The sequence below is a fragment of the Ovis aries genome, chromosome 20, assembly GCF_016772045.2.
Source record: "Ovis aries strain OAR_USU_Benz2616 breed Rambouillet chromosome 20, ARS-UI_Ramb_v3.0, whole genome shotgun sequence".
NCBI lineage: Eukaryota > Metazoa > Chordata > Mammalia > Artiodactyla > Bovidae > Ovis > Ovis aries.
The window spans coordinates 25,577,303-25,699,198 of NC_056073.1; the positions used below are offsets into that span (position 1 = coordinate 25,577,303).

The 121,896-nt window shown below is 37.0% G+C and overlaps 1 protein-coding gene across 1 annotated transcript; it reads left to right on the forward strand.

Moving 5' to 3' along the window:
* The first annotated feature begins 8,843 nt into the window (after positions 1 to 8,843).
* Positions 8,844 to 111,170, forward strand: LOC105605908 (butyrophilin subfamily 2 member A1-like). Its single transcript, XM_060403226.1, has 34 exons — positions 8,844 to 8,864; positions 13,041 to 13,055; positions 14,010 to 14,030; positions 18,520 to 18,537; positions 20,522 to 20,539; positions 23,238 to 23,258; positions 27,029 to 27,046; positions 28,033 to 28,098; positions 30,893 to 30,910; positions 41,302 to 41,322; positions 42,979 to 42,999; positions 47,201 to 47,215; positions 48,179 to 48,199; positions 52,702 to 52,719; positions 58,599 to 58,616; positions 59,269 to 59,334; positions 62,064 to 62,081; positions 66,951 to 66,971; positions 76,455 to 76,475; positions 77,376 to 77,396; positions 79,836 to 79,856; positions 82,227 to 82,268; positions 86,382 to 86,402; positions 89,959 to 89,979; positions 90,817 to 90,882; positions 91,421 to 91,441; positions 96,721 to 96,741; positions 98,356 to 98,376; positions 100,883 to 100,903; positions 105,764 to 105,784; positions 107,315 to 107,341; positions 107,845 to 107,871; positions 108,509 to 108,535; positions 108,701 to 111,170. The coding sequence occupies exons 3-34, from the start codon at positions 14,021 to 14,023 to the stop codon at positions 109,222 to 109,224; spliced, it is 1,311 nt and encodes a 436-aa protein (XP_060259209.1). The 5' UTR covers positions 8,844 to 8,864; positions 13,041 to 13,055; positions 14,010 to 14,020; the 3' UTR covers positions 109,225 to 111,170.
* The last annotated feature ends 10,726 nt before the right edge of the window (positions 111,171 to 121,896 follow it).

Sequence of the window (121,896 nt, forward strand, 5' to 3'; positions counted from 1 at the left end):
TCTAGTATTCTCTTGCTTTTTCTACAATCCAATGAACGTTGACAATTTGATCTCTGGTTCCTCCACCTTTCCTAAATCCAGCTTGTACATCTGAAGTTCTCGGTCCACATACAGTTGAAAGCTAGCTTGAGGGACTTTTGAGCATTCCTTTACTAGCATGTGAAATGTGCACAATTGTGCAGTAAGCTTGAACATTCTTTAGCATTGGCCTTCTGTGGGACTGGAATGAAAACTGACCTTTCCTGCTCTGTAGCCACTGCTGAGTTTTCCATATTTGCTAGCATAATGAGTAGAGCAGTTTAGCAGCATCTTTTAGGATTTGAAATAGCTCATCTGGAATTCCATCACTCCACTAGCTTTGTTCATAGTAATGCTTTCTAAGCCCCACTTGACTTCACACTGCAGGATGTCCGGCTCTAGTTGAGACCACACCATCACGGTTATCTGCATCATGAAGACCTTTCTTGTACAGTTTTAAGTACTCTTCTTAACCTCTTCTTCTGCTTATTAGGTCCTTACTGTTTCTGTGCTTTTGTGCCCATCTTTGCATGAAATGTTCCCGTGGTATCTCTAATTTTCTTCAAGAGATCTCTAGTCTTTCCCATCCTATCATTTTCCTCTATTCCTTTGGCCTTGTTCACTTAAGAAGGGTTTCTTACTTCTCCGTTCTATTCTTTGGAACCCTGCATTCAAATGAGTATATCTTTCCTTTCTCTGTTGCCTTTCATTTCTCTGCTCAGCTATTTGTAAGGCCTCATCAGACAACTGTTTTGCCTTGTTGCATTTCTTTTTCTTGGAGATGGTTTTGGTCACCACCTCCTGTACAATGTTATGAGCCTCCATCCATAGTTCTTCAAGCCTCACTATCAGATCTAAAACTTTGAATCTATTTGTCACTGCCACTCTATAGTCATAAGGACTTGAATTAAGTCATACCTGAATGGTCTAGTGATTTTCCATACTTTCTTCAAGATGCATCAGTTCAGTCCAGTCACTCAATCGTGTCCACCCTTTGCGACCCCATGAAACGCAGCATGCCAGGCCTCCTGTCCATCACCAACTCCCAGAGTTCACTCAGACTCCATGTCCATCGAGTCAGTGATGCCATCCAGCCATCTCATCCTCTGTCATCCCCTTCTCCTTCTGCCCCCAATCCTCCCAGCATCAGAGTCTTTTCCAATGAGTCAACTCTTCGCATGAGGTGGCCAAACTACTGGAGTTTCAGCTTTGCATCAGTCCTTCCAGAGAAATCCCAGGGCTGGTCTCTTCAGAATGGACTGGTTGGATCTCCTTGCAGTCCAAAGGACTCTCAAGAGTCTTCTCCAACACCACGGTTCAAATGCATCACCTTTGGTGCTCAGCTTTCTTCACAGTCTAACTCTCACATCCATACATGACCACAGAAAAACCATAGCCTTGACTAGATGGACCTTAGTTGGCAAAGTAATGTTCTGCTTTTGAATATGCTGTCTATGTTGGTCATAACTTTCTTCCAAGGAGTAACCATCTTTTAATTTCATGTCTGCAGTCATCATCTGCGGTGATTTTGAGCCCCCAAAATAAAGTCTGTCACTGTTTCCACAGTTTCATGAAGTGATGGGACCAGATGCCATGATCTTCGTTTCTGAATGTTGAGCTTTAAGCCAACTTTTTCACTCTCCACTTTCACTTTCATCAAGAGGCTTTTTAGTTCCTCTTCATGCATAGCAGCACCCAAATAGCCTATTTTGTCTCACAAATGGAAAAAGACAACCGAACTAATGTCAAACATAAGTTAAGAAATTTTTAAAAGGTAAAGTCTAGGACTAAAGTTTCTAAGTATATTTCTAAGTATAATACATTTTATATATCAACTTAGGCCCCTGTCCTTTCTGGAGAATATCCTTTAGCAAGAGCAAGGTTGCACAATGAGTGTATGTATTCTTATATATTCTCATGTTCCATAACGGTTTTCCTATTCTCTCTGTGTGTATCTGCATATTAATTATTTTATAGGAAATGCAGATCTCTAAAATTTTCAATAGTGAATTATCGTTTTTGTTTCTTCTGATATTTACATTTTATTTTTCAGATTTTTTTGGAGGAAAAAAGCAATAAATTTTTCCGACACTCTTTGCCCATAACCTTAAATGGATGTTAACATTCTACCTTTCTATGTATATGCCACCCATGGCTCACCTTTCCTCCTAATTTTCTGGATATAGGCTATGCTGTATTAATTTCCTCCATCTGTTTTTACAAATTGCTTCCTTTTCATTTCTTGTTTTTCATTTCATATCTTTCTCTCTGTAAACATTAGGGCCTTATTGTATGCCAGTGAAATGCCCTTATTTTATTATGATTTTGTAGCCATGAGAGCTATTAGGTAGAGTATTAGAAGTCTGCATTCTGTAATTGTTACTCACTTTCCTCCATTAGTACCTCTGTGATTTCTCATTTTGATGTAATTTAGACAGACATTACTTTTGTGTCAACTAAATGTGAGTAATGGTACTTTTCACTTTTGTATTCTCAAGCCATTGAAGTATAGGTTTTCTCCAGTATACACTCCATTGTTTGATTTACAACTAATTTCATTATACTTTAGTAATTCAATCCGTTTTTTGTGTGATTTCATGAAGACATGCATCACTTAGTTTTGAGCTAAAGTAGAAATTCATGTTACAGGAGTTTTTGTGTTCACTAGTAGACCTAAGTATGAATAGAATCATATGGGCAATGAACCAGGCATTTTCTCTATGGCAGTGATTCAGAATATTATTTTAATGTTCATGTCTTCTTAATACATCTTTGCTTTTACAATAATATACTTGATTCCATATACTGAATAACTGCCAAGGAACATATTGGAGCTAATAAATAGACTCAGTTCAGTTCAGTTCAGTCACTCAGTTGTGTCCGACTCTTTTGCAACCCCATGAATCGCAGCACGCCAGGCCTCCTGTCCATCACCATCTCTCGGAGTTCACTCAGACTCATGCCCATCGAGTCAGTGATGCCATCCAGCCATCTCATCCTCTGTTGTCCCCTTCTCCTCCTGCCCTAATCCTCCCAGCATCAGAGTCTTTTCCAATGAGTCAACTCTTCGCATGAGGTGGCCAAACTACTGAGTTTCAGCTTTAGCATCATTCCTTCCAAAGAAATAGACTACTAATATCTAAATAGGTAAAGAACATATTTTAAGGTAAACATCAAAGTTATTATTTTAATATTTTTCGTCACTTAAGACTCATGCTTTTATCTCTTACTCTATTGTCATATAGGAGAATAGTCCCCTGACCAAATGAGCTCTCAACTACTCTGTGTGTGTGTTGTGTGTGTGTGTGCATGCTTGCAGAGTGTGTGTTTGTATATGTTTTCAGATAGTAATAATTTTAAATACAAATTTTTTGATATATTTTGTTTTTTTCTTGTTCCATTCCCATAATATTGACCCTAAACTTATCATTTTGTTTTTATAAAGAACCTCAGGAAAGAAATGGCATGTATGCTAAAATCTTGCTGCTCACAAACCCTTTTACTTGGTGGACTTCTTGAGACCTTAATATTCCCAGCCTCTTATTCTTTATTCTTTCCTTTGCTTACCATTCTTAATTTGTACATTTAACCCAAGTAAGGATATCTTTTTTTTTTTTTTTTAGTTTTTTATTTTTTTAATTTTAAAATCTTTAATTCTTACATGCATTCCCAAACATGAACCCCCCTCCCCAAGTAAGGATATCTTAAATGATAATTCTATTTTAAGGGGAACTCAATTTAAGTATATATTGATTTAAGGCTTCTATAAAACTGTGTATGAATTTAACAATGCAGAGAGTATTATACAATGGTGCCTTAATCTATACATTCTGTCTCTTTTCAAGTACCTCTTTATTTGTATGCCCGTGTATTTTCCTTTATTCTGAAAAAAGTCAAAGGCCCAATGGAAATCAGTAATTGATGTATCCCATAGCCTTTAACCCAGGCTTCCCAGCTGGCATTAGTGGTAAAGACCTCTCCTGCCAATGCAGGAGACATGAGACGCAGGTTCAGTCCCTGGATTGGTAAGATCCCCTGGAGGAGGAAATGGCAACTCACCCCAATATTCTTTCCTGGAGAATCCCATGAACAGAGGAGCCTGACAGGCTACAGTCCATAGGGTCGCAAAGAGCCAGACATGGCTGAAGTGACTTAGCATGAACACACATAGCTTTTAAATCAGAGGGAATGCTATTCCACTGCCTTGCTTTCTGTGATTTCTGCTTAGTTCCTTTGTCATCAAGAGATACACAGAAGTGAAATAAATTGTCGTTTGGTTAGTAAGATGGTCTTTGAACACTACTGCACTTTCCCTTTCAGGAGACAAGTGTAAGAAACAAATTTTGTAATGCTTGAAAGTTTTGTCTTCCTCCTTTATGGTATTGGGCCTCATTTTGAATGAATGGTTTTTCTTTTAGTTATTGACAATGGTGAAGAAAAAAAAGATAAGTCCCATAAATATGTTTCCTTGTGTCCCTAAGCATGGTTTCAACTATTTTGTTGTTGTTCAATCACTAAGTGGTGTCTGACTTTTTCAACCAATGGACTGTAATCCACCAGGCTCCTATCCATGGAATTTCCCAGGCAACAATACTGAAGTGGGTTTATGTTTCCTTCTCCAGGGATCTTCCCAACTCACGGATCAAACAGGCATCTCCTGCTTGGCAGGTGGATTTTTTTTATCACAGAGTCTGGTTTCAGCTGTTACTTGTATTATACCTCTTAAGTCAACTTCCAAACATCATTTTCTCAACTCCAAGATACGCATATTTTACAAGATTATTTTCTCTTCAGTCTGATCTTTGCAAGTAAGGGCTCCATCTTCATTAGCTATTTAATTATCCCCAATATTGCTATTTAATTTGTCCCTTGTTGCAATGTAGGCAGGCATTCCTATTGAGTCAAGTAAACGTTATCGATAATATTCTCTAACGTATTGGCTTTTCCAGTGGCTGAAGTGGAAGTTTTGTCCAAGATATGCTCAGGTCACTTCATTTAGACCTGCTTCACTGACTTTAATACTTCTTTTATATTCAAAGAACTTTAGAAAAATTCATTTGTGCATAGTTAAATGATAAATTTGCAGTCATCTCAACGCTAGTAAAGTCATGCTTAAAATCTTGCATGGTAGGCTTCAACATGATGTGAACCAAGAACTTCCAGATATCCACGCTGGGTTTGGAAAAGGAAGAGGAACCAGAGATCAAATTGCCAACAGTCACTGGATTATAGAGAAAGCAGGGTATTTCAGAAAATATCTGTCTCTGTTTCATCGACTATGCTAAAGCCTTTGAGGGTGTGGATCATCACAAACTGTGAAAAGCTCCTAGAGACACAGGAATACCAGACCATCTTACCTGCCTCCTGAGAAACCTGTTTGCAGGTCAAGAAGCAATGGTTAGAACCCCGTATGGAACAACTGGTTGGTTCAAGATGGAGAAAGGGGTACTACAGGGCTGTCTGCTGTCACCCTGTTTGTTTAATCTAGATGCTGAGCACATCATGCGAAATGCCAGGCTAGATGAGTTACAAGCTGGAATCAAGATAGATGGGAGAAACATCAACAACCTCAGATATGCAGATGACACCACTCTAATGGCAGAAACTGAAGAAGAACTAAAGAGCCTCTTGATGAGGGCTAAAGAGGGGAGTGAAAGAGCTGGCTTAGGACTAAATATTAAAAACTAAGATCATGGCTTCTGGCTCCATTACTACATGGCAAATAGAAGGGGAAAAGGTGAAAGCAGTGACAGATTTTCTTGGGCTCCAAAATCACTGCAGATGGTGACTGTAGTCATGAAATCAGACGATGATTTGTTATCAGCAGGAAAGCTATGACAAACCTAGACAGTGTACTGAAAAGCAGAGACATTACTCTACCAGGAAAGGTCCATATAGTCAAGACTATATTCTTCCCAGTGGTCACATATCGTTGTGAGAGCTGGACCTTAAAGAAGGCAGAACACTGAAGAATTGATGCCTTTGAACTGTGGTGCTGGAGAAGACTCCTGAAAGTCCTTTGGACTGCAAGGACATCAAACCAGTCAATCTTAAGGAGATCAACCCTGAATATTCACTGGAAGGACTAATTCTGAAGCTGAAGCTGCAGTATTTTGGCCATCTGAGGAGAAAGGATGACTCATTGGAAAAATCCTTGATGCTTGGAAAGATTGAGGGCTGAAGGAGAAGAGGGCATAATAGGATGAGATGGCTGGATGTTATCATCGATATGCTGAATATGAACTTGGGCAAACTCTGGGAGATGGTGAGGGACATGGAGTCTTGGTGAGCTGCCGTCCTTGGGGTTGCAAAGAGTCAGACATGGCGGGACGACTGAACAACAGCAGCAAAAGATAAATTTGCATGCACCATGTTATATATCCCTTGGGTAAAATATTCTTAATAGAGGAGCCCAGGTGGTATACCTTATATTACCTCTGGAAGCAGTGGTTTAGGATCCTCCAATTCATTTGTGCCTATTTTATACCATATAAATGTCATAATAACCAGATTGAATACAAATATTAAAAGGCAAAGTATCTATTACAAAATACAAACTGAATTAAAAAGCATAATTATCTCAAACAGGAGAAGGAACATTTTAAGGTGAGCATGAGAATTGCTGTTTCTAAAAAGTTCTCTCCAATCAGAATACTGACTAATTTTATGTCCACTTTCACTTTGAGAAAAATACTCACAGGATAAAACTGGGCTCTCAAGTATTGGGCACATGTATAAGTATGTGAGTGTTTGCCTTCCTGCAATGGCAGAAAATGGCAACCCACTCCAGTGTTCTTGCCTGGCAAATCCCATGGACGGAGGAGCCTGGTGGGCTGCGGTCCATGGGGTCACTAGGAGTAGGACACAACTGAGCGGCTTCACTTTCACTTTTCTCTTTCATGCATTGGAGAAGGAAATGGCAACCCACTCCAGTGTTCTTGCCTGGAGAATCCCAGGACGGGGAGCCTGGTGGGCTGCCTCTGGGGTCACAGAGTCGGACACGACTGAAGGGACTTAGCAGCAGCAATGGCATATACATGTGTATATTTGCACATCTCCATGGGTTCAACTTGAAAGATAACTTTTGCATTAAATTTGAATTACTGTCCTTTTTTAAATTTTATATTTATTTTGATCTTTTCATTTCCTTTTTCAGAAAAAAACTCCAGTGAAATCAGGTAAATTTTCAAAACCTCTTCTCTCAAGCCCATCAAAACGATGGTTTCTATTTGCATTGATGTCTTTTGCCTTTTAACCTATAACCATCCATTGACTTGCTCTTCTCCTGGATATCTACCTTCCCTCTCAATTAAATATTTATGCACTTCTTTCCTAAAGTTACCTAAAGTTAACTTCCTTTTAATTTCACAAACTTCTTTCATATTTCATTTTTACTTCATTTATTCCATACCGTTCTTTACCTGTGGACATTGACTTTTTTGTTTCTAGAGACTTGCAATGTTTTCACAGAGCAATTGGTGAGCTGAAGGGCAACCAAGTTGATAGGCATATTTGCTTGTCTTTCTGAAACACATGCAAAGATAGGAGCTCTATATACTATAGAAGTGAATAAAATCTTTATCCTCCTCCCTTCTTGATATTGTGCCTCATATTGCTTTGCTTTTCTCAATTATTTTATTCATGAATGTGAAGAAGTCAAAGGTAATTTCTATAAATGTAATTCACTGTTTACCTTGAGTTAACTCATTTGTGACTTACACCTTTTTCTTCACATCCAAAGATCATGATTTGTTCTTGAAACTTATCTTTCCAACTGAAAGCTTCATCAGTTATTCGTCATCCCCTCTTATTGACTCTCTAATTTATCAGGTTGTTGTAATTTATGCAGATATTCCTTTGAGTCAAGGAAATTTTATTAATCACACACCTCTGAAGTGCTAACATTTTCCATGTGGTTAATGTGGATGTTTTATCCACAATATATATGTTCAGATCATTTGACTTAGATTTAATCTGCTGCCATTAAAGAAATGTCTCCTTCCTTTCATGGAATTCCATTTAGAAGAATTTAAATTTAGGCATTAAAGAGAAATTCACAAAACACAGTTTTATGCATTCATCAGTTGACAAAATTTTGTAAATAGAGTAACACAGAAAAATTACCCTGTAATATATTACAATGATAATTCAGGATTCTCTAACTTAGCATTTGTGGCAATTCTATACTACATACTTTTTGCAATATAAAATTGAGTATATGCAGTAATTGAAAGCAAAATAAAATTTAACAAATCTCAATGAACTGAATAATAAAAGCCTAACTAGTGACAAAAGGAATCAGGGCCATTTTAAACAGGTGAACATGAGAAGAAATATTCCTGACAGTTTTTCTCAAGACAGTACATTCATTCATTTCATGCCAACTTTCCTTTGGGGGAGAATGTGCTATGGACAGGACCACCCTGGTGGCTCAGCAGTGAAAAATCCACCTGCAATGCAGGAGCCACAGGAGACAATGTTCAGTCCCTGGGTTGGGAAGATTCCCTGGAGAACACGGCAACCCACTCCAGTATTCTTGGATGGAGAATACCATAGACAGAGGAGCCTGGTGGGTCGCAAAGAGTTGAACACGACTGAAGTGACTTAGCATGCATGCATGCTATGGAGAAGACTGAGACCTCAGACACGATGCATCTGTGTGTATGTGTTGTGTACCTACATGCAATGTATGCATGCTTGTATGAGTAAGAATGTGCTTATCTGAATTGTGAAAGGATTAGTTTTAAACATAAATTTTGAATTAATTCTGTACTTGATTTGTATTTACATTATGTTTTTATTGATCTCCTCATTTTATTTTTCAGAAGAGTCTCAGGAAAAAAATGGTAAAATTTCTGAAAACTTGTTACTCACAGACTGCTCTCACATGATTGATTTCTTGAGCCCTTGAGATTCCCATGCTCTTAATCTATACACCTCTCCTTGTCTTGTTCTTTTCCTATGTCTCTACCTTTCCCTCCCTAATTTTTAAGCTGCAGATCCTCAGATTATGTTCTCTTTCCTTAGTTTCCTAATAATTTTTTTCAGCTCCATATAATTTTGTTCCTGTAATCATTATGTTTTCTGTCTTTCTGTGATCTGTTATGGTTTCATTAAGAAGTTGTTGAGATGAAGAGCATTCAGTTGAAAGGCAGACTGTTTCCATTCTGCATAATTTTCCAGAACACATTGCAAGATGGGAACTCTGGCACATATCTCAAGTTTAAGGGCTCATTTCGATGCCAGTGAAACTTGCCCAAACTAAAAGAGATGAGAGGTGAGATTAATCAGATCTCACATACTAGTGAAATTTGTCCTCCTGTTCTTTCAAAGCCTATGAAATTTATGTCACAGTCCACTAGACAATGAGACATGAAGGCTTATTCTGTGTGACAGAACTTATTGTCTGAAGAATCCCAGGTGTAAAAATATTTCCCACGAGTATTCTTGGAATTTTTTTTACCATAAACATTGTTTTGGGCATTCTCAATGTCACATTTATCATTAACACAAACTGCGATTTCTATTAAATATGTAAAGAGCAGTTCTATAGCACAGGAGTGTTCAATTATCATATATCTCTTAATTCTCAATTTCTCGTGGAGTAATGCATGGGCAACTATTATTGTAAGTTTTTAAAAACATATTTCTTATACCAAATACACTTCTTAGAAGTTGAATGACCTCTTTTAATGATAATTTTTCAATGGAAATTTTTAATTCAAAGAGAATTCAACTCAAGAATATACTGATTTATCAGGTATATAATGTTTATATGACTATAGCCACAGATACAGTCATGGAAAAATGGTCAGCTTTATGCTGTTCTTTTCATCTATTTCCAAGTATCTCTCTTATGAATAAGTCTGTATTCTCATTTTATTCTGAAAGATGCAGGAGGTAAAATACAAGGACAAATGATTGATATATCTTGTATCCCAGAGAAATAGAATAGCATTTCAGTCTATTTCCTTGTATGGAGTATTTGCAATCTTGTTCTTTTTTTCAATAAGGGGTATAAGAAAGTAAAACACACACACAGTTTTATTTTCCTGATTGGTGAGATGGTTTTCAATCTTGTAGCACCAATTCTCAGAAATGTGTGCCAGTCAGGATTGCAGTGAGTACTATAACAATCTTTGAAAGTTCTGTTTTCCTTTCTTCCTGATATTGTGCCTTCATTTTGAATTAATAGTTTATTTCTTGATTTTATTTTCTCAATACATATGAAGGAGAAAGTGGCAATCACATTAATGTATTTCCCTGTCTAAATAATCTAAGTATTATCTGCTGTTCGTATTTTCTCTAAACCCTTAAATAATCATTCTCATTCGACTTACATATGTTTACTTTATTTTCGCCAACCTTATCTTTGCTCTGACGATTGCCATCATCACTTGCTATTTAAATACCCCAACTTGTTTCCTCTTTGATTTGTCTTTTTTTGCAACCTATGCAGATATTCCTTTCGAGGCAGCCAATTTATTAAAAATATACATCTAAAGTATTGTCACTTCCCATAATGCCGATGGGAAAGTTTTGTCCAAGATATGTCAGGTCATTTGATTTAAACCATTACAGTTACATGCCGCTGCCATGTAACACTTCCTTTTCCTCTTTTCATGGAGTTTTATTATTAAGAACATTAGTTAGGCATGTATCAAAAATAAAAACGAATAAAACACAGGTTATGTATATATATATATCAGTTGGTTAAAAAGTAAATTGAGGTGCCCAGATAAATTTCTCTGTAGTGTCTCTGGAAGCAGTGCTTCAAGACCCTCTCATCTAGTATTTATTGTGGAAAACAGATTGTATAAGAGTCAATACAGTGCATGTAGATTGAAAATCAGTGTACTTATGAAATCATACAAATTGAATAATAAAACCCTAAGTAATGTCTAAAAGGATAGGAACATTTTAAAAGGCAACCATGGGAACTACTATTCCTAAAATTTTCTCGCAGATCACTAAATTCACTAATTTAATAACAATTTTATTTCAGGAAGTATACCCTCAGGGTTAAATTGGCCCTATATCACAGCATTTGTGTGTGGGGGTGTGTGTGTGTGTGCATCATTGTCCTCACTGGGTTATTATTATGTATAAATTTTGCATTAAATTTAAATTTATTCACATTATCCATAATATTAAAATTGATCTTTCCATTTTCATTTCATGACAACATTGGCCATGGTATGGTAAATTTTCTGAAATCCTGTAAACCTCCTCCCCTCAGTAGAATGACTACTCTCCTGTGGCCTTAACGTTCCCTGCTTTTTCATCTGATGTCAGTCACTGATTCACACTTCTGGGGGTCTATCTTTACTTTTTCAATTAACATCTTACAGACTTTTCCTAGAAAAGTCTGGGATTGTAAGAAGGTTCTCTTCTTACAACTTTCTTCCTTTGTATTTTCCTATTCCTTTCTTTTCATTCCAAAGTGCTCTTTCCCTATGACATTAGCTTTTTCTGTTTTCCAAGCATCTGCTATGATTTCACTCAGAAGGCGATGAGATAAAGGGCAGTAGTCTGATAGGGACATTGCTTCCATTTTGTACCTTTTCCTGGAACACATCCAATATTAGGACTCCTGTCACAGAGGCCACGTGCATGAGCCACGAGCCACTTTTCATTCCACCAATGCTTTTATAATCTAAGAGATGAGACAAGATTCTCATTTGCTGATTTCAGTTAGTCTAACTAAAAAGCATGTGTAAATTCTGATATTGTGCATTGGTCAAAGATGAATTTGAGCCTCATTATTCCACTGGTATAGTGTATTACCCCAGCATTCCAAAGTATCTGAATATTTGGACCTTCCAGGTGGCCCAGTGTTAAAAATACACCTGCTAACGCAGGACATTCAGGTTCAGTCCCTGGGCGGAGAAGATCCCATGGAGAAGGAAATGGAAACCCACTCCAGCTTTGCCTAGGAAATTCCGCAGACAGAGGATGCTAGTGGACTACAGTCCATGGGGTTGCAAAGGAGTCCAACATGACTCAGTGACTAAACAACAACAATAACTTCTAGAATATATCAAGAACACTTACAAAGTATATGAATATTCTTTCATGATTCTCATGGAAATTTTCATGTATGTTACAGTGTTATTCTTCCTCTTTACTTTTCCAATGAGACAATTTACTTTTATTAAACTTCAGTTCCTATTTTGTGTTTGTAGAAAGAATTTAATTCACAGGGTATGCCCAATTGCTATGTACCACTCAGACCATAAAGAATCTGCCTGCAATGCAGGAGATCCAGGTCCAGTCCCTTGGTGTGGAAGATTCCTGGAGGAGGAAATGGCAGCCCACTCCAGTATTCTTGCCTGGAGAATCCCATGGATAGAGGAGCCTGGCAGGCTACAGTCCATGGATTCACAAAGAGTAAGACACGACTGAGCGACTAACAGTTTTACTTTTCTGATTTCTCAGTTTTTCCTGAGAAAGACATAGAAATCATTACTGTGGGATTTTGCCTAAGATATTGTCTTAAAATGCAAATGTAATGCAATTAGAACTTTAACAGGCTCCATGTATTTGTATTTTTAAACAATTTCTGTTTCAAAGGAAATTCCACTGTATATTGATTTAATATTTCAATGAAGCTGTATGTAATGCACAGATTATTGGGCAATGGTGGCTTTGATCTATTCTTTCTCTTTGCAAGTACCTCTTTTGGTTATGAATGTGTGTTTTCCTTTTATTCTCAAAAAGTGGAAAGCCCAATAGAAAGCAATGATTGGCATATCACACATCCTTTAACCTAGAGGGAGGGCTATCATACTGCCTTGCAGTCTGTAATTATCTCTATCCCTTGTCATCAGGAGGTGCATCATGTACAGAAGTGCAATAAATCTTTCTTTGATTGATGAGATGGTCTTTGAACATTGTAGTCTGTATTCTCAGAATACAGCCCTCAGAAACAACTTTGGAAGTATTTGAAAGCTTTGTCCTCCTTCTTTCTGACATCATGACTAATACTGAATAAATTGTTTCTTTCTTTTTTATTGATAAAGGTGAAGGGGTGCAAGGTAAGTCCTATAAGCGTGTTTCCCTGTATATGTAAACATGGTTTCATCTGTTACATGTGCCTTTCACTTTAACTCTAAGAATCATTTATCTCAACTCTAAGTTGTGAATATTTTACATGATTTTTTTTTCCGGATCTTATCTTTGCAACTAAGGGTTTCATCTTCTTTGACTATTAAATTATTCTCTGATATTGTTATTTGATTTGTGCTGTTATTATAATGAATGAAGGCATTCCTTTTCAGTCAAGTAAATTTTACTAATCCTAGTCCTCTGTAGCCATTGGGTGTTTCAAAGTGGATGAAGTGAAAGTTTTGTCCAAGATATACTTAAGTCACTTGATTCAGACCCATTGCACAATCATTATTTTATTTTTCTTCTCAAGGAACTTAAGAGAAATTTTATTTAGGAAAGAGAAATTCACATACACAGTGTTATGCATTCCTAGTTGATGAAAATATTTTTAATGTTGGAGCCCATGTGATATATTCTGTAGTACCACTAGAAGTAGTGGTAGATCCTCCAATTCAGTGTTTGTGGCTGCTTTATATCATTTAGATGTAATAACCAAAATGAATGTACATATTAGCTAAAAGGCAAAGTACTTATCACATCATACAAACTGAATGATAAAAGCCTAGCTGTATCAAATAGGATGAGGAACTTTTAAAGGGTACCATGAGAACTGAAGTTTCTCAAAAGTTCTATCAAATCAGAACACTCATTCATTTTATGTTAATTTTCATTTCAAAAAACACTTCAGAAAAATTTGAGCTCTCAGCCACTGGACATGTGTATATTGCGGGAATATATGCGTGTTCATGCAGTGATATGTACATGTGTGTATTTGTGTGCACATCCATGTGGGCTCACTTTGAAACATAAATTTTCATTGCATTTAAATTATCTTCCCATTTGTATATTGTATTTACTTTAATCTTTATTTTCTCTTTCAGAAAGACCTGCAATGACAATAGGTAAATTTTCAAAACTCTGTTGTCCCAACTATGTTAAAATGATGGTTTATCATTGAGTTAACATTTTCTCCCTTTAATCTGAATCTACTATTGGCCTGCTCTTTCTTGAATGTCTACATTTCCCAATTAAACGGTTATGCGCTTCTTTTTAAGTGACCTAAAGTTAGTGTCATTTTAGTTTCCCAAAATTCTTTTATTTTCCATTCCTTCTTTTTAAATTCCAAACCATTCTTTACCTGTGGCTATTGGCTTTTCCAGACACTTGCAGTCATTTTGCTGAGTAGTTGGTGAGATGAAGGGCATTAGTCTGATAGGTACGTTTTGTTTTCCCTTATGAAACACATCCAGATAGGATGTCTGTCACATATATCAGGTTCAAGGGACCATTTCTATGGCAATGATACTTACCAAACATTTAGAGATGAGAGATGATGTCTATCATGTAAGTAATGTTTTTCCATGTATTGTACACTCAGACATGAGTAAACATCAGTCATTAGTTAATTTGAATTTGAAGTTCATTTATCCAATTCTCTTGACCATATTGTCGAAGCATTTTCAGGTATACAAATAATTTTACATGATTCTCCTGGAAAATAGGAATACTGTCTGAAGTTTGGAAGCGTTATGACTCCAGTTTGGTTCTCTCTCCTCAGGACTGCTTTGGTAATTCTGGGTCTTCTGTCATTTCATAGAGATTTCATATATATTACTTGTTATAGTTCTGTGAAAAATGTCAGAGGTAATTTTAGGGATCACATTAAATTTTTTATTGCTCTGGGTATTAGTGTGGACATTTTAGAAGTATTAGTTATAATCCAAGAACATGGAATATCTTTCCATTTCTTTGAATCATTTTCAATCAGGAGTATAATTTTTAATGTTTAATGTATTTTTGGTAATGATGTATTACAACAGTATTTTAGATTTCAATGGAATTCACTTCAAAAATTTATCTATTTAATGAACATATGACTATTGTTATGGATAGAGTTTAAAGATATAGACTTTGCCATAGATACTTCTATCCTTTTAGTTTTCCTGTTGGAAGACAAATAGCTTATTTTATCTTACAAACTGAATCAGTTTAATTCAGTTCAGTCACTCAGTGTTGTCTGACTCTTTGCAACCCCATGGGCTGCAGCACACCAGGCTTCCCTGTCCATCACCAAATCCCAGAGCTTAATCAAACTAATGTCCACTGAGTTGGTGATGCCATCAACCATCTCATCCTCTGTTGTCCCATTCTCTTCCCGTCTTCAATCTTCCGCAGTATCAGGATCTCTTCCAATGAGTCAGTTCTTTGCATCAGGTGGCCAAAGGATTGTATTTTCAACTTCAGCATCAGTCATTCCAATGAATATTCAGGACTGATTTCCATTAGATTTGACTGGTTGGATTTCCTTGCTGTCCAAGAGACTCTCAAGAGTCTTCTCCAACACCACAGTACAAAGCATCAATTCTTTGGTGTTCAGCTTTCTTCATGGTCCAACTCTCACATCCATACATGACTACTGGAGAAACCATAGGTTTGAGTCTAAAGATCTTTGTTGGCAAAGTGTTGCCTCTGCTTTTTTTTTTTTTTTTAATTTAATTTAATTTTTTAACTTTATAATACTGTATTGGTTTTGCCCTACATTGACATGAATCCACCACAGGTGTACATGAATTCCCAACCCTGAGCCCCCCTCCCACCACCCTCCTCATATCATCTCTGGGTCATCCCAGTGTACCAGCCCCAAGCATCCTGTATCCTGTATTGAACCTAGACTAGCTTTTCGTTCTTACATGATAGTATACATGTTTCAATGCCATTCTCCCAAATCATCCCACCTCTCCCTCTCCCACAGAGTCCAAAAGTCTGTTCTTTACATTTGTGTCTTTTTTGCTGTCTCTCATACAGGATTATCAATACCATCTTTCTAAACTCCGTATATATGTGTTAGTATGCTATATTGGTGTTTTTCTTTCTGGCTTACTTCACTCTGTATAATCGGCTCCAGTTTCATCCACCTCATTAGAACTGATTCAAATGTATTCTTTTAATGATTGAGTAATACTCCATTGTGTATATGTACCACAGCTTTCTTATCCATTCGTCTGCTGATGGACATCTAGGTTGCTTCCATGTCCTGGCTATTATAAACAGTGCTGCGATGAACATTGGGGTACATGTGTTTCTTTAAATTCTGGTTTCCTCGATGTGTATGCCCAGCAGGGGATTGCTGGGTCATAAGACAGTTCTATTTGCAGTTTTTTAAGGAATCTCCACACTGTTTTCCATAGTGGCTGTACTAGTTTGCATTCCCACCAACAGTGTAAGAGGGTTCCCTTTTCTCCACACCCTCTCCAGCATTTGGATCTTTGTCAGCAAAGTGTTGCCTCTGCTTTTAATACACTGTTCACGTTTGTCACAGCTTTTCTTCCAAGGAGCAAGCGTTTTTAATTTCATGGCTGCAATCACCATCTGCAGTGATTTTGGAGACCGAGAAAATAAAGTTTCTCACTGTTTCACAGTTTTCCCATCAATTTGCCATGATGTGATGGGACTGGGTACCAGGCTCTTTGTTATCTAATGTTGACTTTTAAGCCAACTTTTTCACTCTCCTCTTTCACTTTCATCAAGAGGCTCTTTAGTTCTTCGCTTTGGTCATAAGGATCGTGTCATCAGTTGACAGTTTATGTATTCATCAGTTGATAAAAATGTGAAAAGAATTATCCAGGAAACAACTCCTGCATTTCTTTTACAACACTGGCCATAGATGTTAAGTCAATGTTTGTGTCTTCAAAGGCATCTTCAGTTCAGTTCAGTTCAGTTCAGTTCAGTCACTCAGTCGTGTCTGACTCTTTGCAACCCCATGAATTGCAGCATGCCAGGCCTCCCTTTCCATCACCAACTCCCAGAGTTCACTCAGACTCATGTCCATCGAGTCTGTGATGCCATCCAGCCATTTCATCCTCGGCCATCCCCTTCTCCTCCTGCCCCAATCCCTCCCAGCATCAGAGTCTTTTCCAATGAGTCAACTCTTCGCATGCGGTGGCCAAAGTACTGGAGTTTCAGCTTTAGCATCATTCCTTCCAAAGAACACCCAGGGCTGATCTCCTTCAGAATGTACTGGTTGGATCTCCTTGCAGTCCAAGGGACTCTCAAGAGTCTTCTCCAACACCACAGTTCAAAAGCATCAATTCTTCGGCGCTCAGCTTTCTTCACAGTCCAACTCTCACATCCATACATGACCACAGGAAAAACCATAGCCTTGACTAGACAGACTTTGTTGGCAAAGGAATGTCTCTGCTTTTCATTATGCTATCTAGGTTGGTCATAACTTTCCTTCCAAGGAGTAACCATCTTTTAATTTCATGGCTGCAGTCACCATCTGCAGTGATTTTGGAGCCCCAAAAATAAAGTCTGACACTGTTTCCACTGTTTCATCATCTATTTCCCATGAAGTGATGGGACCGGTTGCCATGATCTTCGTTTCTGAATGTTGAGCTTTAAGCCAACTTTTTTAGTCCCTCTTTCACTTTCATCAAGAGGCTTTTTACTTCCTCTTCACTTTCTGCCATAAGGGTGGTGTCATCTGCATATCTGAGGTTATTGTTGTTTCTCCCAGCAATCTTGATTCCAGCCTGTGCTTCTTCCAGCTCAGCGTTTCTCATGATGTACTCTGCATATAAGTTAAAAAGGCATCTTAGGTATTATAATAATGAAGTGTACACCATCTATTATGTAACAACCCAAAGAATTTACTAGAACTAATAAGCCTAATGATAAATAATTAATAATAATGAATAATATACTTAATAAATAATTAATAAATCTAATATTCCTAATACCAAATCACTTGTTATGACAAAATAGCAAAAAAGCTAAAGGATATATATATATATATGTATAATTTTATTTAGTTGGTTTTTGGCTGTGCTGGATCTTCATCGTTGTGCAGGCTTTTCTCTAGTTGTGGTGAGCAGGGGCTACTCTCAAGTTGTGGTGGGTTTTTCACTGCAGTGACTTCTCTCTGTTGCAGGCAGAACACAAGCTCTAGAGTGTGCAAGCTTCAGTATTTGTGGCACGTGGGCTCAGTAGTTGTGGTTCCCGGATTCCAGAGCACATGCTCAGTAGTTGTGACACATGGGCTTAGTTGCTCTGTGGTATGTGAGATCTTCCTGGGCCAGGGATCGAACCCATGTCTCCTGCATTGGCAGGCAGATTCTTTACCATGGAGGCACCAGGCACTAGGGATACCCAAGAATATTTTTCAAATATAAACTTCAAAACTATTCTTTTAATAGTTTTTTCTGAAGATTTTTTTTTAACTCCTATTCCTTTACTGACAATGTGAGATGCCATCCCCTATGTGTGTGGTGGGTGTCTGTGTATCTGCATTCAGATAGTTATAAATTTATACATGTTTTATAATAAATTTTGTTTCTTGGTTTTCCATTTTCATGATATTGACCTTGAACTTTTCATTTTGTTTTTTTGAAGAAACTCAGAAAACAAACAGTAAGTATTTTAAAAACTTGTTATTCACACATCCCTATTACATGACTGAATTGCTTGCAGCCTTGTCTTTCCAGGCTTAATGCTTTTCCTTGTCTTTCCCTTCTCCTGAATGTGTGCCTTTACAGATTTTATTTCTAGACTTCCCCATAGAAAGTTCTCTCCATTTGTTTTCTCAACCTAGAATATATTTCAATTTCTATTATTATTCTGTATCATTTATTTCCTATTAACGTTGTCTTTATTTTTTCTTTTTCTTTTTTTGGTGGTTTGTAATAAGGCTCACCGAAAAGTTGATGAGATGAAGAGCATTAAGTTAAGAGTTCACTTTGTGTGTCTCCCAGGAAACCTCCTTAGATAGCACCTCTATCACATTCCAATTTCACCGGTCCACATTTCAGCCAATGACACTTTCCCAAACCTGCAGAGTTGAGAGAAACTGCCTACAGAGTGCAGTTGCTGTGTCCCATCAAAGCCTGTGTGTATTCTGATATTCTTCCTTCATCTATAAACTTGAGGCACATTCTTCCACTGCACCTGAGTATCTTATCCAAACACTCCTGAATTTAAGATCTCCAATATTATATTTGTATTATATTTGTATCTCAGGAAATGTTCACTTGTTTGTATTCTCTTTCAAGTCTCAATTTTTGATGTAAAAGATAATGAAACCATTGTCCTGGGAAGTCAGAGTTAAATGATGCTCTTACAGGGAGATTTGTGGACAGAGGGACTCAGTCCCTCCTCATGTCTTTGCAAGTACCTCTCTTGCAAATGAGTTTTCTTTGTTGTCTGCATGTTCTTAAAAAGGACAATGGAGTAAGGCAAGACCAGTTATTGATATGACTTTTATCACTGAGGGCAAGCTATGCTACCTCTGTGCATGGTGTCATTTTCAATCTTATTCTTTTTGGAACGCAGGCATATATAGAAGTGCAACATGAAAAAGTGAAAAGTGAAAGTGTTAGTCACTCATCATGTCCTGCTCTTTGTGACCCCATGGACCGTAGTCCACCAGACTCCTCTGTCCATGGATTTCTCCAGGCAAGAATACTGGAGTGGATACCCATTCCCTTCTCCAGGGGATCTTACCGACCCAGGGATGGAACATAGGTTTCTCTCATTGCAGGAAGATTCTTTACCATCTGAACCACCAAGAAAGACTGTATTTCCCTCTAAGTGGTAAAATGGCCTTTGAATCTCATGATTCCACTTTTCAGAAATGTGTATTGGTTAGGCCCCACAGAAAATGACGGCAGTGTTTGAAAAATCAGTCCTCCTCCATTCCTGATGTGTTAGTTCTTTGGGGGTGAATTTTGTATTTATCTTTTGCTGTCAGTAACTGTTAGACAAAAACAGCAAGATCTTGTTAATGTATTGGGTACTTCATAATGTACTACACCTGGGTGTTGAGTCGTAGTTTCCTCTGTCATTGAACGTTTGTCTTCAATGCTCACTCACTATCTTCCTCAGTCAGGATACTAATATTCTTCTATAAAATGTCTCATCTTTTTGTCTTTTCAATGGTTGTGTGAGATATTTATTTATTACTCAATTTCCCACATTCTGTGATTTGTCCTGTTGCAATCTCTCTTAGGTATAGCAGTAACAAAATTGACTGCATCTATGTGGTAAAAGCACAGGTGTTTATTAGAGCTAATAAGCCAAATAATAAGAATAGTGCATTCAATATAGGTAAACAACATTTCTTTAACTGAAAACTTTAGAATTTTTTATTTTAATTTTTTTCAGAATTAATACAATAATTTTGTTTTATACTTATTTCCCTTTGGAGAATAGTCTGTTAACCTAGTGAGCTCTAAGCCACTGTGTGTGTGTGTGTGTGTGTGTGTGTGTGTGTGTGTGTGTGTGTGTGTGTACCTGCATTTGGATACTTAAAATTTAAATATGACTTTTACAATAAATTTTGTTTCTTGGTATACCATTTCCATATTGCCCTTAAATTTCCCATTTTATCTTTCTAAAGGACCCCAGAAGAAAAACGGTAAGTATCCTAAAACTTGTTTCTCACAAACTTCATTTACATGAGTGATTTCTTGAGGCTTGACATTCCCACTCTCATAATCCACATGCTTTCTTTGTATGGACTGTTTCTGAATGTCTACCTTTACCTCTCCAATTGTTACTTAGAGATTTCCCCATAGAGAGTTCACTTCGTTAATTTCGCCTTCTAAAATCTATTTCGATTCCTTTTCCATTCTATATCATTTCCTTTCTATTTAATTTTTCTCTGTGTTCTTGCCTGGAGAATCCCAGGGACGGGGAGCCTTGAGGGCTGCTGTCTATGGGGTCGCACAGAGTTGACACGACTGAAGTGACTTAGCAGCAGCAGCAGCAGCAACTTGCTATAGGCTTACTTAAAAGTTAATGAGACAAAGGATATCAGGTTGAAAGGAACTGGACTCCATCCTGTTTATTTGCCAGGACGCATCTCAGTTCCCATATCTCGGGCCCACACTTAGGTCAATGAGATTTCCTGAAGCCTGCAGAGATCAGAGAAGATTGCTAACAGGCTGATGAAGTTTGCCTATTTATTGTCCCTTCAAAGCCTGTATAAATTCTGCTTTCATTTCTTGATCCATAAACAACAGTCATTCTTCCACTGTGCTGAATACATTTCCAGGTATAATATTTCCAATGTTATTCTTGCAAATTTTTCTCCCAACGTAAGTAATCTTTTCCTTTCTTTCCTTTTTTTTTTTTGCTTTACATTTTGAATGACACAATAATTGTCTTAGTAACCTGAATTCTGTTTAGCATTTTGAGAAGAAATATACATCCCAAGAAATATCCTATTGTTTACATTATTCTTTTGGTTCTCAACATGAGAGTCTAAGAAACTATTGCCCTAGTAAGTTGCCAAATATATTTTTTTCCTTCAACATGATATAATCCTTAAAATATTAACATCTTTTAATGACAGTTTTCAGCGACTTTCTTATTTCAAAGATAATTTAATTCAGATCTGTATCAAAATTATGTATGTTGTTGTCTTGACATGGAGGCTTACCACCTGGCTCAGTGGTAAAGAGTTTGCCTGACAATGCAGGAGATGCAGGTCCAGTCCCTGGGTCAGGGAGATCCCCTGGAGAAGGAAACAGCAACCCACTCCAGTATTCTTGCCTGGGAAATCCCATGGACAGAGGAATCTGGTACAACAGTCCATGAGATCACAAACAAGTCAGACACAACTTAGTGATTAAATAACAATGAAGTTTGACTTAACTTCTTCTACAAGTGGATTGTGGACAGATGGCTATCTTTACTCTGCTCTCCAATATCCTTTTCCTGGTCTTTAATATCCTTTTCAAGTACCTCTCCTATGGTTCAGTTTCTCTCTGTTTTCATTGAATTTTGGAAAAGGAGGTTGACCCAATGCAAGTTCAATGAATGTAATGACATTTACTTCAGACAGAAGGTTGACCTCCCCACTTTATGGTGTCATTTTCATTCTTATTTATTTGGAAACCAGGTATTTATAAAAATACATTGACATTATCCCCTAATTGGTGAGATGTCCTCTGAAACCCATGGTTAAATGCTCAGAAGTGTGTGTCAGTTAAGAATACAAAGAAAACCAAGGATGTGTCTGAAAATTTAGTCCTCCTCCCTTCCTGTCATGTTACTTCATTTCTTGAATTGTTTATTAGTTCCTTTGACTTTGTTAGTAAATGTTAGGTGAAAAAGGCAAATCTCATTAATGTATTTCCTGTGGCTCTAGACATGGTTTCATCTATTATTGTACCTTTGTCATCAATGCTCAATCTCCATCTTCTTCAGAGTCAACATGCACACATTCTTGTATGATTTTGTCTCACCTTTCTGTCTTTACAATGGATGCTTGCTATATGGACTATTTTTTTCAGTTTTACCCATTTATCCTTCTGTGATTTGCTTTGTTGTTGCAAAATCTGCAAAGATTTACTTCCTGTCCATTTAATGGTAGTAATCACATATCTGGGAATTATTGTCATTTTCAGTGTGGCTGTTGTGTAATACATTAATCTAAGTTACTCTCATATCCTGTAATTTATAACTTGCTTCACTGATATTGATCATTTTATGTTTCTTACATCATTGAATTTAAATCAAATGTGTATCATTTAGGAGAGGGTCAGAACAGAAACCAAATAACACAAGTAGGTATGTTCATTGGTGACATAAATGTGAATAGAGACACCCAGTAAATTCTGGATGAATTTGTTTCCAATCCTGCAATTAAATATTTCATCTAGTTTTTTGATGAAAGCTACTGTGACCTCTCAACATGTATGCTAACATCCAAATAACTTATATCTCACAAACTGAAAATCTAACTAATGTTAAAAGTGATTATAAGCTTTTATAAAAGGTAAATTCTAAAAACAAGATTCCTGAAATTATCTCTCAGTGTTCTTAAATGTCTCAGATTATGCCACTCTCTATTTCTGGAATGTGTTGTTGAGCAAAAGAGAGGGTTTGGTCACTGAGAATGTGTGAGCTTCTTTGTATAAGTGTGTATTGTGTGTGCATGTGTGTGAGGAAATGCTTATGCTCCTGAGTGTATATGCATATTCCATATGTGTTTTCCTGTTTTGTGTGAGTATGAATAATGAAAAAATATTTATAATTTCAAAATAGTCAATAAGATTAATTTATCTTTTTCTTTCATATCTGCCTGAACTCTTCATTTCACTTTTTAGATGGTCATGAAAAAGTATTCGGTAAGTGTTTCTAACATCCTTTGCCCCAACACCTTTTAAATGATTGCTCATAAGTCCCTGCCTTTCTTACCATGTATCATCCACCATGCTCTTCTTTCCCCTCTCCCATCTCCAACCTTTTGGATATGGACTACCCCCACATTAATTCCTTTCATCTCTTTTCCCTAATTCCATCCTTTCTCATTACTTGCTCTTTTTTTTTTTACATATCTTTTCTTCTGTCTAAACATTAGGTCCTTTCTTTTTCTTCTCTTCCTTTTCTGTCTCCAGAGACTTGACTAGCTTTGGTTATATTTGTAGGGATAAGTGATATCAGGTTGATCACTACATTCTTTCAATTCTAAATAAATTTTCCTACAAGTGACCACAGATGTAGAATCTCTGTGACATTTCAATTCAAGGGATAATAGCTATGTGACTAACTCTGAGCCAAAACTTAAGTAAGCAGATAACTCCACATTTGCTAAGCAAATTTTGTCTACCTTCTGCTCTTTAAAAGACTAGAGTTTCAGGTGTCATTCCTTGGCCAATGTGAGCTCTAAGCTTAACTTCACATTAACATTGACCACACGACCTAATTGTTCTTGGTATAGATGTGTTCTACCAAATATTGTATGTTTTTAAAAATAATTTCTTAATTATTATGTCTGCAAACTGAACATTTTCTCAATGTGTTTATGATAACGTCACCTATTAACAAAAGTTCACCTAATACCATATTACTCAATAATGAAATGTTATGTTAAGGAATTGAGAAGCAACTTTCCTTAGAAATTAGAATCCAACAACACATTAAAAAGATCATACACCATGACCAAGTGGGCTTTATCCCAGGGATGCGAGGATTCTTCAATATCTGCAAATCAATCAATGTAATTCACCACATTAACAAATTGAAAAATCAAGGCCATATGATTATCTCAATAGATGCAGAGAAGGTCTTTGGCAAAATTCAACATCCATTTAGGGTAAAAAACTCTTCAGAAAGCAGGAATAGAAGGAACATACCTCAACATAATAAAAGCTATATATGACAAACACACAGCAAACATTATCCTCAATGGTGAAAAATTGAAAGCATTTCCCCTAAAGTCAGGAATAAGACAAGGGTGCCCACTTTCATCGCTACTATTCAACATAGTTCTGGAAGTTTGGGCCATAGCAATCAGAGCAGAAAAAGAAATTAAAGGAATCCAAATTGGAAAAGAAGAAATAAAAATCTCACTGTTTGCAGATGACATGATCCTCTACATAGAAAATCCTAAAGACTCCACCAGAAAATTACTAGAGCTCATCAATGAATATGGTAAAGTTGCAGGATATAAAATCAACACTCAGAAATCCCTTGCATTCCTATACACTAATAATGAAAAAGTAGAAAAAGAAATTAAGGAAATAATTCCATTCACCATTGCAACGAAAAGAATTAAATACCTAGGAATATACCTACCTAAAGAAACTAAAGACCTATATATCAAAAACTATAAAACACTGATGAAAGAAATCAAAGAGGACACTAATAGATGGAAAAATATACCATGTTCATGGATTGGAAGAATCAATATAGTGAAAATGAGTATACTACCCAAAGCAGTCTACAGATTCAATGCAATCCCTATCAAGCTACCAGCGGTATTTTTCACAGAACTAGAACAAATAATTTCAAGATTTGTATGGAAATACAAAAACCTCGAATAGCCAAAGCTATCTTGAGAAAGAAGAATGGAACGGAAGGAATCAACTTGCCTGACTTCAGACTCTACTACAAAGCCACAGTCATCAAGACAGTATGGTACTGGCACAAAGACAGACATATAGATCAATGGAACAAAATAGAAAGCCCAGAGATAAATCCACACACCCATGGACACCTTATCTTCAACAAAGGAGGAAAGAATATACAATGGATTAAAGACAATCTCTTTAACAAGTAGTGCTGGGAAAACTGGTCAACCACTTGTAAAAGAATGAAACTAGATCACTTTCTAACACCATACACAAAAATAAACTCAAAATGGATTAAAGATCTAAACGTAAGACCAGAAACTATAAAACTCCTAGAGGAGAATATAGGCAAAACACTCTCTGACATAAATCACAGCAGGATCCTCTATGATCCACCTCCCAGAATTCTGGAAATAAAACCAAAAATAAACAAATGGGATCTAATTAAAATTAAAAGCTTCTGCACAACAAAGGAAACTATAAGTAAGGTTAAAAGACAGCCTTCTGAATGGGAGAAAACAATAGCAAATGAAGCAACTGACAAACAACTAATCTCAAAAATATACAAGCAACTTATGCAGCTCAACTCCAGAAAAATAAACGACCCAATCAAAAAATGGGCCAAGAACAAAATAGGCAGTTCTCCAAAGAAGACATACAGATGGCTAACAAACACATGAAAAGATGCTCAACAGCACTCATTATCAGAGAATTGCAAATTAAGACCACAATGAGGTACCATTTCACACCAGTCAGAATGGCTGCGATCAAAAGTCTACAAGCAATAAATGCTGGAGAGGATGTGGAGAAAAGGGAACCCTCTTACACTCTTGGTGGGAATGCAAACTAGTACAGCCACTATGGAAAACAATGTGGAGATTTCTTAAAAATTGCAAATAGAACTGCCTTATGACCCAGCAATCCCACTGCTGGGCATACACACTGAGGAAACCAGAATTGAAAGAGACACATGTACCCCAATGTTCATGGCAGTGCTGTTTACAATAGCCAGGACATGGAAACAACCTAGATGTCCATCAGCAGATGAATGGATAAGAAAGCTGTGGTACATATACACAATGGAGTATTACTCAGCCATTGAAAAGAATACATTTGAATCAGTTCTAATAAGGTGGATGAAACTGGAGCCGATTATACAGAGTGAAGTAAGCCAGAAAGAAAAACACCAATACAGTATACTGACACATATATATGGAATTTAGAAAGATGGTAATGATGACCCTGTATGCGAGACAGCAAAAGAAACACAGATGTATAGAACGGACTTTTGGACTCTGAGGGAGAGGGAGAGGGTGGGGTGATTTGGGAGAATGGCATTGAAACATGTATACTATCATGTAAGAAACGAAGTACCAGTCTATGTTCGATGCAGAATACAGGATGCTTGGTGCTGGTGCATGGGGATGATCCAGAGAGATGATATGGGGTGGCAGGTGGGAGGGGGATTCAGGATTGGGAGCTTGTATACACCTATGGTGGATTAATGTCAATGTGTGGCAAAACCAATACAGTATTGTAAAGTAAAATAAAGGAAAAATAAAAAATTTTTTTTAAAAGAGTTTTTCATAAAACATTAAGGCAAAGCCTAAAGTTTTGCCTCAGGTATCCACTTGATGTTTTCATTTACATTTTCTTTCAGGGAAATAGAACTTTCCAAACTATCTCTTTACAGTTGTAGCAAGCCAGAAGTGGTTCATACTATAGTAACCCTATGTATAGTAGTGTCTGATTTTATGTTAGGAAAGCACATGCTTCAAAGGTAAACTTCAGAAGTATCATTTCAATGCTTTACCCCATTAAGACACTACTTTTCCTGCTTAACACTGTAATCTTCTGAAAGAATAGTCCCTTGCCAAAATGGCTCATCATCCACACTTGTATTTGGTTTTGGGTTTTGTTCTTTTTTTTTCTTTTTTTGCATTCAGATCAAAATGAATTTAAATATGAATTTTGTAATACAGTTTGTTTCTTAGTGTTCCATTCCCGTGATACTGACCTTAAAATTTCACTTTATTTTTCTATAGAAATTCAAGATCAAAATGGTAAGTATTCTGAAACTTCTCAAAAACCTCTTCACCATGACTGATTTCTTGAGGCCCCATCTCTTAATCCAGATGCTTTCCATTGTATTGTGTTTGTCCTGGATGCCTGACTTTGTGTCTCCCAGTTGAATTATAAGCCTCCCCAGACAGAGTCTCTCTATTCAATTCCCCCATCTAAAATGCATTTTATTTTCCAATCTGAATCCTTCTTTCCTGTAAACATTAGCTTGTTCCTGTTGTCCAGACATGTTATAGGCTCACTATAAAGAATACGTGATGAAGGACATTATGTTCAAAGGCACTGAGTTCCATTCTGCTTATCTGCAAGGACACATCCATTGTTAGGACCTCTGTAAAATGCCTGTACCTAGGGCCCATATTTATTGCAATGAGACTTCCCCAAACCTGCTGAGATAGAGATAATGCCTAGTGTACTCAGTGAAGTTTGCCTCTCATTGTCCTTCAAAGCATGTAAGCATTCTGCTTTATTTCTTGATCCATGAGTTTGACACTCATTCTTCCACTGTGCCCAAATATATTACCCTAGGCTTCCCAGATAAAGAAATATTTCAGAAGTTATTCTTGGAATCAGTTCAGTTCAGTTTAGTTGCTCTGTCGTGTCTGACTCTTTGTGACTCCACGAATCACAGCATGCCAGGCCTCCCTTCCATCACCGACTCCCGGAGTTCACTCAAACTCATGTCCATCGAGCTGGTGATGCCATCCAGCCATCTCATCCTCTGTTGCCCCTTTCTCCTCCTTCCCCCAATCCCTCCCACTATCAGAGTCTTTTCCAATGAGTCAACTCTTGGCATGAGGTGGCCAAAGTATTGGAGTTTCAGCTTCAGCATCAGTCCTTCCTATGAACACCAGGACTGATTTCCTTTAGAATCGACTGGTTGGATCTCCTTGGAATAGTTTCTTGCAAAAGTGGTAATTCTTGCTTCACTGGCATTGAATGTTGTATTATTTTTTTTTTTTTACAGGCACTATATGTAAACCATATGTGCTTCATTTGGATGTGGATCAAAATAGAAATGTCCCAAATCAAGGTGATGTATTCATTGGTTGACATATATGTGACTAGAGGCACATAGTTCATAATGAAGAGTAATCTCTAGAATGCTTTTAATCCTATAATTCAATATTTGTATCTAGTTTATTGAACGAAGCTACCTTAATTCCTCACATATGTTTTAGCTTCCAAATATCTTATAAAGTGAACAATGAATGCTTAATTAATGTCAAAAGTGATTAAAACTTTTTTAAAAGGTAGCTTCTAGGACTAACGTTCCTAAAACTATATCTCAATCTAGTAGATTGACTTAATTTTGCCCACTCTGAATTTCTGGAGAATATATTAAGCAAAAGGAGGGTTTCTTACTGTAGATGTATGAGGTTCTGGGTGTTGATATTCCTGTGAGCTCTTCTGTATCTATGCATGTTCTGAATCAGTGTTTTGTGTGTGTGTGTCTATGTGTGTGTCTGTGTTTCTGATCACTAATAAACTGAATTGTAAATGCAAATTTTAGAATATAATTATTTTGTGTTTGTATCTTTCAATATTTACATGGAACTCCTAATTTTATTTTTTTGAATATTTTAGTAAATAAAATTGGTAAGTATTTCTGACATTTTTCCCATAGACATTAATTTTTTTATTTTTAATTTTTTAGTTTTTATTTTTACTTTATTTTACTTTACAATACTGTATTGGTTTCGCCATACATTGACATGAATTTAAATGACTACTATCGTTCCCTCCCTTTCTATCTCTTTCTATCTCTCTATTCTCTCATCCTTCCCCTCTTCCCTCTACAATTGTCTTTATATGGACTATTTTCATATGAACTTCTTCCATCTGTTCTTCACTAGTTCCAACTCTTCCTATTCCTCGCTTTTCATTATATACCTATTCTTGTCTATATACTTCAGTGTTTTCCTTTTATGTCGCCTGAGTGTTGTCTTGATTTGATTCTAATTGTTGAAGGGATGAGGGATATCAGGCTGATCACCACATCATTCCCATGAAATAGATGTTTTCGTGTAAATGATCACTGATGTCAAATCACTGTGACCTTTCAAGTTCAAGGGAGAATAACCATGTGATCAATACTGACCCAAACTTAAATGAACAGAAAACTCCAGATTTGTTGAGCAAATTACTCTGCCTTCTGCTTTTTCAAAGAGTATTAATTCAGTGACATTCCTTTATTACATGTGAGCTCTAAACCTACTCTCTCATTCCCTTGATCTTATTATCCAGTAGTATCCAGGTATACAAATGCTTTATCTAATGATAAGCTTCTTTTAACTCAAAATTTCTATTGGTGCAAAATACAAAGTTAAAAGATTTATTTAGAAAACACTAATTCAAACACTAAATGTTTATCTCTTTATTCTCTTGATGTTTTTCACTTACATCTTTTTGCAGAGGAAATAGAGCTTAGCCGTATAGTAGAAGGCTAAAACTGGTTAATGATCCATTAGCCCCTGTGTACAAAGTCCATTTATATTTCCTTATCACCTTTTAAATATGTTGCTTGTCTATCAGTTCACACTAATTTTCTATACTGAGAAAGGCAGAAGTGCCAACACAAACCCAAGGATCTGATACTATTTAAGAGAACTCACAATTTAACTTTCCTCATGGGGCCATTTCCAACCTTGCACAATGAAATATGGGATGAAAATGGGTACTTCTCATTAGTATGGTGGACTTTGAAACTTTTGGTTTTAATTCCAATAAATGGTGGTCCATTTGAACCCAAAAGCAAATGAAGGAAGTGTTTCCAGTTTCTGACCTGGTCTCTTCCTGATGTTGTCCTCTTATTTGAATGAATTGGATTTCTTTTCTTTCGTTGATCAATAGTGTGAAGAAAGAAAACACGTGACTCAAAGTGTTTTTCACTATGAACCTACATGTGGTTTCATCTGTGTTTTTATATGTTTTTCTCCAACAATCAATTTCTATGTTCCTGAACACCATCAAACAAATAACTTACATGATATTCTTTTTATTTAGTCTCCAAATTTTGTTGGTCTTCTGCATTTGACATTCCATTTTCTGCATTAGTACTTCTGTGATTTTTCTCATTTTGATACAATCTAGGCAGACATTTCTTTTGTGTCAACTAAATGTTAGTATTGGTATATTTCAAAGATTTACCAGTTTTAAGCTTCTGAAGTGTGAGTTTTCCAACATATGCTCAGTCTTTTGATGTATAAACCCTTTCACCATCATTTAGTATTTGCATACCTTTCCTCATATATATTTTTTTGAACATGAAAGACCAGCCTCACTTAGGCTTCAGCTAAAATAGAAATTTGCATTATAGTAGTTTATATATTCACTTATTGACAAACATGTGAATAGAATCATCCAGGCTACAAACCCTGGTATTTCTTTGACAACACTGGTTCAAGATGTTAAACAATGCTTGTAGCTCTTAAAATTATAGATATTACAGCAATTGATTTAACCCTATCAATTAAGTAGTATCCAAATAACTTTATAGAGCTAATAATCTGAATAATTATACATTAGATCTGTCAACATAGATAAAATACAGTTGAAAGGTCAACTTCAGAACTAGTATTTTAATAATTTTCTCCAATTAAGACAATACTTTTATTTAATCCCTATTCTATTTTGGGAGAATACTATATTTAAAAATGAGCCTTCATACGCAGTGCACTGTGTGTTTTTTGTGTGCTTGTGTGTTGGTGTGTATGCTTTCTGAAAGCTATAATTTTAAATATGTATTCAATATTTGCTATAAATTTTGTTTCTTGATCTTCCATTTCCATGATTGACCCTAAATTTTCCATTTTGTTTTCCTAAAGGACCTCAGGAAAGAAGTGGTAAGTAAAAACTTATTACTCACAAATGACTTATACATAACTAATTTCTTCATACCAAACCCTTCACAATCCCTTAATCCGTAGGTTTCCTGTCTTTTCCTTCCCGTGGATGTCTGTCTTATATCTCCAAATTTGTTATAGGCTTATTCAGAGCTTGTTCTCTCCATTTAGTTTCTCCCTAGAAGCCATTTCAGTTCCTACTTTCCCCATTCCACATCATTTCTTTCCTACACGTATCAGCATTTTCTGTTTTCCTCAGTCTGTTTCTGAGGACTTGATATAGGCCCCCTAAGAGCTAGAGGACATTAAATTGAAAGCCCAGGATTCCATCCTATTTATCTTCTGGGCACATCCTAGTCAGGCACTTCCTCATGTTGTGTTTTAAGGGCACTCATTTAGGTCAATAAGACCTCCCCAGTTGGTAAAGAATCTGCTGGCAGTGCAGCAGACACCAGTTTGATACCTAGATTGGGAAGACCTGCTGGAGAAGAGATAGGCTACCCACTCCAGTAGTCTTGGGCTTCCCTGTGGTTCAGCTGGTAAAGAATCCGCCTGCAAGGTGGGAGAACTGGATTTGATCTCTGGGTTGAGAAGATCCCCTGGGGAAGGGAAAGGCTAAGCATTCCAGTATTCTGGCCTGGAGAATTAACAAAGAGTCTTCACAAAGAATTCACAAAGAGAATTCACAAAGAGTCTGGCCTGGATCACAAAGAGTGACCGGACTGAGCCACTTTAACTTTCACCTATCTCTTTCAGTTCTTAACTTTTGATGTGAAAGTCGAAGAAGACATTGTCCTAGGAAGTTGCCAAAGAATTTCTTTTCCTACAACAGCATATAATCCTTAAAACTTTGATATTTCCTAAAGATGGCTTTATTAATAATGTTCATTTCAAAAATAATTTAATTCAGTTAAACATCAAATTTGTTTATATAGCAGGTTTTATCTGACTACCATTATAGCTAGAATTGTTAACAGATGGATGCCTTTACTCTGTCCTTCTATTGTCTTTTTATTTTGCCTGCTGTCATTTTCAATAATGTACTCTTTTAAACCTAGGCATATAGAGAGGTATACATTCTTTTACCATTAATAAAATAGTCTTGGAATCTCACAGTTTCAATGCTCAGAAATATGTCTGTTAGAACTTGATAGGTAACTACAGAAGGTTTTGTCCTCTTTCCTTCCTGACCTTTTATTTTCATTTTGAGTGAATTGTTTACTTGTTCCTTTGACTTTGTGAATAAATATGGGGGAAAAGTGGCAAATCCTATTGATGTGTTTCCTGTGTACATAGTCATGGATCCATCTGATATGGTATTTTGTTGTTAACATTCAGTTACCATCATTTTCAAAGATATTATGTGAACATTCTTGTATGATTTTTGTCTCATTTCTTTGTCTTTTCAAGGGATGTTTGGCATTTTCTGTTGTTATTCAATTTTCCCCATTGGTTCTTTTATGATTCATCATAGAGTTGCAATCTCTGCAGTTTTCTTCCTGTCAATTTAAAGGTAGTAATAACATACCTCTGAAATATTGTCATTTTCAGTGTGCCTCTTGTAGTATGTTTGTCTAAGACAGTTTCTTGTCATGTAACTTAGAACTTGTTTTACTGGAATTGAATATTTTATTTCCCTTTCTTTCATGAGACTTAATTCAGATAATTTCATCTAGGTATTGGTTGAAATGTGTGTGTGTGCCAAGTTGCACTGTCCCTGGAATCCTTGAGACCAGAATTCAGGAGTGGGTTTTCATGCCCTCCTCCAGGGATCTTCCTGACCCAGTATTGAACCCAACTATCCTGAATTGCTTCCATGATTACTCAGCTGGTAAAAAATCCACCTGCAATACAGGAGATTCTGGTCTAAATCCTGGATCAGGAAGATAAACTGGAGAAAGGATAGTCTACCCACTCCAGTATTCTGGCCTGGAGAATTCCATGGACAGAGGAGCCTGGCAGGTTATACTCCATTGAGTCACAAAGAGTTGGACACAACTGAGTGACTTTCACTTTCCCTTTTTCATCCTGCATTGTAGGCAGATTCTATATCATCTGAGCCTCTTGGGAAGCCCAGAGATGCATTTGTTGTTCAGTCACTCAGTCATGTCTGACCCTTTGTGACCCCATGGACTGCAGTATGCCAGACTTCCCTGTCCTTCACTATCTCCCTGAACTTGCTCAAACTCATGTCCATTGAGTTAGTATGCCATCCAACCATCTCATCCTCTGTTGCCCCTTTCTCCTCTTGGCCTCAATCTTTCCTAGCATCACGGTCTTTTCTAATGAGTCAGCTCTTCACATCAGGTGGCCAAAGTGTTGGAGCTTCAGCTTAAACATCAGTCCTTCCAATGAGTATTCATGGTTGACTTCCATTAGGATTGACTGGTTTGATCTCCTTGTTGCCCAAGGGACTCTCAAGAGTCTTATCCAACTCCACAGTTCAAAAGCATCAATTCTTCAGATCCCAGTTTTCTTTATGTTCCAACACTCACATCCATACATGACTACTGGAAAACCATAGCATTGACCATGTGGACCTTTGTAGGCAAAGTGATGCCTCTTCTTTTAATACACTGTCTTGGTTTGTATTCGCTTTTGTTTCAAGAAGGAAGCGTCTTTAATTTTATGGCTGTAGTCACCATACACAGTGATTTTGGAACCCTAGAAAATAAAGTCTCTCACTATTTCCATCGTTTCCCCTTCTATTTGCCATGAAGTAATGAGACCAGATGCTAAGATCTTCACTTTTTGAATGTTGAGTTTTAAGCCAGCTTTTTCACTCTCCTCTTTCACCTTCATCAAGAGGCTCTTTAGTCCCTCTTTGCTTTCTGCCACTAGGGTGGTATCATCTGCATCTCTGCAGTTGTTGATATTTCTCCCTGCAATCTTGATTCCAGCTTGTGGTTCATTCAGTCCAGCATTTCAATGATGTAATCTGCACAGAAGTTAAATAAGCAGGGTGACAATATACTATATATATATATATATATATATATATATATATATATATATATATGTGAGTTTGATGTACTCCTTTCCCACTTTTGAACCAGTCTGTTGTTCCATGTTCAGTTCTAACATTGCTTCTTGAACTGCATACAGGTTTCTCAGGAGGCAGATAAGATAGATAGATTGGTATTCCCTTCTCTTAAGAATTTTCCATGATTTTTTGTGATCTACACAGTCAAAGGCTTTAATCTAGTCAGTGAAACAGAAGTAGATGTTTCTCTAGTATTCTCTTGCTTTTTCTACAATCCAATGAACGTTGACAATTTGATCTCTGGTTCCTCCACCTTTCCTAAATCCAGCTTGTACATCTGGAAGTTCTCGGTCCACATACAGTTGAAAGCTAGCTTGAGGGACTTTTGAGCATTCCTTTACTAGCATGTGAAATGTGCACAATTGTGCAGTAAGCTTGAACATTCTTTAGCATTGGCCTTCTGTGGGACTGGAATGAAAACTGACCTTTTCCTGCTCTGTAGCCACTGCTGAGTTTTCCATATTTGCTAGCATAATGAGTAGAGCAGTTTAGCAGCATCTTTTAGGATTTGAAATAGCTCATCTGGAATTCCATCACTTCCACTAGCTTTGTTCATAGTAATGCTTTCTAAGCCCCACTTGACTTCACACTGCAGGATGTCCGGCTCTAGTTGAGTGACCACACCATCACGGTTATCTGCATCATGAAGACCTTTCTTGTACAGTTCTTGCTACCTCTTCTTAACCTCTTCTGCTTCTATTAGGTCCTTACTGTTTCTGTGCTTTTTGTGCCCATCTTTGCATGAAATGTTCCCGTGGTATCTCTAATTTTCTTCAAGAGATCTCTAGTCTTTCCCATCCTATCATTTTCCTCTATTCCTTTGCCTTGTTCACTTAAGAAGGGTTTCTTACTTCTCCGTTCTATTCTTTGGAACCCTGCATTCAAATGAGTATATCTTTCCCTTTCTCTGTTGCCTTTCATTTCTCTGCTCAGCTATTTGTAAGGCCTCATCAGACAACTGTTTTGCCTTGTTGCATTTCTTTTTCTTGGAGATGGTTTTGGTCACCACCTCCTGTACAATGTTATGAGCCTCCATCCATAGTTCTTCAAGCTCACTATCAGATCTAAAACTTTGAATCTATTTGTCACTGCCACTCTATAGTCATAAGGGACTTGAATTAAGTCATACCTGAATGGTCTAGTGATTTTCCATACTTTCTTCAAGATGCATCAGTTCAGTCCAGTCACTCAATCGTGTCCAATTCTTTGCGACCCCATGAAACGCAGCATGCCAGGCCTCCCTGTCCATCACCAACTCCCAGAGTTCACTCAGACTCATGTCCATCGAGTCAGTGATGCCATCCAGCCATCTCATCCTCTGTCATCCCCTTCTCCTTCTGCCCCCAATCCCTCCCAGCATCAGAGTCTTTTCCAATGAGTCAACTCTTCGCATGAGGTGGCCAAACTACTGGAGTTTCAGCTTTAGCATCAGTCCTTCCAGAGAAATCCCAGGGCTGGTCTCCTTCAGAATGGACTGGTTGGATCTCCTTGCAGTCCAAAGGACTCTCAAGAGTCTTCTCCAACACCACGGTTCAAATGCATCAATTCTTTGGTGCTCAGCTTTCTTCACAGTCTAACTCTCACATCCATACATGACCACAGAAAAACCATAGCCTTGACTAGATGGACCTTAGTTGGCAAAGTAATGTCTCTGCTTTTGAATATGCTGTCTATGTTGGTCATAACTTTTCTTCCAAGGAGTAACCATCTTTTAATTTCATGTCTGCAGTCATCATCTGCAGTGATTTTGGAGCCCCCCAAAATAAAGTCTGTCACTGTTTCCACAGTTTCCCCATGAAGTGATGGGACCAGATGCCATGATCTTCGTTTTCTGAATGTTGAGCTTTAAGCCAACTTTTTCACTCTCCACTTTCACTTTCATCAAGAGGCTTTTTAGTTCCTCTTCATGCATAGCAGCACCCAAATAGCCTATTTTGTCTCACAAATGGAAAAAGACAACCGAACTAATGTCAAACATAAGTTAAGAAATTTTTAAAAAGGTAAAGTCTAGGACTAAAGTTTCTAAGTATATTTCTAAGTATAATACATTTTATATATCAACTTAGGCCCCTGTCCTTTTCTGGAGAATATCCTTTAGCAAGAGCAAGGTTTGCCAATGAGTGTATGTATTCTTATATATTCTCATGTTCCATAATGGTTTTCCTATTCTCTCTGTGTGTATCTGCATATTAATTATTTTATAGTAAATGCAGATCTCTATAAAATTTTTCAATAATAGTGAATTATCGTTTTTGTTTCTTCTGATATTTACATTTTATTTTTCAGATTTTTTGGAGGAAAAAAAACCAATAAATTTTTCTGACACTCTTTGCCCATAACCTTTAAATGGATGTTAACATTCTCTACCTTTCTATGTATATGCCACCCATGGCTCACCTTTCCCTCCTAATTTTCTGGATATAGGCTATGCTGTATTAATTTCCTCCATCTGTTTTTACAAATTGCTTCCTTTTTCATTTCTTGTTTTTCATTTCATATCTTTCTTCTCTGTAAACATTAGGGCCTTATTGTATGTGTTGCCAGTGAAATGCCCTTATTTTATTATGATTTTTGTAGCCATGAGAGCTATTAGGTAGAGTATTAGAAGTCTGCATTCTGTAATTGTTACTCACTTTCCTCCATTAGTACCTCTGTGATTTCTCATTTTGATGTAATTTAGACAGACATTACTTTTGTGTCAACTAAATGTGAGTAATGGTACTTTTCACACTTTTGTATTCTCAAGCCATTGAAGTATAGGTTTTCTCCAGTATACACTCCATTGTTTGATTTACAACTAATTTCATTATACTTTAGTAATTCAATCCGTTTTTGTGTGATTTCATGAAGACATGCATCACTTAGTTTTGAGCTAAAGTAGAAATTCATGTTACAGGAGTTTTTGTGTTCACTAGTAGACCTAAGTATGAATAGAATCATATGGGCAATGAACCAGGCATTTTCTCTATGGCAGTGATTCAGAATATTATTTTAATGTTCATGTCTTCTTAATACATCTTTGCTTTTACAATAATATACTTGATTCCATATACTGAATAACTGCCAAGGAACATATTGGAGCTAATAAATAGACTCAGTTCAGTTCAGTTCAGTCACTCAGTTGTGTCCGACTCTTTGCAACCCCATGAATCGCAGCACGCCAGGCCTCCCTGTCCATCACCATCTCTCGGAGTTCACTCAGACTCATGCCCATCGAGTCAGTGATGCCATCCAGCCATCTCATCCTCTGTTGTCCCCTTCTCCTCCTGCCCCCAATCCCTCCCAGCATCAGAGTCTTTTCCAATGAGTCAACTCTTCGCATGAGGTGGCCAAACTACTGGAGTTTCAGCTTTAGCATCATTCCTTCCAAAGAAATAGACTACTAATATCTAAATAGGTAAAGAACATATTTTAAGGTAAACATCAAAGTTATTATTTTAATATTTTTCGTCACTTAAGACTCATGCTTTTATCTCTTACTCTATTGTCATATAGGAGAATAGTCCCCTGACCAAATGAGCTCTCAACTACTCTGTGTGTGTGTTGTGTGTGTGTGTGCATGCTTGCAGAGTGTGTGTTTGTATATGTTTTCAGATAGTAATAATTTTAAATACAAATTTTTTGATATATTTTGTTTTTTTCTTGTTCCATTCCCATAATATTGACCTTAAACTTATCATTTTGTTTTTATAAAGAACCTCAGGAAAGAAATGGCATGTATGCTAAAATCTTGCTGCTCACAAACCCTTTTACTTGGTGGACTTCTTGAGACCTTAATATTCCCAGCCTCTTATTCTTTATTCTTTCCTTTGCTTACCATTCTTAATTTGAACATTTAACCCAAGTAAGGATATCTTAAATGATAATTCTATTTTAAGAGGAACTCAGTTTAAGTATATATTGATTTAAGGCTTCTATAAAACTGTGTATGAATTTAACAATGCAGAGAGTATTATACAATGGTGCCTTAATCTATACATTCTGTCTCTTTTCAAGTACCTCTTTATTTGTATGCCCGTGTATTTTCCTTTATTCTGAAAAAAGTCAAAGGCCCAATGGAAATCAGTAATTGATGTATCCCATAGCCTTTAACCCAGGCTTCCCAGCTGGCATTAGTGGTAAAGACCTCTCCTGCCAATGCAGGAGACACGAGATGCAGGTTCAGTCCCTGGATTGGCAAGATCCCCTGGAGGAGGAAATGGCAACTCACCCCAATATTCTTTCCTGGAGAATCCCATGAACAGAGGAGCCTGACAGGCTACAGTCCATAGGGTCGCAAAGAGCCAGACATGGCTGAAGTGACTTAGCATGAACACACATAGCTTTTAAATCAGAGGGAATGCTATTCCACTGCCTTGCTTTCTGTGATTTCTGCTTAGTTCCTTTGTCATCAAGAGATACACAGAAGTGAAATAAATTGTCGTTTGGTTAGTAAGATGGTCTTTGAACACTACTGCACTTTCCATTTTCAGGAGACAAGTGTAAGAAACAAATTTTGTAATGCTTGAAAGTTTTGTCTTCCTCCTTTATGGTATTGGGCCTCATTTTGAATGAATGGTTTCTTTCTTTTAGTTATTGACAATGGTGAAGAAAAAAAAAAAGATAAGTCCCATAAATATGTTTCCTTGTGTCCCTAAGCATGGTTTCAACTATTTTGTTGTTGTTCAATCACTAAGTGGTGTCTGACTTTTTTCAACCAATGGACTGTAATCCACCAGGCTCCTATCCATGGAATTTCCCAGGCAAGAATACTGAAGTGGGTTTATGTTTCCTTCTCCAGGGGATCTTCCCAACTCACGGATCAAACAGGCATCTCCTGCTTGGCAGGTGGATTTTTTTTTTTTTATCACAGAGTCTGGTTTCAGCTGTTACTTGTATTATACCTCTTAAGTCAACTTCCAAACATCATTTTTCTCAACTCCAAGATACGCATATTTTACAAGATTATTTTCTCTTCAGTCTGATCTTTGCAAGTAAGGGCTCCATCTTCATTAGCTATTTAATTATCCCCCAATATTGCTATTTAATTTGTCCCCTTGTTGCAATGTAGGCAGGCATTCCTATTGAGTCAAGTAAACGTTATCGATAATATTCTCTAACGTATTGGCTTTTCCAGTGGCTGAAGTGGAAGTTTTGTCCAAGATATGCTCAGGTCACTTCATTTAGACCTGCTTCACTGACTTTTAATACTTCTTTTATATTCAAAGAACTTTAGAAAAAATTCATTTGTGCATAGTTAAATGATAAATTTGCAGTCATCTCCAACGCTAGTAAAGTCATGCTTAAAATCTTGCATGGTAGGCTTCAACATGATGTGAACCAAGAACTTCCAGATATCCACGCTGGGTTTGGAAAAGGAAGAGGAACCAGAGATCAAATTGCCAACAGTCACTGGATTATAGAGAAAGCAGGGTATTTCAGAAAAATATCTGTCTCTGTTTCATCGACTATGCTAAAGCCTTTGAGGGTGTGGATCATCACAAACTGTGAAAAGCTCCTAGAGACACAGGAATACCAGACCATCTTACCTGCCTCCTGAGAAACCTGTTTGCAGGTCAAGAAGCAATGGTTAGAACCCCGTATGGAACAACTGGTTGGTTCAAGATGGAGAAAGGGGTACTACAGGGCTGTCTGCTGTCACCCTGTTTGTTTAATCTAGATGCTGAGCACATCATGCGAAATGCCAGGCTAGATGAGTTACAAGCTGGAATCAAGATAGATGGGAGAAACATCAACAACCTCAGATATGCAGATGACACCACTCTAATGGCAGAAACTGAAGAAGAACTAAAGAGCCTCTTGATGAGGGCTAAAGAGGGGAGTGAAAGAGCTGGCTTAGGACTAAATATTAAAAAACTAAGATCATGGCTTCTGGCTCCATTACTACATGGCAAATAGAAGGGAAAAGGTGAAAGCAGTGACAGATTTCCTTTTCTTGGGCTCCAAAATCACTGCAGATGGTGACTGTAGTCATGAAATCAGACGATGATTTGTTATCAGCAGGAAAGCTATGACAAACCTAGACAGTGTACTGAAAAGCAGAGACATTACTCTACCAGGAAAGGTCCATATAGTCAAGACTATATTCTTCCCAGTGGTCACATATCGTTGTGAGAGCTGGACCTTAAAGAAGGCAGAACACTGAAGAATTGATGCCTTTGAACTGTGGTGCTGGAGAAGACTCCTGAAAGTCCTTTGGACTGTAAGGACATCAAACCAGTCAATCTTAAGGGAGATCAACCCTGAATATTCACTGGAAGGACTAATTCTGAAGCTGAAGCTGCAGTATTTTGGCCATCTGAGGAGAAAGGATGACTCATTGGAAAAATCCTTGATGCTTGGAAAGATTGAGGGCTGAAGGAGAAGAGGGCATAATAGGATGAGATGGCTGGATGTTATCATCGATATGCTGAATATGAACTTGGGCAAACTCTGGGAGATGGTGAGGGACATGGAGTCTTGGTGAGCTGCCGTCCTTGGGGTTGCAAAGAGTCAGACATGGCGGGACGACTGAACAACAGCAGCAAAAGATAAATTTGCATGCACCATGTTATATATCCCTTGGGTAATGTAAATATTCTTAATAGAGGAGCCCAGGTGGTATACCTTATATTACCTCTGGAAGCAGTGGTTTAGGATCCTCCAATTCAGTGTTTGTGCCTATTTTATACCATATAAATGTCATAATAACCAGATTGAATACAAATATTAAAAGGCAAAGTATCTATTACAAAATACAAACTGAATTAAAAAGCATAATTATCTCAAACAGGAGAAGGAACATTTTTAAGGTGAGCATGAGAATTGCTGTTTCTAAAAAGTTCTCTCCAATCAGAATACTGACTAATTTTATGTCCACTTTCACTTTGAGAAAAATACTCACAGGATAAAACTGGGCTCTCAAGTATTGGGCACATGTATAAGTATGTGAGTGTGTTTGCCTTCCTGCAATGGCAGAAAATGGCAACCCACTCCAGTGTTCTTGCCTGGCAAATCCCATGGACGGAGGAGCCTGGTGGGCTGCGGTCCATGGGGTCGCTAGGAGTAGGACACAACTGAGCGACTTCACTTTCACTTTTCACTTTCATGCATTGGAGAAGGAAATGGCAACCCACTCCAGTGTTCTTGCCTGGAGAATCCCAGGGACGGGGAGCCTGGTGGGCTGCCGTCTCTGGGGTCACACAGAGTCGGACACGACTGAAGGGACTTAGCAGCAGCAATGGCATATACATGTGTATATTTGCACATCTCCATGGGTTCAACTTGAAAGATAACTTTTGCATTAAATTTGAATTACTGTCCTTTTTTAAATTTTATATTTATTTTGATCTTTTCATTTCCTTTTCAGAAAAAACTCCAGTGAAATCAGGTAAATTTTCAAAACCTCTTCCTCTCAAGCCCATCAAAACGATGGTTTCTATTTGCATTGATGTCTTTTGCCTTTTAACCTATAACCATCCATTGACTTGCTCTTCTCCTGGATATCTACCTTCCCTCTCAATTAAATATTTATGCACTTCTTTCTAAAGTTACCTAAAGTTAACTTCCTTTTAATTTCACAAACTTCTTTCATATTTCATTTTTACTTCATTTATTCCATACCGTTCTTTACCTGTGGACATTGACTTTTTTTGTTTCTAGAGACTTGCAATGTTTTCACAGAGCAATTGGTGAGCTGAAGGGCAACCAAGTTGATAGGCATATTTGCTTGTCTTTCTGAAACACATGCAAAGATAGGAGCTCTATATACTATAGAAGTGAATAAAATCTTTATCCTCCTCCCTTCTTGATATTGTGCCCTCATATTGCTTTGCTTTTCTCAATTATTTTATTCATGAATGTGAAGAAGTCAAAGGTAATTTCTATAAATGTAATTCACTGTTTACCTTGAGTTAACTCATTTGTGACTTACACCTTTTTCTTCACATCCAAAGATCATGATTTGTTCTTGAAACTTATCTTTCCAACTGAAAGCTTCATCAGTTATTCGTCATCCCCTCTTATTGACTCTCTAATTTATCAGGTTGTTGTAATTTATGCAGATATTCCTTTTGAGTCAAGGAAATTTTATTAATCACACACCTCTGAAGTGCTAACATTTTCCATGTGGTTAATGTGGATGTTTTATCCACAATATATATGTTCAGATCATTTGACTTAGATTTAATCTGCTGCCATTAAAGAAATGTCTCCTTTCCTTTCATGGAATTCCATTTAGAAGAATTTAAATTTAGGCATTAAAGAGAAATTCACAAAACACAGTTTTATGCATTCATCAGTTGACAAAAATTTTGTAAATAGAGTAACACAGAAAAATTACCCTGTAATATATTACAATGATAATTCAATAGGATTCTCTAACTTAGCATTTGTGGCAATTCTATACCACATACTTTTTGCAATATAAAATTTAGTATATGCAGTAATTGAAAGCAAAATAAAATTTAACAAATCTCAATGAACTGAATAATAAAAGCCTAACTAGTGACAAAAGGGAATCAGGGCCATTTTAAACAGGTGAACATGAGAAGAAATATTCCTGACAGTTTTTCTCAAGACAGTACATTCATTCATTTCATGCCAACTTTCCTTTGGGGGAGAATGTGCTATGGACAGGACCACCTTGGTGGCTCAGCAGTGAAAAATCCACCTGCAATGCAGGAGCCACAGGAGACAATGTTCAGTCCCTGGGTTGGGAAGATTCCCTGGAGAACACGGCAACCCACTCCAGTATTCTTGGATGGAGAATACCATAGACAGAGGAGCCTGGTGGGTCGCAAAGAGTTGAACACGACTGAAGTGACTTAGCACGCATGCATGCTATGGAGAAGACTGAGACCTCAGACACGATGCATCTGTGTGTATGTGTTGTGTACCTACATGCAATGTATGCATGCTTGTATGAGTAAGAATGTGCTTATCTGAATTGTGAAAGGATTAGTTTTAAACATAAATTTTGAATTAATTCTGTACTTGATTTGTATTTACATTATGTTTTTATTGATCTCCTCATTTTATTTTTCAGAAGAGTCTCAGGAAAAAAATGGTAAAATTTCTGAAAACTTGTTACTCACAGACTGCTCTCACATGATTGATTTCTTGAGCCCTTGAGATTCCCATGCTCTTAATCTATACACCTCTCCTTGTCTTGTTCTTTTCCTATGTCTCTACCTTTCCCTCCCTAATTTTTAAGCTGCAGATCCTCAGATTATGTTCTCTTTCCTTAGTTTCCCTAATAATTTTTTTCAGCTCCATATAATTTTGTTCCTGTAATCATTAGTGTTTTCTGTCTTTCTGTGATCTGTTATGGTTTCATTAAGAAGTTGTTGAGATGAAGAGCATTCAGTTGAAAGGCAGACTGTTTCCATTCTGCATAATTTTCCAGAACACATTGCAAGATGGGACCTCTTGCACATATCTCAAGAGTAAGGGCTCATTTCGATGCCAGTGAAACTTGCCCAAACTAAAAGAGATGAGAGGTGAGATTAATCAGATCTCACATACTAGTGAAATTTGTCCTCCTCTGTTCTTTCAAAGCCTATGAAATTTATGTCACAGTCCACTAGACAATGAGACATGAAGGCTTATTCTGTGTGACAGAACTTATTGTCTGAAGAATCCCAGGTGTAAAAATATTTCCCATGAGTATTCTTGGAATTTTTTTTTTACCATAAACATTGTTTTGTGTTTTGGGCATTCTCAATGTCACATTTATCATTAACACAAACTGTGATTTCTATTAAATATGTAAAGAGCAGTTCTATAGCACAGGGAGTGTTCAATTATCATATATCTCTTAATTCTCAGTTTCTTGTGAGTAATGCATGGGCAACTATTATTGTAAGTTTTTTAAAAAACATATTTCTTATACCAAAATACACTTCTTAGAAGTTGAATGACCTCTTTTAATGATAATTTTTCAATGGAAATTTTTAATTCAAAGAGAATTCAACTCAAGAATATACTGATTTATCAGGTATATAATGTTTATATGACTATAGCCACAGATACAGTCATGGAAAAATGGTCAGCTTTATGCTGTTCTTTTCATCTATTTCCAAGTATCTCTCTTATGAATAAGTCTGTATTCTCATTTTATTCTGAAAGATGCAGGAGGTAAAATACAAGGACAAATGATTGATATATCTTGTATCCCAGAGAAATAGAATAGCATTTCAGTCTATTTCCTTGTATGGAGTATTTGCAATCTTGTTCTTTTTTTCAATAAGGGGTATAAGAAAGTAAAACACACACACAGTTTTATTTTCCTGATTGGTGAGATGGTTTTCAATCTTGTAGCACCAATTCTCAGAAATGTGTGCCAGTCAGGATTGCAGTGAGTACTATAACAATCTTTGAAAGTTCTGTTTTCCTTTCTTCCTGATATTGTGCCTTCATTTTGAATTAATAGTTTATTTCTTGATTTTATTTTCTCAATACATATGAAGGAGAAAGTGGCAATCACATTAATGTATTTCCCTGTCTAAATAATCTAAGTATTATCTGCTGTTCGTATTTTCTCTAAACCCCTTAAATAATCATTCTCATTCGACTTACATATGTTTACTTTATTTTCGCCAACCTTATCTTTGCTCTGACGATTGCCATCATCACTTGCTATTTAAATACCCCAACTTGTTTCCTCTTTGATTTGTCTTTTTTGCAACCTATGCAGATATTCCTTTCGAGGCAGCCAATTTATTAAAAATATACATCTAAAGTATTGTCACTTCCCATAATGCCGATGGGAAAGTTTTGTCCAAGATATGTCAGGTCATTTGATTTAAACCATTACAGTTACATGCCGCTGCCATGTAACACTTCCTTTCCTCTTTTCATGGAGTTTTATTATTAAGAACATTAGTTAGGCATGTATCAAAAATAAAAACGAATAAAACACAGGTTATGTATATATATATATCAGTTGGTTAAAAAGTAAATTGAGGTGCCCAGATAAATTTCTCTGTAGTGTCTCTGGAAGCAGTGCTTCAAGACCCTCTCATCTAGTATTTATTGTGGAAAACAGATTGTATAAGAGTCAATACAGTGCATGTAGATTGAAAATCAGTGTACTTATGAAATCATACAAATTGAATAATAAAACCCTAAGTAATGTCTAAAAGGATAGGGAACATTTTAAAAGGCAACCATGGGAACTACTATTCCTAAAATTTTCTCGCAGATCACTAAATTCACTAATTTAATAACAATTTTATTTCAGGAAGTATACCCTCAGGGTTAAATTGGCCCTATATCACAGCATTTGTGTGTGGGGGTGTGTGTGTGTGTGCATCATTGTCCTCACTGGGTTATTATTATGTATAAATTTTGCATTAAATTTGAATTTATTCACATTATCCATAATATTAAAATTGATCTTTCCATTTTCATTTCATGACAACATTGGCCATGGTATGGTAAATTTTCTGAAATCCTGTAAACCTCCTCCCCTCAGTAGAATGACTACTCTCCTGTGGCCTTAACGTTCCCTGCTTTTTCATCTGATGTCAGTCACTGATTCACACTTCTGGGGGTCTATCTTTACTTTTTCAATTAACATCTTACAGACTTTTCCTAGAAAAGTCTGGGATTGTAAGAAGGTTCTCTTCTTACAACTTTCTTCCTTTGTATTTTCCTATTCCTTTCTTTTCATTCCAAAGTGCTCTTTCCCTATGACATTAGCTTTTTCTGTTTTCCAAGCATCTGCTATGATTTCACTCAGAAGGCGATGAGATAAAGGGCAGTAGTCTGATAGGGACATTGCTTCCATTTTGTACCTTTTCCTGGAACACATCCAATATTAGGACTCCTGTCACAGAGGCCACGTGCATGAGCCACGAGCCACTTTTCATTCCACCAATGCTTTTATAATCTAAGAGATGAGACAAGATTCTCATTTGCTGATTTCAGTTAGTCTAACTAAAAAAGCATGTGTAAATTCTGATATTGTGCATTGGTCAAAGATGAATTTGAGCCTCATTATTCCACTGGTATAGAGTGTATTACCCCAGCATTCCAAAGTATCTGAATATTTGGACCTTCCAGGTGGCCCAGTGTTAAAAATACACCTGCTAACGCAGGACATTCAGGTTCAGTCCCTGGGCGGAGAAGATCCCATGGAGAAGGAAATGGAAACCCACTCCAGCTTTCTTGCCTAGGAAATTCCGCAGACAGAGGATGCTGGTGGACTACAGTCCATGGGGTTGCAAAGGAGTCCAACATGACTCAGTGACTAAACAACAACAATAACTTCTAGAATATATCAAGAACACTTACAAAGTATATGAATATTCTTTCATGATTCTCATGGAAATTTTCATGTATGTTACAGTGTTATTCTTCCTCTTTACTTTTCCAATGAGACAATTTACTTTTATTAAACTTCAGTTCCTATTTTGTGTTTGTAGAAAGAATTTAATTCACAGGGTATGCCCAATTGCTATGTACCACTCAGACCATAAAGAATCTGCCTGCAATGCAGGAGATCCAGGTCCAGTCCCTTGGTGTGGAAGATTCCTGGAGGAGGAAATGGCAGCCCACTCCAGTATTCTTGCCTGGAGAATCCCATGGATAGAGGAGCCTGGCAGGCTACAGTCCATGGATTCACAAAGAGTAAGACACGACTGAGCGACTAACAGTTTTACTTTTCTGATTTCTCAGTTTTTCCTGAGAAAGACATAGAAATCATTACTGTGGGATTTTGCCTAAGATATTGTCTTAAAATGCAAATGTAATGCAATTAGAACTTTAACAGGCTCCATGTATTTGTATTTTTAAACAATTTCTGTTTCAAAGGAAATTCCACTGTATATTGATTTAATATTTCAATGAAGCTGTATGTAATGCACAGATTATTGGGCAATGGTGGCTTTGATCTATTCTTTCTCTTTGCAAGTACCTCTTTTTGGTTATGAATGTGTGTTTTCCTTTTATTCTCAAAAAAGTGGAAAGCCCAATAGAAAGCAATGATTGGCATATCACACATCCTTTAACCTAGAGGGAGGGCTATCATACTGCCTTGCAGTCTGTAATTATCTCTATCCCTTGTCATCAGGAGGTGCATCATGTACAGAAGTGCAATAAATCTTTCTTTGATTGATGAGATGGTCTTTGAACATTGTAGTCTGTATTCTCAGAATACAGCCCTCAGAAACAACTTTGGAAGTATTTGAAAGCTTTGTCCTCCTTCTTTCTGACATCATGACTAATACTGAATAAATTGTTTCTTTCTTTTTTTATTGATAAAGGTGAAGGGGTGCAAGGTAAGTCCTATAAGCGTGTTTCCCTGTATATGTAAACATGGTTTCATCTGTTACATGTGCCTTTCACTTTAACTCTAAGAATCATTTATCTCAACTCTAAGTTGTGAATATTTTACATGATTTTTTTTTCCGGATCTTATCTTTGCAACTAAGGGTTTCATCTTCTTTGACTATTAAATTATTCTCCTGATATTGTTATTTGATTTGTGCTGTTATTATAATGAATGAAGGCATTCCTTTTCAGTCAAGTAAATTTTACTAATCCTAGTCCTCTGTAGCCATTGGGTGTTTCAAAGTGGATGAAGTGAAAGTTTTGTCCAAGATATACTTAAGTCACTTGATTCAGACCCATTGCACAATCATTATTTTATTTTTCTTCTCAAGGAACTTAAGAGAAATTTTATTTAGGAAAAGAGAAATTCACATACACAGTGTTATGCATTCCTAGTTGATGAAAATATTTTTAATGTTGGAGCCCATGTGATATATTCTGTAGTACCACTAGAAGTAGTGGTAGATCCTCCAATTCAGTGTTTGTGGCTGCTTTATATCATTTAGATGTAATAACCAAAATGAATGTACATATTAGCTAAAAGGCAAAGTACTTATCACATCATACAAACTGAATGATAAAAGCCTAGCTGTATCAAATAGGATGAGGAACTTTTTAAAGGGTACCATGAGAACTGAAGTTTCTCAAAAGTTCTATCAAATCAGAACACTCATTCATTTTATGTTAATTTTCATTTCGCAAAAACACTCTTCAGAAAAATTTGAGCTCTCAGCCACTGGACATGTGTATATTGCGGGAATATATGCGTGTTCATGCAGTGATATGTACATGTGTGTATTTGTGTGCACATCCATGTGGGCTCACTTTGAAACATAAATTTTTCATTGCATTTAAATTATCTTCCCATTTGTATATTGTATTTACTTTAATCTCTTTATTTTCTCTTTCAGAAAGACCTGCAATGACAATAGGTAAATTTTCAAAACTCTGTTGTCCCAACTATGTTAAAATGATGGTTTATCATTGAGTTAACATTTTCTCCCTTTTAATCTGAATCTACTATTGGCCTGCTCTTTCTTGAATGTCTACATTTCCTCCCAATTAAACAGTTATGCGCTTCTTTTTAAGTGACCTAAAGTTAGTGTCATTTTAGTTTCCCAAAATTCTTTTATTTTCCATTCCTTCTTTTTAAATTCCAAACCATTCTTTACCTGTGGCTATTGGCTTTTCCAGACACTTGCAGTCATTTTGCTGAGTAGTTGGTGAGATGAAGGGCATTAGTCTGATAGGTACGTTTTGTTTTCCCTTATGAAACACATCCAAAGATAGGATGTCTGTCACATATATCAGGTTCAAGGGACCATTTCTATGGCAATGATACTTACCAAACATTTAGAGATGAGAGATGATGTCTATCATGTAAGTAATGTTTTTCCATGTATTGTACACTCAGACATGAGTAAACATCAGTCATTAGTTAATTTGAATTTGAAGTTCATTTATCCAATTCTCTTGACCATATTGTCGAAGCATTTTCAGGTATACAAATAATTTTACATGATTCTCCTGGAAAATAGGAATACTGTCTGAAGTTTGGAAGCGTTATGACTCCAGTTTGGTTCTCTCTCCTCAGGACTGCTTTGGTAATTCTGGGTCTTCTGTCATTTCATAGAGATTTCATATATATTACTTGTTATAGTTCTGTGAAAAATGTCAGAGGTAATTTTTAGGGATCACATTAAATTTTTTATTGCTCTGGGTATTAGTGTGGACATTTTAGAAGTATTAGTTATAATCCAAGAACATGGAATATCTTTCCATTTCTTTGAATCATTTTCAATCAGGAGTATAATTTTTAATGTTTAATGTATTTTTGGTAATGATGTATTACAACAGTATTTTAGATTTCAATGGAATTCACTTCAAAAATTTATCTATTTAATGAACATATGACTATTGTTATGGATAGAGTTTAAAGATATAGACTTTGCCATAGATACTTCTATCCTTTTAGTTTTCCTGTTGGAAGACAAATAGCTTATTTTATCTTACAAACTGAATCAGTTTAATTCAGTTCAGTCACTCAGTGTTGTCTGACTCTTTGCAACCCCATGGGCTGCAGCACTCCAGGCTTCCCTGTCCATCACCAAATCCCAGAGCTTAATCAAACTAATGTCCACTGAGTTGGTGATGCCATCAACCATCTCATCCTCTGTTGTCCCATTCTCTTCCCGTCTTCAATCTTCCGCAGTATCAGGATCTCTTCCAATGAGTCAGTTCTTTGCATCAGGTGGCCAAAGGATTGTATTTTCAACTTCAGCATCAGTCATTCCAATGAATATTCAGGACTGATTTCCATTAGATTTGACTGGTTGGATTTCCTTGCTGTCCAAGAGACTCTCAAGAGTCTTCTCCAACACCACAGTACAAAGCATCAATTCTTTGGTGTTCAGCTTTCTTCATGGTCCAACTCTCACATCCATACATGACTACTGGAGAAACCATAGGTTTGAGTCTAAAGATCTTTGTTGGCAAAGTGTTGCCTCTGCTTTTTTTTTTTTTTAATTTAATTTAATTTTTTAACTTTATAATACTGTATTGGTTTTGCCCTACATTGACATGAATCCACCACAGGTGTACATGAATTCCCAACCCTGAGCCCCCTCCCACCACCCTCCTCATATCATCTCTCTGGGTCATCCCAGTGTACCAGCCCCAAGCATCCTGTATCCTGTATTGAACCTAGACTAGCTTTTCGTTCTTACATGATAGTATACATGTTTCAATGCCATTCTCCCAAATCATCCCACCCTCTCCCTCTCCCACAGAGTCCAAAAGTCTGTTCTTTACATTTGTGTCTTTTTTGCTGTCTCTCATACAGGATTATCAATACCATCTTTCTAAACTCCGTATATATGTGTTAGTATGCTATATTGGTGTTTTTCTTTCTGGCTTACTTCACTCTGTATAATCGGCTCCAGTTTCATCCACCTCATTAGAACTGATTCAAATGTATTCTTTTTAATGATTGAGTAATACTCCATTGTGTATATGTACCACAGCTTTCTTATCCATTCGTCTGCTGATGGACATCTAGGTTGCTTCCATGTCCTGGCTATTATAAACAGTGCTGCGATGAACATTGGGGTACATGTGTTTCTTTAAATTCTGGTTTCCTCGATGTGTATGCCCAGCAGGGGGATTGCTGGGTCATAAGACAGTTCTATTTGCAGTTTTTAAGGAATCTCCACACTGTTTTCCATAGTGGCTGTACTAGTTTGCATTCCCACCAACAGTGTAAGAGGGTTCCCTTTTCTCCACACCCTCTCCAGCATTTGGATCTTTGTCAGCAAAGTGTTGCCTCTGCTTTTTAATACACTGTTCACGTTTGTCACAGCTTTTCTTCCAAGGAGCAAGCGTTTTTAATTTCATGGCTGCAATCACCATCTGCAGTGATTTTGGAGACCGAGAAAATAAAGTTTCTCACTGTTTCCACAGTTTTCCCATCAATTTGCCATGATGTGATGGGACTGGGTACCAGGCTCTTTGTTATCTAATGTTGACTTTTAAGCCAACTTTTTCACTCTCCTCTTTCACTTTCATCAAGAGGCTCTTTAGTTCTTCGCTTTTGGTCATAAGGATCGTGTCATCAGTTGACAGTTTATGTATTCATCAGTTGATAAAAATGTGAAAAGAATTATCCAGGAAACAACTCCTGCATTTCTTTTACAACACTGGCCATAGATGTTAAGTCAATGTTTGTGTCTTCAAAGGCATCTTCAGTTCAGTTCAGTTCAGTTCAGTTCAGTCACTCAGTCGTGTCTGACTCTTTGCAACCCCATGAATTGCAGCATGCCAGGCCTCCTTTCCATCACCAACTCCCAGAGTTCACTCAGACTCATGTCCATCGAGTCTGTGATGCCATCCAGCCATTTCATCCTCGGCCATCCCCTTCTCCTCCTGCCCCCAATCCCTCCCAGCATCAGAGTCTTTTCCAATGAGTCAACTCTTCGCATGCGGTGGCCAAAGTACTGGAGTTTCAGCTTTAGCATCATTCCTTCCAAAGAACACCCAGGGCTGATCTCCTTCAGAATGTACTGGTTGGATCTCCTTGCAGTCCAAGGGACTCTCAAGAGTCTTCTCCAACACCACAGTTCAAAAGCATCAATTCTTCGGCGCTCAGCTTTCTTCACAGTCCAACTCTCACATCCATACATGACCACAGGAAAAACCATAGCCTTGACTAGACAGACTTTGTTGGCAAAGGAATGTCTCTGCTTTTCATTATGCTATCTAGGTTGGTCATAACTTTCCTTCCAAGGAGTAACCATCTTTTAATTTCATGGCTGCAGTCACCATCTGCAGTGATTTTGGAGCCCCAAAAAATAAAGTCTGACACTGTTTCCACTGTTTCATCATCTATTTCCCATGAAGTGATGGGACCGGTTGCCATGATCTTCGTTTCTGAATGTTGAGCTTTAAGCCAACTTTTTTAGTCCCCTCTTTCACTTTCATCAAGAGGCTTTTACTTCCTCTTCACTTTCTGCCATAAGGGTGGTGTCATCTGCATATCTGAGGTTATTGTTGTTTCTCCCAGCAATCTTGATTCCAGCCTGTGCTTCTTCCAGCTCAGCGTTTCTCATGATGTACTCTGCATATAAGTTAAAAAAGGCATCTTAGGTATTATAATAATGAAGTGTACACCATCTATTATGTAACAACCCAAAGAATTTACTAGAGCTAATAAGCCTAATGATAAATAATTAATAATAATAAATAATACATTTAAGAAATAGTAAATAAAGCTAATAATCCTAATAATAAATCACTTGTTATGACAAAATAGCAAAAAGCTAAAGAATATGTATTATGTATAATTTTATTTAGTTAGTTTTTGGCTGTGTTGGATCTTCATTGTTGTGCAGGCTTTTCTCTAGTTGTAGAGAGTAGAGGCTACTCTCCAGTGGTGGTATGTGGGTTTTTCATTGCAGTGACTTCTTTCTGTTGCAGGCAGAACATAAGCTCTAGAGTGTGCAAGCTTCAGTAGTTGAGACACGTGGGCTCAGTAGTTGTGATTTCCGAATTCCAGAGCACATGCTCAATAGTTGTGACATGTGGGCTTAGTTGCTCTGTGGTGTGTGAGATCTTCCTGGGTCAGGGATCGAACCCATGTCTCCTGCATTGGGAGGCAGATTCTTTACCATGGAGGCACTAGGCACTAGGAATGCCCAAGAATATTTTTCAAATATAGACTTCAAAACTATTCTTTTAATAGTTTTTTCTGAAGATTTTTTTTTAACTCCTATTCCTTTACTGACAATGTGAGATGCCATTCCCTATGTGTGTGGTGTGTGTCTGTGTACCTGCATTCAGATAGTTATAAATTTATATATGAATTTTGTAATAAATTTTGTTTCTTGGTTTTCCATTTTCATGATATTGACCTTAAACTTTTCCTTTTTTTTTTTTTAAGAACCTCAGAAAACAAACAGTAAGTATTTTTAAAACTTGTTATTCACAAATCCCTATTACATGACTGAATTGCTTGCAGCCTTGTCTTTCCAGGCTTAATGCTTTTCCTTGTCTTGCCTCTCTCCTGGATGTGTACCTTTACAGATTTTATTTCTAGACTTCCCCATAGAAAGTTCTCTCCATTTGTTTTCTCAACCTAGAATATATTTCAATTTCTATTGTTATTCTGTATCACTTATTTCCTATTAAGTTTGTCTTTATTTTTTCTTTTTTTTTTTTTTTGGTTGTTGTTGGTTTGTAATAAGGCTCACTGAAAAGTTGATGAGATGAAGAGCACTAAGTTAGGAGTTCACTTTGTGTGTCTCCCAGAAACCTCCCTAGATAGCACCTCTATTACATTCCAATTTCACCGATCCACACTTAAGCAAATAAGACTTTCCAAATCTGCAGAGTTGAGAGAAACTGCCTACAGAGTGCAGTTGCTTTGTCCCTTCAAAGCCTGTGTGTATTTGGATAGTCTTCCTTCATCCATAAATTTGAGGCACATTCTTCCACTGAGCTTGAGTAGCTTATCCAAACACTCCTGAATTTAAGATCTCCAATATTATATTTGTATCTCAGGAAATATAATATTGTTTATATTATAAACAATAATGTTTATATTATTTGTATGTAATACAGATAATTGTATTTGTTTGTATTCTCACTTGTTTCTATTCTCTTTCAAGTCTCAATTTCTGATGTAAAAGATAATGAAACCATTTTCCTGAGAAGTCACTGATAATTTATTTTTTCTAAAAGTGGATAAAATTTTAATAATTTTGATATCCTTTAAAGACAGTTTTCAGTGACAATTTTTATTTCAAAGAAAATTCAACTCAGTAATACCAAATGTATGTATTTGATAGGAGTTAAATGACTATTCTTACAAGTAGATCTGTGGACAGAGAGACTCGGTCCCTCCTCATGTCATTGCAAGTATCTCTCTTGCAAATGAGTTTTCTTTGTTGTCTGCATGTTCTTAAAAAGGACAATGGAGTAAGGCAAGACCAATTATTGATATGACTTTTATCACTGAGGGCAAGCTATGCTACTTCTTTGCATGGTGTCATTTTCAATCTTATTCTTTTTGGAACCCGGGCATATACGGAAGTACTACATGAAAAAAGTGAAAAGTGAAAGTGTTAGTTGCTCATCGTGTCCTGCTCTTTGTGACTCTATGGACCGTAGCCCACCAGAGTCCTCTGTCCATGGAATTCTCCAGGCAAGAATACTGGAGTGGATAGCCGTTCTCTTCTCCAGGGGATCTGACCGACCCAGGGATGGAACATAGGTCTCTTGCATTGCAGGCAGATTCTTTACCATCTAAACCACCAAGAAAGACTGTATTTTCCTCTAAATGGTGAAATGGGCGTTAAATCTCATGATTCTGATTTTCAGAAATGTGTATTGGTTAGGCCCCACAGAAGACGATGGCAGTGTTTGAAAAATTAGTCCTCCTCCATTCCTGACATGTTACTTCTTTTGGGGTGAATTTTGCAATTGTCTTTTGACTGTCAGTAACTGTTAGGTGAAAAAAGGGAAGATCTTGTTAATGAATTGGGTACATTATTACGTAATGTACTACGACCTGGGTAGTTTCCTCTGTCATTGAACGTTTGTCTTCAATGCTCAATCATTATCTTCCTCAAAGTCAGGATATTACTATTCTTCTATAATCTGTCTCATCTTTTTGTCTTTTCAATGGTTGTGTGACATATTCATTTGTTACTCAATTTCCCACATTCTGTGATTTGTCCTGTTGTTGCAGTCTCTCTTAGGTATAGCAGTAATGAAGTTGACTGCATATGTTAAAAGCACAGGTGTTTATTAGAGCTAATAAGCCAAATAATAAGAGTAGCGCATTCAATATAGGTAAAGAACATTTTTTTAACTGAAAACTTTAGAATTATTATTTTAATTTTTTCACAATTAATACAGAGGAAAAATGGTAAGTATTATTATTTTAATTTTTTCACAATACAGAGGAAAAACGGTAAGTATCCTAAAACTTGTTTCTCACAAACTTCATTTACATGAATGACTTCTTGAGGCTTGACATTCCCACTCTCATAATCCACATGCTTTCTTTGTATTGTCCTGTTTCTGAATGTCTACCTTTACCTCTCCAATTGTTACTTAGAGATTTTCCCATAGAGAGTTCACTTCATTAATTTCCCCTTCTAAAATCTATTTCGATTCCTTTTCCATTCTATATCATTTCCTTTCTATTTAATTTTTATCTATTTTTAGCAACTTGTTATAGGCTTACTTAAAAGTTAGTGAGATAAAGGATATCAGGTTGAAAGGCACTGGATTCCATCCTGGTTATCTGCCAGGACACATCTCAGTTCCAATATCTCGGCCCCGCGCGTAGGTCAATGAGATTTCCTGAAGCCTGCAGAGATCAGAGAAGATTGCTAACAGCCTGATGAAGTTTGCCTATTCATTGTCCCTTCAAAGCCTGTATAATTTCTGCTTTCATTTCTTGATCAACACTTTTCTTCCACTGTGCCTGAATACATTTCCAGGTATAATAATATTTCCTATGTTATTCTTGCAGTTTTTTCTTCAAACAATAGTAATCTTTTCCTTGCTGTTTGCTTTTTGCTTTACATTTTGAATGATGCAATAATGGTCTTAGTAACCTGAATTTTGTTTAGTGTTTTGAGAAGAAATATACATTCCAGGAAATATCCAGTTGGTTACATTCTTCTCTTGGTTCTCAACATGAGAGTCTAAGAAACTATTGCCCTAGTAAGTTGCCTAGTAAGTAAATATATTTTTTTTTCCTGCAGCATGATATAATCCTTTAAATATTAACATCTTTTAATGACAGTTTTCAGTGACTTTCTTATTTCAAAGATAATTTAATTAAGATCTGTATCAAAATTATGTATGTTGTAGTCTTGACATGGAGGCTTACTTGCTGGCTCAGTGGTAAAGAGAATTTGCCTACCAGTGCAGGAGATGCAGGTCATCCCTTGATCAGGAAGATCCCCCAGAGAAGGAAATGGCAACGCATTTCAATATTCTTGCCTGGGAAATCCCATGGACAGAGGAATCTGGTACAACAGTCCATGTGGTCACAAACAAGTCGGACACAACTTAGCAATTAAATAACAATGAAGCTTGACTTAACTTCTCTACAAGTGGATTGTGGGCAGATGGATGTCTTTACTCTGTTCTTCAGTAGCCTTTTCCTGGTCTTCAATATCCTTTTCAAGTACCTCTCCTATAGTTCAGTTTCTGTCTGTTTCCATTGAATTTTGGAAAAGGAGGTTGACCCAATGCAAGATCAATGAATGTAATGACATTTATTTCAGACAGATGGTTAACCCACCTACTTTATGGTGTCATTTTCATTCTTATTTATTTGGAAACCAGGTATTTATAAAAGTACATTGACATTATCCCCTAATTGGTGAGATGTCCTTTGAAACTCATGGTTAAATGCTCAGAAGTGTGCGTCAGTTAAGAACACAAAGAAAACCAAGGATGTGTCTGAAAATTTAGTCCTCTTCCCTTCCTGTCATGTTACTTCATTTTATGAATTATTAGTTCCTTTGACTTTGTTAGTAAATATTAGGTGAAAAAAGGCAAATTTCATTAATGTATTTCCCTGTGCCTCTAGACATGGTTTCATCTGTTATTGTACCTTTGTCATCAATGCTCAATCTCCATCATCTTCAAAGTCAGTATGCACACATTCTTGTATGATTTTGTCTCAGTTTTCTGTCTTTATAATGGATGTTTGCTATATGGAATATTTTTTTCAGCTTTCCCCATTTATCCTTCTGTGATTTGTCTTATTGTTACAAAATCTGCATTTACTTCCTGTCCATTTAATGGTAGTAATCACATATCTGGGAATTGTTGTCATTTTCAGTGTGGCCATTGTGTAATGCATTAGTCTAAGTCACTTTCACATCCTGTAATTTATAACTTGCTTCACTGGTATTGGTTAATTTACTTTTCTTACAACACTGAATTTAAATCAAATGTGTATCATTTAGGAGAGGGTCAGAACAGAAACCATATAAGACAAGTAGGTATGTTCATGGGTGACATAAGTGTGAATAGAGACACCCAGTAAATTCTGAAAGAACTTTTTTCCAATCCTGCAATCAATTATTTGTATCTAGTTTATTGACCAAAGCTACTGTGACCTCTCAACATGTATGCTAACATCCAAATAACTAATATCTTACAAACTGAAATTGAAAATCTAACTAATGTCAAAAGTGATTATAAGCTTTTTAAAAAAGAATATTCCAAAAAACACATTCCTAAAATTATCTTTCAGTGTTCTTAAATGACTCAGATTATGCCAATCTCTATTTCTGTAATATATTGTTGAGCAAAAGAGAGGGTTTGGTCACTGAGAAGGTGTGAGCTTCTTTGTATAAGTATGTGTTTGTGTTTGCATGTGTGTGAGTATATGCTTATGCTCCTGAGTGTGTCTGCAAATTCCACATGTGTTTTCCTGTTTTGTGTGAGTGTGAATAATGAAAAATATATTTATAATTTCAAAATAGTCAATAAGATTAGTTTATCTTTGTTTCTTTTCATATTTACCTGGACTCTTCATTTTATTTTTTACATGATCATGAAAAAGTATTTGAAAAGTGTTTCTAACATCCTTTGCCCCAACACCCTTTAAATGATTGCTCATAATTCCCTGTCTTTCTTATCATGTATCATCCACTGTGCTCATCTTTTCCCTCTCCCATCTCCAGCCTTTTGGATATGAACTACACCCATATTAATTCCTTTTATCTCTTTCCCCTAATTCCATCCTTTCTCATTACTTGCTTTTTTTAACATATCTTTTCTTCTCTCTAAACATTAGGTCCTTTTTTTTTTTTTTTTCTTTCTCTTCCTTTTCTGTCTCCAGAGACTTGACTACCTTTGGTTATATTTCTAGTGATAAGTGATATCAGGTTGGTCACTACATTCTTTCAATTCTAAATAAATTTTCCTACAAGTGACCACAGATGTAGAATCTGTGACATTTAAATTCAAGGGATAATAGCTATGTGACTGACTCTGAGCCAAAACTTAAGTGAGCAGATAACTCCAGATTTGCTGAGTAAATTTTGTCTACTCTTTAAAAGATGAGATTTTCAGATGTCATCCTTGGCCAGTGTGAGCGCTAAGCCTAACCTCACATTTACATTGACCACACGACCTAATTGTTCTTGGTATAGATGTATTCTACCAAATATTGTATTTTTTTATAATTTCTAACATTATTTCTGCAAACTGCACATTTTCTTAATGTGTTTATGATAACATCACCTGTTAACAAAAGGTCATCTAATATCATATCACTCAATAATGAAATGTTATGTTAAGGAATTGAGAAGCAACTTTCCTTACAAATTTAAAAGTTTTCCATAAAACATTAAGTCAAAGCCTAAAGTTTTGCCTCAGGTATCCACTTGATGTTTTCATTTACATTTTCTTTCAGGGGAAATAGAACTTTCCAAACTATCTCTTTACAGTTGTAGGAGGCCAGAAGTGGTTTATATTACAAAAACCATATGAATAGCAGTGTCTGATTTTATGTTAGGAAAAGCACATGTTTCAAAGGTAAACTTCAGAATTATCATTTCAATGCTTTTACCCCATTAAGACACTACTTTTCCTGCTTAACACTGTAATCCTCTGGAAGACTAGCCCCTTGCCAAAATGGCTCTTCATTCACACTGAGTATTTGGGTTTCTTTTTCTTTTTTTTTTTTTTTTTTGCATTCAGATCAAAATGAATTTAAATATGAATTTTGTAATATAGTTTGTTTCTTAGTGTTCCATTCCCGTGATACTGACCTTAAAATTTCACTTTATTTTTCTATAGAAATTCAAGATCAAAATGGTAAGTATTCTGAAACATCTCAAAAACCTCTTCACCATGACTGATTTCTTGAGGCCCCATCTCCTAATCAGATGCTTTCCATTGTATTGTGCTTGTCCTGGATGCCTGATTTTGTGTCTCCCAGTTGAATTATAGGCCTCCCCAGACAGAGTCTCTCTATTCAATTCCCCCATCTAAAATGCATTTTATTTTCCAATCTGAATCCTTCTTTCCTGTAAACATTAGCTTGTTCCTGTTGTCCAGACATGTTATAGGCTCACTATAAAGAATATGTGATGAAGGACATTATGTTCAAAGGCACTGAGTTCCATTCTGCTTATCTGCAAGGACACATCCATTGTCAGGACCTCTGTAAAATGCATATATCTAGGGCCATATTTATTGCAACGAGACTTCCCCAAACCTGCAGAGATAGAGAAGAAGATGCTTAATGTGCTCAGTGAAGTTTGCCTCTCATTGTCCTTCAAAGCATGTAAGCATTCTGCTTTATTTCTTGATCCACGAGTTTGACATTCATTCTTCCACTGTGCCCAAATATATGACCCTAAGTTTGCCAGATAAAGAAATATTTCAGAAGGTATTCTTGGAATAGTTTCTTGCAAAAGTGGTAATTCTTGCTTCACTGGCATTGAATGTTATATTTTTCTTACAGGCACTGGATATAAATCACATGTGCTTCATTCAGGTGTGGCTCAAAATAGAAACATCCCAAATCAAGGTGATGTATTCATTGGTTGACATATATGTGATTAGAGGCACATAGTTCATAATGAAGAGTAATCTCTAGAATGATTTTAATCCTGTAATACAATGTTTGTATCTAATTTATTGAACAAAGCTACCTTGATTCCTCGCATATATGTTAGCTTCCAAATGCCTTATCATATCTTATAAAGTGAACAATGAATGTGTAACTAATGTCAAAAGTGATTAAAAACTTTTTTAAAAGGTAGCTTATAGGACTAATGTTCCTAAGATTATACCTCAGTCTAGTAGATTGGCATAATTTTTCCCCACTGTGAATTTCTGGAGAATATATTAAGCAGAAGGAGGGTTTCTTACTATAGATGTATGAGGTTCTGGGTGTTGATATTCCTGTGAGCTCTTCTGTGTCAATGCATGTTCTATATCAGTGTTCTGCGTGTGTGTGTCTGTGCTTCTGAACACTAATAAACTGAATTGTAAATGCAAATTTTAGAATAGAATTATTTTATGTTTGTATCTTTCAATATTTACATGGAACTCCTAATTTTATTTTTTTGGATATTTTAAGAAATAAAATTGGTAAGTATTTCTGACATTTTTCCGATAGACATTTAAATGACTACTATCATTCCCTCCCTTTCTATCTCTTTGGCACCTATTCTCTCATCCTTCCCCTCTTCCCTCTCCAATTTTCTTTATATGGACTACTATCGTATCAACTTCTTCCATCTATTTTTCCCTAGTTCCAACTCTTTCTATTCCTTGCTTTTCATTATATACCTATTCTTGTCTATATACTTCAGTATTTTCCTTTTTATGTCTCCTGAGAGTTGTCTTGATTTGATTCTAATTTTTGTAGGGATGAGGGTTATCGGGCTGATCACCACATCATTCCCATGAAATAGATGTTTTCGTGTAAATGATCACTGATGTCAAATCACTGTGACCTTTCAAGTTCAAGGGAGAATAACTATGTGATTGATACTGACCCAAAACTTAAGTGAACAGAAAACTCCAAATTTGTTGAACAAATTACTCTGCCTTCTGCTCTTTCAAAGACTATTAATTCAGTGACATTCCTTTATTACATGTGAGCTCTAAACCTACTCTTGCATTCCCCTTGATTTTATTATCCAGTTGTTTCTAGGTATACGACTGCTGTATCTAATGACACGCCCCATAGTATTGTGCAGTGCCTTTTAATTCAAAAATTCTATTGGTGCAAAATAAACATTTAAAAGATTTATTCAGAAAACATGAATTCAGACACTAAATGTTTATCTCCTTTATTCTCTTGATGTTTTTCAATTACATCTTTGTTGCAGAGGAAATAGAAATTAGCAGTATAGTAGATGGCTAAAACTGGTTACTGATATATTAGCCCATGTGTACAAAAGTCCATTTATATTGCCTCATCACCTTTTAAATATGTTGCTTGTCTATCAGTTCACACCAATTTTCTATACTGAGAAAAGCAGAAGTGCCAAAATAAATGAAAGGATCTGATACTACTTAAGAGAACTCACAATTTAACTTCCCTCATGGGGCCATTTCCAACCTTGCACAATGAAATATGTGGAATGAAAATGGGTACTTCTCATTAGTATGGTGGACTTTGAAACTTTTGGTTTTAATTCTAATAAATGGTGGTCCAAGTGAATGCAAAAGCAAACGAAGGAAGTGTTTCCAGTTTCCGACCTGGTCCCTTCCTGATGTTGTCCTCTTATTTGAATGAATTGGATTTCTTTTCTTTTGTTGATCAATAGTGTGAAGAAGGAAAACACGTGACTCAAAATGATTTTCACTATGAACCTACATGTGGTTTCATCTGTGTTTTTATACCGTTTTCTTCAACAATCAATTTCCATGTTCTCGAACACCATCAAACAAATAACTTACATGATACGTCTTTTTATTTAGTCTCTCAATTTTATTTGTCTTCTGCATTTGGCATTCCATTTTCCCCATTACTACTTCTGTGATTTTCTCATTTTGATACAATCTAAACAGACATTTCTTTTGTGTCAACTAAATGTTAGTATTGGTATATTTCAAAGATTTACCAGTTTTAAGCTTTTGAAGTGTGAGTTTTCTCGAACATATGCTCAGTCTTTTGACGTACAAACCCCTTCACCATCATTTCGTATTTTCATACCTTTTCCTCATGTATTTTTTTATACATGAAAGACCTGCCTCACTTAGACTTTAGCTAAAATAGCAATTTGCATTACAGTAGTTTAAGTATTCATTTATTGACAAATATGTGAATAGAATCATCCAGGCTACAAACCCAGTATTTTTTTGACAACACTGGTTCAAGATGTTAAACAATGCTTCTGGCTCTTAACTTTTTTGGTATTACAATAATTGATTCAACCCTATCTATTAAGTAGCAGCCAAATAAATTTATAGAGCTAATAATCTGAATAATTATACATTAGTTCTGCCAACATAGATAAAATACAGTTTGAAAGGTCAACTTCAGACTAGTATTTTAATAATTTTCTCCAGTTAAGACAATACTTTTATTTTAACCCCTTTTCTATTTTGAGAATACTATATTTAAAAAATGAGCTGTCATACACAGTCCACAGTGTGTGTTTTCTGTGTGCTTGTGTGTTCGTGTGTATGCTTTCTGAGAGCTATAATTTTAGATATGTATTCAATATTTGCTATAAATTTTGTTTCTTGATCTTCCATTTCCATGATTGACTCTAAATTTTCCATTTTGTCTTTCTAAAGAACCTCAGGAAAGAAGTGGTAAGTAAAAACTTACTACTCACAAATGCCTTATACATAACTAATTTCTTCACACCCAACTATTCACAATCTCTTAATCCATAGGTTTCTCTGTCTTTCCCTTTCCCTGGATGTCTAAATTTGTTATAGGCTTATTCAGAGGATGTTCTTTCCATTTAGTTTCTCCTCCTAGAAGCCATTTCAATTCCCACTTTCCCCATTCCATATCATTTCCTTCCTACACATATCAGCATTTTCCATTTTCCTCAGTCTGTCTCTGAGGACTTGATACAGGCCCCCTGAAAACTTGAAGAGACAGAGGACATTAAATTGAAAGTACAGGATTCCATCCTGTTTACCTTCTGGGCACATCCTTAGTCAGGAACTTCATCATATTCTATTTTTAAGGGCACATATTTAGGTCAATAAGACTTCCCTAGATCTACACAGTTGAGAGAAGATACCTAATAGGCTGAGTGAAGTTTGTCTATTCACTGTGCCTTCAAAGCCTGTGTAAATTCTGCTTCACTTCTTGATCCATAAACTTGACACACATTCTTCCGTTGTACCCAGATACCTTACCCTAGCATTCCCAGGCATAAGAATATTTCTAAAATTATTCTTGGAATTTTTTTCTTCCAACAATGGTAATTTTTTCCTTTTTATTTGAATCTTTGTTTTGCATTTTGAATGACACATGATCATCTTGGCCACCCAAACTTTGTTTAGTGTTTTTGAAAGAAATATACATTCCAGGACATTTTCAGTTGTTTATATCTCTCTCGGGCTTCCCTCATAGCCCAGTGGGTAAATAATCTGCCTGCAATGCATTCGACGTTGGTTCAATTCCTGGGTCCGGCAGATCTACTAGAGAAGCGATAGGCTACCCGCTCCAGTCTCTCTCATCAGGAAGCTTCCATAAGCCTCTTATCCTTCTCCGTCAGAAGGCAGACAGACTGAAAATCACAGTCACAGAAAACTAACTGATCTAATCACATGGACCACAGCCTTGTCTAACTCATTGAAACTATGAGCCATGCCATGTAGGGCCACCCAAGACAGACGGGTCACGGTGGAGAGTTCTGACAAAATGTGGTTCACTGGATAGGGAATGGCAAACCACTTCAGTATTCTTGCCTTGAGAACCCCATGAACAGTATGAAAAGGCAAAAAGACAGGAAACTGAAAGAAGAACTCCCCAGGTAGGTAGGTGCCCAATATGCTACTGGAGATCAGCTGAGAAATAACTCCAGAAAGAATGAAGAGATGGACACAAAGCAAACACAACACCCAGTTGTGGATGTGACTGGTGATGGAAGCAATGTCTGATGCTGTAAAGAGCAATAATGCATAGGAGCCTGGAATGTTAAGTCCATGAATCAAGGCATACTGGAAGTGGTCAAACAGGAGATGGCAAGAGTGAACATCAACATTTTAGGAATCAGCGAACTAAAATGGACCTTAACTCAGATGAATTTAACTCAGATGACCATTATATCTACTACTGTGGGCAAGAATCCCTTAGAATAAATGGAGTAGCCATGACAGTCAACAAAAGAGTTCGAAATGAAGTACTTGGATGCAATCTCAGAAATGACGGAATGATCTCTGTTCATTTCCAAAAAAAAAAAAGATTCAATATCATGGTAATCCAGGTCTATGTCCTGACCAGCAATGCTGAAGAAGCTGAAGTTGAACGGTTCTATGAAGACCTAGAGGACATTTTAGAATTAACACCCAAAACAAGATGTCCTTTTCATTATAGAGGACTGGAATACACAAGTAGGAACTCAAGAAAACCCTGCAGGAACAGGCAAATTTGGAATTGGAGTACAGAATGAAGCAGGGCAAAGGCCAATGGAATTTTGCCAAGAGAACGCACTGGTCATAGCAAATACCTCTTCCAGCAACACAAGAAAAGACTCTACTCACGGACATCACCAGATGGCCAACACCGAAATCAGATTGATTACATTCTTTGCAGCCAAAGATGGAGAAACTCTATAGAGTCAGCAAAAAGAAGACCAGAAACTGATTGTGACTCAAATCATGAACTTTTATTACAAAATTCAGACTTAAATTGAAGAAAGTAGGGAGAACCACTAGACCATTCAGGCATTACCTAAATCAAATCCCTTAAAATTATACAGTGAAAGTGAGAAATAGGTTTAAGGGACTAGATCTGATAGAAACAGTGCCTGATGAAGTATGGTCGGAGGTTCGTGACATTGTACAAGAGACAGGGAGCAAGACCATCCCTAAGAAAAAGAAATACAAAAAGGCAAAATGGCTGTCTGAGGAGGCCGTACAAATAGCTGTAAAAGGAAGAGAAGCCAAAAGCAAAGGAGAAAAGAAAATACCCATTTGAATGCAGAGTTCCAAAGAATAGCAAGGAGAGATAAGAAAGCTTTCCACAGATATCAATACAAAGAAATAGAGGGAAAAAATCGAATGGGAAAGACTAGAGATCTCTTCAAGAAAATTAGAGATACCAAAGGAACATTTCATGGAATGTATGAAATAAAGTACAGAAATGGAATGGACCTAACAGAAGCAGAAGATATTAAGAATAGATGGCAAGAATGCGCAGAACAACTGTACAAAAAAGATCTTCATGACACAAATAATCATGATAGTGTGATTACTCACCTAGAGCCAGACATCCTGGCATGCAAAGTCAAATGGGCCTTAGGAATCATCACTGAAAACAAAGCTACTGGAGGTGATGGAATTGCAGTTGAGCTATTTCAAACCCTAAAAGATGATGCTGTGAAAGTGCTGCACTCAATATGTCAGCAAATTCGGACAACTCAGCAGTGGCCACAGCCTAGAGAAGGTCTGTTTTCATTCCAATCCCAAAGAAGGGCAATGCCAAAGAATGCTCAAACTACCACACAATTGCCCTCATCTCACACGCTAGCAAAGGAATGCTCAAAATTTTCCAAGCCAGGCTTCAGCAGTACGTGAACTGTGAACCTCCAGATGTTCAAGCTGGTTTTAGAAAAGGCAGAGGAACCAGAGATCAAATTGCCAACATCCACTGGATCATGGAAAAAGCAAAAGAGTTCCAGAAAAAACATAAATTTGTACTCATGTCCCATGCTAGGGAGGTCATGCTTAACATCTTGCATGCTAGGCTTCAACATAATTTGAACCAAGAAAATTCAGATATCCAAGCTGGGTTTGGAAAAGGAAGAGGAACCAGAGATCAAATTGCCAACATTCACTGGATAATAGAGAAAGCAAGGGAATTTCAGAAAAATATCTGTCTCTGTTTCATTGACTATTCTAAAGCTTTTGAGAGTGTGGATCATGTCAAACTATGACAAGCTCTTAGAGACACGGGAATACCAGACCATCTTACCTGTCTCCTGAGAAACCTGTTTGTGGGTCAAGAAGCAACAGTTAGAACCCTGTATGGAACAACTGATTGGTTCAGTATTGAGAAAGGAGTACAACAGGACTGTCTGCTGTCACCCTGTTTGTCTAATCTAGATGCTGAGCACATCATGAGCACATCTAGATGCTGAGCACATCATTACAAGGTGGAATCAAGATAGATGGGGGAAACATCAACAACCTCAGATATGCGGATGACATCACTCTAATGGCAGACTGAAGAGGATCTAAAGAGCCTTTTCATGAGAGTGAAGGAGGGGAGTGAAAGAGTTGGCTTAAGACTAAATATTAAAAAAACTGAGATCATGGCTTCCAGCCCCATGACTGCATGGCAACTAGAAAGGGAAAAGTTGGAAATAGCGACAGATTTCCTTTTCTAGGGCTCCAAAATCACTGCGGATGGTGCCTGCAGCCATGAAATCAGAAGATGATTTCTTATCAGCAGTAAAGCTATGACAGACCTAGACAGTGTATTGAAAAGCAGAGACACTGCCAACAAAGGTCCCAGTGGTCTCATATGGTTGTGACAGCTGGACCTTAAAGAGGGCAGAATGCGGAAGAATTGATGCCTTTAAACTGTGGTGCTGGAGAAGACTCCTGAAAGTTCCTCCGACAGGAAGGAGACCAAACCAGTCAATCTTAAGGGAGATCAACCCTGAATATTCACTGGAAGGACTAATTCTGAAGCTGAAGCTGCAGTATTTTGGCCATCTGATGAGAAGAGAGGATTCATTGGAAAAGTCCCTGATGCTGGGAAAGATTGAGGGAAAGAGAAGAGGGCATCAGAGGATGAGATGGCTGGATGACATCATTGATATGATGAACATGAACTTAAGCAAACTCTGGGAGATGGTGAGGGACATGGAGGCTTGGTGTGTTGCCGTCCATGGGTTGCAAAGAGTCGGACACGGTGGGACGACTGAACAACGATAACAACCACAAAAGATAAATGTACACGCACCTTGTTATATATTCCTTGAGTAATGTAAATATTCTTAATAGAGTAGCCCAGGTGGTATACCCTATATTATCTCTGGAAGCAGTGGTTTAAAATCCTCCAATTCAGTGTTTGTGGCTATTTTATACCATATAAATGTCATAACAACCAGATTGAATACACATATTAAAAGGCAAAGTACTTATTACAACATATGAACTAAATTTAAAAAGCCTAATTATCTCAAGCAGAAGGAACACTTTTAAGATGAGCATGAGAATCGCTATTTCTAAAAAGTTCTCTCAAATCAAAATACTGACTAATTTTATGCCCATTTTCACTTTGAGAAAAACACTCACTGGATAAAACTGGGCTCTCACCTACTGGCCACGTGTATAAGTATGTGAGTGTGTGCGCCTTCCTGCAATGGCATGTACATGTGTGTATTTGCACATCTACATGGGTTCAACTTGAAAGATAACTTTTGCATTACATTTGAATTACCTTCCTTTCTAATATTATATTTATTTTGATCTTTTCATTTTCTTTTTCAGAAAAAACTCCAGTGAAATCAGGTAAAATTTTAAAAACCCTCTTCCTCCCAAACCCATCAAAATGATGGTTTCTATTTGCATTGATGTCTTTTGCCTTTTAACTTATAACCACCCATTGACTTGCTCTTCTGCTGGATATCTACCTTCTCTCTCAATTAAATATTTATGCACTTTTCTTAAGTTACCTAAAGTTAACTTCCTTTTAATTTCACAAACTTCTTTCATATTTCATTCTTACTTCATTTATTCCATACTGTTCTTTACCTATGGACATTGCCTTTTTTGTTTGTTTGTTTCTAGAGACTTTCAATATTTTCATGGAGAAATTGGTGAGCTGAAGGGCAACCAAGTTGATAGGCATATTTTGCTTGTCTTTCTGAAACACATTCAAAGATAGGAACTCTGCCACATATACCAAGTTTAAGAGACCATTTCTATTAATATATCAATGAAACTTCCCCAAACATTTACAGATGAGAAAAGGTGTCTATCATGGGAGTGATGTTTTTCCATCCATTGTCCTCTAAAACGTGAGTAAATATCAGTCCAGTTCAGTTCAATTCAGTCACTCAGTCGTGTCCGACTCTTTGCGAGTCGCAGCACGAACCCCATGAATCGCAGCACGCACCCCATGAATCGCAGCACGCCAGGCCTCCCTGTCCATCACCAACTCCCGGAGTTCACTCAAACTCACGTCCATCAAGTCGGTGATGCCATCCAGCCATCTCATCCTGGGTCGTCCCCTTCTCCTCCTGCCCCCAATCACTTCCAGCATGAGTCTTTTTCCAATGAGTCAACTCTTCGCATGAGGTAGCCAAAGTATTGGAGTTTCGCTTTAGCATCATTCCTTCCAAAGAACACCCAGGGCTGATCTCCTTCAGAATGGACTGATTGGATCTCTTTGCAGTCCAAGGGACTCTCAAGAGTCTTCTCCAACAACACAGTTCAAAAGCATCAATTCTTCAGGGCTCAGCTTTCTTCACAGTCCAACTCTCACATCCATACATGACCACTGGAAAAACCATAGCCTTGACTAGATGGACCTTAGTCGGCAAAGTAATGTCTCTACTTTTGAATATGCTATCTAGGTTGGTCATAACTTTCCTCCCAAGGAGTAAGCGTCTTTTAATTTCATGGCTGCAATCAACATCTGCAGTGATTTTGGAGCCCCCCCCCCAAAAAAAATTCTGACACTATTTCCACTGTTTCCCCATCAATTTCCCATGAAATGATGGAACCAGATGTGAGTCACTAGTTAATATGAATTTGAGGATCATTTATTCACTTCTCTTTAACATGCTATCTTAACATTTCTAGGTATACAAATAAGTTTACATGATTCTCTTGGAAAATTTTTAATGAATAGTCATTCTTTCCATTTTTGCAGTTTCAAAAATGTAATTTTAATTGCCAAATTTGCATTCCTGCCAAACAATTATAGACAGACCTGTATCTAAGGAATTGTTCCATTATACATACCTCTAAAATATCAATTTTCATTAAAATTTCATGGGAAATAATTACCAAAGATGATTTCGAAAGGTTTTTCATACTACAGGAATATATTTTCAGCTTATTGAAGTATAGTTGATTTACAATATTGGGTTAATTTGAGGTGTACCAGAAAGTGTTTCAGATATATAATATATAAAATATTAAATATATAGCATATATATAATATATGAAATATTTATATATAATAGAAATATTAGATATATTTTAAATATTTAAATATATTAGATATATTTTAAATATAGATATATTTGATATATGCTGCTGCTACTGCTAAGTCACTTCAGTCGTGTCCGACTCTGTGTGACCCCATAGACAGCAGCCCACCAGGCTCCTCTGTCCCTGGGATTCTCCAGGCAAGAACACTGGAGTGGGGCTTCCCTTGTGGCTCAGCTGGTAAAGAATCTGCCTGCAATAAAGGAGACCTTGGTTCGATCCCTAGGTTGAGAAGATCCCCTGGAGAAGCAAAAGGCTACCCACTCCAGTATTCTGGCCTGGAGAATTCCATGGACTGTATAGTCCATGGGGTTGCAGAAAGTTGGATGACTGAATGACTTTCACTTTCACTACCCAATTTGATATATAATGTATAAAATATTTATATATATAAAATATATGGGTATATAGAAACTTTTTCAGATTCTTTTCATTATAGGTTATTGCGAAATATTAAATAAAATTCCCTGGGCTATACAGGAGATCCCTGTTGTTTACCTATTTTATATACAGTAGCGTGTATCTAGTTGATCCCATATTTCTAATTTATCCCTTTTCACCTTTCTCCTTTGGAAAACATAAGTTTTTTTCCTATGTGAGTCCATATTTTTTTGGAAATCAGTTCATATGCATTGTATTTTGCATTCCACATATAGTGGTATCATATATGATTTTCTTTCTGTGAGTTGTTCCACTGAGTATGATAATCTCTAGGTCCATCCATGTTGCTGCAAATACCAATACTTCATTTTTCCTGACTGTATAATATTCCATTGCATTTGGATATATACCACATTTTCTTTTTCCATTTATCTGTTGATCAACACTTAGGTTGCTTCGATCTCTTGGCTATTGTAAATAGTGTTGTTATGAACATCATAGGATATGCACCTTTTCAAAATTAGTCTTTATCTTTTCTGGATATATTAATATATTCAGGACTGGGACTGCTGGAGCATATGATAATTGTAGTTTTCATTTTTAAAGGAATCACAAAACCATAATGGTTACACCAGTTTACATTCCCATAGTGCACTTGGATTCCCTTTTCTTCACACTTTCTCCAGCATTTATTATTTGTAGAATTTTTGAAGATGAAATCAGGAATGTGGAGCATCATTTTATGTGCCACTTGCCATTTGTATGTCTTCTTTGGGCTTCCCTGGTGGCTCAGATGCTAAAGAATCTGCCTACAATGCAAGACTCCTCAGTTTGATCCCTGGGTTGGGAAGATTCCCTGGAGAAGGAAATGGCAACCACTCCAGCATTCTTGCCTGAAGAATTCCAAGGACCTGATGGGTTACAGTCCTTGGGGTCAAAAAGAGTTGGACATGACTGAGTGGCTTTCATTCACTTTTTGGAGAAATATCTATTTCAGTTTTTTGTCCATTATTTTCTTTTATTGAGCTGTATGAGCTGTTTGTGTATTTTGCAAATTAATCCCTTGTCAGTCTAATCGTTTGCAAATTTTCTCCCAATTCTTATGTTGTCTTTTCATTTTGTTTAAGGCTTCCTTCATTGGGAAAATATTACCAGCTTGATTGGGTCCTATTTTACACAATAAAACTGTGTATTTAGGAAGATTGATACAACTTCTGCTGCAGGTAGATTGTGGACCGATGGGTGTCTACTCTGTTCTTCCTCATCCGTGTCAAGTACCTCTACTGTAGTTTAGTTTGTGTACGTTTTCATTGAATTTGAAAAAAGGTTGACCGACTGAACCCAAATATATTACACTAGCATTCCCAGACACAAAAATATATCCAAAGATTGATATTGGAATTTTTCTTCCAACAATGGTAATTTTCCTTCTTATATTTGCTTTCTGTTTTTGGAGTTTGAATGACACAATGATCATGTTGACAACTTGAATTTTGTTTAATGTTTTAGAAGAAATTTATATGCAAAATTTTTCAGTTCAGTTCAGTTCAGTTCAGTTCAGTCGCTCAGTCATGTCCGACTCTTTGCCACGCCATGAATCGCAGCACCCCAGGCCTCTCTGTCCATCACCATCTTCCGGAGTTCACTCACACTCACGTTCATCGAGTCCGTGACGCCATCCAGCCATCTCATCCTCGGCCATACCCTTCTCCTCCTGCCCTCAATCCTTCCTAGCATCAGAGTCTTTTCCAATGAGTCAACTCTTCACATGAGGTGGCCAAAGTATTGGAGTTTCAGCTTTAGCATCATTCCTTCCAAAGAAATCTCAGGGTTGATCTCCTTCAAAATGGACTGGTTGGATCTCCTTGCAGTCCAAGGGACTCTCAAGAGTCTTCTCCAACACCACAGTTCAAAGCATCAATTCTTTGGCGCTCGGCCTTCCTCACAGTCCAACTCTCACATCCATACATGACCACTGGAAAAACCATAGCCTTGACTAGACAGACCTTTGCTGGCAAAGTAATGTCTCTGCTTTTGAATATACTATCTAGGTTGGTCATAAATTTTCTTCCAAGGAGTAACCATCTTTTAATTTCATGGCTGCAGTCACCATCTGCAGTGATTTTGGAGCCACCCCCCAAAAAGTCTGACACTGTTTCTACTGTTTCCCCATCTATTTCCCATGAAGTGATGGGACCAGATGCCATGATCTTCGTTTTCTGAATGTTGAGCTTTAAGCCAACTTTTTCACTCTCCTCTTTCACTTTCATCAAGAGGCTTTTTAGCTCCTCTTCACTTTCTGCCATAAGGGTGGTGTCATCTGCATATCTGAGGTTATTGCTATTTCTCCCGGCAATCTTGATTCCAGCTTGTGTTTCTTCCAGTCCAGCATTTCTCATGATGTACTCTGTATATAAGTTAAATAAGCAGGGTGACAATATACAGCCTTGATGTACTCCTTTTCCTATTTGGAACCAGTCTGTTGTTCCATGTCCAGTTCTAACTGTTGCTTCCTGACCTGCATACAGATTTCTCAAGAGGCAGGTTAGGTGGTCTGGTATTCTCATCTCTCAGAATTTTCCACAGTTTATTGTGATCCACACAGTCAAAGGCTTTGGCATAGTCAATAAAGCAGAAATAGATGTTTTTCTGGAACTCTCTTGCTTTTTCCATGATCCAGTGGATGTTGGCAATTTGATCTCTGGTTCCTCTGCCTTTTCTAAAACCAGCTTGAACATCAGGGAGTTCATGGTTCACGTATTGCTGGAGCCTGGCTTGGAGAATTTTGAGCATTACTTTACTAGCATGTGAGATGAGTACAATTGTGTGGTAGTTTGAGCACTCTTTGGCATTGCCTTTCTTTGGAATTGGAATGAAAACTGATCTTTTCCAGTCCTGTGGCCACTGCTGAGTTTTCCAAATTTGCTGGCATATTGAGTGCAGCACTTTCACAGCATCATCTTTCAGGATTTGAAACAGCTCAACTGGAATTCCATCACTTCCACTAGCTTTGTTTGTAGTGACGCTTTCTAAGGCCCACTTGACTTCACATTCCAGGATGTCTGGCTCTAGATTAATGATCACATCATCATGATTATCTAGGTCATGAAGATCTTTTTTGTACAGTTCTTGTGTGTATTCTTGCCACCTCTTCTTAATATCTTCTGCTTCTGTTAGGTCCAGACCATTTTTGCCCTTTATAGAGCCCATCTTTGCATGAAATGTTTCCTTGGTATCTCTAACTTTCTTAAAGAGATCTCTAGTCTTTCCCATTCTGTTGTTTTCCTCTATTTCTTTGCATTGATAGTTGAAGAAGGCTTTCTTATCTCTTCTTGCTATCCTTTGGAACTCTGCATTCAGATGCTTATATCTTTCCTTTTCTCCTTTGCTTTTCACCTCTCTTCTTTGCACAGCTATTTGTAAGGCCTCCCCAGACAGCCATTTTGCTTTTTTGTATTTCTTTTCCATGGGGATGGTCTTGATCCCTGTCTCCTGTACAATGTCGTGAACCTCATTCCATGGTTCATCAGGCACTCTATCTATCAGATCTAGGCCCTTAAATCTATTTCTCACTTCCACTGTATAATCATAAGGGATTTGATTTAGGTCATACCTGAATGGTCTAGGGGTTTTCCGTACTTTCTTCAATTTAAGTCTGAATTTGGTAATAAGAAGTTCATGATCTGAGCAACAGTCAGCTCCTGGTCTTGTTTTTGTTGACTGTATAGAGCTTCTCCATTTTGGCTGCATAGAATATAATCAATCTGATTTCAGTATTGACCATCTGGTGATGTCCATGTGTAGAGTCTTCTCTTGTGTTGTTGGAAGAGGGTGTTTGCTATGACCAGTGCATTTTCTTGGCAAAACTCTATTAGTCTAAAGGTCTTGTAGGTCTTCATAAAACCATTCAACTTCAGCTTCTTCAGCATTACTGGTTGGGGCATAGACTTGGATAACTGTAATATTGAATGGTTTGCCTTAGAGACGAACAGAGATCATTCTGTCGTTTTTGAGATTGCATCCAAGTACTGCATTTCGGACACTTTTGTTGACCATAATGGCTACTCCAATACTTCTGAGGGATTCCTGCCTGCAGTAGTAGACATAATGGTCATCTGAGTTAAATTCACCCATTCCAGTCCATTTTAGTTCACTGATTCCTAGAATGTCGACGTTCACCCTTGCCATCTCTTGTTTGACTGCTTCCAATTTGCCTTGATTCATGGACCTGACATTCCAGGTTCCTACGCAGTATTGCTCTTTACAGCATCGGATCTTGCTTCTATTATCAGTCACATGCACAACCGGGTATTGTTTTTGCTTTGGCTCCATCCCTTCATTCTTTCTGGAGTTATTTCTCCACTGATCTCTAGTAGCATATTGGGCACCTAATGACCTGGGGAGTTCCTCTTTTGGTATCCTATCATTTTGCCTTTTCATATTGTTTGTGGTGTTCTCGAGGCAAGAATACTGAAGTCACTTGCCATTCCCTTCTCTATTGGACCACGTTTTGTCAGACCTCTCCACCATGACCAGCCCGTCTTGGGTTGCCCTGCAGGCATGGCTTGGTTTCACTGAGTTAGACAAGGCTGTGGTCCTAGTGTGATTAGATTGACTAGTTTTCTGTTAGTATGGTTTCAGTGTGTCTTCCCTCTGATGCCCTCTTGCAACACCTACCATCTTACTTGGGTTTCTCTTACCTTGGGTGTGGGGTATCTCTTCACAGCTGCTCCAGCAAAGCACAGCCACTGCTCCTTACCTTGGACGAGGGGTATCTCCTTACTGCTGCCGTTCCTGACCTTCAACGTGGGATAGCTCCTCTAGGCCCTCCTGCGCAGCCACCGCTCCTGGGGTTGACTTTCACTATGTTCTTAACTTTTGATGTGAAAGTCAAAGAAAAACAGTGTCCTCACTTCAGTTCAGTCGCTCAGTCATATCTGACTCTTTGCGACCCCATGGACTGCAGCACACCAGGCCTTCCTGTCCACCACCAACTCCCGGAGTTTCCCCAAATTCATGTCCATTGAGTCAGTGATGTGAAAGTCAAAGAAAAACATTTTCCTCAGAAGTTGCCAAAGAATTTTCCCTACAACAGGGTATAATCCTTAAAATTTTGACATTAAAAAAAAGTTTTAATGATTTTCATTTCAGAAAGAATTCAATTCAATTATATATTAAATTTATTTATGTAGCAGACATTTGACTACTGTTACAGCAGAACTATGGACAGATGGTGCCTTTACTTTGTCATCTATTTCAATTACCTTTCTGGTGAATTAGTTTGTATATGTTTTCATCATATTTTGAAAAGATGGAAGGCTCAATGCAAGAGCAATGATTGATACATTTTTGTCCTAGAGGGAATGCTACACAATGACTTGATTGGGTATCATTTTCAATAATATTCTTCTTTTTGCAACCAGGCATATATGGAAGTACAAAAACATTATCTTCTAATTACTGAGATAACCTTGGAATGTCACATTTTCAGTCTCAGAAATAGATATCTATTAGAATCCCACAGGACACTAAGGTATTCTAAATTGTCGTCCTCCTCCCTTCCTAACCTGTTATCATATTACCTAACTGTTCTCAATATTACAAATACTTTACAATACTTTACTGACTTTTTTACAACTATAGTAAATGTTCTTCTTTCTTTTATATTTTTTCACATAAATATTAATTCTTCAAACTGCAATCCTTTTACAATGTTTGCAGAAGGATCTTATATTCTACAAAAAGTTTATGTACAATATATATCTCAATATAGAATTTTTCATTTGAATGACAAGGGATGCTGCTGTCCTAGCATAAATCTTAAAGATTTATTCATAAAGTGCTAATATATCTATTCAAAGTTTAATATCCTCATTTTTCTAATGATATTTTCAGTTATATTTTTATTTACAAATTATTTGAAATTAGGGAACATATTTGTTAATAACATGAAGTAGACTTCCTGTGGATACAATAACAGCTACAGTTTGTAACACAGGGTACTTTTACCATGTCCTTTCATAAGTATAAACTGTAGATACCTGTATTATACATGTGACCATCTTTGTCTTTTATTGTGAAAAAGCTGGAAAGTCCATTGTAGGATCAATGATTGTCATGACTTTTATAGCAGGGAAAGTTCTACTCTGCATTCTGTTATTATTTTCTTTCTCATCTTAATCCTTTTTGCATAAAAGCATGAGGAGATTCTCCAAAAGAGATATACAGGTGGCCAATAAACACATGAAAAGATGCTCAACATTGTTCATTACTAGAGAAATGCAAATCAAAACTACAGTAAGGTATCACCTCATGCCAATCTGAATGATCATCCTCAAAAAACTGAAAACAATTAATGCTAGAGAGAATGTGGAGAAAAGGGAACACTCTTGCACTGTTGATGGGGATGTAACTTGATACAGCCACTATGGAGAATAGTATGGAGATTCTTTAAAAAACTAAGACTTAAACTACCATATGTGACAGCAATCCTACTACTGTAGGCATACTCTGAGAAAACCTCAATTAAAAAAGACATATGTACCCCAGTTTTCATTGCAGCACTATTTGCAACAGCCAGGACATGGAAGCAACCTAGATGTCCATGGACAGATGAGTGGGTAAAGAAAATGTGATACATATATACAATGGAATATTACTCAGCCATAAAAGGGAATAAATTTGAGATAGATGGAGTGAGGTGTATGAACATAGAGTATGTTAAACAGAGTGAATAAGTCAGAAAGAGAAAAACAAAATATTGCATATTAATGCATTTATGTGGAATCTAGAAAAATAGTACTGATAAACCTATTTGCAGGGAAAGGATAGATACACAGACATAGAGAATGGACTTGTGGACACAGTAGGGGAAGGAGAGGGTAGGAAAAACTGAGAAAGTAGCATGTGTAAAACAGACAGTTAGTGGGAACCTGCTGTATAACAGCCAGGTGGCTCTGTGTGACTATTTAAAGAAGTGGGACAGGATGGGGGAGGGAGGCTCAAGAGGGAGAGGATATATATTAATATACAATTTTAACTGAATCCTATAGTTGTAGGCAGAAACCAATACAACGTTGTAATGCAATTATCCTCCAATTAAAAAATAGAAAAGAAAGGAGAAAAGTCCTTGGGAAATAATAAAGTCATGTTTTGGGTTTTGATTTCACTCTGTACATGAAAATAAAAAACAACAGAAAATGCAAGAGGTTTTAAAACAACATTGCTTCTCATGGGTTACATGGCATTAGGAAAATTTGATTCCAATCCTTAGAAAGATGGGACAGTTTTAAGAAAAGAATAGGGAATGAAAAAGTTTCAAATTATTGTCCTATTTCCTCATTGACATTATGCCTTTATTTATTTGAATGATTATTGCTTCATTTTGTTTTTCAGTTAAGGGTGAACAGGATATAGGTAAGTGCCACTAATTTTTTACATTCCATATCTTATGTTTCATCTCTTTCTTTTACATTGTCTTTAATTCTCAATGGTCATCTTTCTCAACTCCAACCTATATACCTAATTTTCCATCATATTTTTAAAATTTTGTTATGATTTCAACTGAAGTTTACTTTTTTGTGTGCTATTCTATGATTTATCCTGTCCTTATTATCTATAAAGAAGTGCCCTTTTTGTCAAGTACATACTACTAAGAATTTACTTGTAACATTTTGCTATTTTTAGTTCCTGATATGAAAGTTTTGTCCAAATAGTTTCAGTCATCTGATTTAGAAGTCCTTTCACTCTCATTTAATATTTCATTCCCCTCCCTTTCTTTTACTTTGTGAAAGTAAACTTCATTAATCAGACTCCCATAAAATACAGTTATGCATTAATCAGTTAACAAAGTATTGTGAAAAGAGGTATCCATGAGCCTGACCCTGAATATCATGAGTAGTGGTTCAGGATTCTGTAATTCAGCATCTGGTGATACAGCAAAAACACCAGTATAAGAGATTTGTGTGTATATATTCAGCAGGGCCAGATAACTCATTAAAGATAAAAAAGCTAAGTAATAAAAGAGTACTTTCAAAAGAAATCATGACAAATTACATTTGGTAATTACCAAATATAATATTTCTAAAGTTTTATCAGTTTAGAAAATATATTCATTTCTCCCTTCTTCATTTATTGAGTACTATTTATTTCTCAAAAGGAAACTTTCAAACTCTGTGTGTGTATATGTTTCTATGTGTCTGTGTTTAGTGTATTCATTCTGATAATTTAAATTTACATACAATTTTTCAACAAATCTGAATTTTCTTCATGTTCCTTTCCAATGAAATTTACATTGACTTTCATTTTATTTTACAGAGAAACTTCAGATAAAAATTGGTAAAGTATCATTGACATTCCAATAATCCCAAAACACTTTTAAAATGCTTGCTTTGGGGATATATTAAACATATCCCAGGTTTTAATCAGTATGTCCTCATTGGCTTGCACACTCCCAGATCTCTACTCTCTAGGGCAATATTTGCTTGTGAACTTCTTCCATACTTTCCCCTTTTCCTCTCTTTCAAAATGTGAATAAAATTTGAAATCTTTTATTCTTCAAGTATAAACTTGAGAGTCATTTTTACATTGCCCTTTAGTTTATTACTTCCAGGTATGCATACATTTAACATAATTTTTTATATCCAACAAGTGTAATTTTAATTGATTCTTATTTACTTTTATTGACACAATTGTCAATTTGGCCAACTGCAATTACTTCAGATATTTGTGGAACTATTTTATATTGTTAGGAAAATTCAAAGATATTACATATCTCAAACCAAAATACTTAAATGTAAATGAAACCCAAAGCTATCATCTTGCAATGTTTCCAAAAGATTTTTTCCATAAAACCAGAAATTACTCATTAAAACTTTAAAATCCTGTTTTTCTCATGACATTTGTCAATATACTTTTGTTTTCAGAAGAAATCAAATGTATCTCTTTAATGCAGGCAAAAGAGGTCATTTACCTACTGCTACAGATACTGTTTAGAATAAGTGGGTGATTTTTTTTTCTCTTTGGTTCTTCATCTCTTTTAAACTAATTCTGTTTGCATGGGTGCATGTTAATATTTATTTTTCTGAAAAGATGATGAAGATATGATGAACTCCATTTTGGCATGTGATAAATAGCAATTCACTATAAACAAAGTTATGTCATCACTTCTTCACAAAATGTTAATACATGCTCCACAAAACCAAACACTGCATTTTTTCTTGAACAAGTTCAGTAGTCTCTAATTCACTTTTGTGGATATTTTATACAATAGAGCTACAATAAATCTGAGACCTGATCACTGATATTTAGGAGCAGCCAAAGAAACTATTAAAAGTAACCTACCAAAGGGGCTTCCCTTGTCACTCAATTTACTCAGTGGTTAAAACAAAAAAAAAAAAAGTCCGCCTGCCAATGCAGAAGACTTACCACCCCTCAGTTGGGAAGATTCCCTGGAGAAGGATATGGCAACCCATTCTAGTATATATTTTTTTTAATTTGAGAAACTTTATTTGTTAAAATTGACTCCTTTTGTCCAACATATTAGTATAGCTCATTAAATGAAATCAAGCTGATTCTTAGTTTCAGAGTCCCTGGTCAATCAAGAGTAACGACACATAAACTATGCAGATCACTGAAAAGTTATGGAAGAAAACCACTGACTAATTGTTCATTTGTCTTGCAATTGTCTCTACCCTGCAAATACTTAACCAAAACAAGACTGAACAAGCTCGATTCTGAAAGGAGAAAGAAAACATAAAAGTATTTGTGAACCAACAAAATTTCCTTGAACCAAAGTGTCAAGGTCTCAATGATAATAAAAAATTCCATTGTCAACTTAAAAAATAGTCACAACCTAAAAGTTGAGTTACACTTTGTTCGATGGGAACTTTTAGGACTTCAAACTTAGAAGACAGCAATCTCAAGTGACCCTGACAGAACTGCTCCAAGGAGGAGAGGGAAGTCAGGTTATATAGAAATTTGCAACAAAGGGCAGATAGTGTGAACATGAAAAGTAATTTTGTGAATTAAAGAGAACTGGATATCCTAAATTAAGGAATTTAGTGCTTTTCTAATTATGGGAAGAAGCAAGAGTCTGGGCTCACTGAAATCATTCCTTTAATATGCACCTCAGCTATCCTGGGGCCAGTAGCCTGTGTTTTTTGTGTGTGTTTTTTTTTTTTTTTTTTTTTTCACATCCTGAGTTCCTCAGTGCTCAACACAAGGAGTGACTGCAGTCTGAGTGCTACTGGACTGAGCAGGTATTCTTCTCCTTCCTGAGTGCCCTGAAGGGCTGGAATCACAGATGAACTGTAACATCCTTCTCACTCCAGTATTCTTGCCTGGGTAAAGACACAGGAGCAGAAGAGCCTGGCGGGCTACATTACAGCCTGGTGGGCTACAGAATAGCCTGGTGGGCTACAGTCCACAGGGTCACGAAAGAGCTGGACATGACTTGGCAACTAAAAAGCAACAGCAACAAACAGACCAAACAACAAGAGCCCAAGTGATGTCCAGTAAATCAAAATCTTATTTAAAAATAACCACTAGTAGTATCAGTCCTGAAATTTTTTCTCAGGTCAGTAAGATCACTCCTTTTCCTCCTTTTAATTCTTAACCAATACTCTCAGGACAAAGAAAGCTTTCAGTCAAATTGATACATCTGTTTGTGTATTTTCTGCTACATTTAATATTTTATGTGAATTTTCCACTAAATTTAAATTACTTTTTGTTTCTAAACCATGATATTTATAATGTTGTCTCCTTTTACCTTTTCAGATGACCTTCAGAAAAAAATGGGTAAATTTCTTTTATATTGTTAATCTTTCAAACACACACTAAACTAAACTTTCTCAATGATTTGAATATTTCCTGTTCTTTTAACCCTAAAACATATGTTGTTTTCTTTTTGCATGGATGTCTATTCTAACTTCCCATATATTTGCTTGGAATTTCAACAATAATAAATTCTCTTCTCAGTGTTACCCTACACCTGATTCTTTCCTAATGTTTCCTTTTGCTTTTTTGGGGGGGGGTCCCAGTTTTTTCTTTTAATTAATTAATTAATTTTAATTGAAGGCTAATTACTTTACTATATTGAGGTGGTTTTTGCCATACACTGAACATCAACCAGCCATAGGTGTACATGATGTTCCTTCCCTATAAACTGTCCCAGTCTATCATTCAGAGTTTTGACAATTTCATTATACGTTTTGTGAGGTGAAGGGGATGAGACTGATGGGAACATGGTTTGTATTCTATATTTATTTTCTGGAGCACTTTCATTTACTTGAAACCTCTTTCATGTTTTCAAAGTTCAGTTCAGTTCAGTTCAGTTCAGTCGCTCAATCATGTCCTACTCTGCGACCCCATGAATTGCAGCACGCCAGGCCTCCCTGTCCATCACCAACTCTTTCAAAGTTCAAGGGGCCATTAAGATGCCATGGATGTCTCCCCAAACGTTATGAGATAAAACAAGACTCCAAATTTGCTGAGTGAAGTTTCTACAGCTCTTGTACTGTGTGAATTCATTGGTCCAGTGTGGACTTTAGGCTCACAATTCCAATGCCCATGATTATTTACTAGAATCTTCTCTCATGTGTACATTTATTTTATATACCATTTCCTGGGTGTATTTTCTCTTATACTAATTTTCTGTCTTTTTTTTGCATTTTATTGACATAATTTTTCACTTGGAAAGTGTAGTAATTTGAGAACATTTATAACATATATCTGCATTTTGAAATTTTAAGTGAACGACATAACTAGAGTCCGAGCATAATTCTAAATGTTTCTTTAAAAGAAACATTAACATCACCATTAAAAGTTTGACATCCTTCCTTTTGTGGCAATATTCTTCTATTATATTTTTGGTTACAGATGAATAGAAGTAAGGAATACATCTCTTCAATGTATGAAGTGTGCCTCCTGAGACTACTGTTACTGATAAAATTCACTAGATGGGTGCTTTGACTGTAGGCTTCCTCCTGACCTCTTAAGTATCTGACACATGTATGTGTGCATGTTTGCACTATATTTTGGAAAAGGGGATGGTCCAGTGAGAAATATATGATTGATATTGTTTCTCCCAGAATAAGTCTTTTTCTACATTTTCTCATAATATCATTTTCTATCTTTGTACTTTTACATCAAGAGGTGGAGGCCAGAGGATGCAAGAAAAATTGCCACTGAATCAAGCTGTCCTTTGGAAAACTTTGTCCCAGTTCTCGACAAAACTCATACTCATTTTTGAGTATTATATTCAAGAACAGTAAAGAGTGTGACTCAATTTCACACTTTGACGAACAATAAAGAGTGTGACTCAATTTCACACTTGAGCAGTGGGTAACATTATATTTATATACATATATATATATATTTTTAATTTTAAAATCTTTAATTCTTACATGCATTCCCAAACATGATCCCCCCTCCCACCTCCCTCCCCAAAACATCTCTCTGGGTCATCCCCATGCACCAGCCCTAAGCATGCTGCATCCTGCGTCAGACATAGACTGGCGATTCAATTCACATGATAGTATACATGTTAGAATGTCATTCTCCCAAATCATCCCACCCTCTCCCTCTCCCTCTGAGTCCAAAAGTCCGTTATACACATCTGTGTCTCTTTCCCTGTCCTACATACAGGGTCGTCATTGCCATCTTCCTAAATTCCATATATATGTGTTAGTATACTGTATTGGTGTTTTTCTTTCTGGCTTACTTCACTCTGTATAATCGGCTCCAGTTTCATCCATCTCATCAGAACTGATTCAAATGAATTCTTTTTAACGGCTGAGTAATACTCCATTGTGTATATGTACCACAGCTTTCTTATCCATTCATCTGCTGATGGACATCTAGGTTGTTTCCATGTCCTGGCTATTATAAACAGTGCTGCGATGAACATTGGGGTACATGTGTCTCTTTCAATTCTGGTTTCCTCAGTGTGCTTTGACAGGACAATGGAGATAGAAACTTCTTTATTAAGCTAGGAATCCTCTCCTCTCTTAAGCACTGGAAAAATATTAATAGTTTCTTAATAGCCCCTTAGACTTGAGTACTGGTATTTCTAAAAATGTCTCTTCATTTAGAAAATTGACTGCATTTGGTTTCCTTCTTCTTATTCTTCTTCTTCTTCTTCTTTTTTTTTTTTTTTTTTTACCATAGAATGTTCTCTGGATAAAACAGAGGTGATTTCAGCCACTATGGGTGAGTTTATTTTGTGTTCATGATGTGTATATGTGAATGTGTTTCAGTGTATCTCGATAGTGTTAACATTACTTTGCAGTTTTTATGTTTCTGATCTGAAAGTTTTATCCATGATATTTTCATTTATTTATATAGAAGCTCCTTCACTCCCATGTAGTATTTCATTAATGGCCCTTTCATTTTGCTTTGTGAAAGTAAGCTTTACTGAGGAATGAGTTAAAATCAAAGTCTCACAAAACAGTTATGTATTAATCAGTTGAGAAAAATGTGAATAGAGGACCCATGAACCTGACCCTCATATCCTACAAGAGCAGTAGTTCAGGATTGTGTAATTCAGTGTTTTGTGATTTCATACGGCAAAGCTCTATACTAGGGCAGATGAGTATATACATATATTTAACAGCATACATCACTTAATTAAAGATGAAAAACTGAGTAACAAAATAGTGCTTCTACCAAAACAAATCATAAAGTTTTTATCAGATAATTACAAAAAATTTTATTTCTTAAGTCTTCTCAGTTCAAGAAATGTACTCCTTTCTCCTTTCTCTTGAATACTGAATAGTATTCAAAAGGAAACTTTCAAATGCTGCATATATGTGTATATATATATATATCAGTGTATGTGTGTGTGGTTTTTGTATGTTTATCTGCATCCTAATAACTTAAATTTACATATAATTTTCAATAAATCTGATTTTTTCCTGTTTCTTTCCAGTGAAATTTACTTGATTTTTCATTGTATTTTACAGATGAAATTCGGAAAAATAATGTTAAAGTATCTTTGATATCCCTCTACTCCCAAAACACTTTAAAAAGCCTCCTTTCCTGATGTCTTACAAAAATCCCAGCTTTTCATCAAAATGCCATCACTGACTTGGCATCTCCAGGATCTCTACTATTCTAAGGCAATAGTTTGGTTGTCAATATCTCCCATATTCCTTTCTTTCTGGTCTTTCTAAGCCTGAATAAAATCTGAAATCATTCTTTGTCACGAGTAAACTTGAGGGTCATTATTACATTGCTTTAAGTTTCCATATATGCAAAAAACTCACATACATTTTTTCCTGGAATTCTTTTATATCAAAAAGGGTAATTTTATTTCACTCTTATTTACTTTTATTGACACAGTTATCAATTTGGCCAACTTCAATTACTTGTTTGTGGAAATATTTTATATTGTTAGGAAAGTTGAAAACTAACACATATCTCAATCTTGAATATTTTATGCTAATAACACCAAAAACTATTGTGATGTTTCCAAATAACAACAACCAACCAAATTCTAACAGCCCAAGTGATGTCCAGTAAATCAAGAATCTATTTAAAGGAAAACTACTAGTAGCATTATTTCTGAAGTTATTCCTCAGGTCAGGAAGATCACTCCCTTTTCCTCTTTATTTGATTAATATGATCAGGACAAAAGGAAACTTTCAGCAACATTTGTACTTGTGTGTGCTTCCGTACAAGTGTTTATGTATCTGTGCTTGTCTATTTGTTGTTTAGCTGCTAAATCGTGTTTGTTTATATCCTATTACATTTAACATTGTAAGTGATTAAGTGACTAAATTTGAATTCCTTTTTATTTCTGAGCCATGATGTTTCCTTTTCCTTTTTCACATGATCTTCACAAACAAATAGGTAAGTTTCTCTCATTTCAGTTCAGTTGCTCGGTCGTGTCCAACTCTTTGCAACCCCTTGGACTGCAACACGCCAGGCTTCGCTGTCCATCACCAACTCCAGGAGCTTGCTCAAACTCATGTCCATCGAGTCAGTGATGCCATCCAATCATCTCATCCTCTGTTGTCTCCTTCTCCTCCTGCCTTCAATCTTGCCCAGCATCAGGGTCTTTTCCAATGAGTCAGTTCTTCGCATCAGGTGGCCAAAGTACTGGAGTTTCAGCTTCAGCATCAGTCCTTTGAATGAATATTCAGGACTGATTTCCTTTAGAATGGACTGGTTTGATCTTTTTGCAGCCCAAGGAACTCTCAAGAGTCTTCTCCAACACCACAGTTCAAAAGCATCAATTCTTCGGTGCTCAGCTTTATTCACAGTCCAACTCTCACATCCATATATGACCACTGGAAAAACCATAGCCTTGACTAGATGGACCTTTGTTGGCAAAGTAATATCTCTGCTTTTCAATATGCTATCTAGGTTGGTCATAACTTTCCTTCCAAGTAGTAAGAGTCTTTTAACTTCATGGCTGCAGTCACCATCTGCAGTGGTTTTGGAGCCCCCAAAAATAAAGTCTGACACTGTTTCCACTGTTTCCTATTTAGCTGACTTCATATAACATCTGGTTATAACACAGCTTGGGGCAAGTGCCTGCTTATACTTTTAGCATCTTTAGTACTTTATTTTTCTTACCTACACCATGAGGGATGTGGGGTTTTTTCCTTCTAATAACACCTATGCTTTGTTGAAGAAGTAGTACAGATGCTATTTCTGGTGTTTTGTTCTGTTTTCTGTATTTTTTAAATTTAAATTTATTTATTTTAATTGGAGGCTAATTACTTTACAATATTGTATTGGTTTTGCCATACATCAACATGAATCCTCCACGAGTAAGCCAGAAATAAAAACACCAATACAGTATACTAATGCATATATGTGTTTTCTGTATTATAGTTGCTTTTCAATGCCTTGTTGGTTTCTGCTCTATAGCATAGGGGATCAGTTATAAATATATATACATCCACTCCTTTTTAGATATCCTTCCCAGGGCATCAGGGAGCATTGAGTAGAGCTCCCTGTGCTATACAGTAGTTATAGTTATTATATATTATAGTTCTCACTAGCTATATATTTTATACATAATAGTGTATAAGTTTGTTCTCTACATCTCTGACTCTATTTCTGCTTTGCAAATATGCTCACCTGTACTACTTTTGTGTAATCCACATGCAAGTGATATTATATGATATTTGTTTTTCTAATTCTGATTTACTTCATTCTGTATGACAATCTCTAGGTCAATCCACAGCAAATATAGATCAATGAGAAAGTATAGAAAGTCCAGAGATAAATCCAGGCACGTGGGATTTTCTGACCAGGGATCCAACTCGTGCCCCCTGCTGTGAAAGCAGTCTGAACTACTGAACTGTCAGGGAAATCTCCCTAATAACATCTTAAATAGCACTCTTGTGCTTGAATTGTGTTTGCATTTGATTCTGAAAAAAAACCAAGCAATATAGTCCCTATATGGGTGTTGCTTATCGCAAAGGAAGACCTGGCCTAGCTCCTCCCATGCTGTCATTTCCAGTCTTGTTTCTTTGGCACCAAAGAGGTAAATGGAAGTCAAAAGAAAAAAAAAGTTCCTCTGACTTCTGAGAAGACTGTCAAGCCTTCATTGAAAATGGTGCCAGTTCTCAAAAATTTTGGTCACGTTGAGCCACACAGAAAAATGGAAGCTATTCAAATGATTGTTCCTTTCCTTTCCTGTCATTGCACTTTCATTTTGAATGAATTTTGAGTTCTTTCCCTTAATATTTTATCAATAAATGTGAAGAGAAAAATCCCAAGTCCCACTGATGTATTTTCCTAGTTTCACCTTTTTCTTGTACCATTGTCTTCATTTAGGCATTCATTGATAGAAACATACATAAAACAATTTGCAAATAAAGGATGTGAATAGAGGCATCCAATAACCTAATTCTATATTTACTGCTAGGAGCAAAGGCTTAAGATTCTTGAGTTTGCGTTTATGATTAACTTAAATACCTAAGCTACAGTAAAACTGAGAGCTGACTATATATTTTCAGTACCTGTCAAGAAACTTATTAGAACAAACATAAGAGTCTAAATAAAGTCAAAAGGTGCACAAAAATTTTGAAAATGTAACTACCTGAACTAATATTTCTAAACATCTTTCTTCATTTAGAAAATTGACTGTACTTGCCTTTTTAAAAAAATAGAATGTTCTATGATTGAAAGACAGCAGCTTTCAGCCACTATTGTTTAGTCTGTTTCATGTTCATGATGTGAAAACCGGTATGCGTTTATATGTATACAGATACAGTTAACATCAGTTTCAGGTTCTTCAAAATATTTTCTTTTTCTTCATGTTTCTTTTCCATTATATTGACATGATGCTTTCCACTTTATTTCCAGGTGATCTTCTGAAAAAATTTGGTAAGTTTGTAACAACTCTTCACTCCAATAACTCTTCCAGTGACTGCTTCCACACTGTATTGAACATTCCCTGTTTTCTATCATTATGCCATTCATTGGTTCACTTTTCTTGTGGATGGCCATTCACTTCTGTCCAGTTTTTGGATATGATCCTCTTTCATATTTCACCATTTCCATTGTTTTTTCCCCTATGTTATGTCATCGCTCATTGCATCTTTTCTACCTTTCCTCCTTATCACACTGGCTTTGTCTGTCTTCCAGAGACTTCCCAAATGGTATCATGATTTTCTGAGATGATGGGACTGAACTCATCAGCACATGGTTACCATGCTCTCTTTGTTTTCTGAGAAATGTCAGTTAATTTAGGATGTCTACAAGTACCCAAGTTGAAAGGGTAATTTCTCTGTTAATAGTTTCCAATGCTTAAGAGAAAGAGGATTCTCAGTTTAATGATGAAGTTTCTCCCTCCACTGTCTTGTCAAAGATCTTATAAAATCTGATGCCATCCATTGGATAGTGTGAGATTGAGTCTCACTCTTCTGCTATTATTGAACAAATTAATGTTCCAGTTCTACAAATATTTTATAACATTTTCTTGTCTTTTTCCCATCTCTGTGTATTATTTATACTTTGAAATTTTTATCAATGCTATTATTATTTCTGCCAACTGCAATGTCTTTTCAATAATTAAACAATATATTGTATCTTAAGAAAAAATCATGCATATTTCAAAATTCAGAACTATGTATGTAAGTGAAAAGGGAAATATTGTACTAGAATAATTCCAATTTTTTTTCACAAATCACTTCAAATTTCAAAGTTTAACATCTTCCTTTTCTCCTTGATATTTTTCAATTACATCTTTACTGGATAAATCTTGGGGGCATATCCCTTAAAGGCATTTGGTAGGCTTCAAATGAGAACAACTGCAGATCAATTTTCTGACAGAGGGATACTTTAACTATTCACATTTATATCATACTTATAGTACCATTTCATCAATGTGAGTATGTATGTCTTTTGTTATGAAAAAGATGGAAAGCCAATTTCAAGACCAAATATTGACTTAGTTTATCCCAGAAGAATTTCCACTTTACCATGATTTACTTTTGTATGGTAATTCTTTTGCAGAAAAGGGTGAGAGAACTTAAAACAGCATTGCCTCTCATGAGTTACATGGCCTTTGAAATGTTAGGTTCAAATTTGTAGAAAGTGGCTTCATTTATACTGAATGAATAAATAATGAAAAGGAATCAAATTATTGTCTCTTCTTCCTCACATTGTGCCTTCATTTGGTTTGCATGGTTATTTCTTTCTTTTATTTTTTAGATAAAGTTGAACAGGATAAATGTAACTTCCATTAACATTTTACACTTTGAACTTTGTCATGTTTCATCTCTTTCCTGACTTTTCTTCAACTCTCAGTGAGCATCTTCCTCCACTGCAATGTACATACCATACAGCTTTACATCATTTTTTAAATCTCATTTTATGACTACTTTAATTGAAGTCTGTCCTCTTCATGGGTTATTCAATGTTTCATTACTTTTCCTTTGATTTGTTCCATCTGTGCAATTTACACAGACATTTCCTATTTTAGAATATATTCAAGTACGACATTACCTGCAAAGTTTTGCAATTTTAACATTTCTATTCTGAATGTTTTATCCAAGATTTTTCATTCATTTGATTTAGAAATCCATTTACTGCCATTTAGTGTTTTATTAACCACTCTTTCATTTTACTTCGTAAAAGTAAGTTACATTGAGGAATGAGTTAAATTCAAAGTCTCATAAATACAGTTATTCATTAAGCAGTTGAGAAAATTGTGAAAAGAGGCACCCATGAACCTGACACTGATGTCCTACAAGAGCAGTAGCTCAGGATTCTGTAATTCATTGTTTGGTGATTTCATATGGCAAAGCTACAACTCTCGGACAGTTGAGTATATGTATTTAACAGCACACAGATCTCTTATTAAAGATAAAAATCTGAATAACAAAAGAGTATATACTGCCAAAAGGAATCGTAAAAACTTTATCAAGTAATTACCAAAGGGAATTTTCACACAAAGTGTGTGTTGGTATAAGTGTGTGCGGTTTTTGAGTGTTTATTTGTAGCCTGATAATTTAAATCTGCATACAATTTTCAACAAATCTGAATTTTCATGTTTCTTTCCAGTGAAATTTATATTGACTTTTCATTGTATTTTACAGAAAATACTCCGAAAAAAGATGCTAAAGTATCTTTGATATCCCTCTACTCTCAAAACATTTTAAAAGGCCTGCTTTCCTGATGTCTTATACAAATCCCAGCTTTCATCAATATGCCTTCATTGGTTTCCACTCACCAGGATCTCTACCATTCTAAGGCAATATTTGTCTTGTTAACTTCTCTCATACTCCTCCTTTTTCTGGTCTTTCAAAGCCTGAATAAAACCTGAAATTATTCACTGGTCAAGTGCAAACTTGAGGGTCCTTCTTACACTGGCTAAAGTCTAATAATTCCAGGTGTGCAAATACTCACTTTTTTTTTCCTGAAAATTTTTATATCCAAAGAGAGTAATTTCATTTCATTCTTATTTACTTTTATTAATGCAATTGTCAATTTAGCCATACTTCAGCTATTTTGGAAAGATGTTAAATTTTTAAGAGTGATAAAGAAAAGCACATATCTCAGATGTGAATATTTTAGGTGAATGTCACCATAAATTATTGTCCCGCAATTCCTCTATAAGTTATTTTTTGATAAAACACAAAATTATTTATTAAAATTTTAGTATCTTATCTTTCTAATGGCATTTTACAGTATACTTTCATTTTCAGGGAAATCAAATTTATCTCTATAATTCATGCATCAAAGGCTAGGTAGTCATTGCTACAGATATTGTCTTGAACAAATGGGTGACTTGTTTTCCTCTGGTTCCTCATCTCTTTTTAACTAATTCTGTTGGCATAGGTGCATGTTAACGTTTTTTCTTGATAAGATGATTAAGATGAGATGAACTTCATTTTGACATGTGATAATCTAGCAATTCACCACAAAGTTATGCCTTCATTTTTAACATAATGTGAATATAGTTTTCCAAGAACCAAACACCACATTTTCTCTAAAGCAGTTCAGTATTCGCTAACTTATTGTTTGTAGGTACTTTATAAACCGGAACTACAACAAATATGAGATGTGATTATTTATATTTAACAGCAACCAAGAAATTTATTGAAGCTAACCAACCAAATTAATAATCACTCAATGAGTCTAATAAATCAATAACATTGAGTCTAATAAATCAATAACATATAAGGAAAACCACTAGTCGTATTATACCTGAAACTCTTCTTCAAGTCAGGAAGATCACTCCTTTTCCTTTTACTAATTTTTGATCAGTATTGTCAGGACATGAGGAAGCTTTCAGCTATGTTGGTACATGTGTGTGTGTCTGCACATGTGTGTATGTGTAACCTTTACCATTGTATGTGAATATTCCACTCAATTTCAATTCTTTTGTGTTTCTGTGGCATGATTTTTACAGTAGTTTTCTGTTTTTATTTTTCAGATGACCTTCAGAAAAAATTTGGTAAATATATCTGACAGTATTAATATTCCAAAAGACTTTAAATTATCCGTTCTCATCAATTTGAATATTTTCTCTTGGCTTGCCATCTGTTGGCTTGCTTACCTTTTTCCTGGATGTCTACTCTAACTTCCCAAATTATTTGTTTAGGAACTTCACACATATTAAATTCTCTCCAATTTTATGACCCTATAGCTGATTTTTTCCAAATGCTTCCTTTTTCATTTTCTATGTTCCTTTCCTCTAAATATTGTCCCAGTTTATCATTCAGAGTTTTGCTAGTTTCATTATAAATTTTGTGAGATGAAGAAAATGGGACTGGTGAAAACATGGTTACATTCTATATTTATTACTTGGAGCACTTCCATTGACTTGGAAAGTCTGTCATGTTGTCAAAGTTCAAGGGGTCATTGATATGCCATCAATACCTCCCCAAACTTCATGAGGTAACACAAGACTCCGTATTCACTGAGTGAAGTTTTTCCAACACTTATCCTTTCAAAGACTGTGTAAATTCAGGTGTAATCCACTGGACCAGTGTGGGCTTTAGATTCATTCTTCCAATGACTTTGACCATTTATTAGAGTCTTCTCTCAAGTGCACAAACCATTTGTTGGGATTATTTCCTCTCACACCATAATAATTTTACTGTCTTTCTCTTGCATTTTATTGACATAATTTTTAACTTGTCAAACTGCAATAACTTCAAGGGTTTGTATTGTAAATTAAGCAAAGTTCATCCCAGATATAGAAATATTTCAAAAGTTGTTCTTAGAATAGTTTCTTGCAAAAGTGGTAATTCATGCTTCACTGGCATTAAATGTTGTGATTTTTTTACAGGCACTGAATATAAATCACATATGCTTCATTCAGGTGTGAATCAAAATAGAAACATCTCAAATCAAGGTGATGTATTCATTGGTTGACATTAAATGTGATTAGAGGTACATAGTTCATAATGAAGAGTAATATCTAGAATGTTTTTAATCCTGTAATTCAGTATTTATATCTAGTATAATGAACAAAGCTACCTTGATTCTACACATATGTGTTAGCTTCCAAATACCTTATCACATCTTACAAAGTGAACAGTGAATGCCTAACTAATGCCAAAGTGATAAAAAAACTCCTTCGACTAACATTCCTGAAATTCTCTCTCAGTATAGTGAACTGACTTAATTTTTTCCTCCTCTGAATTTCTGGAGAATATATTGAGCAAAGGGAGGATTTCTCACTGTGGATGTGTCAGGTTGTGGGTGTCAATATTCCTATAGGAGTTCTTCTGTGTGTATGCATGTTCAATATGAGTGTTTTGTGTGTGTGTGCATGTGTGTTTCTGAACACTAATAAACTGAATTGTAAATGCAAATTTTAGAATAGAATAGAATCATTTTGTGTTTTTATCTTTTGATATTTACATGGATCTCTTAATTTTATTTTTCAGATATTTTACAGAATAAATTTGGTAAGTATTTCTGACACTTTCCCAGAGGCATTTAAATGACTACTATCATTCACTCCCTTTCTATCTCTTTGGCATCCATTCACTATCCTTCCCCTCATCCCTCTCCAATTGTTTATATATGGACTACTTTCATATCAACTTCTTCCTTCTATTTTTCCCTAGTTTCAACTCTTCCTATTCCTTGCTTTTCATTATATACCTACTCTTGTCTATAACCTTCAGTGCCTTACTTTTTATGTCTCCTGAGAGATCTTTTGATTTTATCATAATTGTCGTAGGGATGAGGGATATCAGGCTAATCACTACATAACTCCCATGTAATAGATGTCTTCATGCAAATGACCACTGATGTCAAATCATTGAGACCTTTCAAGTTCAAGGGACAATAACTATGTGATTGATATTGATCCAAAATGTAAGTGAACAGAAAACTCCAAATTGGTTGAGTATATTACTCTGCCTTCTGCTCTTTCAAAGACTATTAATTCGGTGACATTCCTTGATTACGTATGAGGTCTAAACCTGCTGTCCCATTCCCTTTGATCTTATTACCCACTTGTTCCCAGGTATACAAATGCTTTATGTAGTAAGGATGCTATCACCGACTCAATGGCCAGAGTTTGAGTAAGCTCTGGGAGTTCGTGATGGACAGGGAAGCACGGCGTGCTGCATTCCATGGGGTTGCAAAGAGCTGGACAAACTGAGCAACTGAATTGAACTGATAGTATTGTGCAGCCTCTCTTTACTCAAAAATAGTACCTAGGTTTGGGCTGCCGGTGACTATTGGCTCTGATAATGGGCCTGCCTTTATGAGTCAGATTGTACAGGGACTGGCTTTAGCTCTGGGGACCAAATGGAAGCTACATTGTGAATACAATCCCCAAAGCTCAGGACAGGTTGAGAGGATGAATGGGACTCTAAAAGAAACTTTGGCAAAATTGGCAATAGAGACTGGCGGGGACTGGGTGACTCTCCTTCCCTTCTCTCTCTTCCGTGCACATAATACCCCCCTTACTATGAAGCAGTGGGTCTTAATGCCTCTTATGGCCTGACTGATAGTATAGATCCTCCTCAATGTCGCTGGGGAGAACGAAAAATGGGCCTCACAATGAAAAAGTTTGGGGAAAGGGACTCTGTGTGGGCAGAGTTCTGCCTAAAAATTCCCCCTTATGTGCTTACACAGCCAAACCCACAGAGCTAACTGGGATTAAATGGATTATCCCAGAGATGGGGGGATGGTGGATCTGCTCACGTACTGGTCTAACCCCATGTTTACACATCTCAATATTCAATCCTAAAAAAGAGTTCTGCATCTTGGTGGCAGTTCTGCCAAATGCTGTACCACCCTGAAAAGATAATGTATGACTACTGGCCCCCCCCCCCAAAAAAAAAAAAACACCCGGTCAAATGATACAAGGCAGAACCAAGAGAGAACCTATTACAGACATCACCATAGTGACCATGTTTGGCCTTGGGATCCCTGGGGCAGGGACTGGGATAGCAGCCTTATCCCTCCAAGACCAGGGATTTACTTCATTGCGGGCAGCCATAGATAAAGACATTACCTGCCTAGAAGAGTCAATTAGTCACCTAAAAAAAAATCACTGACCTCCCCGTCCAAGATGGTCTTGCAAAATTGAAGAGGGCTAGATCTAATTTTCCTGCAGCAAGGGGGGCTCTGCGCGGCCCTGGGAGAAAAATATTGTTTCTACGCAGACCACACTGAGATAATACAAGAATCTATGGCAAAGGTAAGACAAGGACTAGCCCAGCAAAAGAGAGAGCAAGAAGCCCAACAGGGATGGTTTGAATCTTGGTTTCAACAATCTCCATGGCTGACAACATTAATTTCCACCATGGTGGGGCCTCTTATGGTGCTTTTACCAATACTCACCTTTGGCCCATGAATCCTCAATAGGCTCATTACGTTTATAAAAGAGAGTATTAATACAGTTCAACTATTTGTGCTTAGACAGCAATATCAAACTGTACCCCAAAACAAAGAGGAAGATTCCTCTATATGATCTAAAGACAGAGGGGAATGTTACAACCTCACCAGAGCCATGACAGGCTCAAAGAGGTGCAGTAGGCCAGAAATAATCTCTGAGTCATGCTTCCGGGGCTTCCAGGGATGGTAACTCTGGCCAATCAGAGAGATGATAACTCTGGCCAATCAGAGGGATGATGACTGGCCAATCAGTAAATACCAGGAAACCCCTGCAGCCAATCAACGCTTGCCAACTCCCTGTCTTTGTTCTAAACTTATAAATACTGCTGTAAATATCTGGGCTCGGGGCTCTTGTTCTACTCCACTGTGTTGGATATGACAGGAGCCCTGGCTCGAGCTAGCAATAAACCCCTTTGTGCCTTTGGATTGCTATGGATGTCTTATTCTCTCAGTTTTGGGGACTTGGACACTGGGCATAACAGTATACAAATGCTTTATGTAGTAAGGATGCCATCACTGACTCAATGGCCATGAGTTTGAGTAAGCTCTGGGAGTTGGTGATGGACAGGGAAGCACGGCGTGCTGCATTCCATGGGGTTGCAGAGAGCTGGACAAACTGAGGGACTGAATTGAACTGATAGTATTGTGCAGCCTCTCTTTACTAAAAATTTCTATTGGTGCAAAATACAAATTTAAAAGATTTATTCAGAAAACACTAATTCAAACACTAAATGTTTATCTCCTTCATTCTCTTGATGTTTTTCATTTACATCTTTTTTTAAGAAGAAATAGAATTTATCAATATAATAGGAGGCTAAAACTGTTTACTGATCCATTATACCATGTGTACAAAAGTCCCTATATGTTCCCTTATCACTTTTTACATATGTTGCTTATATATCAATTCACACTAATATTCTATTCTGAGAACAGCAGAAGTGCCAACACAAACCCAAGGATCTGATACTGTTTAATAGAACTCATAATTTAGCTCCCCTGATGGGGCTGTTTCCAGTCTTGCACAATGGAATCTATGGAATGAAAATGGTTACTTCTCATTAGTATGGTAGACTTTGAAACGTTTGGTTTTAATTCTAAGAAATGGTCGTCCATTTGAACTCAAAAGCAAAGGAAGGAATTGCTTCCAATTTCTTATCTGGTCCCTTCCAGACATTCTTCTCTTATTTGAATGAATTGGATTTCTTTTTTTTGTTGATCAATAGTGTGAAGAAGGAAAACACATGATGCATAATGTATTTCACTATGAACCTACGCATGGTTTCACTTGTGTTTTTATACATTTTTCTTCAACAATCAATTTCCATGTCCAGAACACCATCATACAAATAACTTACATGATATGTCTTTTTATTTAGTCTCCCATGTTTTGTTTGTCTTCTGCATTTGGCATTCCATTCTCCCTATCAGTATTTCTGTGATGTTCTCATTTTGATACAATATAGGCAGACGTTTCTTTTGTGTCAACTAAATGTTAGTATTGGTATATTTCAAAGATTTACCAGTTTTAAGCTTCTGAAGTGTGAGTTTTATCCAGCATATCCTCAGTCTTTTGATGTACAAACCCTTTCACCATCATTTTGTATTTTCATACATTTTCCTCATGTATTTTCATACATGAAAGACTTGCCTCACTTAGGCTTTAGCTAAAATAGAAATCTGCATTACAGTATTTTATATATTCATTTATTAACAAACATGTGAACAGAATCATCCATGCTACAAAACCTGCATTTCTTTGACAACACTGGTTCAAGATGTTAAACAATGCTTGTGGCTCTTAACATTGTAGATATCACAATAATTGATTTAACCCTATCTATTATGTAGCAACCAAATATATTTATAGAGCTCATAAACTGGATAATTATACATTAGTTCTGCCAACATAGAAAAAGTACAGTTTGAAAGGTCAACTTAAGAACTATTATTTTAATAATTTTCTCCAATTAAGTCAATACTGTTAATTTTACCCCTATTCTATTTCAGGAAAATACTATATTTAAAAAATGAGATGTCATACACAGTCCACAGTGTGTGTTTTCTGTGTGTTTATGTGTTTGTACGTATACTTTATGATAGCTATAATTTTAAATATGTATGCAATCAGTCAGTAAGTTAGTCAGTTCAGTCGCTTAGTTGTGTCCAACTCTTTGTGACCCTATGAATCGCAGCATGCCAGGCCTCCCTGTCCATCTCCCGGAGTTCACTGTCCATCCTGTCCAACTCCCAGAGTTCACCCAAACTCATGTCCATCGAGTCAGTGATGCCATCCAGCCATCTCATCCTCTGTCATCCCCTTCTCCTCCTGCCCCCAATCCCTCCTAGCAACCGAGTTTTTTCCAATGAGTCAACTTTTCACATGAAGTGGCCAAAGTATTGCAGTTTCAGCTTTAGCATCACAACCTAAAAGTTGAGTTACACTTTATTCGATGGGAACATATAGGACTTCAAACGTAGAAGACAGCAATCTCAAGTGACCCTGAGAGAACTGCTCCAAGGAGGAGAGGGAAGAAGTCAGGTTATATAGAAATTTGCAACGAAGGGCAGGTAGTGTGAACATGAAAAATATTTTTGTGAATTAAAGAGAATTGGATATCCAAAATTAAGGAATTTAGTGCTTTTCTATGTATAGGAAGAAGCAAGAGTCTAGGGTCACTGAAATCATTCCTTTAATATGCATCTCAGCTACCCTGGGGCCAGTATCCTGTGTGTTTTTTTTTCACATCCTGAGTTCCTCAGTGCTCACCACAAGGAGTGACTGCAGTCTGAGGGCTACCAGATTAAGCAAGTATTCTTCTTCCTGAGTGCCCTGCAGGGCTGGAATCATGCATGACTGTGACATCCTTCTCACCACATAATTCTTGCCTGGGAAAAGACACAAGAGCAGAAGAGCCTGGCGGGCTACAGAACAGTCTGGTGGGCTACAGTCCATAGGGTCACAAAAGAGCTGGACATGACGTAGCAACTAAAAATCAGCAACAACAAACAGACCAAACAAGAGCCCAAGTGATGTCCAGTAAATCAAAATCTTATTTAAAAATAACCATTAGTAGTATCAGTCCTGAAATTTTTTCTCAGGTCAGTAAGATCACTCCTTTTCCTCTTTTTAATTGTTGACCCATACTCTCAGGACAAAGGAAACTTTCAGTCACATTGGTACGTGTGTGTGCCTGGACACATGCGTGTATGTATCTGTGTTTGTCTATATTCTGTTACATTAAACAATGTATGTGAATTTTCCACTAAATTTTAATTCCTTTTTGTTTCTAAACCATGATATTTATAATGGTGTTTCCTTTTTCTTTTTCAGATGACCTTCAGAAAAATATTGGTAAATTTATATTGTTAATCCTCCAAACACACACTAAATTAACCTTTCTCAATGATTTGAATATTTTCTGTCCTTTTAACCCCAAAATATCTGTTGTTTTCCTTTTGCATGGATGTCTACTCTAACTTTCCATATATTTGCTTGGAACTTCACCAATAATGAATTATCCTCACAATGTTACCGTACACCTGATTCTTTCCTAACGCTTCCTTTTTCTTTTTTCTTTTTGTTTTTGGATGCCAGTTTTTTCTTTTAATTAATTAATTAATTTTAATTAGAAGATAATTACAATATTGTGGTGATTTTTGCCATACACTGAACATGAACCAGCCATGGGTGTACATGATGTTCCTTCCCTATAAACTGTCCCAGTCTATCATTCAGAGTTTTGTCAATTTCATTATAAGTTTTGTGAGGTGAAGTGGATGAGACTGTTGGGAACATGGTTTGTATTCTATATTTATTTTCTGGAGCACTTTCATCCACTTGAAAACTCTATCGTATTTTCAAAGTTCAAGGGGCCATTAATATGCCATGGATATCTCCCCAAACATTATGAGATAAAACAAGACTCCAAATTGGCTGAGTGAAGTTCCTACAGCTCTTGTAGACACTTCTTACTTTTAAAGACTGTGTGAATTCATTGGTCCAGTGTGGACTTTAAGCTCATAATTCCAATACCTGGATTAAATCTTCTCTCATGTGTACATTTATTTTATATACCATTTCCTGGGTGTATTTTCTCTTATACCATAGTAATTTTCTCTCTTTTTTTTTGCATTTTACTGACATAATTTTTCACTTGGAAAATCTAATAATTTTGAGATCATTTATAACATATGTCTCCATTTTGAAATTTTAAGTGAATAACATAAGAGACTAGAGTCTAAGCATAATTCTAAATGTTCTTTTAAAGAAACATTACCATAGCCATTAAAAGTTTAACATCCTTCCTATTGTGATGATATTCTTCTATTATATTTCTGGTTATAGGTAAGTAGAAGTAGGGAATACATCTCTTCAATGTATGGAGTGTGCCTCCTGTGACTACTGTTACTGATAGAGTTTTCACTAGATGGGTGCTTTGACTGTAGGCTTCCTCCTGACCTCTTAAGTCTCTGACACATGCATGTGTGCATGTTTGCACTATATTCTGGAAAAGGGGATGGTCCAGTGAGAGATATATGATTGACATTGTTTCTCCCAGAATAAGTCTTTTTCTACATTTCTGACAGAGGAGTACTTTAGCTATAAACATTTGCATCACAGTTATAGACCCATTTCATCTACGTGAGCTTGTGTCTTTTATTATGAAAAACCTGAAAAGTCAAACTCAAGACCAAATATTGATTCAGTTTATCCCAGAGGAATTTCCACTTAACCTTGATTTCGTTTTGTATGATAGTTCCTTTGTAAAAAGGATGAAGGAACTTAAAACAGCATTGCTTCTCATGAGTCACATGACCTTTGCAACATTAGGTTCATGTTCTTAGAAAAGGGGGGATCATTTTTATTGAATGAATGAATAATGAAAAGTAATCAAATTATTGTCTTCTCTTCCTCACATATGCCTTCATTTGGTTTGAATGGTTATTTATTTCTTTTATTTTTCAGATAAGGGTAAAAATGATGAATGTAAGTCCCATTAATGTTTCACACTTTTTACTTTGTCATGTTTCATCTCTTTCTTTTACTTTGAGCTTCAACTCAGTGGTCATCTTCCTCCACTGCAATGTAGACACATTGCATCATTTTTTTCTCATTTTATGATTACTTAAATTGAAATCCGCTTTCTTCACGGGTTATTCAGTGCTCCATTATTTTTGCTTTCACTTGTCCCATCTGTGCAATTCATGCAGACATTTTTTTTTGTAAAATGTATGCAAGTACTATCAAACTTTGCAAACTTACAGTAGTATAGTACTACTATACCTATCAAACTTTGCAATTTAAGTTTGTTATCTGAAATTTTTATCCATGATATTTTCATTTATTTGATATAGACGCTCCTTCACTCCCACGTAGTATTTCATTAACCTCCCTTTCATTTTGCTTTGTGAAAGTAAGCTTTACTGAGCAATGAGTTAAAATCAGTGTCATAAAATACAGTTATGCATTAATCAGTTGAGAAAGATGTTGTGAATAGAGGCACCCATGAACCTGACCCTCATATTGTAGAAGAGCAGTAGCTCAGGATTCTGTAATTCAGTGTTTCATGATTTCATATGGCAAAGCACACACATTTAACAGTACACATTAAAGATGAAAAACTGAATAACAAAATAGTGCATATTGTCAAGACAAATCGTAAAGATTTTATCAGATAATTACCAAAAGCTGTATTTCTTAAGTCTTGTCAGTTCAGGAAATGTATTCCTTTCTCATTTCTTTATTTATTGAATACTAAATACTATTCAAAAGGGAACTTTCAAACGCTGTGTGTATGTGTATGTATATATCTGTGTACGTGTGTGTGGTTTTTGTATGTTTATCTGCATCCTAATAATTTAAATTTACATACAATTTTCAATAAATCTGAATTTTCTATCATTCTAAGGCAACAGTTTGGTTGTCAATATCTACTATATTCCTCTCTTTCTGGTCTTTCTAAGCCTGAATAAAATCTGAAATCATTCATTGGTCACAAGCAAACTTGAGGGTCATTCTTACACTGACTTAAGGTCCCATATATGCAAATAACTTGCATAAATTTTTTCCCTGAAATTCTTTTATATCAAAAAATGGTAATTTTACTTCATTCTTATTTACTTTTATTTACACTGTTGTCGATTTGGTCAACTGCAATTATTTGTTTACGGAGAGATATTATATTGTTAAGAAAGTTGAATATAATACTTATGTCAATCCTGAAATTTTTATGTTAATGACACCATAAGCTATTGTCCTGTGATGTTTCCAAAAGTTTTCTTCCATAAAACAGGAAGTTATTCATTAAAATTTTAATGTCTTATCTTTCTAATGACATTTTTTCAGAACATTTTTTCAGAGGAAATAAAATTTATCTCTTTAATCCACGTAGCAAGGGTTATGCAGCCATTGCCCCAGACACTGTTTTGAGCAAACGTGTAATTTTTCTCCTTTTGGTCCCTCATCTCTTTCTGTTTGCATGGGTGTGTGTTATTTTTGTTTTTCTGAAATGGAGATTGAGATAAGATAAACTTCATTTTGGCATCTGTTGTGTCTGACTCTTTGCGACCCCATGGACTGTAGCCCATCAGGCTCCTCCATCCATGGGATTCTCCAGGCAAGAATACTGGAGTGGGTTGCCATTTCCTTCTCCAGGGGATCTTCCTGACCCAGGAATTGAACCCATGTCTCCCAGATTGCAGGCAGACGCTTTAACCTCTGGGCCACCAGGGAAGTCCTAATCTAGCAATTCACCAAAAACAAAATTATCGTGATTGCTTAACAAAATGTGACTAGACATTCTTAAGAAACAAATCCTCAATTTTCTCTAGAAGAAGTTCAGTATTCTCTAATTCACCATTGTGGATATTTTATACAACATAACTTAACAAATGTGAAAATTGATGATTTATATTTAGTAGAAGCCAAATAATTCACTGTGAGGGGCCAGATGGGCTACACAGTCCATGGGGAATGCAAAGAGTCAGACACACCTTAGAGAATAAACAATAACAACAAAAACCAATCAAATACTAATAGCCCAAGGAGTGAACTCCGGGAGGTGGTGATGAACAGGGAGGTCTGGCATGCTGTGATTCATGGGGTCGCAAAGAGTCGGACACGACTGAGCGACTGAACTGAACTGAACTGAAGCTGTCTAACAAATCAAGACTCTATTTAAAGGAAAACTACTAGTAGCATTATTCCTGAAATTGTTCCTCAGGTCGGTAAGATCACTCTTTTTTCCTCTTTATTTGATTAATATGATCAGGACAAAAGGAAGCTTTCAGCAACATTTGTACTTGGGTTTGCTTCCATACATGTGTTTACATATCTGTGTTTGTCTATTGGTTGCTATTGTTGTTTAGCTGCTAAATTGTGTTTCCCTATACCCTGTTACATTTAACATTGTATGTGATATGCAGCTATATTTGAATTCCTCTTTATTTCTGAGCCATGATATTTAAAGTGATGTTTCCCTTTTCTTTTTCAGATGACCTTCAAGAACAAATAGGTAAGTTCCTCTCAGTTAAGTTCTGTTGCTCAGTTGTGTCCGACTCTTTGTAACCCCATGGACTGCGGCATGCTAGGCTTGCCTGTCTATCACCAACACCTGGTGCTTGCTCAAACTCATGTCCATCGAGTCAGTGATGCCATCCAACCATCTCATCCTCTCCATCCCCTTCTCCTCCTTCCTTCAATCTTTCCCAGCATCAGGGTCTTTTCCAATGAGTCAGTTCTTTGCATCAGCTGGCCAAAGTATTGGAGTTCCAGCTTCAACATCAGTCCTTCCAATGAATATTCAGGACTGATTTCCTTTAGGATGGATTGGTTGGATCTCTTTGCAGTCCAAGGGACTCTCAAGAGTCTTCTCCAACACCACAATGCAAAAGCATCGATTCTTTGGTGCTCAGCTTTCTTTATGGTCCAACTCTCACATCCATACATGACCAGTGGAAAAACCTGAGATTTGACTAGATGAAACTCTGTTGGCAAAGTAATGTCTCTGCTTTTTAATATGCTATCTAGGTTGGTCATAGCTTTACTTCCAAGGAGTAAGAGTCTTTTAATTTCATGGCTGCAGTGATGAAAGTGTCAGTCACCATCTGCAGTGATTTTGGAGCCCAAGAAAATAAAATCTTTCACTGTTTCCACTGTTTCCCCATCAATATGCCATGAAGTTATGGGACTGGATGCCATGATCTTAGTTTTTTGAGTGTTGAGTTTTAAGCCAACTTTTTCACTCTCCTCTTTCACTTTCATCAAGAGCCTCTTTAAGAGCTAAGAGTTCTTCTTAGCTTTCTGCCATAAGGGTGGTGTCATCTGCATATCTGAGGTTATTGATATTTCTCCCAGCAATCTTTACTCCAGTTTGTGCTTCATCCAGCCCAGCATTTCCCATGATGTACTCAGCATATAAGTTAAATAAGCAGGGGGACAATATACAGCCTTGACGTACTCCTTTTCCTATTTGGAACCAGTCTGTTGTTCCATGTCCAGTTCTAACTGTTGCTTTCTGACCTGCATACAGGTTTCTCAAGAGGCAGGTCTGGTGGTCTGGTATTCCCATCTCTTTCAGAATTTTCCACAGTTGATTGTGATCCACACAGCCAAAGGCTTTGGCATAGCCAATAAAGCAGAAGTAGATATTTTTATGGCACTCTCTTGCTTTTACAATGATCCAATGGATGTTGGTAATTTTATCTCTGGTTCCTCTGCCTTTTCTAAATCCAGCTTGAACATCTGGAAGTTCACTGCTGATGTATTGCTGAAGCCTGGCTTTGAGAATTTTGAGCATTACTTTGGTGGTATGTGAGATGAGTGCAATTGTGTGGTAGTTTGACCTTTCTTTGGTATTGTGTTTCTTTGGGATTGGAATGAAAACTGACCTATTCCAGTCCTGTGGCCACTGGTGAGTTTTCCAAATTTGCTGGCATATTGAGTACAGCACTTTTTTTTCACATCCTGGAATGTGAAGTCAAGGGGTCTTAGGAAGCATCACTATGAACAAAGCTAGTGGACGTGATGGAATTCCAGTTGACCTATTTCTAATCCTAAAAGATGATGCTGTGAAAGTGCTGCACTCAATATGCCAGCAAATTTGGAAAACTCAGCAGTGACTACAGGACTGGCAAAGGTCAATTTTCATTTCAATCCCTAAGAAGGACAATGCCCAAAATGCTCAAACTACCACACAATTGCACTCATCTCACATACCACCAAAGTAATGCTCAAAATTCTCCAAGCCAAGCTTCAACAGTACGTGAACCGAGAACTTCCAGACGTTCAAGCTGGATTTAGAAAAGGCAGAGGAATCAGAGATCAAATTGCCAACATCTGTTAGATCATTGAAAAAGCAAGAGAGTTCCAGGAAAACATCTATTTCTGCTTTATTGACTATGCCAAAGCCTTTGACTGTGTGGATCACAATCAACTGTGGAAAATTCTGAAAGAGATGGGAATACCAGACCACCTGACCTGCCTCTTGAGAAACCTGTATGCAGGTCAGAAAGCAACAGTTAGAACTGGACATGGAACAACAGACTGGTTCCAAATAGGAAAAGGAGTATGTCGAGGTTGTATATTGTCCCCCCTGCTTATTTAACTTATATGCAGAGTACATCATGGGAAATGCTGGGCTGGAGGAAGCACAAGCTGGAATCAAGATTGCCGGGAGAAATATCAATAACCTCAGATATACAGATGACACCACCCTTATGGCAGAAAGTGAAGAACTAAAGAGCCTCTTGATGAAAGTGAAAAGGAGAGTGAAAAAGTTGGCTTAAAGCTCAACACTCAAAAAACTAAGATCATGGCATTAAGTCCCATCACTTCATGGCAAATAGATGTAGAAAAGTGGAAACAGTGGCTGACTTTATTTTTCTAGGCTCCAAAATCACCGCAGATGGTGACTGCAGTCATGAAATTAAAAGACTCTTACTCCTTGAAAGGAAGGTTATGACCAACCTAGATAGTATATTAAAGAGCAGAGACATTACTTTGCCAACAAAAGTCTGTCTAGTCAAGGCTATGGTTTTTCTAGTATTCATGTAAGGATGTTGGACTATAAGGAAAGAGAGTTTTACTATAAGGAAAGCTGAGCACCGAAGAATTGATGCTTTTGAACTGTGGTGTTGGAGAAGACTCTTGAGAGTCCCTTGGACTGCGAGGAGATCCAACCAGTCCATTCTGAAAGAGATCAGCCCTGGGATTTCTTTGGAAGGAATGATGCTAAAGCTGAAACTCCAGTACTTTGGCCACCTCATGTGAAGAGTTGACTCATTGGAAAAGACTCTGATGCTGGGAGGGATTGGAGGCAGGAGGAGAAGGGGACGACAGAGGATGAGATGGCTGGATGTCATCACTGACTCAATGGACGTGAGTCTGAGTGAACTTGGCAGTTGGTGATGGACAGGGAGGCTTGGCGTGCTGCGATTCATGGGTTTGCAGAGTCAGACACGACTGAGTGACTGAACTGAACTGAACTGAGACACTTTCTAATTTGTTTTTTCATAGGTGCCAATAAAATAGCTGTTCATAGTGAGAGCTTTCTAAAAATTTACCAATTTAAAAGTTTCTTCAATTTAAAGGCTTCATTGTCTGGCCATTGATGAGTAGAATCTTAATAGCAACTCAATCCAATAAGACACAACATGTGTCTCCACAGGCGATTCTAAAGGATGTAATATTCACAGAATCTTAAATGTTTACTCTCAAAACTCGTCTAAGTAAAGGGCCATCATTATACAGGCAGATGCACTGAAGGTTAAGGTGACAAAGGCCTTATGGGTTAGGACCCCTTATGACAAATTTTCTGACAGTCGTCATGTAGTTAGTTGCTCAGTCGTGTCCAACACTTTGCGACCCCATGGACTATAGCCCACCAGGCTCCTCTATCCATAGACTATCAGGAAAAAATACTTGAGTGGGTAGCCATTCCCTTCCCCAGGGGATCTTCCTGACTCAGGGATCAAACTTGGGTCTCCTGCATTGCAGGCAGATTCTTTACCAAGAGCTGGCATTGCTCAGAATCCTAGTCTATCTGACAGCCTTCTAAACTCTTGCCATATGTGTAACTTCTGGAAGGCAGAGACCAAGCTCTCAAACACAGAAAAAATATCTGAGAAGAGCAGGTAGAACATTTACATCTCAAAGACACAGGGACAAAAATGCAAGTCCCTCCATAGCAGATTTTTTTTCCCCCCTTTAAAGTCAGACTTCTGAAAAGATGTTCCATCAAGCCAGCTTTTTTTAGCTGTGCATGCAAAAACATAATTTGGGTATGTCGAAAGAACTTCAATTTGGCCATTTTTATATTGAGATGTCCTTTAATTTGCAACAAAGCAAGTACTTGTAAGTACAAATTCTATACTTACACAATAAAATCTTCCCAGTGTATCTCAACTGAGGATAACTCTCTCAGTCGAAATTCAACTGAGCAAAAGTTTCTCAATGTCTTTCACTCAGCCATCTCATCTTGAAACTAAATTTCAAGGAAAAACTACTACTCCAGCCAGAGATTTAATACCAATGGCTAAAACTCAGGCTCATCAGTCAATAACAGGAGATCCAAGATCCACCCAGAATTGTCTGGAACTCTGAGGAGGTAGACAGGCACAAGGGAACTTCTGGTACCAAAGCTAGAGATCCTCGTGGAGTTCAGGTGAAGGAAAGAAGTCTGGTTTTGGTCCCTTTTTTGGTCACTATACCAAAATTGTTGACTGGAAAACAAATGCACATGCTAAAATTTTCAAGTTATATTTTATTGGGGACCTTACTCGGGACTAAAACCTGGGATACAGCCTCTCAGAGAGTTCTGAGGAACTCTTACAGAGAGATAAGGAAGGATTCAAGATATCTAGGAATTTTTACTGAAGAAAAAAAAAAAACTGTAGTGGAACACATCAAGATTACTTCTAACAATTATTAAAAAACAAAAACAAAAAAAAAAGCATTTCAAGTTAATGATGTTAACGCCTTTCTACATATGGCAAGATACAAGAGTCTCAGCTCGCTGAAATTATTCCTTTGATATGCATCACTGATACTGGGGCCATGTGTCTTGTTTTTCTCCATCCTAAATCCCCTCAGGGTACACCACTAGGTTCTGATGGCTTCATGGTTGGCAACATTCATTGTTTACCCAAGTGTCAGGCAACATATTTTGTCTGCAAGAACAAAGTTTCACCATTTTTCCAAGATAAAAATATTTGCTTCCTTGGTATTTTCCAAGACTTTTGTTTCTTTGTTTTCTTTTTTTTCTAATTATATTCATCTTCTCGATCTACTGTACAATGGAAATTTTATTTTCACTTTCATTTTCTGTATTGGTTTTCCTTGAAATTTATACGAGTTTTTCCATTATATTTTTCAGAACAACTCAAGAAAGAAATTGGTAAGTTTTATGCCTTTTTAAAAAAGATATATTTCCAGATAAACTTTTTCCTCATTTCTTGGCATTCACCTCTTACATACTGCTGTCTTTCCTTTGCGTTTTTGTGAATTTCATATTTTCTTAACCATTTTCTTTGACTTTCTAAACTCTTCCCATATTAAGTCTCCTAATTCTCTCCTCTACCTTTTATTCTTTCCCTTTTATTTTATCTTCCTGGTAACTATCATAACTTCATTATAAAGTTGGTGAAAAAAATTGATGAGATGAAAGGGATTAGGCTAAGAAGAATGTGATTATTTCCATTTAATAGAAAGTTTCCTGTAACTTTGATTTTTCTTCATGTGCTCTGAGGTGGAGTCCCCATTTTTTTATATTATCTTCTTTCAATTTAAGAATAGTATTCAGACTCCAAAGCTGCTGAATAAGTTCCTCTTTTCTTGACCTTCTAAACACTTTGTATATACTAATGTCAAGTATAATCTTGATACATTTTGCTTGACCATAATCTCCAGTGATCTAAAGTATAAAAATATTTTCACATGAATTTGCATCATTTTTTTCCTTACAACCAAAATTATTACTGTACATTCATTTTTATTTTAATCATTTAATAGTTAATTCAACAAATTTATCTTCTTTCAAGGTCTTGAACATATATTTTTCAGTCACTCAAATAAGCTTCATTGATATTATATCTCTAAATTCTATGGCTATTTTCTAAAATGATTCTACATTATTTTTAGTATCCTACTACAAGAATTATTATTTTCTGGGGCTCCAAAAAGACAGTGACTGCAGCCATGAAATTAAAAGACTCTTGTTCTTTGGAAGAAAAGCTATGACAAACCTAAATAGCATATTAAAATGCGGAGACATGACTTTGCCTACAAAGATCTGTATAGTCAAGGCTATGGTTTTCCCAGTAATCATGTATGGATGTGCTGAGCATCAAAGAATTGATGCCTTGGAACTGTGATGCTGGAGAAGACTCTTGAGAGTCCCCTGGACAGCAAGAAGATCAAACCAGTCCATCTTAAAGGAAATCAGTCCTGAATATTCATTGGAAGGACTGACGCTGAAGTTGAAGATCCAATATTTTGGCCACCTGACATGAAGAACTGACTCATTTGAAAAGACCCTGATACTGGGAATGATTGAAGGCAGGATTAGAAGGGAATGAAAGAGGATGAGATGATTGGATGGCATCACTGACTAATGGACATGAATTTAAGCAAACTCTGGGAGACGGTGAAGGGCAGGGAAGCCCCTGTCCATGGGGTCTCAAAGAGTCAGACACGACTGATCAACTGAACAACAAGGTGTCCTTTCATATCAGATTATATTCTTCAAATTTTAGTAAAGTTGCCAGATGGAATAAACTTCAGACATTTCTTTCATTGCTTTTGAAATGGACATTACTTAGCAAATTTCAGACACAAATACTGACATGCATAGCATTAATCACATCTTCTTTATGATATTAAGAAAATCTGTTTATATATGCATACATGATTGTGTATTTTCTTTCAGAGAAGAAGAAGGCTCAATTCAAGTCTGGTGAGTAATAATTATCTCTCAGAAACCTTCACTGTTCTGCTTTTCTTAGAATCTGCCCCTATGCCAGTGGGATAGAATGCAGAAATACACCAAAATGTTTAGTGTGAGCAAAGCAGCATTGGAAGCTTTATTTTTATAAATATCAATGCTTTCAGTAAATTCTTTTTGAAATGCAAGCCACGAATGACTCAGCCTGTAATTCTTCCTCTTCCTTTTCCTCTCCCCTTCTTCTTTCTCTGCTCCTTCCTTCATGCTATTATCCCTGCCACCTTTGTTTTTTCTATATTTCTATCTAACCTCCACCTGATCATTTTTAAAACCATATTTAAAAATTGGAATATGAGGATATAGGATAGAAAGAGGAAGTTCAAAGGATTCAGTAGAAGAAATAGAACAAAGACAAATATTTCTTATATTTGTTTGTAATAAAATAAAAAAGACAGTAAAAGAAGACATGCAAGGATAAAAGTAAAGTTTTCTTTTTCTATTTTGTTCTTTTGCAGCATGGAGGGAAATACCGTTATATGCTGGTGAGCAACACAGGTTCCAATCAGGAAAATCCTATTATTGAAGATATTTTAAATGAACATCTACTGTGTACAAAATGATTTGCTGAAAATCAAAGAAACTCCAGGGATTTGTTTCATGAATCCAATAGATTACTCATTATTCTAACAGACAATTATATGTTTGGAACATTACATTTTAGTAGTTTTATTATTTTTAATTGCATTTAACATTATGTTTTGAGTGTAGGTAGAAAGGTTATCATCTGCTAAAATCTGAGGAATTGAGAGTGAATAATAGATTACTTGGTCAGACCCATCATATCTTATATTTCCTTTCAAACATCCTAAATAAATTACAAATATTTATCCTATATGAATTTTGGAGGAGAAGAGCATAGGAATGGTGCAAGTCTTCAAGTCATACATAGTTTAGCATCTTGTAAAAAGAGGTTCAAGTATATAAAAAGAGGTTGTTTTTTTCATGTATATAGAAGAGGTTCTTTTTTGGTTGTTGTTATTGTTGTCTTTTCAAGTATATAAAAAGAGGTTGTTTTTTGGTTGTTTTATTGTTGAATTAAGAAGTTTATTACCATAGTATGCTGGACAGATAGGCAACTCTGTCCGATTATGGATTCTTATGTAAATTTATTCCTTGCAGATTGGAGAAAAGAAGAATTCCAGACTGGTGAGTATATCGTGGTCCAAGACAGACCCTGTTCCTTGTGGGTAGTCCCAGGGAAGAACCAGGGAGGTGAACTGGATCTCCCCAGGGCCAGAGGAGCTCTCACAGAACTCTAGCCCAGCCTACTGAGACTCTTCCCAGAAACCTGATGATCTCTTGTCTTTGCAGTAAATCTGACTCTGGATGCAGCCACTGCCCATCCTGCCCTCTTCCTGTCTGAAGAGGGGAAAAGAGTAACCTGGCAAGAACCATGTCAAGATCTTCCCAGATGCCCAGAGAGATTTGTCTCCCTCCCCTGTGTGCTTGGTCAGCTGCATGTCAGCTCAGGGAGATACTTCTGGGAGGTGGAGGTTCAGAATGCACATTCCTGGGACCTGGGAGTTTGCAGGGATAATGTAGCAAGGAGTGGGAGGGTCACAATGTCACCACAGAATGGTTTCTGGGCCATTAGGCTCTACAGTGGGGAGTACTGGGGCCTCACATCCCCAGAAACTTCTCTTACTCTGAAAGAAAAACCCCTTCATGTGGGGGTATTCCTGGATTATGAGGCTAGAGATGTATCTTTCTATAACATGACAGATGGATCCCACATCTACACATTTTCCAAACAAACATTTTATGGTAGCCTACGACCACTTTTTAGACTTTGGTCCTCTGACTCAGGCCCTCTGACCATTGTCCAGGTGGAATAGAACCCAGTGATGCTGTAATTTATACTGACCTTCCTCGAAGATTACAATTCTACCCACTAGACCCAAATTTATTTTTTTTCCTTCTTTACTGATTCATTCCAAGATGAAGCTCTGATACACACACTGATGGTTGCCTCTCATATTAATTCTCCCTTCTTCCAAAATTATAGGTCCCTCTTCTTATTACTTTGGAGAAGGAAATGGCAACCCACTCCAATATTCTTGCCTGGAGAATCCCGGGGACAGAGGAGCCTGGTGGGCAGCCGTCTGTGGGGTCGCACAGAGTCAGACACGACTGAAGAGACTTGGAAGCTTCTTATTACTGTGCCTATGACAGCCTAGTACAAAGATTAGATTTCCTCACATCCCCTGCTGAATGTGACTAAATTGTGACCAGTGCATTTTAAGATGAATTATTCTGTATGACTCTTTGGAAAAGACCCTGATCTTGGGAAAGATTGAGGGCAGAAGGAGAGGAGGATGACAGAGGATGCGATAGTTGGAAGGAATCACCGATTCAATGGACATGAACTTGGGCAAATTCTGGGAGATGGTGAGGGACAAGGAAGCCTGATGTGCTACAGTCTGTGGGGTTGCAAAAAGTTAGGCACGACTTGTCAACTAAACAACAACATTCAGTATGATCTCTGAAATGTGTTCTTAAAGGAAAATTATGTGATTTTCTTCTTTTCCCTAATTATTTGGATGGCCAGAATGTGGCATGATGGATGCATTTCTAAGAACACCTCTGATCATATAACATGATGCAGACAGAAAAGAAGATATTAATAGAATGAGTCTGGAGTTTTGACAGCTTTATGAAACTACTATATGCTCACTTTCTGTATTATTTCCAGTAAGAAACAAATTTTGTATCTTTAAACCATTTGTATGTTGTATTTTTGTCTGTTGTGACTGAATTCAATACTAACTCAAGCACCCTCCCTTTAAGTATGGTAGCAGATGACATCCACAGTGAATATTCAGATGAAACAGGGAATGTAGAGTCCTATACTTGCTTGCTCAGCTACTCCAGTGTGTCAGTCTCATTAGGGTCTTTCAATTTCTTCTGAATCTTCAGTCCCTCTTGACTTAACTTCCTACCCTCTCCTTTGTGGTTACCATGGTTAATAATTTTAAGTATTATCTTACTAGTGAGTAGAAATTCCCTGGCCTCATTGCCCTTATTTCACACATACTTGAAGAAAAACTCCAAATATGGTTAAATCTATTTACCCATCTCTCATACTGGCAGTTTAACATGCTGTAAAAATCCACACATGTGAGCAGACTGTTCCTCTTTACATGTGTGATCACCTATCACAACTTGGACACCAGCACTATCAAGTAATCCTCTCATTCATTAAAAAATCTACCTTAGTTCAACTTCCAAATCTACTCCCACCTTATACTCAGTATATGACTGTGTTCCCACTTTATATTCTTCTATCTTTCATAAACTTCTCAAAATAATATATAAAAACTGTGTTTGTATTTCTCTGATTTCCATTTCCTTCTTCATATACTCTAGGCTATGGATTAAACTTTATCTCCTTCACCACTTCTCCTAAATTCACATATTGAAAGCCCTAACCTCCAGTACTTCAGAATGTAACTTTGTTTGGAAATAGGGTCATTGCAGGTATCATTCAAAATGGAGTAGAGTGCATCCCTAATCCAATAAGACTGTTGACCTTAAAAGGTGGGGAAAATTTAGACATCCACAAAGGCACAAGGAGAATGCCATGTGAAGTTTGAAGTCTGCTTCCTCCGCAGCCAAGGAATGTCCAAGATTGCTAGCAACAACAAAAAAAAAGCTGCCAGAAGAGAAGCTTGAAACAGATTCCACCCAGCACCTTCAGAAAGAGCATGGCCCTGCCACACCTTAGTATCACAATTCTTGCCCCCAGAACTGTAATATAATAAACAACAGTCATTTAAGGTAATCAATGTGTGATACTTTATTCCAGCCTATTAATAGTCCCAGCAAGCTAATGTACTCTTTTTTGTTTTGTTAAACACAATCTGATCATTTACTCTTTAAGAAAAAATAATAACCCAAAGACCTGTTACAGAAACTCCAGAGAAAGTATGCATTTATATAAACTCCATGAAACAGTTGAACACCAACACAGAAAAAAAGTTTCAAATTCTACAACTGATGAATTTATGTAAAGTACTTAATTCTGTAATAATTATGCCTGTATTTCATTGTTCATAATTAAGCATGCCTTAATATCCATTGTCTCATGTTAAAGCTATCAATATCCTTAATTCCTATTTTATAGATGAGTAAAGTAAAGCTTTGATTATTTATATTGTTATCAGGCTTCTAATATTTTCCAAAGTCATGTATTTACTAGATGCCAGAACTGGAACTAGAGTCTTAGTCTTTTAACTCCACAAATCCAAGGCCACTTTTGCTAAACAAACTCATTCTTTTCTTATTTATATAGACCAAAGTATCACAATACATATACCTCATGCTGAGGATCAGTTACAGGTTTATGACTAAAGAAGTAAAATCAATAGCAGTGTGACCAGAGTTATAGTAAATATGCTATGCTAAGTTGCTTCAGTTGTGTCCAACTCTTTGTGCCCCCATGGAATGAAGCTCACCAGCCTCCTCTGTCCATGGATTCTCCAGGCAGCAATCCTAGAGTGGATTGCCATGCCCTCCTCCGGGGATCTTCGCAACCCAGGGATCAAACCCGTGACTCTTACATCTGCTGCATTGGCAATGGGTTCTTTACCACTAGCACCACCTGACAAGCCCACTTTATAGTTAATCTTTGGGTCTTGAACTTCTTAGTTTAAATGACCACAAGCTATTAATTATCAAAGTATGGTTCCAAGGAGCATTAGTTCTGTGATAACCTCTTGCTTAAATAAAGCTCTCAAACTCTTTTCTAATGTAAAAATTATAAAATTCTATAGGCTGCTATATTTTCTAGAAAGTACTGTTTTACATTATCCCAACCCTAGAAGTGAAGCAGTCAAAAGAAATGAATCTGCCAGTTTGCCCTGCCCTATGGATTTAATAGTCCTCACAATAAGTAAACCAACTTCCCTATCCCCTCATAGTAAGTAAACCAGGGAAGCCAATTCTGACTCCATGATGGATTGTTTCTTTAACTTGTTTTCATTGCTTTTGTTATTGAAATCATACAGAATGATTTGCTTCAGAGAATCCTGCCCCTCTGCCTGATTGTTAAACTAAAGTGCCTTTGTTCAGAACCCTGTCTACCTGTGGATGGCAGGAAGGAAGAAAATAACACATCCCCTGCCTGAGGCTTGCCAAAGGGGGCCAAAGAATTGGTCCTAAAAATAGAGGGAGGAATGTGGTGGCCCAAGGATGAAAGAGCAGATAAAACCAAGGAGAGTTTTGAAACGCAAGAATGGAAAAATCAGACCCTTATCATCATTCCCTCCTCCATGTTGTAACTATTAATGGATTTCAGGTCCTCCTGAGCAATATAATCTGTCTCTCCTTCTACCCCACAAAGGGAGAAGGTATTTGCCTTACTCTTTCCCCACCCAGTATACGTGCCTCATCCAACCAGCAAATGACCCACAGGACATCTATCCCACTCCTTGTACCCTGGGTATAAAAGTGCACTAAAGACCCCTGTTCAACATCAGTTCTCCCTTGAGCTGGCCCACTGTTCTAACAGCATCTCCCATTCTAATAAACTTTATTCTCTCATTCTGCCTCATGCCTGGAAATTATTTTCCAATCTGCATTTGGACCATGACATTTTTGATGGCCCGTATGGGGACTTGGGGTCTCTTCCCTGCCTCCTCACTTCTCCTTTCTCATAGGGACCCTCTGCGAACAGGCAAGTGTTGTGGAAGCAACTGAGGAACTCTGGCCAGGGTTACCCTCTGGTGTGTTCCAAAGGCCCCACTGCTCACTGCACCCCAGTGACTGCCTTCCAAATGGGTGAGGGTCTCTCCTTTAGACTTCTTTCTAACTGAGGACTGGGCCAACCAATATTGTGGGCATGGGTCAGGCACTTAAAAGCCATTAGGGCACCTGCCACAAGAAGACTACCATGTGAGGGTAAGGGGGACATGGAACAGATCAGGGCACATGGGCATCCACCCCCAGCAAGACAACTTCCATGCATTGTGTCAGGCACATAGTGGTTGAAGCAAAACAGAGACCATTGTCCCCAGCCACCACCTCCCCAGTAGGGTTGTAAGGGGGATTCCTCTGCCTTCTTCCCTGTCACTTTCACTTCTTCCCCTTTCAGTCTGGATTAATTTACAGGAGCCTAGGTGTTACCTCTGAGCATCCCAAGAGTGCCTTCCACATTTCAGGGAGTCACCGAACAGTGAGTCAGCCAGTTGCTCCCAGGAATCTCTGTCTGCCCGAGTTAAATGGTGCCTTAGCTGTCACATGGTGCCTTAGCTGCATGTTTCTCAGGGGTCACCTCTCACTTCGGATGTAACTGTTGGGATGGTTGGCCATTTTGTGCCATTAGTCTCACGGAGAGATCACTGGGGCCAAAGGGTCACCTTTCTGTCAGCCAGTGACTCTCAGTACCCCCATTCAATGGCAAGTAGGCTAAGAGTGGGTTTTAGTACATCGCAGAGCTTCTCTCAGACTCACTCCTTGTCTACACTCTCAGAAACTGAAAAACTTTAACCCTTCAAAAGGCTTGTTCCCAATACAAACTGGGGAACTCCCCAAAAAATGGCCTCTGAATGACACAGTAGCTTTTGCCAAAAACAGGGAAAGGACTCAGAATTTCCTTATATTTAGTCCTTCATAGCCCTCAGTCAGGATCCAGATTTGAGAGACTCGTGCCACATGTGTCTTTCTGTTTCATCCATGTCTCCTGTCCCTCTCCATCAGATTTCCAGATGACCCCAACTCAACCTTTCATATCCATATGATCTCTAGGAAAGATTCTGAGGTTCCCTTTGGTCCAGGTCTTTCTCCTATTTTCAAAAGCCCAAGGGATCACATTCGCCCATTCCAGTCCATTTTAGTTCACTGATGCCTAAATGTTGATGTTCACTCTTGCCATCTCTTGTTTGACCACTTCTAAGTTACCTTGATTTGTGGACCTAACACTCCAGGTTCCTATGCAGTATTGGTCTTTACAGCATTGGATTTTACTTCCATCACCAATCACATCCACAAATGGGCACTGTTTTCACTTTGTCTCCATCTTTTCGTTCTTTCTGGAGTTATTTCTCCACTCTTTTCTGGTAGCATTTTGGGCACCTATTGACCTGGGGAGTTCATCTTTCAGTATCATATCTTTTGCCTTTTCATACTATTCATGGGGTTCTTAAGGCAAGAATAATGAAGTGGTTTGCCATTCCCTTCTCCAGTGGACCATGTTTTGTCAGAACTCTCTACCATGACCCATCTGTCTTGGGTGGCCCTATACACCATGGCTCATAGTTTCATTGAGTTAGACAAGGCTTTGGCCCATGTTTGATTAGTTGGATCATTGGAAAAGCAAGAAAATACCAGAAAAGCTTCTACTTCTGCTTTATTGATTATGCCAAAGCCTTTGACCATGTGAATCACAACAACTCTGGAAAATTCCTCAAGAGATGGGAATACCAGACCATTTTACCTGCCTCCTGAGAAATTTGTATGCAGGTCAAGAAGCAACAGTTAGAACCGGAATGGAATTACAAACTGGCTCCAAATTGGGAAAGAAGTACATCAAGGCTGTATATTGTCACCCTACTTATTTAACTTATATGCAGAGTACATCATGCAAAATGCAGGCTGGATGAAACACAAGCTGGAATCAAGACTACCAGGAGAAATATAAAACCTCAGATATGCAGATGACACAACACTATGGCAGAAAGCAAAGAACTAAAGAGCCTCTTGATGAAAATGAAAGAGGAGAGTGAAAAAGTTGGCTTAAAACTCAACATTCAGAGGTGGTCCCAAGATGGCAGAGGACCAGGACAGGGAGATCACTTTCTTTTCCACAAATTCATCAAAAGATCATTTGAATGATTAGCAACTTCCACAAAACAACATCTGAACTCTGGTGGAGGACACCAGACACCCAGAAAGGCAGCCCATTCTCTCTTAAAGGAGGTAGGACAAAAAGAGAGACAAAAGAGTTAGGGACAGAGACCCATCCTGGGGAGGGAGTTGTGAAGGAAGAGAAGCTTCCAAACAGCAGGAAACCCTCTCACCAGTGGGTCTGTAGGGAGTTTTGAAATCTTAAGTGCAACATAACCTGGAGAAAAACACACACAGAATATGCTCCTAACTGTAACTCTCAGTGGAGAAGTAGCCCAGATATCTGCTCATGTCTGCCACCAGCTAGCTGGAGCTGGACAGGTAAGCATGGGTTGCATATTTAGGGTAAGGACCAGGCCTGAATGCCCTGAGGACAATCTGAGGGAGCTAACGTGAGCTCTTTTGGATAGCAACTCAAACTGTGGGGTAGCCCGAGAGAGAGAGAGAGAAAAAAAAAAAAAGGAAAAAAGAGAGAGAACTTTCCCACGAAAGACTCTAAGCTAATACACAGCCTGGCCTGCTCACAGAACAAAGGATTGAGCAAACACCAAAGGAGACCTAGCTGCCTACAGGCCCCTCCCCCTCTGACAGAGACAGAGATAGGTGTGCGATAGCCAGAGCTGGAAGGCAAGGGGCAATCTCGGCCCCAGAGACCAGCATCCTCCATCAAACTGTGAGCAGGCTCCAGGCTTGCTAACCAAGTCTTCCTGGGATCCTGAACAGCTTACATCTGCCAGGAGGGTCACAGCCTGAGATCAGATTCCCAAAGGAGACACCCCCACACCTGATATGGTGCTCTCATGGCATACCCAAAAAACCGAGCAGCTGGAACTGCGGAGGTGGTTAAGATGCACAGCCCACCTAGGACAGTGCGCTCGCCAGCTGCTCAGACTGGGGACGGCACAAAACGCAGGCCCAACCAAGACTGCGCCTTTGTGGAGTACCTGAGAACCTGAACCTGAGCTGATTAGACCTGGGAAGTGCAGGCAACCCAAGGCCCACTTCCCACAGAGCAACCTGAAGTGTGAGCAGTGTAGACTGGAAAAGCACACACACTGTGAGCAGAACCAAAACCAGAGTGGCTAAGACACTGCGAGCACTCCCTACATATGCCAGTGATATTTGCTTGCAGATTTCCACCCTCCTCACAGCACGACTGAACAAGTGAGCCTAAACAAGAGACCACCTTTGCCCCTTTGTGTCAGGGCAGAAATTAGACACTGAAGACACCTGCAAACAGAAGAAGCCAAATAAACAGAGGGAACCTCTTTGCAAGTGACAGGAGCAACAGATTAAAATCCCCATAGTTAACACTGACTACTTTGGAAGGGGCCTATAGATGTTGAGAAGTATAAGCTGGAACAAGGAACTGTCTGAAACTGAACTGACCCCACACTGCCCACAACAGCTCCAGAGAAATTCCTAGATATATTTTTACTATTATTTTTTTATCTTTTTAATTTTTTTTCTTTCTTTAAAGTCCTCTCTTACTCCTAAAAGTTTCATTTTTATGAACTACTATTACCTTGCATGAAAAAAGACACTATTTTTAAAGCAAACTTCATTATATTTCTTATATGTTTTGTGATTTATTTTTAGTATTGTATTTTAGAGAGTCTAACCTCTACCCTAGGTTTTTAATCATTGCTTTATAGTATTTGTTATCCATTTTGTACATTTAATAATCCAATCTTCAATACCCATTTTTACTTAGGAATGTGATTATTGGCTTGATAACACTCTCCCCCTTTTTCATTCTCCTTTTTCTCCCCGAGGTCACCTTTGTCTCCTCCCTCCCCCTTGTCTTCTCAACCCAACTCTGTGAATCTCTGAGTGTTCTGGCCTGCGGAGAACATTTAGGCAAAAGGGCACTGCCTAGATCTATCTCTCTCCTTTTGATTTCCCCTTTTATCCTCCTGCTCACCTCTATTTCCTTCCTCCCTCTTCTCTTTTCTATGTAACTCCATGAACCTCTCTGAGTGTTCCAGACTGTGGAGAGCACAGAGGGAATTGTTTACTGGCTAGACTGCTCTGGCCACTTTTTTTTTTAATCTTTATTTTTACTTTATTTTGCTTTACAATACTGTATTGGTTTTGCCATAATTGACATGAATCTGCCACAGGTGTACATGAGTTCCCAATCCTGAACCCGCCTCCCACCTCTCTCCCCATATCATCTCTCTGGGTCATCCCAGTGCACCAGCCCCAAGCATCCTGTATCCTGTATCGAACATAGACTAGCAATTCGTTTCTTACTTGATAGTATACATTTTTCAATGCCATTCTCCCAAATCATCCCACCCTCTCCCTCTCCCTCTCCCACAGAGTCCAAAAGTCCGTTCCAAACATCTGTGTCTCTTTTGCTGTCTCACATACAGGGTTATCATTACCATCTTTCTAAATTCCATATATATGTGTTAGTATACTGTATTGGTGTTTTTCTTTCTGGCTTTCTTCATTCTGTATAATAGGCTCCAGTTTCATCCACCTCATTAGAACTAATTCAAATGTATTCTTTTTAATGGCTGAGTAATACTCCATTGTGTATATGTACCACAGCTTTCTTATCCATTCATCTGCTGATGGACATCTAGGTTGTTTCCATGTCCTGGCCATTATAAACAGTGCTGTGATGAACATTGGGGTACACGTGTTTCTTTCAATTCTGGTTTCCTCTGTGTGTATGCCCAGCAGTGGGATTGCTGGGTCATAAGGCAGTTCTATTTCCAGTTTTTTAAGGAATCTCGACACTGTTCTCCATAGTGGCTGTACTAGTTTGCATTCCCACCAACAGTGTAAGAGGGTTCCCTTTTCTCCACACCCTCTCCAGCATTTATTGTTTGTAGACTTTTGGATCGCTGCCATTCTGACTGGTGTGAAATGGTACCTCATTGTGGTTTTGATTTGCATTTCTCTGATAATGAGTGATGTTGAGCATCTTTTCATGTGTTTGTTAGCCATCCATATGTCTAGATTGCTCTTGCCACTTTTGATTCCCCCTCTTCACCTCCTGGTCACCTCTATCTCCCTTCTCCTTCTTCTCTTCTCCATGTAACTCTGTGTACTTCTATGGGTGTCTCACTGTGGAGAATCTTTATACCAATAACCTAGAAATTTTATTATCAGTGCTGTACGGAGGCAGAAGTCTTGAGGCTGCAGTGAGAATGAGACTGAAAACCAGAGGCAGGAGGCTTAAGCCCAAAACCTGAGAACACCAGAGAACTCCTGACTCCAGGGAACATTAATTGATAAGATCATCCAAAAACCTCTATACCTACACGAAAATGGAGCACCACCCAAGAGCAAATAAGTTCCAGAGAAAGACATACCATGCAAATTCTCCAGCAACGCAGGAACATAACCTTGAGCTTCAATATATAGGCTGCCCAAAGTCACACCAAACTCATAGACATCTCAAAACTCACTGCTGAACACTTCATTGCACTCCAGAGAGAAGAAATCCAGCTCCACCCACGAGAACACTGACACAAGCTTCCCTAACCAGGAAACCTTGAGAAGCCACACGTCCAACCTCACTCACAGGGAGGAACATCCACAATAAAGAGGAACCATAAACTGCCAGAATACAGAAAGTCCACCCCCAATACAGCAATCTAAACAAGATGAAAAGGCATAGAAATACTCAACAGGTAAGGTAACATGATAAATGCCCACCAAACCAAACAAAAGAGGAGGAGCTAGGGAGTCTACCTGAAAAAGAATTTAGAATAATGATAATAAAAATGATCCCAAATCTTGAAAACAAATTGGAGTTACAGATAAAAATCCTGGAGACAAAGATTGAGAAGATGGAAGGAATGTTTAACAAGGACCTAGAATAAATAAAAAAGAGTCAATTAATAATGAATAATGCAATACATGAGATCAAAAACACTCTGGAGGGAACCAACAGTAGAATAACAGAGGCAGAAGATAGGATTAGTGAGGTAGAAAATAGAATGGTAGAAATAAATGAAGCAGAGAGGGAAAAAGAAAAAAGAATTAAAAGAAATGAGGACAACCTCAGGGACCTCTGGGACAATGTGAAATGCTCCAACATTTGAATCATAGGAGTCCCAGAAGAAGAAGACAAAAAGAAAGGCCATGAAAAAATACTCGAGGAGATAATAGTTGAAAAATTCCCTAAAATGGGGAAGGAAATAGCCACCCAAGTCCAAGAAACCCAGAGAGTCCTAAACAGGATAAACCCAAGGTGAAACACCCCAAGACGCATATTAATCCAATTAACAAAGATCAAACACAAAGAACAAATATTAAAAGCAGCAAGGGAAAAACAACAAATAACACACAAGGGGATTCCCATAAAGAAAACAGCTGATCATTCAATAGAAACTCTTCAGGCCAGAAGGGAATGGCAGGACATTCTTAAAGTGTTGAAAGAGAAAAATCTACAACCTAGATTACTGTACCCAGCAAGGATCTCATTCAGATATGAAGGAGAATTCAAAAGCTTTACAGACAAGCAAAAGTTGAGAGAATTCAGTACCACCAAACCAGCTCTTCAACAAATGCTAAAGGATATTCTCTAGACAGGACATACAGAAAAGGTGTATAAACTCTAACCCAAAACAACAAACTAAATGGCAACAGGACCATACTTATGAATAATTACCTTAAATGTAAATGTATTGAATGCCCAACCAAAAAACAAAGACTAGCCGAATAGATACAGAAACAAGACCCCTATATAAGCTGTCTACAAGAGACCCACCTCAAAACAAGAACACATACAGACTGAAAGCGAAGGGCTGGAAAAAGATATTCCAGGCAAATGGAGACCCAAAGAAAGCAGGAGTAGCAATACTCATATCAGATAAAATAGACTTTAAAATAAAGGCTGTAAAAAGAGACAAAGAAGGACACTACCTAATGATCAAAGGATCAATCCAAGAAGAAGATATAACAATTATAAATATATATGCACCCAACATAGGAGCACCACAATATGTAAGGCAAATGCTAACAAGTATAAAAGGGAAAATTAACAATAACACAATAATAGACATTAATACCCCCACTAACACCTATGGATAGATCAACTAAACAGAAATCAACAAGGAAACACAAACTTTAAATGACACATGGACCAGCTAGACCTAATTGATATCTATAGGACATTTTACCCCAAACAATGGATTTCACCTTTTTCTCAAGTGTACATAGAACCTTCTCCAGGATAGACCACATCCAGGGCCATAAATCTAGTCTTGGTAAATTCAAAAAAATTGAAATCTTTCCAAGCTTCTTTTCTGATCACAACGCAGTAAGATTAGGTCTCATTTACAGGAAAAAAAAAATCTATCAAAAATGCCAACATATGGAGGCTCAACATCACGCTTCTGAATAACCAACAAATAATAGAAGAAATCAAAAAAGAAATAAATATATGCTTAGAAATTAATGAAAAAGAAATCACAACAACCAAAAACCTACGGGACACTGTAAAAGCAGTGCTAAGGGGAAGGTTCATAGCAATACATTTGTAATCATAGGAGTACCTCAAGAAGCAAGAAAAAAGTCAAATAAATAACCTAACTCTACACCTAAAGCATCTGGAAAATGAAGAATGAAGAACCTCAGGGTTAGTAGAAGGAAATCTTTAAAATTAGGGCAGAATTAAATGCAAAAGAAACAAAAGTGACCATAGCAAAAATCAACAAAGCTAAAAGCTGGTTCTTTGAGAGGATAAATAAAATTGACAAACCATTAGCCAGACTAATCAAGAAAAAAAGGGAGAAGAATCAAATCTACAAAATTAGAAATGAAAATGGAGAAATCACTACAGACCACACAGAAATGCAAAGAATCATAAGAGACTTCTATCAGCAACTATATGAGAATAAAATGGACAACTTTGAAGAAATGGATGAATTCTTAGAAAAGTATAACCTTTCAAAACTGAACCATGGAAGAAACAGAAAGTCTTAACAGACTCATCACAGGCATGAAAATCGAAACTGTAAACCAGAATCTTCCAGCAAAAAAAAAGCCCAGGACCAGATGGCTTCACAGCTGAATTCTACCAAAAATTTAGAGGAGAACTAACACCTATCCTACTCAAATTCTTGCAGAAATTTGCAGAGGAAGGTAAACTTCCAAACTCATTCTATGAGTCACCATCACCCTAATATCAAAACCAGAAAAAAAGAAAACTACAAGCCAATATTACTAATAAACATAGATGCAAACATCTTCAACAAAGTTCTAGCAAACAGAATCCAAAAAATATTAAAAAAAAAAAACCATACATCATGACCAAGTAGGCTTTATCCCAGGGATGCAAGGATTCTTCAGTATTCTCGAAACAATGTGATATACCACAGTAACAAATTGAAAGATAAAAACTATACAATTATCTCAAAGGATGCAGAAAAAGCCTTTGACAAAATTCAACATGAGTTTATGATAAAAAGCTCTCCAGAAAGCAGGCATAGATGGAACATACCTCAACACAATAAAAGCCATATATGATAAACCCACAGCAAACCTTATCCTCAATGGTGAAAAATTGAAAGCATTTCCCCGAAAGTAAGGAACAAGACAAGGGTGCCTACGCTCATCACTATTATTAAACATAGTTTTGGAAGTTTTAGCCAGAGCAATCAGAGCAGAAAAAGAAATAAAAGGAATCCAAATTGGAAAAG

Coding starts and splice junctions, on each gene's coding strand:
- LOC105605908 (XM_060403226.1), top strand. Junction 96,742..98,355: donor TGACCTTCAGAAAAATATTG/GTAAATTTATAT, acceptor TTTATTTTTCAG/ATAAGGGTAAAAATGATGAA. Junction 108,536..108,700: donor AAAAGAAGAATTCCAGACTG/GTGAGTATATCG, acceptor TTGTCTTTGCAG/TAAATCTGACTCTGGATGCA.